Source organism: Dipodomys merriami, unplaced genomic scaffold, assembly GCF_024711535.1.
Source record: "Dipodomys merriami isolate MVZ:Mamm:240054 unplaced genomic scaffold, mDipMer1.0.p SCAF_56, whole genome shotgun sequence".
In the NCBI taxonomy this organism is placed as follows: Eukaryota; Metazoa; Chordata; class Mammalia; order Rodentia; family Heteromyidae; genus Dipodomys; species Dipodomys merriami.
The window spans coordinates 4,040,544-4,184,722 of record NW_027206135.1 but is presented as its reverse complement, the minus strand read 5'-3'; the positions used below and the strand labels follow the sequence as shown (position 1 = coordinate 4,184,722).

At 39.9% G+C, this 144,179-nt stretch overlaps 3 protein-coding genes and 1 long non-coding RNA gene across 11 annotated transcripts in view; 2 read left to right on the top strand and 2 right to left on the bottom strand.

Annotated features, from left to right (window-relative positions):
- The window catches only part of Spryd7 (SPRY domain containing 7), a 21,947-nt gene extending 13,299 nt beyond the window's left edge, over positions 1 to 8,648 (bottom strand). Inside the window, exons 1-2 of one of the 2 annotated variants that reach the window (XM_070000161.1) lie at positions 8,464 to 8,648; positions 1,732 to 1,848 (exon numbers count right to left, since the gene is read on the bottom strand). In XM_070000161.1, the coding sequence (XP_069856262.1) occupies positions 1,732 to 1,848; positions 8,464 to 8,569 (223 nt within the window). In that variant the 5' untranslated portion in view covers positions 8,570 to 8,648. The remainder of the gene's footprint in view (positions 1 to 1,731; positions 1,849 to 8,463) is intronic. The other variant, XM_070000160.1, reaches the window with a different exon arrangement.
- Positions 8,649 to 8,793: 145 nt separating this feature from the next.
- On the top strand, positions 8,794 to 48,341 carry Trim13 (tripartite motif containing 13). 6 transcript variants are annotated; one of them, XM_070000157.1, is made up of 5 exons: positions 11,183 to 11,221; positions 16,120 to 16,212; positions 29,002 to 29,059; positions 35,152 to 35,250; positions 45,228 to 48,341. In XM_070000157.1, the coding sequence occupies exon 5, from the start codon at positions 45,234 to 45,236 to the stop codon at positions 46,452 to 46,454; it is 1,221 nt and encodes a 406-aa protein (XP_069856258.1). In that variant the 5' UTR covers positions 11,183 to 11,221; positions 16,120 to 16,212; positions 29,002 to 29,059; positions 35,152 to 35,250; positions 45,228 to 45,233; the 3' UTR covers positions 46,455 to 48,341. The 6 variants fall into 6 exon arrangements, with proteins under 6 accessions (XP_069856256.1, XP_069856258.1, XP_069856257.1 ...); XM_070000155.1 differs by lacking the exons at positions 11,183 to 11,221; positions 29,002 to 29,059 and adding an exon at positions 8,794 to 8,891; XM_070000156.1 differs by lacking the exon at positions 29,002 to 29,059.
- Positions 48,342 to 48,502: 161 nt separating this feature from the next.
- Kcnrg (potassium channel regulator) lies at positions 48,503 to 49,342 on the top strand. Its single transcript, XM_070000163.1, is given in 6 exon segments — positions 48,503 to 48,949; positions 48,951 to 48,977; positions 48,979 to 49,033; positions 49,036 to 49,103; positions 49,105 to 49,152; positions 49,154 to 49,342. Coding segments are annotated over 6 exon segments (570 nt in total). The 5' UTR covers positions 48,503 to 48,734; the 3' UTR covers positions 49,311 to 49,342.
- Positions 49,343 to 69,315: 19,973 nt separating this feature from the next.
- LOC138812181 (uncharacterized) lies at positions 69,316 to 134,010 on the bottom strand. 2 transcript variants are annotated; one of them, XR_011367565.1, is made up of 5 exons: positions 133,912 to 134,010; positions 94,284 to 94,375; positions 85,394 to 85,440; positions 76,180 to 76,274; positions 69,316 to 72,289 (listed from the first exon to the last, which is right to left on the bottom strand). It is a non-coding gene; the product is annotated as an uncharacterized lncRNA (long non-coding RNA). The 2 variants fall into 2 exon arrangements; XR_011367564.1 differs by lacking the exon at positions 133,912 to 134,010 and adding an exon at positions 99,860 to 100,088.
- Positions 134,011 to 144,179: the final 10,169 nt, after the last annotated feature.

Genomic DNA, 144,179 nt, shown 5'->3' with positions numbered 1-144,179 from the left:
TGCAAAGTACAAGATGTTTTCAACAGATGAAATACAGCTTAGGAGCACAGTGGGCCCTGAAGTTCTATTACCAAGGTTTACATAATAACTTAGCTAAGCTATCCTGGGCTGAATAGTTAACCACTCTAAAGGGGTACATAAAACACACATAAACTGTTAGCTATTTTTTCTTTATTTTCTTTTTAGAAGATTTTAAGATTTTTAGCCATATGAAGAGGTTTATGCCTTTTCTCTCTTATTTAATTTAGGAGAAAAAAATTGAAAAATTAAAAAAAAAAACTGTCCCTCATATTTTGAAAGGTATGGGAAAGAGAAGATCACAGTATAATTAAAAAAATTTAAATTCCCACATCTTTCTTTAATCTATCCTATCTTTTTAAATGCAATGCCATGGACTTGTCTTATTACTAAAAATGTATCTTGGTTATTCAGATTCCTGTTGCCTTTTTACCAGAGCCAGGATGCCAAAGGTCTATGTTCAAGGGTACCCTGTTATATCTGTGGTAGAACACTAGCCTAACACACACAAGGCCTGGGTTTGGCTCTCACTCCTATTGCCCTACCCCTAACATGACCACCACTGCAGAAACACTACTAAATTTAAGTGGTCTGCAGTTCTTTCAAGGTTTATCTCTGAGAAGTCAGAGATTATTGACATTAGTTTTAAAATTCATAACAAGTGAGAAATAGTACATGCTATGAACAGTATCATGGAGAAAAGAAAATTAACCATATGAAATCATTTTCTTACCTGATCCTTTAAGCTGGTGGGTTTAAAGCCTTTTGGTCTACACTGACATTTGGAATAAGAAGTTGGTCATATTCTTCCTCTCTCTCTCTCCTTCCTTCCCCGTATCCTTTCAGTGCTGGCCACTGACCAGGGCCTTGCACATGCTAGGCCAGCACTGACACATAGCCTCAGAGCAGCTGTCTCTATGCTATTTGATTTGGTTTCAAATTGTTTCTTTCTCAGTTTTTATTAAAATAGGGAGAAATTCTAAATATGCAAGAAGGGATAATTTTACTAATACATTGATTTTTCTGGATTGACTGAGACCATCAGAAAGTTGTACGTAGAGACGTCTCTATTTGGCCTCCAAAATAATTTGACCTTATACTTTATTCTCCCACAGGACATAACTGTGAGTCATTAGGAAGTGACAATAGTAATTTCACAGGACAGTAACATCTTAAGACAGAACTCTGCAAGTATTTTTAAAACACTTTCAAGTAGGAGAAATATGAGGGAGGAGGTAACAAGTTCGACAAAAAATGTACTTATTACCTTACTTATGCAATTGTAACCCTCTGTACAACACCTAGACAATTAACAAAAAAACACAAAAACACTTTCATAGATATGGCTCCTAGGAGGCAGAAAGAGTAGCTCTTGTAATCTGAATTTTGTAGAAGAAATAAGTGAATCCACTCACATGAGTGGAAGACCAAGGACTTACGAGGAAATTTCTGACTTTTAGTCTTTCAGTCTTTTCATATATATTAAATTATTCTGCCCCTCTCTCTCTCATCCCCTCCTGTTTTTTCCCTTCTTTCCTCCCTCCCTCCTTACTCTCTTTCTCTCTGTCTGTCTGTCTCTCTGGTACAGGAGATTGAACTCAGGGCCTCACACCTACTAGGCAGTTACTCTACCATTTGAGCTATGCCTCAAATTACTCTTAATATTTGGAACAACTAGGAAGATTAATAGCAAAGCACCACTATGATACTAACCTGTGGACTGTATTTTGAATTCGAAGTAGCTTTTGTTTTGATGTAAAGGTGCGCTAGCTAAACAACCTCCTGTTCCACATATTCTTCTTCCATTTTTTACAATGACAACATCTGTTCCTAAAAAAAAAAAAAGTAGACACAAAGTTTTATATTTTCATTTTTAACATTTAGGGTTAGTTTCTTTATTTCTAACTATTTTAGTCTATTAAATAAGGAAGTTATATATGTATATATACACATACTTCAAAGTACAGATATTGATAAATATTTTATATCTTCAATTTACTGATTTTAGAGAACATTTTATATAATATTTGTAGCTATGAGTCTTGTTTAATCAAGCTATTTCAAATAAACTGTATTAACTGAAATATACCAAATATTTTAAATATTTGTAAAGTAAAAACAGAGTAACTCCTTTAATTTTTAACCAATAAACAAATTTGATGATTGAATATATCTTTTAATTTAAGCCAAGCCATAAATAGGTACAATTCTTTTTTATAGGTCCAAGACCAGAACTTGATACCTGCTGCTTTTGCTCAATGGCTAGCTCTCTACCAGCTGAATAATGCTTCTAACCCCAACAATTCTCACCTCTATCCAGATGCATGCAAACAATGTCCTAAAAAATCAGCTGACTGTGTACAAGCATAAGGCACTGTGCTAGTTTATTAGCCAAGAGCTGAAGAGTACACACATCTTTGGAAGGAGCTGACACTGAAAATGCTCATTTTTTGGGTCTTTGTTTAACAAGAATTAAAAATATTTAATAGAAGCCAGGCACCTGCGGCTCATACTTTTTTTTTTTTTTTCATACTTTTAATCCTGGCTACTCAGGAGGCTGATATTTGAGAATTGTGGTTTATAGTCTCAAGGGGGAAATTAACTACCCCTAAAAAGACATAAGTAGAGCTGTGGCTCAAGTTGTGAGAGTGTTATCCTTAAGGAAAAAAACAAAAACAAGTTCAGGCATAACACCCAGACCCTGAGTTCAAGCCCCAGGACCCCCCTGTACCTCCCTACCATACATAAAAGTTTAACAGAGTTACTGTCAACCACATGGACAATATGCAAATAATGGTTATTTTCTTTATTTGTTTGCTTGTTTGGACACAGGGTTACTTGATATAGCCTAGATTGGGCTCAAATTATAGTCTTCATGCCTCAGTTTCCCATGAAATTGAAATTACAGATGTGTGCCACCAAACCCAGCTGTACACAAGGTTTTAAACATCACTAAATGCACTTTATGCATAAGAAAATTTTTTATCAATGTTTTAGTTTTAACTCATATGGCATTTGTAAACAGCAAGAAAAATAATGTCTCTTCATATGTGATCCTACTATTAATGTACTTCTGAATCTTAGGAAATAATATACATCAGAGAAGATGAACAGATTTAACAAATTCTAATTTGTAAAAATATCCTCTTTTAGGATGGAGGCAGTACTGGGACTCGAACCATACTTCTACTTCATGCTTTTTGCTGGTTAACTTCAGAAAAAAGAGCCATTGGCACTAGACAAAAAATAACCTTTTATACCCGGCATATGACTCCCAGGGCCTGTGGACAATATACCTTTCCTGGTTAAAAAAAAAAAAAAAAAAAAGAGGTCTACAAGCTGCGTAGATATGCATATTAGAACTACATGGGACTCCTCTAGAGGAGGATAAATAAAACTAGAATAGTAGAAAAAAGAAAGGTTCAATTGATATTTAAACCAAAAATTATTTGTGATAAATACATAAGAGAAATGTAAAATATATCAGATTCGAAAACATCTTAAAAGATACTCTAAGGTAAATTTTAGAACTTATTTTATGATATTAAAAAATCCATTAGCACCCATTTTTTTCTAATTAAACATATTTAAACCCAAATTCTAGGAAAGAATTTGGCTACTCTGCATACCTGTAGTTCCAATTTCTCTAATGGCCAAAACCCTGTAGAGGTTGACATCTTGCAGATTCTCAGCAAATGACCAAGAATAAAATGAATAAGTGACTAAGTTGTGCTAAGCACTTCGTGGTTTCTGGACTTACTTTCCCTCTGGAGATCAAATAGCTCCAAGGAAGCTTGGGCTTTAAAGGTATAACCTTTGATCTGGGTCAAATTTGTCAGTAAATTCACATTTCCTGGCTACAGTTTGGGTGAACAGTTATATGACCTAACAAACAAGGAGAGTCTCAGGACTTTTTCAGACAGCCATGGGATAAAGGCACTCTCATTATTATTGGACCTGAATGAGGATGCTTGCAACTCAGGAAACTTCCTGCAAGTGATCCCAGAAACTAGCCTTCAGGAATCAGCAGAAGACAGAGGAAATAAATGAACAGAAACTGTGTTCTTGGCAGCATTGAGTCTTTCCTGAAGCCAGTGTTGCTTTTGTACTTTTCAGGTAAATGGACTAATAAATTTCTTTCATTGGTTAAACAGTTCTGAGTTTTTTCTACTAAACATGGAAAGTACCTTTAGTAAAACACATTTCCAAGGATTATGCAAATTAATGTCATTTGCTTTGTTTTTAATGAGTCTATGATCCACCACACAAATGAAACCACCATCTATAACAGATAAGTTATTATCTTGGATTTCATCCTAAGGTACTAAAATAATAGAAATATCAGAAGATTCTCAATACAATATAGTCTGCTCTGTGAGTTGTAATTATAGAAACAACTATGAGCATGTTATTATCCTCTTATTTCAATAGTATCTCCAAAGAATTCTGTTAGGGAGCAAAATGTTTTATATAGAAAGGCGAATAGGGGCTGGGAAGGTGGCTCAGTGGTAGAGCGCTTGCCTTGCATGCATGAGGCCCTGGGTTCGATTCCTCAGCACCACATAAGCAAAAAGAAAAAAGCCAGAAGTGGTGCTGTGGCTCAAGTGGTAGAGTGCCAGCCTTGAGCTGAAGAGCTGAGGGACAGTGCCCAGGCCCAGAGTTCAGGCCCCACGACCGGACCAAAAAAAAAAAAAAAAAAAAAACCGCCCCCCCCCCAAAAAAAGAAAGGTGAATATATTTAATATTCTGGGTGTTTGCAAATTATAAGTCTATTTTTCTTTATCAATTACACAGATACTCAAAGTGCACCTGTGTGATTTGTAGTGTGTGTATGTATTTGTAGAACTGGAGTTTGAACTTTTGAACTTTGTTAGGCAAGGCCTAGCTTGCTCCTGCTGCTGACTATGCCTCCACCCTCATCTTTTTTTTCCCCAGGTCTGAGACAAGGACTCAAACTTGGTACCTGGTGCTTTCACTCATTGGCTAACACTCTGCCAATTGAGCCATGCTTCCAACCCCATAGCTCCATTCCCCCTCCTCCACCTGGTTATTTTGAGAAAGGGTCTTGCTTCCTGTAGGTCATCTACCTGGGCACCATTCACTGTCAGGTTTCTCAGCCTAACTAGAATGACTCTAGCTAAGTCTCTTGAACTTTTTTGCCTCAAACTTTGATTTTCCCAATCTCAGCCTCCCAAGTACTCAGGATTCCAGGTATGAGCCACTGCACCTGGTACCACAGAACTTTCCAGATGAGTAGCATCCTTTTCTTTTCTTTTTTCTTTTGGGTCTGGTCATGGGGCCTGAACTCTGGGCCTGGGCGCTGTCCCTCAGCTCTTCAGCTCAAGGCTAGCGCTCTACCACTTGAGCCACAGCGCCACTTCCGGCTTTTTTCTTTTTGCTTATGTGGTGCTGAGGAATGGAACCCAGGGCCTCTGGCATGCAAAGCAAGCGCTCTACCACTGAGCCACCTTCCCGGCCCAATAGCACCCTTTTTGAAGGAGCTACTTTGTGTGTGTGTGTGTGTGTGTGTGTGTGTGTGTGTCCTGATCCTTGAACTCAGGGCCTGGTTGCTGTCCCTGAGCTTCTTCTTTTTGTGGGTTGTGGGCTTGAATTCAGGGCCTGGGTGTTGTCCCTGAGCTTTTTCCACTCAAGGCTAGTTGTTCTACCACTTTGAGCCACAGATCCACTTCTGGTTTTCTAGTGGGTTAACTGGAGATAAGAATCTTACAGACTTTCCTGCTAGGGCTCGCTTTGCACTTCGATCCTCAGATCTCGGCCTCCTGAGTAGTGAGGAGTATAGATGTGAGCCACCAGCATCTGGCTCCCAGAGCTACTTTTGTTCCAGGCTAGCATTCTACTACTTTCTGGTTGTTAATTGGAGATAGGAGTCTTTCCTATCTCAAACAATGATCCTCAGATCTTAGCTTCCTGAGTAGCTAGAATTATAGGCACGAGCCACTGACCTGGCTCAAAGTAACTAGCTACCTTTGAAGGCTTTTGTTTCTAAAAAGTCAGTTCACAATTAAGATCAGACTACATATAACCATGCCACAGAAAAATCTAAAAGAGGAACTCAAATGATTTTATGCAATGTAACATCATCAATGTGAGTACCGTGAAAGAGGTAGCATTCAGCTGCAAATGTATAGACTTTTTTTTTTTTTTTTTTAAAGAAAGGAAGGGAACACAGTGGCATGCACTCCTGGAGGCTTGTTTACTCCAGAGGCTGAGGTGGGATGACAGTCTGAACCCACGAGTTATGCCTAGCCCGGGCAACACAGTGCGACTCCCTCTCAAAACAACAACTCCCTCTCAAAACAACAACGGCAGTTACATTCTTTAGGTTACCTATACAACCTTTCACTCATTCAAATATATGCATATTTATTCAGTGTGCCTCCCATATTTTCAACTTAAGGTCAACTCATGCTTGAAACATGCATTTCTAACTCAATACCCGTCTCCTCTCAGGTTTTCAAATCAATCTTGTGATTAAAGAGTTTTAATTTACTGGGAGACTGGTTAAGGGAAAAACCTCCACGGGTTGGAGATATGGCTCAGTTGGTACCGAGCCAGCCAATGAACAAAGTCCTGGTCTTGCAGCAACAATGAGAGAGGGGGGGGGAGAGAGGGGGGGGGAGAGAGAGAGAGAGAGAGAGAGAGAGAGAGAGAGAGAGAGAGAGAGAGAGAGAGGAGAGAGAGAGGGAGAGGGAGAGAGAGAGGGGGGAGGGAGAGGGAGAAAGAAAAGAAGTATTAAAAAAAGAAGAAAACTTCCATACAAGAAGAAGACTGGAACATGCAATTATTCTAATTCATCCAGTTCATACCTAAGGGTGCTGGGAAGCTTTGGAGAAAGGCAAATGTGAGTACAATGATTAGCTCTTCCTAGAGGGGAGGTCAAGGAAAAAGAACAGTCTATACAGCAGACGTCAGTGATGCCGGAGTCTGATAGCAGAGATAGGAAGAAGAGCTAAAGTTGCCCAAATGCTCCATGAGCTATACAGAACTGTCCTTTACTATATCCCCAGCACTTTGAACAATGCCTACTACTATATAGTCACTCAATAAATAAATATCAGCTCACTAAATAAGTGAAAAAAAAATTTGGGTGCTAGTACTGGAGCTTGAACTCAGGGCCTTACAATCTTTCTGGCTTTTTTGCTCAAGACAGATGCACTACCACTTGAGCTACACCTCCAGTTCCTGAAATAGAAATGTTTTCTGAGGGAAATTACAGAATCTGAGTATCCACTGTCTATAAGTGATGATGGATACAAAATAATTTAAAGACATACATTATTTATGTATATACTTACACGTGTATCCTATTAAATACTGCACTTGGGAAACCTTAAAACTGAAAGTATTGTAAACACCCAAATACAAGGTGATAATAATCACGTTTAGTTTAGTATGAGCTATAGAAATGTATAATGGGCAGAGTGTTTCTAGAATCACACACACACACACACACACAAATCTGGGCAGAAGAGAGTTTTGTTACAAATGTGAGGAACTCACTGTGAAAATGAAAAGTGCCAAGGGACACTTACAAAACAATCCACAAAAGCCAGTACTCTGACTGAAATAAGGATAACTGGGAAATCTCTCCGGCTAGGAGCATATTCCAGAAGCACCGAACTCTATAGCGGAAACGTCTCAAAAGAGAAATAATCGTCGTGGTTTAAAAAAAAAAAAAAAGACTTACAGAGGGGAGAGGAAGAACGTGGGATGAGAAATGGTCTGGCCATTTGTCCCCCGACAGGAAAAACCATGGGTGCAAGGGACCAGAGCCCTGTTTCATTTGGTAACCTGCTGGTCACGAGCCAGTCAGATGAAACTCCAGTGACGAAGGAGTCGGGCGCCGGGAGGCCGGGTGCACGTGGGCCGGGCTGCGCGCAGGTGCGGCCGGAGGCGTGGGCCATCTACCTTGTTTTGACTTTGGGAGGCGAGAGGCGCTTATTTCCAATAAAACGAGCCACCGCCTCTCTAGGATGGGGCCGCGGGGACACCACCCGAGAGAAGACCCTTCTGACATCGCGCGGGTCCGGACCTGGGCGGGGGGGGGGCACCCCGCTCAGCTCCCAGGAGACAGGGGACATCACGGACATCACACACACACACACACACACACACACACACACACACACCCCGCCCCGCTCAGCTCCCAGGAGACAGGGGACATCACACACACACACACACACACACACACACACACACACACACACACACACACACACACACACACACACACACACCCCGCCTCGCCCCGCTCCCGACACCAGCCTTGAACACAGAACCCAGACCAGGTCGAGTCCGCCGGCGGAAACCCCAGGGCGTCCGGACGCCGCCGCGAGCTCCTCCCGACGCCCCGGCGGGCCCCCGGCTCGCCGGGCCCAGCCTCCGCCGGCCGTTGGGGTCTGGGCGGGGAAGGGAGGCCCTTACCCATGTGCTGCGTGTCCAGCTGCACGGCCGGCATCTCCTTCAGGGGGATGTGGCCGGTCCCGCCGTCCCTGCAGCACCGCAGGCAGCAGAAGACCGACGCGGCCATAGCTCCAGGACCCCCGAGCTGCCGCCGGCCCTAGGTCGTAGCGACAACGCCCCCTCCCCACCGCTCCACCCCGCCTCCCGCCCCCTCCCGAGCGCCCGCGCCCACCGGAACAGCGACGCCCGGGGCTGGGAGGCGCTACGCAGGCCCAGGCACGTCGGGCCTGGGAGAAGCTGTGGATCGGAGGGCGCGGCCGCTCAGGGAGGTGGGCGGGACCAGCGGCGTGACGGCGCGGAGGAGGCGTGGTGGGCGGGCGGGAAACGGCGTGCGCCTGCGCACTCTGCACCCCTTGGGATGGCCTCGTGCCCGCCCCCCACGCGGACAGGTGAGTGAGGTGGTCGGTCGGTCCTTCCCGTTGGGGTTCTCAGGTGCTGGTTTTGTTGGTTTGTTTTTTCTTTTAGAGACTAAAAGTCTCACCTAATTGGCCGGGCTTGGTGCGCTCCTGGACGGAAGCCATCCTCCCGCCTCAGCCTCCACGCGGGCGGGTGCCACCACCCCCAGCTGGATGCTGTGTGTGAAAAACGGCTTTCCTGTTCCGCCATCACTTCTTTTTATTTGGGCAGATTGACAGAAACGGATCGATCTGGGGGGCGGGGAGCTAAGCACACCCCCCTCCCCGCCGGGGTCCCCCCCCCGGAGCCGAGCAGCCGTTCCCTCCCCGAGGCTCCCGGGCTGGGCTTCGGAATGGGCGGCCCCGCGCCGAGGCCTGCGGGACGGCGCCGCGCGCCACCCGGCGACGCGGGGGCAGAGGTGCCCGTTCCCGGGTCCTGGGTGCCGAGTCGCCCCGGGCGCGCTGGAAACCACTTTGGGAGAGGAGGGGGCGGGGCCGCTGCTGAGGAAGCCATCTGCTGTCCCGTCGGTGCCCGGAGTGTGGAAGGAACCCCCCGCGGCCGGGGCCAGGCTGTGGGGCCTCCAAGGAAGCTCCTTCCCGCTTCCACGTACAGACTGTACATGGCTGGGGCTGGGAAGGTGGCTCCGTGGTAGAGCGCTGGCCTTGCATGCCTGAGGCCCTGGGTTCGATTCCTCAGCACCACATAAGCAAAAAGAAAAAAGCCGGAAGTGGCGCTGTGGCTCAAGTGGTAGAGTGCTAGCCTTGAGCTGAAGAGCTGAGGGACAGCGCCCAGGCCCAGAGTTCAGGCCCCACGACTGGACCCCCCCCAAAAAAAATCACATGTTAATGGTCCCCCCACCCCCTTAGGCCATGCATCCGAGGTAACTTTTACCTCTTCAGATAACACTTGGTATCCAGAACTGGCTTCAGTCTCTCCTCCTAAGTCAGATTTCCATCCTAAAGGCTTCTTTCCTGGGGGTCAAGTCGAGAAACTGGACCTAAATCCACACTACCTCAAGCAGTTATTCCCCATACATACCTTTTATCTAGTCACATGAGTATAAAAATCCCTTTATGGACAATTTGGGAAAGATTGAGGAAAGATTTTCCGTGCCCACCCCTTTTTCTCTGTCTATACAGATGTTATTCAATAATAGGAAGATCTGCAAATTTTGTATTTTGTGATTTTAATTACCATAGAATTGATAGCCAAGGTAATTATTTAAACAGATTGAGGATAAGTTATTGCTGGTCCCCAACTGCCTATGAAGTATTCTCTTTTTTTTTTTTTTTTTTTTAAACTAGGGCTGAGAACCGAACCCAGGGCCTTGGGCACGCCAGGCGGGCGCCCTTCCGCTGGGCTAAACCCCCAGCCCCTGAAGTATTCTCTTGGTATTCATTTTAAACCTGAAATGTTATTTTACTTAATCATATTTCTTTTACTTAATCATATTATGGAAACTTAGTGTTCTGGTTCTTTTCCAGGGTCAAAGGAGTATTGCATAGAATGTTGGAGCATCTTTTTTTTTTTTTGTCTCCCTAGTAGAAGATGAGCCCTCTTTCCATATATATTATCTAACTGAATTATTGCAAGATTTCAGGGTTAATAATGTTCCCCACTTTAAGGTTGAGGAAATAGGTATTAAGTGGCTGGTAACTAAAGAAATGTACAAGAGAGGGCTACAAACCTAATAGTCAAAATGTAAGCCTGTTTTTACTCCACAGATCATGCTGCCTCTCAAATTCTGTAGTTCTAATTCTCTGAAACATCCTGTCAGTTTGTACTTCATTTTTGTTTGTTTCTTTTATCTCTTTGAATAAAGGTGCCATAACTCATGTACAGACAATAAAATAAAATTAGTTGTAAGGTAAAAAAATTTGTTCAGAACTATTATTAAAAGTAGAACATAGGCCAGTACCGGTGGCTCATGTTACTCCTATTTACTCAGGAAGCTAACATCTAAGATTCAAGTTTTTGAGCCACTCTGAACAGACAAATCCTGGAGACTCTTACTTCCTAATAAAGCTGCGATTGAGGGTGTGGCTAAAATGCTAGAGCACCAGCCATGAGTAAAAAGCCAGGGAAGAGCACAAGGCCCTGATTTCAAGCCTGAATATCCAAAAAAGCCACCTGTAAAAAGTTATCTATAAACTGGCTATGAATGTAGAGAGGTGGAAATGACATCTCTTCCCTGACTGGAAAAGCAATTTTCTGGGACACTGCCCCATACCCTTTGCTCCTACTGTGGAAACTCAAGACTACTCAGCAGAACGAATCAAGCAAAACCAGTTTGCTCCTGGAACAGACTTCTCTGTCTTGGCAGGTGAATGTCACCCCTGAGCTCACAGACTTCCTTTCTAATATCTAGGATCCTGTCAGCCTGCCATTATTATTTTCAAAGGAGTGATCCATTCTTTTTGAAAAGCATAATTTTAAAGATATTTTGACAGTGTTCCACAGCTATCACTTTGAATAACAATCACAAAGCCTAAAAACTGTTTCTCAATAGTTAGTCAGAAAGTCATTTATCTAAGTCAAAAGCAATAACCAAGAATGACTACTGGAGGGAGGAGTCTGTGTGTTTCAATGACCTATGCCAGGAATTCAAGAAGTAGTAAGACAGTAATGTAAAGCATGTGTTTCAGAGTTGCATTTAATATCATGCTCAGATTTTCTTTAATGGTTTGTATGGCAGTCAACATCTCCTGTTAGTAAATTTCACACGTTGTACTGGGTTGCACAAAATGGTTTCTTTCTTAAACAGTCATTAATCAGTTTTTAAGCCAAAAGAGTGATTGGAGTGATCCAAACCACATTTTAGATAATTTTAAAAATCAAAATAAACATTATTTTGAAATCCTCATGCTTCTAAAAGCTAACATGTTTCTGGAGCCTTGACTATTCATTTTTATAATTTGGAGTAATAGCAACTGACACGTTTACTGTTGTCATCAGGAATTGATCTCAGTGTTTTCTCTTTTTTTTCAATGTTATTTTGAATTCAAGATGCTTCTACCTTTTGAGTCACACTTCCAACCCTTTTTGCTTTCATTATTTTTTAGGTTTTTTTTTTTTTTTTTTTTTTTGGTTAGAGTGGGCTTGGACTGTGATCTTCCTATTTATATTTCCCAAGTAGCTGCAGCTGATTCTATGCGGGGGTTTTTTTTTTTTTGGTTGGTTGTGGAGCTTGAACTATGGGCTTGGGCACTGTCCCTGAGCTCTTCAGCTCAAGGTGAGCCCTCTACCCTTGAGCCACAGAGCCACTTCCGGTTTTCCAGTGGTTTATTGGAGATCAGAGTCTCATGGACTTTCCTGCCTGAGCTGGCTTTGAACCATGATCCTCTGCTCTCAGCCTCCTGAGTAGCTAGGATTACAGGCGTGAGCCACCAGCGCCCGACCCTATGTGGTTTTTTTATAAATTAATTTAATCCTTGTAAGCAGCCTTGTGTGGAAAAAACTGTCTTTCACTTTATAGATGAGGAAACTGAAGAGAAGAAAGACAAAAAAGATACCCAGTGTCATATTCAAGGAGAGATGTAGCTCCATTCAAACCCCGGCATTCTAGCCTTTGAATCTATGCATTTAACCACTATGTAAACTGCATTTCTTAGGCTGCTACAAATGTGAATATATTCCTAATTTTTGTTTTCTTCTGTTACTTGGCTTCATTAACATTTAAATTTACCTGCAGTTAATTGTACTCATTTAATCTGAGTCTACTGAATTATGTTATTTTTTTACATTCAACAAGCCAACATAAGAAAACTCACGAGTACTTGGTAATGTAACAAACTGCCATCAATAGGCTTGGACTCTATTATCAGCACCTTTAAACATTTTTCATCAGTCCTTTGCAGGGAGTCTAACTAAAGGCAAGGTTATCTGATACTTTTCAGTGCTAAGCCAGATAAGCCAAGTTGGAGACTTGCAAAGTACTAGACATTTGACATTAAGAAGAAAAGAGAAGAATGAATGAAGTAAAGATATTTAAAAGGTACTGAAGAATAAGAACAAAAGAGGAAGCTGGGTGCTGGGTGGCTCACGCCTGTAATCCTAGCTACTCTGGAGGCTGAGATCTGAGGATCGCAGTTTAAAGCCAGCCAGGGTAGGAAAGTCCGAGAGACTTATCTCCAATAAAAACTACTAGAAAACCGCAGTGGTGCTGTGGCTCAAGTGGTAGAGCGCTTGCCTTGAGCTAAAGAGCATGGGGACAGCGCCCAAGTCCAGAGTTCAACAGAGTTCATGCCTCACACCGACCCCCCCCCTCCAAAAAAAAAAAAAAGAACAAAAGAGGAAAAAGCAAGACTTTTTTCTTTGGTACGGGGGATTGAACTCAGGGCCTTGTGGTTACTAGGCAGGCAGTCTACCATTTGAGCCACATTCCTGGCCTTTTTGTTTTTGTTTTTGTTTTGTTTTTTTAATTTGGATAAAATCTTGCATTTTTGCCCAGGGTTGGTTTTAGACTGAAATCCTCCAACTATTGCCTCCTGAGTAGTTTGAATTACAGACATGAGTGTGATCATGTCCAGTTTATTGATTGAGATGAGGGTCTGGATAACCTTTTTCTTGATTAGACTTTGATCTTCCTAATCTCTGCCTCCTGAGTAGCTAGGATTACAGATGTATGCCACCACACATGCTCCTAAAACATTTTTTAATAGTGAAGAAAAAAGAAGCTGGGTGCAAATGGTTCAGACCTATAATCCTAGGTACTTAGGAGGCTGAGATCTGATGATCACAGTTCAGAGCCAGCCAAGGCAAAAAAGTCTGTGAGACTCCTATATCCAATTAACCACCAGAAAACTAGAAGTGGTGCTGTGGCTCAAAATGGTAGAGTATTAACCTTGAGCAAAGGCGCTCAGGGACAGCACCCAGGCCCTGAGTTCAAGCCCGAGGATCAGGAAAAAAAAAATAAAAAAGGAAAAGAAACCAATGGCAAATACCCTGTAAATAAAGTCCCAGGGAATGAAAAGGATAGGTAACCTGGGCACCAGTGGCTCATGCCTGCAATCCTAGCTACCCAGGAGGCTGAGATCTGAGAATCTCGGTTCAAAGCTAGCCCAGGCAGGAAAGTCCACAAGAGTCTTATATCCAATTAACCACCAGAAATCTGAAAGTGGTGCTGTGGCTCCAGTGGTAGAGGGCCCGCCTTGAGCTGAGGGAGAGCACCCAGGCCCAGAGTTCAAGCCCCATGACCAAAAAAAAAAAAAAAAAGTAAATTACCCCAGACTTTCAACTTTTCTTCTTTTCAGTGGAAGATGCCATAAACTGAGGGGAGTTCTGTGATACCTGGCCAATATTAAATTTTCCTCCTCAAAAACTCAATTATCTATTGTATTAAAATACAATGTAGATTCTCACCAATTTAGCTTCTAAGTTTTATTGTGACAATAATTAAGAAAAGGGGGTATTGAGGGTACGAAATGAAAGCAAAGCAAAGGTTGATGCAAAAGTAAAGTTTGGATTCTCAGAAGAAATAAAGGAAAATGAGGATAGGTAAACTTGGATCTCTATTCTTTGTCTATTAGTAAAGAGAGTACTTGGAACTGTGACTTGCCTATACTTCTCATGAGAAGTGTTTTGCAAAAAGTTTTCTTAGCAAAAGATAAGATTATATAGCCTGGTATTTTGGGAGGAAGGTTGGCAAAACACTTAGCTGTGCCAAATAGTTCAAATAAAAAATTCCCAAGGCATCTCAAACATTCAAGTGATTATGTATGTTTGGACTGCAGTAGGATCAGTGAGCAAGAAATCACCAAGTCTGGATTATAAAATCAGAATGCATTTGCACATGCTATATGCTACATGCTATATGCTATTTCAGCACTTGGGAGGCTGATTCAGGAAGATCAAATTCATAGAGAGACACTGCCTCAAAAGAAAATCTTTTTAGGTGAGGCATGCTGGTATAGCCTATAAAATCCCAGCTATTCAGGAGGTAGAGATGGGTATCACAGTTAAGGCTGGCCTGGGGCTGGGGGTGAATCATTTGAGAGCTTGTCTTGGATGTGGTGGCATGCCTGTAATCCAGCTAATTTGGGAGTCTGAGGCCAGCCCCAGACAAAAGCACAAGACCCCATTAGGGTCTTTAAAGCAAATAAGCTCAGTGATGGACAGCTTTTGAGGCCTGAAGTTCAAGACCTAATACTCCAAATGAACAGAAGTAATTTTTTGACATTTGTAGAATAGACTAGACAGAGGTCAAGGGGTGTATATATAATATATGTATTAATACATACTGAAATTGTAGAAAAAATTTTAAATGTTTTTGGCAAATAGGAAGGGCACATGGATTATTAGGTAAATTGCATCCAACATTACTAATTTAAGATAGATACTATGTACAATGTTACTGAATATCTATAGTTTTATTTGGGGAATTGTAAAAAATATAGTTTTTCAAAAGTTTTTTTTCCTCTAAGCACTATTGTTTCACGTGTTTTCTCAATAATGTTTATGCAGATGGGTATTCTAAGTTTCGGGTTGGTCAGAAACTTGATTTTTGTGTTCAGTCTGTTATGGGGAACTGCATTTGACCACTACACTTTGCAGACCCTACAGCTTGAATTACAGGGGATGTGTGAAACCTAATATTGTTGGTGAGATTTTCTAACAAACTGTACTGGGGCTGGGGTGGGATATAGCTCATTGTTGCCATGAACAAGACCCTGGGCTTGATCCCCAGCACTCTAAAAACAAACAACTCTATAGAACTTGAAAACTGCTTAAAAACAACAACAACATGAAATAATTTTGAAATCCAACAGTGAGAATAAGCCAGGGATATATTATGGCTAAGAGAGCTTCAGTGCAGGCAAGTAGACCTGCAAAGAATTGAGCATGATTGCACTGATGTGTACTGGCTTGTAGTAGGTATTTAGTCACATGAAGTGAAAACTGAAATTCACACAAAACATGTTGATGAAAGTATATTCTATATAATTGCCCCCCAAATAAGCAATCCAGTATTTGTTAATGGATAAAACCAACTATAATATTCCACATAAACACTAATCGGCGATAAAATATAAAAAATTAATTTATCTAACATGGTTGAATCTTAAGTGCATTTTTACTAAGATCATTGCTGGGACTGGGTGGAAGGCACATGAGGATTTATTGTTATTCTATTTTGTGTGTGTGTGTGATGCTTAGAATTTTCCATAATAAAAATATTGAAAAGGCATTTTAATGATATCACAATGTCTACATTCTGTACAGATGTGCCTAAAGTTCTATGTTCCAAGCCAGAAATACTGCACCTGAAATATTGTACATCAAACTGCTAGTTAAATGAAGACCAAGTCTAGTAATGTAAGTAATTTGATTTTATTATCTTCAGATAGAAAGCATTTTGAATGTTTCTAAGGTAAAACTTTAAGAGGGAAAGGCTTCTTGATTTTAAGACTGTAATTTCCCAGGTCCCTAGACACATTGCAGAAAGTTACCAGATTCTAGTAGTCAGACCTTGTAGTTGGAGCAGTAGGACAGAACATGATATAAATGAATACTTATCTATCTGTGTTGGTCAATAGAAGGGTGTCTGTGAAAGAAGACGGTTGTGAAAACTCTGTGTTCATACTTTGAGAGTATTTAACATTTGAGACTGGCAAATAATCAAATTCTCTTGAATCTAATTACTCGGGGTTAATTCTTAAGATTATGCACATGCAGTTCTATTTGTCCCCACTAAAATACTACCCATGAGATTTCCCCAGCTGTAATACATGCACATTGATATTTTAATACTTATCCTCCTCTCTCATAAAAAGACATACAGACAATTAAGAAGCTGGCCATCGGTTGCTCACACCTATAATCCTAACTACTGAGGAAGCTGAGATCTGAGGATCATGATTCAGAGTCATCTGGGGCCGAAAAATCTGTGAGACTCTTATCTCCAATAAACTACTAAAAAAGCCAGAAGTGCAGCTGTGGCTCAAGTGGAAAGCACTAGCCTTGAACAAAAGAAGTCTAGGGACCATGTCCAGGCCTTGTCAATCCCCCCCGCCCCAATAACAAAAATTATGAGGAATCAGTTGAGGGGTCTGGCTCACAGCAGAGCATATGTCAGGTACTGGGTTATAGAAAGTTTCTGCTCTGTTCTATGTATCTTGAGAGGGATTTGTGATAAATAGCTGTAGGCTTTATTTCAACTTGGAAATTTACACTTCAGATTTTTATATTCTAGTGTATATAAATTTTACTTATGGAAGCGTTTCAACAAATATTTGGCTCTCATTAATGACATACATGCTGAATTATCTAGAGAGATGTCTACTGTCCATAATTTTCTGTTTTCATGATACTTAAGTTTGAACTCAAGACCTTGTGCTTGGGGTTGGGAAGGTGGCTCAGTGGTAGAGTGCTTGCCTTGCATGCATGAGGCCCTGGGTTCGATTCTTCAGCACCACATAAGCAAAAAGAGAAAAGCCGGAAGTGGCACTGTGGCTCAAGTGTTAGAGCGCTAGCCTTGAGCTGAAGAGCTGAGGGACAGCGCCTAGGCCCAGAGTTCAGGCCCCACAACTGGACCCCCCCCCAAAAAAAAAAAGCCTTGTGCTTGTTAGACAGGCTCTCTACCACGTAAGCCACACCCTCAGCCTTTTGCTTTTATTACTCTTCTAATAGGGTCTTGTATTTATGTGTTTGGTGGTGGTGGTATGGGAGGACTAGACCTTGATCTTTCTATTTGTGCTTCCCATTTTGCTAGGATGACAGGTGTATACTACTGAGCCCAGCTATTTTTTTTTTTGGATCTTGTAAAAAAAAAATTTTTTTGTCTTTTCTTTTTTGGTACTGGGGATTGAACCTAGGACCCACTGAACTACGTCTAAGTCCAACTTTTTTTTTTTTTTTTTGGTTTAGCTGGCCTCAAACCTCAGTCCCTGTTTTCTTAGTAGTTATGGCTACAAGCCCACCATACTGGGCTATAGTTTATTTTATGTTTTAGAAATACTGGGGCTTAAAGTAGGGCCTTGTACCACTTGAACCATAGCTCTAGCCTTTTTCCTTTAAATAAGCAGTTGTGCAAAGGGGTTTCAACAAAATTTTCTAAATTTAATTATTTTTGCTTTTATTATTTTTCTGATAGGTTCTATCTTTTTTTCCTGAGCTGGCCTAGACCACAATTCTTCTATTAATGTTTACCATATAGCTGGGATGACAAATGAGAACCACTGTTTTCAGTTTTCTATTGGTTGAGATGGAGGGATGTATCTCATGAACTTTTTTCCCAAACTAGCCTTGAACTGTCCTGATCTTTACCTTCTGAGTAACTTGGATTATGGCTGGTGATAGAATTTGTTTGCTTGTTTATTCCAAATCTTTGGTTGATAATAGAATAGATGGAACCATTTTAGATACTGAATACTATGTACCCCATGCCAAAGGTCTAGGAATTTTTTTAGGGTTCTATGAATTTTTGTGTGTGTGTGTGTCAGTTGTGGGGCTTGAACTCTGGGCCTGGGCACTGTCCCTAAGCTCTTCAGCTCAAGGCAAGCACTCTACCACTTGAGCCACAGTACCACTTCCAGTTTTCTGGTGGTTAATTGGAGATAAAAGTCTAACGGATTTTCCTGCCCAGGCTGGCTTTGATCCGCCAACCTCCGATTTAAGCCTCCTGAATAGCTAGGATTACAGTTGTGAGCCACCAGTGCCTGGTGAGAAATATTTTATGCTTGGGAAAAAATTCTGTAGTTCACAAAAGAAAATTACAAAATCTCGTTATTCCCTAGGCTACTAAAGAACTCTGATTTTCTCTTTTTCACAGCTCTGAATCCTTTTTGCCATCATTCCTAGTCCTAGTGGCAAATGCAGCTCTAGTGTACATGTAAATGTAGCTCCTAGGGGAGAAGATTCTCTAGTGGAGCTAGGCCTGGATGCTCATATTCTCACAGCCTAATGCCATTGCAGCTTTATCTTATAATGTCTCTGGTGCCAACTCCTTGTTCACTAGGCCATTTTCTGAATCCCATGTAGGTCTGAAGAAAGGAGGCTGTATATCTTGTCTTTGCAAATGGCAAACCAATAAGGTAGCCCATGTCTAATAGTTGACTGTATTAACTATAAAGGATTAGCACCCTAAGAAGAGAGTGTTCTGTCCCTTTCCTTGTTGAAATGATTGAAATGAAGTGAAATGACAGTTCTTTAAAACGAATGAGTTGAGATGATTCGGTCTTCTCTAATTCTTCTCACTCTGTTGTATTAATTTGAATGACTATAAAAAGATTGAAATCTGTTTCTCTGAAAAAGACCCCAAAAGTTTCACTATATAGGATCTACACCTTGTCTTTGTATGTTCTGTTTTTTTTCCTTCTGCTGTTCTTCTAGAAAACTGTAAGGTACAAATAGACAGACAAATAGATACATTGATAAACAGATGGATATAGATAGGTATTTGTAGATACATATACATACATCTTCATTCAAAAGGATAGCACTATATATATTTTTTTTAATTTAATTTTTTTTCTCATTGAGACAGGGTCTCAATATGTAGCCCAGGATGATCTTGAATCTTTATTCTCCTGCCTCAGCTTCTTGTGTGCTGGGATAGCCACACCTGGCTATATTTATATGTATATATGTGCTCATATATACACAAACAACTTATAGAAAAATACATATATTTTGTGGCCTGAAATCCTACTTCATTAGTAACTTCAGAAATTCTATTCTGAAAAACAATGACTATCATTAATTCATAATCTGATTGACCATGAAAAAAATTTCACTAACATAAGTATATATTTATATGTATAAGTGCTATTTAGCATGTCTGTAATTCATATGATACGAAAGACCCCAGCTAACTCTAGAACAAAGTTGGGAAAGCAACAGCCAGATAACAAACTAGATAAAGATACAATATGGGTGATTCACTGTTGAACTAGTCTTTACATTGCTAGAATCTAGTTGATACACTGATGAAAGGCTAAGCAGACACTTGAGAATTGTTACATAAAGGAATAATAATAACATAATGGAGCTTTAAAAATAATTGTATAGGGCTGGGAAGGTGGGTCAGTGGTAGAGTGCTTGTCTTGTATGCATGAGGCCCTGGGTTGGATTCCTCAGCACCACAGAACCAGAAAAAGCTGGAAGTGGTGCTGTGGCTCAAGTGGTAGAGTGCCAGCCTTGAGCTGAAGAGCTGAGGGATGCCTAGGCTCAAAGTTCAAGCCCCACAATTGACCCCCCCCCCAAAAAAAATAATAGAAAGGATGGCATTCTGTTTTTAGTTAGAAATATTAATTTTATTTTATTTTAGGGTTTGAACTCAGTTCTTGTACTTGCTAGACAGACACTCTACCAGTTCAACTATTTTTGCCTTTGTTAGTTTCTGAATAGGGTCTTGCTTTTTTCCTGGGACAGCCTGGGTTGTGACTCTCTTATCTATGCTTCTGGAATATCTGGGATGACAGGTGTGTTCCACGGCACCCACCTCATTATTGGTTAAGATGAGCTCTTGTGAAATTTTTGCTTGGGTTGGCCTGGAACTATAACCACCTAATCTCAGCCTCTCCAATAGACAGGATTATATTCATGAGAAACTGTGTCCAGCTAAAATAATAATTATATTAGTCATTATACAAATACTGATATTTTTGTGGGTTACACAGATACATTTATTCATTCAAGTTACATATGTTATATATTAGATTATACATTAATACTGTTCTTATTTATAGAATAGATAAGGTATTATATGCTCACTATACTTCAGGAGTGCTGAGTCTTATGTTAATGCTATTCAGAAAATATTGCTTAAACTTCTCCAAGATGTGTGAAATGCTAACATAGCTGTGGAAATCCAACATGGTTTATCACCAGGTAGAAGACATATCTAAAAACCCTTCTTTCTCTCAGTCCTTCCTCATTACCACCACTTATCTCCATCAATTAGGACAAAAGAAAGGTAAATAAAATATAACTCCTCATCTTGATGAATTAATAGAAACAAAACAAAGTATAAATACTGTATAACTGGGGGCTGGGATCCTAGCTTAGTGGTAGACTACTTGCCTAGCATGGGTGAGGCCTTGGGTTAGTCTCAGCACTGTAAAAAAAAATAAAGACATCTACATTATCTATCTATATCTATCTACCTATATCAATCCATCTGTCTGTCTGTCTGTCTACCTGCCTATCTGTCTGTCTCTAGGTATGTATGATATATTTATAGTATCTCCATCTCTCTATATATGAACAGGTGAATGAATCTGTGTTAGCTTTTCATTGCAGGTGACTTTTTTTTCCCCATGGTTCTAGTATTGGGGCCTCACAATTTTGCTTGGCTTTTTCAAAACTCAAGATTGGTACTCTACCACTTGAACCATACTTCTACATCTCTTCTTTTGCTGGTTAATTGGAGGTAAGAGTCTCCTGAATTTTTCTGCCTAGGCTGACTTTGAACAGTAGTCCTAGGATCTCAGCCTCCTAAGTAGCTAGGATTAAAGGTACAAGCTACCAGCTCCTGGTTGATTATAGATGTTTTGATTCACTTTTTTTTTTTTTTTTTTTTTTGCCAAGTAAGTAAAATGCAGAGGGCATCTGTTGTTTCTGGCAGAGAATTTTGTTTTTGTTTGTCATCGCGCTCATATTTGCTGAGGAAGAGGTAAGGATATTCTGTGGCAGGAAAGCTGGCTGGGATATGGTGTCAACCCCATGTCCAGGCTTCTTTGGCAGGTCAGTGTGCAGGTTGCATGTGTTAGGTGCTCTTAGCCTCCCTGTTCCACCTCCCCTCACTATGTCCTGCTTCGTTTAGTAGGTGTATATTGTGTGTGTTTTATGTGTATGTTTCTTCATTACCTGTCTTTTTCAAAGATGACTATTTCTTCAATTTGAATTGTAAATTTAAGATACTTAAGATGGTGGAAGCCCCTGCCTTCTGACTGTCTGATTTTATTTCTCACTACTATTTTCTTAACCTCCTTTCTTCCTTCTGGTCTTTTGTTTTCTTATTTCTTATACTCTCCTGAGAGAGGGTCACTTTTTTTTTTTTTTTTTTTTTTTTGCTTGTTTTGTTTTGTCGTGGGTCTTGAATACAGGGCCTGGGCATTGTCCCTGAGCTCTTTTGTTCAAGCTTAGCGCTCTACCACTTTGAGCCACAGCTCCACTTCCAGTTTTCTGGTGGTTAATTGGAGAAACAAGCTTCATGGACATCCTGCCCCTGCTGGTTTTGAACTGCGGTCCTCAGATCTCAGCCTCCTGAGTTAGGATTACAGGTGTGAGCCACCAGCGCCCAGCAAGGTTCAAGTTTTTTTCTTCCATCTTTTCTTCTCCTTTTTTCCTCCTTACTTTCCTGTCTCCCTTCCTTTTCTCCTTTTCTTCTGCATAAATTTTCTAAACTATATCTTTTATGGAGCCATTTTTGAAGTGTTTGGAATATGCCTTCATTATGTTTTGAAGGTGAGAGGGATGTTTCTTTAGGTCCTGCGACTATGTGATTTGTCCAGAATGATAGTCGCATTCAGTGATATAGTCTTCTATGTCATTTATTTGTATCTACAAGTTCTGAAAAGAAATTTTATAAAATGCTCTTCTTTTTTTCACTCTGGTTAGTATAGTAGGTATGTTATCAACAGAATTTTCTCTAAAATGAAAATAAATCATTGCTAGAGGACATAGTTAAGTAAAAGCCACACAAAGTTTCTATGTGTCTAGAACCTGAGAAAATTTGAGAAGAGGTGCAGAAAGAATTTTTGTTTTAGGAATCGAGGGAGCTGCTTGGTCTAGTTTGAAAAACATGGCCATATAAAATTACATAAGGAAATAAAAAAACAATAACATCTAATGGGAAAACAAGCTAGAATCCTGTTACAAAAAGTGGCAGAGGTCTTGGTTGTGTTTTAAGTGAATGTATTAATTAAACATCAAAGTGAAAGGTGCTCTCCTGGCCTCAGTTCTTAACTTTCTCCTTTCCCTGTGAAGACCTTCCTGTGCTCAACCTTAGGCACAACAGAGCCTGCCTGATAAAGACCTGTGGCCGGTTGTCAACACTGCTCCCAGGTGGCTGTGTCTACAAGGTTTCACCCATTGGCCCTGTTACTCCTAGTCAGATCCTAGTGAGTCACCAGTTCTAACAAAAGAGCATTGTGTAAGGATGTGTGATTTGGGCTCTTGCGCAAACTTTGGTGGCAAACTAATGGATACATGAGGGGGCAGCACCAGTAATACACCTCTCCAGTTGTGAGATCCTTTAAGGCTCAGACTTTTATTTATCTTTGCCCAGCCCCAGCAGTGTGCTTAGCTGATGAAAGCGCTGAAAGGCTTTGCATGGCTGAAGCTGTGGGAGGCAGGAAAACTAGCAGAAATGTCCGATGTGCGCCGACATGGCCAGCAGAGGGCGGGCTTGTACCAGCTGCTACTGTGCTTTTTCCTTCTGTGCCGCAACTTCAGAAATTTAAATTTAAACCTGCATAACCGTATCAGGATATTGTCAGTTGCACACAACAAACCCGCATTATGGTTAGTCCAAATAACAGTCCAGAATTTAAAGAACACTGAACCACAGCATCGCATAAAGTCAAAAGAAAAAGTTTCTGAGTCTGTCTTTGGGGAAATATGAGTTTTTAAATTTGAACGGCCCTTACATTCACTTGGCAAGTGAAGACACAGGTTTGTGAAACTAGTCCTTTAGATGTGTTGGCAGAAAAATTAAGGCTTCTTTTAAATTGGGCTATAGGTGTTCCTGAAACTAGAGATGTGGCCCTTACGAAAATGGTTACTAAAGCACTGCTCTCTGCTTGTCTCCCTGTGGATTATGTGTATAATTAAATCAGAATATTTATGGGCTGGCAGTAGAGCCAGGAAGCCCTGGATTCTAACCCCATCACTGAAAAAAATTGAATACATTAATAAGATGTATACATGTGTACTTATTTTTTCACTTCATTTAGAGAAGTGCACTAACTGAAGTAGTTCAGTATTTGGATGTGACACATTCAAATTATCTGGATTTGAATTCTGGTTCATCGTTTATTAGCTGGGTGATCTTGAGGCAGTTACTTAAACTGCCTGTTTTCATTTTCTCATCTATAAATAAGGTTACTGTTTCCTTGGAGTATTTTAAAGATTGAGTTGTCTTAGAGAAACAACATTTGGTACATAAAAAAGTGCTGGGTCTGTTGGCAGAAGTAAAATACAAACTCTGGGCTCAGTGGCTCAAGCCTGTAATCCTAGCTACTTGAGAGGCAAAGATCAAGGGATTGAATGAAGTTCATGGTCAGCCTCAGCATAAAAAGTTTGCATGACTCCATCCAACCATGGCTGGCTGCAGTGTGTGAGTTTGTCATCCCCAGCAAATTGGAAATCGTAAGTAGGAAGATGGCAGCCCAGGCCAGCCTGGGTAGAAGTCAAGATCCTATCTGGAGATTAACCAGGTGCCATTGGGCTCACTACTTACATAACTACTGAGGAGACTGAGATCTGGAGGATCACAGTTTGAGTCCAGTCCAGGCAAAGAAGTTTACTAGACACACCATCTCCAAAATAACTAATAGAAAGCTGGGCTGGAGTTGTGGCTCTAGTGGTATATCATCAGCCTCGAAAGCAAGCTCGGGGGCCTGACTTCAAACTTTAATACTACAAAAATAAAAGAACCAACACAGAATGGACTGGGAGTGTGAGTCAGGTAGTAGAGTACCTGCCTAGCAAGTATGAAGCCTTGAATTCAATTCCCAGTACTACTAAAAAATGAAATACATAAAACTTAAGGGAGACATTTTTTTTTAAATAATGAATGATGGCTAGCATTCTGAGGGTATTTTTTTTTCAGTGCTGGAGTTCGAACTGAGAGTTGTGTGATTGTTAGGCAGGTATTCTACACCTTGAGCCATGTTTTTCAGATAGGGTTTCTGGTGAGGCTTGTCTGTGCTTCCGAAATAGCTGGGGTTATTGGCATGAACCATTACACTCAGGCCCTCTGAGGCTGCCTCTTTTTTTTTTTTTTTTTTTTGCTTATGTGGTGCTGAGGAATTGAACCCAGGGCCTTATGCATGCGAGGCAAGCACTCTACCTCTGAGCCACCTTCCCAGCCCCCAAGGCTGCTTTTTTTAAAGGATAGAAGTGGGCTTTTAATGTCTTTCTTGAGGAGAATCAGTTGTGTAATAAATGGTAACAGTAAGAAAAAAGTGGATAGTTAGTCTGACCACCAGATTGAGAAACAACAGGCCTTTATGATTCTAGACAAGGCTGTCATTTCCACAGTCCAGAAAAATTAGCTGACATCTCACTTTGTGAAGCTTAAAATACAGTAGTAAAACACAGTAGTCCTAAACTCAAGTACCTAAACTCTCAAGGAACTTAGAGCTAAGGGTTTTTCTAATGTGTTCTGTATGCCAGTGCATACCTCCTCACTACAGAACAACTGTGATGTTGTTTAAGGTTTTTGTTTTGTTTTCATGGAATTCGGGATTGAACTCATGACTTGTACTCTCTATCATCAGAGCCACATCCCTAGTGCTTTTTTACTTTTACTTTGTTTATTGATAGGGCCTATGCTTTTGCCCAGTGGCTTACTCCACAATTTGACCTCAGCCTCCCAGATAGATGGAATTACAGGTGTGCATGCTGGCAAGGCAGTTTCTTACTGAGCAACTCCTGGTGTCCCCCATGTGAAGGCAACTATGGTGAGATTGTATCTGGTTGTGTGCTGGGTTAGTAGGGAGCAGTTGGCAGGAAGGAAGGAAAAGAATTGTCAGTTCATGCATGCAAAGAAAGGAACCTGAGTTCAGGGTAAGCTATGGTAAAGAGGGGACCCTGACCCACAGGAGGTCTATGCAAGGCCCCTTCCAAGGATGGGTAGGGGTGGGGGGGGGTGGAGAGTCAGGGGCTCTTGCTGGACAGGTTGAAGCAGCTCTGAGAAGGGCCACAGAAGCTGGTATTAGAGGCCCCACTTAGAATTCTTCACCAGACTGTTTTTCCAGGGAGCTCTTTGGGAGATGCTGACACTCCCCTTCCAGCAGGGTATCAACTAGATTTAGAAGAGAGAGCAGGAAATGACTAGAGACCCAACTATAGGCCAAATTCTTCAGTAGTCCTTTCACCTCAACTTCACATTCAAGGTTGCTTTTGTAGGTTAACAGAAGAATTCGAGGAGACACTCACCCATGGGGCAAGGATGGAAAAGGCAAACCAGATTCAGGGAACCCTCTGTAAGAAAAATGACTGTTTTTTTTTGTTAAGTGGGAAATTCACATCACCAATAATCTGGGAGATCAGGAGATAGATGAAAAGCTAGCAATAAAGCCCCCAAAGGACTCAAGAATCAGCTATTAAAAGTCTCTAGAGAGTTTAAGCTGCAGACCGACCAAAAAAAAAGTCTCTACAGGGGCTGGGAAGGTGGCTCAGTGGTAGAGCGCTTGCCTTGCATGCATGAGGCCCGGGTTGGATTCTTCAGTACCACATAAGCAGAAAAAGCCAGAAGTGGCACTGTGGCTCAAGTGGTAGAGTGCTAGCCCTGAGCTGAAGAGCTGAGGGACAGCGCCCAGGCCCAGAGTTCAGGCCCTACACCTGGCCAAAAAAAAAGTCTCTACAGGCAGCTTTTTCACATGTTACCTGCATGCAGCCATTGGGAAACTGAGCAAGCAGATACAGGGTTACCCTGATCAAGTATTTACAAAACAGAGGTCTTACTGAGAGAAGCTGCTACTTGTAATAGACAAGCATGATAGCTACACTAAGCTTAAGGCAGTTTTTCAGGGGGAAATGAGGACAGACTAAGGAAGCCAAAAAGGGTTGGGTGTTGGCTTTGCAAAAAGCTGAGTTACACTTACAAATAGAGTTGCCAGGTGTCCTTTATTGAACTGGACAGCGTGGTATTTTAGCTTCTGGTGTATTCAAATGCAGTCATTGCCTATTTTGAGAAAATCATTATTTCATTTGCACATTATCTTATGTTTTGATTGTTTTTTAATCTGCAGAAGTTTGTAATTTCAGCTTTTACTTACTCCTGCTAAGAACTGAATGGATAAACATGACCTTAAAGAACCTTTTTTTTATTTTTTGAAATGTGAGGAATCCTTTTATTTATCTATGTGCAAGTACAATGTTCCAAAACTACTGTTAAGTATTCTGTTAAAGAAAAAAATCTGTCCTTCAGATGGAGAAGGCATACTCTACAAGAAGTCATCTCTCTTAGGCTCTGAGGAGTGAATGTTTTTGTTATCCTGTAGGGAACACACATTTCTCTTTGAGGTAATAAGAAGAACTAACATTCACTGAGGGTTACACACGCCTGGTGCTAGGTGAGCACTTGACACTCTCTGCCTTCTTTCTTACAGAAGAGAAAACAATTCAGAAAAATTCACTATTGAGCCCCAGTCCTGGAAGTTATCCTCAAGCCCTCTTTTCCTCTTTGTAAGCTATAGCTCTGAAACATGTTTCCTCCTTCTCTTTCTAGCTTGAAAGTTACATTGTCCTCCAAACCACCCTCCCTCTTTACACAAGGCCCAGAGTGATTTTTGGTTTTTGAACTGTAGAGTATGTACTCTCCAAGGGCTTCCATACATGTAAACAAACCCCAAAGTCCTTCTTGATTGCTTAGTGCAAATTCTCCATCCATCTATCCGAGCCTACTATATGCCAGGCCCTTGTCTGGATGCCGGCATGTTGTTCCTGTATAGAACTTCCTAAATACAGAAACGTCTAGAAGATCAAAAGCAGCAGAACAAAACCCCCAAATCTATAGGGTGAAGCTGGAGTCTTTATCAGTGCTTTTGTGTGATTCTCAAAGAAAATGCTGTAAGGACAATGCTTTTGGAATTAAAAAGAGAAAAAGTTGCAAAGACTATGACTTTTGAGCTCCCTTTTCTGGGAGAGCAGCTGGTTTAGAAGGTGAAGGCTATGCAAATATAAAGTGAAGATTTTGTTTGTTATTTTGAGCCACCCATTCTCTGGCTTATACTTTAGTTTTTAGCTTCCTCTGGAATGATTTAGATCTCTATCCTTGTGATGCAAAACTTTCTCCTCAGTGTTATTTTCCATTTGCTAATCAGTTGGATTTATTTGAGTTAAACTGTGGACTTGGTTGATTCTTTTGGAAGTGTTTTTTCCTTCAAACTAGGTTATAGAAATAATTAGACACACAGCTGCAGCAAGCAGACTTCTACTTTCAACTTTAAGATGAAAAATATGAATATTCAGAAATTTGCTTCCATGTTGAAACTGACCAACTTTTTTGGTACAGTTCTAATTTATGTGTGTGTATGTGTGTGTGTGCGTGTGCGCACGCGCCTGTATACCTGTGTGCCTGTGTGCCTGTCCTGGGCTTGAATTTAGGGCCTTGGTGCTGTTCTTGAGTGTTTTGGTTCAAAGTATATTCTACCACTTGAGCTACAGCATCATTTCTGGCTCTTTTGGTAGTTAATTGGAGATAAGAGTTTCGTGGACTTTTCTGGGCTGTCTTTGAACTTGATCCTCAGAAGCTCAGCCTCTTGAATAGCATGGATTACAGGCATGAGGCATAAAGTTCTATTTTTAACACATATATAAATAGGAGGATTGCATGTCCTTGTTTCTTGAGAAGGCGGGGAGACCCCATGAAGAGCAGGAATTGGCATTGGCATAAGGGGACATAGGTATCCATTTGTGTTCAACATAGTTGGATGACCCTGTGACTTCCTTAACTGAAAAATTCATTTCCTCCAAACTAACTGATATGTTTGCTGAGTGGATTAATTGAAGTAGTGTGTGTGAGGATACACGGTGATTTATTGCATGATTGGAATCCTTACGTAAATTGCTGGCAGACCACTTCTCGCTTTTGTATAGTTATGGTTTTCACTTCAGCTTTGTTGTTTTACAAGCAGTAACTATTCATTATTATCTAAACCAGGAATGAGTGGGTAAGAATGAAAGACACCAAACCAGAGGGGTGGCTGGCTGGGCTCAGGAGCTGTCAGGACTCTGCCAGGTAAACCTAGACCCATAGTCTCCAGTGCCACGGACAGCTGGAGAAACAAGGAAACCCAGGGGATGACAAAGTCAGATCTTATCTGTGTTGTAGTGTCTAACTAGTAAGTATGTTAACAACTAATAAGCTCATCTTTGAACACACTCAATGGTAGAATTGCTAAGTATAGTGGTGCATTTTTGTAATCCTAGAACTCCGGAGGTGTAGGCGGAGGCAGGAGTCCAGAACTTGGAGGATCAGGAGTTCAAGGTCAGACTGGGTTTCATAGTGAAACTCTTTAAAAAACTAACAAAACCAAAACAATCACCTCTACCCCACAAAAGAAAAGCTTTTCTTTCTTCATCTCTACCTTATAATTGGGTAAAGGGCTTCCCTCCATTAAGTCCTGATTTTTTCCAAGAGATAAGCATACTTAACATGTGCCAAGATAGTATGAAACCTGCAGAGTTCAGTTGGCCCCAGCATGAAGTTATAAGACCTTTTTTTGAGTCCAGCTTCAGGAATTTATGCTATTCATTTCTCTTTGTTACTTTCCAGCACAGTGAGACTCAAACACACAGGAAATAATGATGGGTATTACTTTAAAATATCTATTCCCAGACCACCCTCCCTCCCACACACACATACACATTGCAGGTCTGAATTCAAGTGCTCTTGGATTCTGTATATTCTAGGCAGTTTCTATGATTTTGAAAGGTTGCAGAACATTTTCCTCACCTTGTTTTTTTTTGTTAAGTACTATGTATCTGTACCTACCTGTCATCCATCCATCTATCTATATTCATCCTATCTATCTCTGGTCTTATTGCAATGCCCAGGCTGAAGTTACATGCGCATTATATACCACTGTGCCCAGCTTTCTTTGCCTTTAGAAAAGTCATTTCTAGTCTTTAGTTACTGTGCTATTTGTACTGACATGCTTGAGCCGCAGGATGAGGAACCAAGATGACCGGTGAGAGATTCTCAAGAAAAAGAATTGAGAACTGAGTGGCCTTTATTCTGTGCTTGGGGACTCTTTTTTGAAGTATTGGGATTTGAGCTCAGTCTTCCATTTTTGAGGTAGGCTCTCTACCACTCGAGCCACTCAGGGGTGGTTTTTTTGTGTGTGTGCTATTTTTATTTTGTGCTATTTTTCAGATAGGTCTCACTTATGCCTAGGCTGGCCTGGACTGCAATCTTCCAAGTTATGCTTCTCCTACCTAGGAAGTAGGTATACACCACAGTGCCAAGCCATTGTGCTTTCCCTGTAGCTGAAATGACACCTGTGTGCCACTATCCCCAGACACTGAGATGGAATCTTGCCTCAATCTTCCAGATCTCTGCCACCTAGAAAGGTGGGCTGCTGTGCCTGGGAATTCTTTCAGTGCAACCTTGGATGAGCTGAACCTTGTTTTTTTAACTATAAAAATAGTAATTTCTGTCTCTGTACTTTTATTATTGATTGTACTTTCCCTTTTTTCTTTTCCTGCCAAAAGAACTGTTGTACTCATTGTCTTGTGTCTTTGCTTCCTCAGTCCTTACTCACTCCTGACAGCCATCTTTAAACTAGAGAACTCTTATTTCCTTAAGACATTAGTGAAATAACTGAGTTAGGTGCTGGGAATGCAAATGAAAACACACACAGACACATACACACACATATACATACATACACAGTATCCCAGAACCCTTGTAGCATGTAGTCAAATGAAGAGACAGCAGTACTCACATAATTACATAAATAACTGCAGTGTGTACAATGGAAGAGACGAGGATAACATGAAGGATCTAGTCATGGTTTAAAACATCTTGGAGAGCTAATTGTGCTATGGTTGGGGCATGGGAATGGGAGGGGGCTTTTGGGAAAGTGGGAACTACAGGAGGCAGGATCCTTGATGCTGGAAGTAGTATAACATTAGGCTGCATAAGCACGAAGAAATGCTTGCAGAAAGGAAGATTGTGGGAGCAGGAAGAGAATGTCTTTAAAGTATTTAACTTCAGATTTTATGTTTTAAAAATGGTGTAACTGTAGGTAATTCCTGCTTCATAGGGAGATATGAGAGCCATTACTTGATCATTGGTGTTCTAGGAGTCCTAAGACTAGGTGTTTGGAGTGGTTTGATTCCCACTACTGCAAACAACAGAAAAACAATGGGAGTGAAGGCCTACTGAATGTAGATGCTGGGTGGAGGAAGATAACCCAGTAAGTGTTCCTAAGTGAGAAGAAAAGCCAGGAGGTACTGAAAAGTTGGAAAGCTTTTCTGAAGGAGGCAGTGGTAGAGTACCACTAAGAGATCAATGAAACTAAGAATTGACTAATCCACTAATAATGTGGAGGCCTATGCTTGCTTAGGTTCAGCTCTTGCTAGGTTGAGGCAGAAGGAATCAGAATTCAAGGCTAGCCTTGGTGACACAGAGAAACCCTATTTATCCTAAACCCTTACCACCACCACCACTACCCCCAGAAAAGGAGAAGAAAAACAGAATTGAAAAACTTTCTGGTAGATTTTACAGTATGGGATTCTATTATATAATCAGGCCCATGCATCTTCATAATCATCTGTTTTTTGCCTGATGGGGAAGGAAGGGTGTGGGTTGCTTTAGATCCATCCCAAGCTTCTAGAGATCTGGCTGCATGAGCAACTATCTGCATGGTGTTATAAACAAGACCATTATAAGATAAACACTTTTGACAAGGCATTTATTACCAAATGCTTTGATATCAGAGAGACCCAGCTAGTTTCTTATTTTTTTTTTCAAGCCTGTATTTCTTGTGCAGTGCTTGTCAGGTTTCTAAAAAAGTCTAGATCTTCAGAAACAGAGGTCTACAAGATGCCTATTGATGTTAAAAGTATGTTTAATGCTACTGAAAATGATAGAACCATGCTGTACCCTTGTTTGCAAAATAAACAGTCTAAAAATATCTACAAGAGTAATTTTTGAAGCTAAAATAAGATTGACATCATCAAATCATTTTCAGGATAAAAATCTAGCACATGGGGCTGAGGTGTGTTTCAAGTGTTAGAATGCCTGACTATCAAGCCAAAGATCTGAGTTCAATCCCCAGCACTGCCAAAAAGAAAGCTTAGTAAATCTTGGAATTGGGATGTAGTTCAGGGGTAGAATGCTTGCCTATTATTTAAGAGGGTCTGGAGTTGAATTCAAATACCAATTTTTTCCCCTCCCCCCCCACCAAGTGAGCACATGATTTGTGACCTAAACAGGCAGCACACAAACCAAGTTTCCAGACAGATTTAAGAATTTATTAGTTTTCATCTGAATTTAACATATTAAAGGCACTAAAAGTTCTCTTAGGAAAATATTACAAATTAACATTTTTAAATGTATCATGATTTAATGTAATCATTGTTAAAATACCAGAACACAAATACCTTTCAGTTATATAGGAAATGATTTTTAAAGTACTAAAGAGGCATACTATAAGACTAACATTAGTCATTTACACAGTATACTTGATATCTTTATCTTTTAAAGACAGAAATATGGAAATATATATGTACATGCCATTTTCCTTTGGAGGATTTTAAAATATTTGTCTTGATTCATTGTACATTTTACTTATATATTGTATAATTAATAGATATATGGTATGAAATGGTTCAGAAGAAGAAATACCAAGTAAGCTTGGAGTCAGTGGTTAATGCCTGTAATCCTAGCTACTCAGGAGGCTGAGGTCTAGGATTATAGTTCAAAGCCAGCCTACGCAGAAAAGTCTGTGAGACTCTTATCTCCAATAAATGGAGAAAAAGCTGGAAGTGGCACTGTGGCTTAAGTGGTAGAGTGCTAGCCTTGAGTACAAAGACCTTCAGGGATAGTGCCCAGATCCTGAGTTCACAAACCCCAGGACTGGCCAAAATTTAAAAAAAAAAGATTCCAAGTAACTTGAACAAGTAGTGAGTGCCAACCTACATTCCTATCCCTTGCAATGTTGGTGCTTTTAAATTTATTTAAAAAAAATTATTGTCAAGGTGTTGTATAGAGGGGTTACAGTTACATAAGGAAGGTAATGATTGCATTTCTTATCTAACTTGTTACCCCTGTCAGTGCCTTTTACTGACAGAAATAATCTCTGGAAAATGTTGGGCTGGAATCTGAACTATATAGCAGTTTATAGGGAAGGAAAGAAAATATGTGTTCAAATGTATCCAGGGAGGCTCTCCAGTACCTCTTTTTTGTGCACACCTTCTCCAGTCTTAGTGATTAGATGTTCTTCACTGACACATTCAGTGAACACTAAATTCCACTGTCTAGCATTTACCTATGTCTTGTTAGGTGGGAAGAAGAGCTAATAATCATGGTGTACTTACATAACTCACTTTAAATTCTTGTGTTTGTCTTTATTGCTTTGCTGGTAAATTAATTTTAAGCTTTAGCTGTTAGTTCAACTTTAAAGAACAATTCAAAAGAAGGAAATTCTAGTGTGACAAGAACTTTGACAATTCCAGGGTTATCTCTACCAGAGTCTACTTAAACTGTGTTGTTCCAGGAAAGATGCAGTTTGTTGTTGTTTGCTGATTGTGGGGTCTGAACCTGAACTCTGGGCTTGGGCACTGCACCTCAGCTCTTCAACTCAAAGCTATGGCTTAACCACTTGAGCCACTTCCAGCTTTTTCTGCTTATGTGGTACTGAAGAATCAAACCCAGGGTCTCATGCATGGGAGGCAAGCGCTCTACCGCTGAGCCACCTTCCCAGCCCCGGAAAGGTGTGTTTTTTTAAAGGGCAGTTGCTCTACACTTGTGTGGCAGTCCCCTTGCTGTTGGGCAGAGGACCCTGGGAGAAGAGTGGAGAGTTGTTCTTGCTTTCCCACTTTTTGTACACTCCAGTGAGCTTCATATGCTGTGTTTACTTAGTATTTAATGAGTGTTTTACATTCAGTTCATTAGTATCCACCACCACACCAAGATATATAGAAGTACATATTATAGGATTATATTGAAGATAATCGTGGTTCACGAGTTAGTAACTTAATGTTCACCAGTTGAATTTTCTTGTATTATCTATTAGGCTGTGTGAAGTGTTTTTAAACCACTTTGAGTAACATTAATTTAGCAGCGGTCTGGGGTGCAGTGTTAAGACAGTTGCGGCACCACGCTGAGAACTTGTCGGTAGGGCCTGATTGTAGCCTCCCCCTGCCTCGGTCACAAAGGGCCACGGTGTCCACCGCGCCGTGCCGTCAGAGGACGGAACAGGCAGTGCGGAGCCGCTGTCCAGTGCTGGCTGCGGCCCGGGCGATGCGCCCTGCGCTGGACGTGGCCAGGGCCTTCTCATGGATTCAGGAAGCCCCTTCTACCAGGTAACCGACCCACGGCTTCCTTCCCTGCCAGGCTGACTCCCCGGTGCGAGGGGGCCCGCCCGCCCGCACGCTTTTCCGTGTCCGTCCTTCAGACCCCTCCCTGCTAAGTGCTGAGCTGTCCACCACCGGACAGTCCTCACACCGGTGCTGGGCCTCCAAGTCAGGTTAGCCACGGCAGCCTGGAGCCCATTTTCAAGCTCCTCCCTCCACAGGTCAAGAAAACCCAGGTGGGGGGCGGCAGGCGGGGCTGCGCGCGGGGCTCGGGCCGCGGGAGCGCGGGCTTCGGGTCTGGGTGCAGTGGAGTGGGGTGAAGGGTTGGGCTTTTTTTTTTGTTCCTGAAAATGCAACGAACAAAAAAAAAAGTACAACAATCCAAACCCAACCGTCTCCTGGCGCGTCGCCTCCTCGGCACTTCCTGCGCGGGGGATCCGGCCGAGACGCGGGTCGCGCGGCCGCGGGCGCCGCCCCGGGGTGGGGAAGGGCGGCGGCGGGGGGGGGGGGGGGGGGCACTGGAAGCGCTCCCGCCGCGCCCCGCCCCTCCTCTCCCCTCCCTCCGCCTTTGTCCGTCCGGAGGCCGGGCCGGGGGGCGGGGCCGAGCAGGGTGGGGCCGCGAATCCATCTTGCGACCCGCGGGCGCGAGCAGCGCGGGGCTGCCGCTGGAGGGCCTGCCGCACCCGCGCGGGGTCCGGGGTCCCAGAGGCGGCATCTGGGCGGCCGCCGCCCTGTTCCTCTGGGCAGGGGTAAGGGAGAGCGCCAGGCGGCGGGGGCCCGCGCGGGTGGGAGCTCCGGTCTCGGCGGCGCGCCGGCCGCCCGCGCCCGCGCCCGGTGGGCCGGGGGCGTCTGCCGGGAGAGGCACCTGGAAAAGGCGAGGAGGAACCCGAGCCCTGCGGGGCGCGCGGGATGGCGCCCGAGCGACACGTTGTGGGCACAAAGGCCTCCAGCCTATCCCCCTTTATGTCGGTGCTGTCCGGTTTGTATGGGGGGGCGAAAGAAATTAAGGGTTAAGAAAACAGATCCGGTGCCTGACACCTCTTTCTCTCCTCGCAGCGGCCTCTAGCTTGTCAGCCCCAACGAGAAAGAAACCCTGATTGCCCTGCCCTGGGAAATAGCAATCCTGCCGAAAACACCTGCTTGCTGGGGACGGAGGTAAACTATACTACCTTTCTTTGTCTCTCATGTTAAGAGAAAGCAGCCGATTTATTACGCCCAGCATCTTTCCAAATTGAATGTTGTGTAGAGTATATTTGTTCCATCCACTTCTTTCATTGGTGATCTTTTGTCTTTTCATATTCTGTCAAAACACACAAAAATACAACCCGTACTTGTCAGTCTTTATATGGCAATGGTATTAGACGTTTCATATTTAGAAAAAAAATTGTAAAGAAGCTCCAGCAACATTAAAAAAAATTTTTTTCCCTCTCCTGGTGAACTGTCAGGTTCACCAGGACTATATGACTATAGATAAGGCGTTTTAGGAGCAAAAATTTATTTACAAAGCCATTCTAGAATTTGATGGCCTGTTGATTAATACTTCTTTCTTGCACAACTGGAAGATAACATGTTTGAAAGTTAATTTTTGTGGGGTTGGAGATGGAGTGTTTAGTATAGGGAAAGCTAGGCAAACACTACCATGGAGTTTAAATATATTTTGTGGTGGTGTTGTTCATGGGCCTTGAACCAGGGTCCAAGTGCTAACTCTGGGCTCTTTGCTTAAAGCTAGTGCTCTATTACTTTGAGCTCCAATTCAGTTTTCTGGTGGCTAATTGGAAATAAGAGTCTCACAGACTTTCATGCCCAGGCTGGCTTTGATCTGCAATCCTCAGATCTCAGCCTCCCTCCTGAGTAGCTAGGGTTACAGGTGTAAGCCACCTGTGCCAGGCCTTAATATACATCTCATTTGTTTGTTTATTTATTTATTTATTTGTCTGTTGTGTGGCTTGAACTCTGGGCCTGGGCGCTGTCCCTAGGCTCTTCAGCTCAAGGCTAACACTACCACTGGAGCTATAGCACCAGTTCTAGCTTTCTGAGTGGTTTATTGGAGATCCCGAGAGTCTCAGACTTTCCTGCCCTGGCTGGCTTTGAACCTCTATCCTCTGATCTCACCCTCCTGAGTAGCTAGGATTACAGGCATGAGCCACCAGCGCCTGGCTTTTAATATACATTTCTTCAGGCTCTCTTTCCCTAAAAATTCAGTGCTGTTGTGTAGCAGCTGACTTAGTAACCTGCCTCCTGGTCTTCCTGCCTTCTCTATTCTACACATTTATGATAAGTCACCTGACTGCCTCTTTTAAAAAAAATTATCTCATTATTAAGGCATTCTGCAGACAGATTACCATTTCATACGTCAGAATGAGTACATCTCTTTTTTCTGACTCCTCTTTTGATTTGGTGTTATTAACATTTGAACCCAGTGCCTCTTGCTAACTATCGTGTGTTGTTACACCATGTGAGCCATATGACCAGTCTTTAGGTTTTTTTTTTTTTTTTGGTGTGTGTGTGCACGCACACTTCTCCTGGGGGGCTTTAACTTGGCCTGGGCACCATCCCCTGAGCTTTTTTTCTTTTTTTTGGGTCCGGTCATGGGGCCTGAACTCTGGGCCTAGGTGCTGTCCCTCAGCTCTTCAGCTCAAGGCTAGTGCTCTACCACTTGAGCCACAGCGCCACTTCCAGCCTTTTTCTTTTTGCTTATGTGGTGCTGAGGAATGGAACCCAGGGCCTCAGGCATGCAAGGCAAGCGCTCTACCACTGAGCTACCTTCCCAGCCCCTGAGCTTTTTTTTGTTCAAGGCTAGTATTCACTTGAGTTACAGCTCCACTTCAGCTGTGTTTTGTTTTGTTTTCTTCTTTATACTTAATTGGAGGCTAGAGCCTCATAGACTTTCCTTTCCTGGGCTAGCATTGAACCACAATCAGATTTCAGCCTTCTGAATAGTTAGGATTTCAACTGTAAGCTACCAGTGTTTGGATGCTTTAGTTATTTTTACCCTGATCACTCTGGACTTTGATCCTCCTATATATGCTTCCAGCAACGCTGGAATGATAACAGCTTTATTGGTTGAGATGAGACCATGCTTTTTGTCCAGGCAGTCCACAAACTGTGATCCTCCTAGTCTCTGCTTCCCTAGTATCTGGGATTATGAGAGTGATAGCTCCTGGCCTGTTGTTAGTTTTTTACTAAACTTCATAAAAGTATGGTTTTGTTGAGGAATTACATGGAGAGCTGGGACATTCACATTAGAGTTTATGGTGTTTTATTTCCGCAGAAAACTTTGGAAAACTTTTCAAGAGCTTTCCTTGACCCAGTAGTACAATTAAGGGAATTATCTAAGGAAATAATCAGAACTATGTAAAGTTTTAATCTAAACATTAAAATACAGGAACATAAGCAATGAGAAACTATGAGTCAGGCTATACCATGTTTTTGAAAATATGATAGGGAAAATGTGTTGAGAATGAAATAATTGTATCATGCTACCAGTTCTGTTAAAATTGTGTGTGTGTGTGTGTATGTGTATGTATATGTGTGTAACCCAAGGACCTATGGCTCACATACAGACAGAGATTGGGAGAAACAGACCAAACTAATACTGGTGGTTATTTCTTGCTAATGTGTTTTGTTTGGCAATTTTTTTTCCTTTTGTATTTTCTATAGGCATAGGCTACTTGATAATTTAAACACGAGCTAGTTGCATAGCTAACCCTTTCAGTTTTAGTGTATTAATTTTTTTTCCCCATCTTTTTAAGGGAAGATCTGGTCCTCTCTCTGGTGGTATGGATGAGCCTTGAGCTTGAACTCATCCTGCTTCCTCCTCTGAATGCTGGTATTGTAGGCTTGAACTACTCAGCTTGGCCCTGGTATCATCTTTTTGTGATTTCCCCCATCCCCGTCCCCTGGATTGAAGGCCTGGCCTGCATTCAACCACTTGACTTACACCACAACCCTTTTACCTATTGTCTAGCTATATAAACTGCCTCATGAAAAGAGAATATATCTTCCAGGCACCCTGACTCCAGGCACCCTGACTCCTACCTGAAATCCTAAAGTGCTCAGGGGCAGTGCCTACGCCAAGTTCAAGCACCAGAACTAGCACCACACATACACAGAAAGAGTTACATCTCACTACTCTAGTAAAAGATAAAAGTTAAATTTGATTGGCTTGTGTGTCATTTTTGCCATTGCAACAATAAAGCTTGGTAAACCAAATTGGTAAATCAGGCATGTCTGTGTTCTCTAGTTGAGACACACAGTGTTGTACAGCAGATTTATAGAACTTATTTTTGTGTCCTTTTTTTTTTTCTAAGTACAAGGTACTTACATCTTTAAGAGTAACAATTCTTTTTGTAAATTCTACATTTCTGAGTTTAAGGTAGGAATTGCCTTTAGTATCTATATATTTAGATTGTCATTCTTTCATGAAAGACCGCCATATTGTCATTGCCTTGCCATTGCCTTGCCATTGTCATATTGTCATTACCTTGGCCTGGGACTCACGATTCTAGAATGGTACTAAAATAAGAATATATTTAATGTAGATAAAATAATATATGCTGTTACACATACCTCTTACCATAGTTATTCAGAAATTCCTATAATGTGAACCTGAATATTTTAACTTAAATTTTGCTATAGGAAAAGTTGAATTGGAAATTTTTGCTGATAGTTTAAAATAACTGTCTCCTGATTTCTTTTTATTTTTTATTTTTTTGTTGGTAGTGGGGCCTGAACTCTGGGCCTGGGCACTGTCCCTCAGCTCTTCAGCTGTAGACTAGCGCTCTACCACTTGAGCCTCAGCCCCACTTGCGGCTTTCTCTGCTTATGTGGAGCTGAGGAATCAAACCCAGGGCCTCATGCATGCAGGACACGCACTCTACCATTGAGCCACCTTCCCAGCCCTCCTGATTTCTTAAGTACCATAGTTATATCCTCTTGGGCACTAGCCTCACTTCCAATGAAATGCTTTTTCTTTCTTCCTCAGAATATTTGCAATCTTTAAATGTAAGTTAAGCAGTGCTAACATAGACTATATAATAATTTATCTAACCTAGAAACTGTGTAAGTCTAAGCATAATTAGTATTCTACTTGATATATTCTATAGAGCAGGTTGGTTTATGAAGAAGTTCATGCCCCTCACCCACCCCCAAAAAGCACTTTTCAGAGCAGTATCATTTTGGGTACTCATTTAAAAATAAAGGAATTCTACCAGGGAGAAATGTAGTACATACATAATACTTTGTTTTGTGACTAATTTCCTTTGTAACTATTGACATTCCTATTTTTAATATTTTGATAGTTTGTGTTAAAGTTATTTGTTTTTTTGCCAGTCCTAGGGTTTGAACTCAGGGCATAGGCCACTGTCCCTGAGCTTTTTTTGCTCAAATAGCACTCTACCACTTGAGCCACAGCGCCACTTCTGGCTTTTTCTGTTTATGTGGTACTAAGAAATGGAACCAAGGGCTTCATGTATGCTTGGCAAGCATTCTATCACTAAGCTACATTCCCAGCCCCTGTGTTAAAGTTATTTGTAAGAGGCTGTTGTATACATAAAAAGGATTGATGAAACACTTTTTGTTGTAGTCCTTGAATGCAGATAGTTGTTTTTTTGGGGGGTCCGGTCATGGGGCCTGAACTCTGGGCCTGAGCACTGTCCCTCAGCTCTTCAGCTCAAGGCTAGCGCTCTACCACTTGAGCCACAGCACCACTTCTGGCTTTTTTCTTTTTGCTTATGTGATGCTGAGGAATCGAACCTAGAGCCTCAAGCATGCAAGGCAAGCGCTCTACCACTGAGCCACCTTCCCAGCCCGTATGCAGGTAGTTTGTTTAAAAATAAATGGCTTAGGACTGGGAAGGTGGCTCAGTGGTAGAGCGCTTGCTTTGCATGCCTGAGGCCCTGGGTGCGATTCCTCAGCACCACATAAGCAGGAAAAAATTTTAAAAAGCCGGAAGTGGCGCTGTGGCTCACGTGGTAGAGTGTTAGCCTTGAGCTGAAGAGCTGAGGGACAGTGCTCAGGCCCAGAATTCAGGCCCCACGACCAGACCCAAAAAAAATAAATGGTTTAGCTGGGTACCAGTGGCTCATGCCTGTGATCCTAGCTACTCAGGAGGCTGAGATCTGAGGATTATGGTTCATGCCAACCTGGCTGACTGCCCGTGAGACTCTTAACTCCAATTAACCACCAGAAAACCGGAAGTGGTGCTGTGGCTCCAAGTGGTATAGTGCTAGCTTTGAGTGAAAAAGCTCAGGGACAGTGCCCAGGCCCTGAGTTAAAGCCCCATGATGAACCCCCACCCCCCACAAAAAAGAAAAAGGCCGGTGGGGTTGTACAACAATGCATTTGTCTAAAATAGAATGGTACACCTAAAACTAAATTCATGGGGATTTTCTCTATGATGCTGGGGATTAAATCCAGAAGCCTGTATAAATTAAGCAGGTATTTCCATTTTCTAGCCTAGTATTGTACAGAAATAAAAGTCTAATAAAAATAAGGTATGAAGCTAAGTGTGATGGCTTACATGTGTAACTCTAGCTACATGGTGGCACAGATAGGTGGATCAAGATTTGAGGACAGCATAGGGAAAAAATCAGTGAGACTCTTCCTCAAAGGAAAACCAGACGTGTTGGTAGATCCCTGTAATCCTAGCTATGGAGGAGTTCTGAGTATAACTAAGATAATTTTTTTTGGGAGTATAACTAGAGTAGTTTTTTTTTTTTTTTGTCGGTCGTGGGGCTTGAACTCTGGGCCTGGATGCTGTCCCTCAGCTCTTCAGCTCAAGGCGAGCGCTCTACCACTTGAGCTACAGCGCCACTTCCGGTTTTCTGGTGGTTTATTGGAGATAGGAGTCTCACGGTCTTTCCTGCCCGGGCTGGCTTTGAACCGCGATCCTCAGGTCTCAGCCTCCTGAGTAGCTAGGATTACAGGCGTGAGCCACCAGCGCCCGGCTAACTAGAGTAGTTTTGAATATGACTAAGGAAGAAAAAGCATAAAAACCAAAGAAAAAAACAATTAGCATTTAAAGTAAATGAAAATAAGCTTTTAAATTATAAATCAGAAGCCTAATCATTAAAAATGAAACAAAGGAATGTAAGATTGACATGATGTTCTTAAGGTGCTGGGGCTCAAATTCAAGATTTGTACATGCTAAAATGGTACTCTAACCACTGAGCTACATCCCTAGCCTCCCCATTTTTTTCCCTCTGTTAAAAGAGACTTTCCAAGTAACATTTTTCCTTCTAGTTTATTTTTAGAGCAGTAGGTTGACCAACTTTGAGATGACTATTGGTTATTTCTAAATTTTCCTATGTGTGACATTTTTCTTTTCACTGTTGATCACCTTGATTGCCTTAGAATTCTTCTTGGCCCATATTACAGTGTCGTCCTCCATTTTGTCTAGTGTCTGTTTACCTTCTGTATCTTTTTCTCTCCTCCTTACTACTTGGTAAATCTTTTGCTTTCCTGTTAATATGTTTGGATAGCATTTTCTGAAACCCTAAAATGTAAAAAAATGACTGGGAAAGGCAGTGTGCACTTGCCACTCCAAGCTATGGGGGAAGCAAAACAGCTGGGCATAGTGATGTGGCCTGTTCTCTCAGGGACAAGTTATGCATAAATAGGAACAGTGCAGTCCAGCCTGGCGTACATAAAGTGAGACCCATCTCAAAAATAACATAAAAAGTAATAGAGTACCCACTTAGTGAGCATGAGGTTCTAAGTTCAAACCCCTGTACAAAAACAAAAAAATGGCTTTTTACTGCCTACTCAGAGTTGACATTTTGCATAGATGATATGCGTTCTTACATTCACAAGAGGTTTTAGAAAATTGTACAAGTGTATGGGTATGGCTTGAGTTTTTAAGAAACCTGAGTTTTGGCTGTTTACATTTGAGATAGAATTTTTGCTTTCTTTATAACAAAATGGCCTATAGATTATGAGGTATTGTTATTTTAGTGGTAGAATGTTGTGTGTCCCTGAGAAAACTGAAATATTGAATACTTTTGGTTTAGTCTTATGGATGAATATACATTTTAAAAATAATAAACTTGATGGGCTGGGAAGGTGGCTCAGTGGTAGAGCACTTGCCTTGCATGCATGAGGCCCTGGGTTCGATTCCTCAGCACCACATAAGCAAAAAGAAAAAAGCCGGAAGTGGCGCTGTGGCTCAAGTGGTAGAGCGCTAGCCTTGAGCTGAAAGAGCTGAGGGACAGCGCCCAGGCCCAGAGTTCAGGCCCCACGACCGGACCCAAAAAAATAAATAAATAAATAAATAAAAATAAAAATAATAAACTTGAATTAGGAAACAGTATCAAGGATCCCCATATCTTTTGCTCTTAGGACCAACACTTCTTCAAAGAATGATGACCAAACAAGGAACTAGTGGCTCATGCCTCTATCTCAGGAAACTGAGATCTGAGGATCATAGTTCGAAACCAGCTTGGGCAGGAAAGTCTGTGATATTCTTATCTCCAGTTAACCACCAAAAAGCTGGAAGTGGAGCTATGGCTCAAGTGGTAGAGCACCAGCCTTGAGTGAAAGCCATATAAGAGCCCAAGGTCCAGAGTTCAGGCACCATTACTGAACACACACAGAGAAATAATGAAGAGCTTTTGTTTATATGTGTATTGTGTAAGTTTGTTAGAAAGTAAAACTTAAAGATTAAAAAAATACTGTTTCATTTAAAATAGCAAAGATAAGCTATCTATCACATGTTAAGTACATTAGAAAAAAGTTCCCCAAACAAAATTATGAGAAAAGTAGTATTCCATTATATACTTGTAAAGTATGTGGAAAGCAGCCAGGCCATGCTGGGGATTAAACCTAGGGCCTTGTGCAAAATAAGAAGCATGTACTTTTATCAAGTCACTGAACTACATCCCAGCCTTGGTTAATTAGTATAAGACATCTGAAGTCTTTTATCTGATTCTACATTTCATATATTGCAATAATTTATTTTGATTGAAATATACAAAGAAAACTCTGGCTTTACAGATATGTCTAGTTGGTAAAGGGAGGAATGCTTTCATAAAAGCCTTTTCAGATAATTGTCAGGCTTTGATGTTCCAATTTCAACTAATTATTACAGTGTAGAGTAAGAAATCATAGTCCTTGGGTACTAGTGGCTCATGCCTATAATCCTAGCTATTCAGGAGGCTGAGATCTGAGGATTGCAGTTCAAAGCCAGCCAGGGCAGGAAAGTCGGTGAGACTTATCTCAAATAAACCACTAGAAAACCAGAAGTGGTGCTGTGATTCAAGTGGTAGAGAGCTTGCCTTCAGCTGAAGAGCTCACGGACAGTGCCTAGGCCCAGAGTTCAAGCCCCACGACGGACAAAAAAAAAAATTGTATTTATGAGTTTATATTGTTCTTGCACATTTTAAAATATAACATTGTGTACTAGTGACTTGAAAAAATACCAGCTCCAAAATGGTATCTCCTCCAAAACATACAACTTAAAAAAAAAAAAACCCATTCTATCTCATCAGAGAAATCTTTAATGTGAAACTGTCAAACTCACAAGTTCCAAATACATTTTTCAAAATTTTAATTTTTATCTAAAAACTCTTACTTTTCCATTGCCACAAAACACTTATTTTTCTTGTAACAAGATCATTTTATTAAGGAAATGCCTGCCAGATACCTGAATCTGTATAGTTTGTCATTTGTTCTTTCAAGTAAAAGTGGCACCGGTGGCTCATGCCTGTAATTCTAGCTACTCAGGAGGCTGAGATCTGAGGATTGTGCGGTTCAAAGCCAGCACAGGCGGAAAAGTCTGTAAAAGACTCATCTCCAATAAACCACTTAGAAAACTGGAAGTGGCCCTGTAGCTCATGTGGTAGAGCACTAGCCTTGAGATGCAGATCTGAGGGACAGTGCTCAGGCCCAGAGTTCAAGCCCTACGAAGACTACCACCACCACTAAAAATCCCAGCTAGCTCATGTTGCAAATCATTCACATAAATGCTTCTCTTTCAGACAACTGCTAGAATATAGAATTGTTTTTATGTGTACTTCTTGTCACAATGTTATAAAGGTTTGTATATGACAGTTGATAGTTACCAAAATAATTTTTGTTGCTGGGTACTATTGGTTCATCCCTGTAATCCTAGCTACTGAGGAGGCTGAGACCTGGCTTTGAACCAGAATCCTTAGATCTTAGTATCTGAGGATTTATAGGCATGAGTCACCAGAGCCCCACATCAAGAAAAATTCTCAGTGAAACTGGCCTATACCCTATCCCACTTGGTATTTGTGGTGTTTTGAGAATGTAATAACTAATGATAGAATTTGATGCTGCTTAATTGCTTTGCTTGAGTCCTATTAAATCTGCAGTGTCTACCTACCATTACTTTTATACTGTCAGTGCTCGGTATCGTGGTGCAAAATATAAAAATAGTTTTGACCTCATGAATTCTCTGAGAGAGGGGTTCATAACATTTTGAGAACTGATAGTGTCAATGATTAATAGGATGGCTTTGATTGCTACTGGTATTTGAAAATAAAAAAATCATTATTTCATTCTCTAGGTAAAACTGAATTGCAACTCTTGAGCCTTTAACATGATTTTAGTAATTGTGGTCTTGCCTTTGAAATTTAAAAAAATGTTAACTGTAAGTTTGTATGGTAATGCATTCTTTTTTAAAAATACATTTTTGAACTTACATTTTTGTGCTTTTAAATAGCATACCATTTAATATTTGGGCTCAAAGTGAAGGAGCTCATTCTGTTAGACACTGGGTAGCTTTGTTTCTGATAGCTAGTGGTCAACTGTGTTTTTAAATCAATTGTTGGGCCTTGCTGGCTCAACTTCCAAGTTGTCCTAGTCCTAACCCCGTTTTAGCCAAAGACTGTTGTTGGAAAGAACACACAAAGGCCTTGTGTCCTGGGTGCCCTACTAACAAGGAGCATGTTCTCATTCTAGTGGATTAAATCTGCTGTGGTGTGCATTCCCTTTCCAAATTTCGTTCTTCCTTTGGCTGGTTATTTCAGTAACAGATCATTTTAATGTGATATAGCTTTTTCTAATTACATAGTCCTAGAGAGAATTACCAGAATAAGCTTTTTCCAATTATTACATAGTCCTAGTAGAAGGGATTACCAGAGTAAAATAAAATGTTTCTTTCTCTGTGGTAGGATGTGATGGAGCTGCTTGAAGAAGATCTCACCTGCCCAATTTGTTGCAGTCTGTTTGATGATCCTAGAGTTTTGCCTTGCTCACACAACTTCTGCAAAAAATGCTTGGAAGGTCTCTTAGAGGGAAATGTGCGCAATTCTCTGTGGAGACCATCTCCATTCAAGTGCCCTACATGCCGTAAGGAAACTTCAGCTACTGGAGTCAATAGTTTACAGGTCAATTACTCCCTGAAGGGTATTGTGGAAAAGTATAACAAAATCAAGATCTCTCCCAAAATGCCAGTGTGCAAAGGACACTTGGGCCAGCCTCTCAATATTTTCTGCTTAACTGATATGCAGCTGATTTGTGGGATCTGTGCTACTCGGGGTGACCACACCAAACATGTCTTCTGTTCTATTGAAGATGCCTATACTCAGGAAAGGGATGCCTTTGAGTCCCTCTTTCAGAGTTTTGAGACCTGGCGTCGGGGAGATGCTCTTTCTCGCTTAGATACCTTAGAAACTAGCAAGAGGAAATCCCTACAGTTACTGACGAAAGATTCAGATAAAGTGAAGGAATTTTTTGAGAAGTTACAACATACTTTGGATCAAAAGAAGAATGAAATCCTGTCTGACTTTGAGACCATGAAGCTTGCAGTCATGCAAGCCTACGATCCGGAGATCAACAAACTCAATACCATTTTGCAGGAGCAAAGAATGGCATTTAACATTGCCGAGGCTTTCAAGGACGTGTCAGAACCGATTATATTTCTGCAGCAGATGCAGGAGTTCAGGGAGAAAATCAAAGTAATCAAGGAAACTCCTTTGCCTCCCTCTAATTTGCCCTCAAGCCCTTTAATGAAGAATTTTGATACTAGTCAGTGGGAGGACATAAAACTAATAGATGTGGATAAACTTTCTTTACCTCAAGACACTAGTACATTCATTAGCAAGATTCCCTGGAGCTTCTACCAGCTATTTATGGTAGTCTTTCTGCTTGGCCTTATTTTTTTCTGTCCTACCTTATTCCTAGAATGGTCTTTATTTGATGAATTGGCAAGGTGGAAGGACCATTTTTCAAACTTCAGTTATTATCTAACTAAATCAGCTGGTTTTATAGAACAATCAGTTTTTTACTGGGAACAAGTGGCAGACATGTTTTTCATTTTCAGTGAAAGAGTTAAGAATTTTACTTTGGTGGTACTGAACAATGTGGCAGAATTTGTGTGCAAATATAAACTATTATAAAATCTCTTTAGCTCTGCAGTTTTTTTTCGTAAAAAAAACAGATAGAAATTGATATAAGGGTAGTAGTAACTCAGATTTAGTCAAGATTCCAGTCATTTTCTTCCAAAAGTTTTTCTGTTTAAAGTAATGTGTATACATGTTCAAATTTGGTAAAAAAAAAATAAAGATAAAAGTGAAGTTTTCATGTGGTGGAGTACTTGTTTAACAATCACAAGCCCAAGTTGAACCCCTACTGTTAACCACCTGAAGGGTTGGAAGGAGAGAGTATGAATAGGTTGGGTTTCCAAGTTTTTCTAGAGGGCTGATTTCTTTCTCACCAAAATGTAAATTTTATGTGAAGAAAAACTGGTTAATGACACAAAGCATTTTTAGGAGGATGGATATTCTGTCAGTTTTTCACCAAAGATGACATGCTATTAGGTGACTGTGCAAAAATGTTGTTTTTGTTGGTTAGTTTTTATGGTTGTACTGAGGTTTTAACTTAGAACCCTGTGCTTGCTAAAAAGTGCTTTGCCACTTGAGCTATACCCTAACCCCAAAACATAAGTTTAACAAAAAGATTACAGTCATCTTTTTTTTCCACTGGCAGCTGAGTGTTGTAGTTTTAAGTATGAAGCAAGTGTCCAATCTACTTACTCTACTTGCTTATAGAATTTGAGCCCATAGTCCTAGCTACTTGGGAGGCTGAGATAGGGAAGCTTGCAGTTTGAGGCCAGCCTGGGCAGAAAAGGTGGTGAGATTCTTTCTCAACTCATAGCTGGGCTCCGTGATATGTACTTGTAATCCCAGAAAATTAAGACCCTGATTATATTATTTAACAAACAGCCAGGTGCTGGTGGCTCACACCTGTAATCTTAAGATCTAAGGATCGAGGTTCAAAGCCAGCATGGGCAGGAAAGTCCATGAGACTCTCTAATAAACCACTCAGAAAACTGGAAGTGGCACTATGGCTCAAGTGGTAGACTAGTGCTTGCCTTGAGCTGAAGAGCTGAGGGACAGTGCCCAGGCCCAGAGTAAAAGCCCCACAACTGACTAAAAAAAGTAAATAAAAATAAAAATAATGAACAAATAGACCTGGAGCCATGGCTTGAGTGGTAGAGCCATCTCTAGCAATTTCAAGGTCCTGAGTTCTAACTTCATACTGTTCTCCCCCAAAAGACTTAACCATAGATGAAACTATTTGCTGTTATAAACTATAAAGTAAACAGCTGAACACTGATGATGATTAAAGATTCCCATAGAACAAAAATAATTTTTGTGCCTGGAATTTAGAAAATAAAGATGTAATCTTACCTTGGAACTGCTTTTTAGTCTGCTTTATTTCTGTCATGGGAAAAAAAAATTCTTGTGAAAGTCCGTTAAATGGGATAGAATTCAGAGAAGAGTGTCTACCCTATTTCTTTAGTTTGGTTGAGAGGTAAGAAGGAACAAAAAAATGCCAACCAAATTTTTTTGAGTGTGATAGTACTGAGGCTTGACTTCGTTCGGGTCCTGGTACTCTTGTTTAGCTGTTTTGTTCAAGGCTGGTGTTTAGCTGCTGGCTAGCATTTTACTACTTAAGCCATACCTTCTGGCTTTTTCTGGAGATAAAAGTCTCAATTTGTTGCTACAAATGGGGATTATTGGATTACCGGTTGTGAGCCACCACCTTGGAAGTAACTACTTTTTATATTACTGAAGAAACTCAGTTATGAGAAAAGTCAAAATTCTGGGTGAGGTAATTACCATCTCACTCCCAACAGAATTGTAATTTAACCACTATATTGCCTAAGGGCATCATCATAAGAAATTCAGACAATTGTTTCCTTATACATTTTACCTTTGTCTTGGGGGGGGGCGGTTCATGAGAAATAAGAAGGTCTGAGGAAGAGTAATGCTTGGTAAATTTTTGTTTGACATATAGATTATACCATGGTTCCATACATTTCCATCCTAAGAGTGTAGTTTTGTTTTTTTCTTTAATGGAATAAAGGCAAGGGATATTTCTGACATCAGTCCTGAAATACTGTCATTTTTCCCCTGGAACTATTGTTTCATCTGTTGGATTTTCCATTTTGTATACTGCAAAAGTTCCTAAGCAACTCAAATTTGCAAACACAACTATGGATACACTATCTTAGGAAAGTTACCTAGGACTCTGGGTCTCTGGGTTTTGTTATTCTCCCCTCCTCTCTTTCTTTTTACATATAACTAACAACATTGCTGGTAATAGGTTGATTTATGAGTTATCCATAGTTTGTGGATGATGGTGTGTAGCCTCTAGTTTGAAGCAAGGGAAGAATGAGTAGTCAGGAACTGGTCACTTTGAGCATGGGAGGGAAGATATTCACAACAAGACTTTCTGCCATAAAGCAATTTCCTACCTCTTGATTGGCCTGAATGTTAGATGGCAGAGACCAAGAATTCAGCATGGTTGGTGACCAAACTTTTGTTGGCAGAGATGGTGTTCTATTTAGTTTCATCTTAGAGTTTTTGAGAAGTCGCCAGCTTTTATTACTCTGACTTTTCAGACTATAGTAGACTAGAGAGAAGCTCTTTTCTATGAACTTGATTCTCTGGTTGATCTCTTAAATAAACCAGCATTTTGCTACAAGAAAGACCTGTTCTCCTGAAGGTACATTTTTTAAACCAAAATACTCAAGCTTTTTTCAGTGTTTGGCTCCTGCAGCAAAGCAATTGAGATGCTAACTAAAAGGATTAGTGTTCATAGAACAACCTACAGCACCTACTTGGAGTAGTACCTCTTTTTCTGCTCAGATGACCTTCCTTTCACTATCTCCACAAAGACCTTATCATGACCTGGTTTTCCAATGTGGCTCTGACAACACTGATAAGCAAACCGGAATCAGGTATTAGTTCCTTATGCCTAAAACTCTCCTTGGAAGAAACGCTTGATCAAACTAGTCTTTTGGAGTAACCAGTAGAGTTGGATAGAAAATTTTTTTTTCTAAATCTGGACAACACTGCTGAGAGTACCGTTGGGATGTGGAACAGTAGGATTAAACCAAGACTGCCCGAGGTAAACTGGGACTATAGTCTTGTAAATTAAAAAAGGAAATAGTTTAATATTTAGATTATATTCCATTGCTAGTGAATTTGGCTTGGAAGTGAATCCCCTTATATTCTCAGTAGATTATTTTATGCTTCCATATTGGAAAGGTTCAATAGTTTCACCTGATTTCCTTACACAGCGTTTGTTCTTTCAGTACTTTGATTTTGATTTTGATTCAGTGGAGAAGGTGAAATACCATTAAATACCTTTGTCTCATGGCGAATTTGGTGTCCTGTTAATACTGTGGCTTTTATACTGGATGGGCTCTCAGAATATTAAGGACTGCTCCTGAGTTGTTTCTTCTGTTCTTGGCTGTATCCCAAGGCTGATTTCTACCATGTAGTTGGAGACATGCTCCCTTAAAAATGTCTTATTTTTATTAAATGTGAAAGCAAGTATTACTTTTTAAGAGGAAAAAAAAGCACATATGTGTTTTTAAACAGCATTTAAAACATTTAAAAAAAATAAAGGTAGGGTACTTTCTTAACTTCAGCAGTAGCCATCAGAAAGGGATACCACTGTTTATTTCTCCCTCAACATAGTCACTGATCTTGGCTTACCAACTGGCGAACACTGGGCAGTATAATTGAGTATGACAATATTTTTTATTTTATTTTCCAGTACTGAGGCTTGAACTACAGACTGTGCTCTTCCTGAGCTTATTCCCTTCTTGGCTGGTACATCACCTCCAGTTTTGTGCTGTTTAGTTGGAGATAAGAGTCTCATGGATTTTTCTGCTTAGGCCAGCTGTGAACCAATATCCTCACATCTCAACCTCCTGAGTAATGTACTGGTGCTTGGCAACCTTACTTAAAGATTTTATACCTTATAGTTTCCTGCCCTTCCTAACCATTTTAAGGCTGGGGGCTTAGTTCAAGTGGTAGAGTGCTTACCTAGTAAACACAAGGCTATAAGTTCAAACCCCAGTATGGACAAAACAAAACTGAAGAAAACCAAATAGGTTATGAAGGAAATCTAAGAACTCAGTTGTTTTTTTTTTTGTTTGTTTGTTTTGCCTGTCATGGGCTTGAACTCAGGGCCTGGGCATTGTCTCTGAGCTTCTTTGGCTCAAGACTAGTGCTCTACCACTTGAGCCACAGTGCCACTTCAGGCTTTTTTTCTATTTATGTAGTACTGAGGAATCCAACCCTGAGCTCCATGCATGCTAGGCAAGCATTCTACCACTAAGTCACATTCCCAGGCCTAAGAACTTACTTTTATTAAACTGTTTAATTGTGCACAGCTTTTTATTGGTGGAATACTTACATGAGAAAAATGTTAGAGACATAAGGAAAATGGTGTTAAGAAAGTTCCCAAAGAAACAGGCTAGGTTAAAAAGGAAGTTTGAAATGCTTTTTAAAAACTGTTCACTTGCAGAAAGTAATTATAATCTTAAAACAATTAGAACTGAAACTAGACTATTCTTATTGATACATATTGCCAAATAGTTCCTACCTTTTAAAACTATATTTTAGAAATAGCACAGATTTTTTTTTTTCTTTTAAAACATCTTAGTATTTCAACCGGGCCCTGGTAGCTCACACCTGTAATCCTAGCTTCTTAGGAGGCTGAGATCTAAGGATTGCGGTTCAAAGCCAGCCCAGGCAAGTCCATGAGACTCTTTTTTTTTTTTTTTGGTCCGGTCGTGGGGCCTGAACTCTGGGCCTGGGCGCTGTCCCTCAGCTCTTCAGCTCAAGGCTAGCACTCTACCACTTGAGCCACAGCGCCACTTCCGGGTATTTTCTTTTTGCTTATGTGGTGCTGAGGAATCAAACCCAGGGCCTCATGCATGCAAGGCAAGCGCTCTACCACTGAGCCACCTTCCCAGCCCCATGAGAATCTTATCCAATAAACCACTAGAAAACTGGAAGTGGCGCTGTGGCTCAAGCGGTAGACACTAGCCTTGAGCTGAAGTGTGCAAGGACAGTGCCCAAACCCAGAGTTCAAGCCCCACAACCGACAAAAATAAATAAATAGCATATTATTTAAGCTTAAACAATAGTTTAAGTATACTTAAATATTCATGTCAACATTTTGGGGGTATTTTCAGTTGTTTAAATGACAGACTTTGCCTGGTGCTGGTCGCTCACACCTGTAAGCCTTGCTGGTCGGGAAACTGAGATCTGAGGGATGAGGTTTGAAGCCACCCCAGGCAATTAAGTCCATGAGAATTTTCTTTCCAATTAACCCACCAGAAAATGGGAAGTAGAGCTGTGACTCAAAGTATTAGAGCAGTAGCCATGAGCAAAAAGGTCAGGGACAATGTCCAGACTGAGTTCAAGCCCCATGACTGACCAAAAACAAAACAAGACGAAAAAAAAGGTTCATAATTTTTTTCTCTCCTGTGTGTTTCTTTTTTTGAAATGTCAGTTTCAAAGTAGAGATAAAGTCATATGGAAATCTATGGTGACTGGGTGAAAACTCTGACCCTAAAAGGCCCACGTTTGTGTATATAACTGCATAAAGAACAATTATTTTTACTTTTTGCTCACTTCTTGGTTTGAATTTATCCAGATATTTTTGAAAGGTAGAAAAATGTAAGAATAAGCCTTCTACTGTTAGAGTGGTGTGTCATCTAACTTTTTTTTTTTTTGTCAGTTGTAGGGCTTGAACTCTGGACCTGAGCGCTGTTCCTCAGCTCTTCAGCTCAAGGCTAGTGCTCTACCAGTTGAGCCACAGCGCCACTTCCGGTTTTCTGGTGGTTTATTGGAGATAAGAGTCTCACAGCCTTTCCTGCCTGGGCTGGCTTTGAACCCCGATCCTCAGATCTCAGCCTCCTGAGTAGCTAGGATTACAAACATGAGCCATTGATGCCTGGCTGGCATATAATTCTTGAACTTCAATAATTTATAAAGTGATTTTGGAAAGTCTACAAAGATTTTCTGAATAGAAAGAGCTAAGTTTTATTCTTGAATTTAATGTATGATTATAAAGAGTTCTTAGTTTATGGAAAAGTTGGAACTTTTTCTCTTGAAATCAGGAACCTGAAGTAGTATATCATAGTATAGGGAATTAGAATTTATTTTTTTTTGTATACCATTTACATCTGACAAATTTCAGCATTGTTCTAAAAGCTTTTGTGCAAATTTTCTATTACAATAAGAAATAGTTCTAGTATTAGAAATGTATCACTAGAGTCTGTGCTACAATAATAAGATTTACCAGAAGTATTTTTGTGCTGAAAAAAAGTTGATTGTAACATCAAGTTCAGTAAAGTACATGCTGCTAAGAGGGAAGGTTCACAAAGAAATTTAGGAAATTTAGGGGCTGGGAAGTTGGCTCAGTGGTAGAGCGCTTGCCTTGCATGCCTGAGGCCCTGGGTTCCATTCCTCAGCACCACATAAGCAAAAAGAAAAAAGCCTGAAGTGGCTCTATGGCTCAAGTGGTAGAGTGCTAGCCTTGAGCTGAAGAGCTGAGGGACAGTGCCCAGGCCCAGAGTTCAGGCCCCATAACCGGACCAAAAAAAAAAAAAAAATTAGGAAATTTATTTCCTTTCTACAGTGTGTGTGTGTGTGTGTGTGTGTGTGTGTGTGTGTGTGTGTGTGTGTGTGTGTGTGTGTGTGTGTGTGTGTGTGTGTGTGTGTGTGTGTGTGTGTGTGTGTGTGTGTGTGTGTGTGTGTGTGTGTGTGTGTGTGAGACAGAGAATATGAGAATTGAACTTATTTTTTAAAGTTCAAAAGACAGAAGAGATAAAAAATACATAGCTGAAATGAGAGTTCTGAAATATAAGTGATGTAGTTAAAAACACACACACACATACACACAATTTACCCATCACCTTTGCTCAGAACTTCACTTCAAAATGAAAACTTCACTTCTAATGAAAAGTTACAAATAGAACTTAAAACTCATTTAAAATGCCTTAGTATATTTCTCTAAACTTTGAAAAATGCCTTAATATATTTCTTTTTTTTCTTAATATATTTCTCTAAACTTTGATTTTGATCCAATTCACAAAAATCATTCAGTGGGTTAACAAGCTAAAAGGTTTCATGGGTAAAAATGGGAAATAAGTGTTAGGTACAGCACAGAATAAAACAAGAAGTAAAACATGTGGGTGGCAAAATAAATAGGACTTGATTTCCAAAACTAAAATATGCCTATGATTTATCTAACCATTCATGAGTTTTGGGTAGGCAGACTTCTACACTTTCAAATTTTACACAAATATCTCAGATTCCAAAATCATTAAGACTTTTACTCAGCTGAGTTAAAATATACCATGTCTATAATTTCTTGTTCCTCAAAATTTCACACCACTTCAGGAAAGAACTTCAATTTCTTTGAGTACTCAAGTAGGGACTTAAATGGAGAGGCTTGTCTTACCCTATTTGGAATAAAAGACTCCAAAAAAGTTGGTCACAATGTCTAAGGTTTCTTGGCTCTTTTAAGAGGGGAACTAGAATTGTGATTCATTAGTGGTCTTTCTATTCTCCCACATTGCTCAGCTATGAATAGGCTTAAACAGGAACATTTGGAAGTTACACTCTCAGTTAACAAACAGAAAAACAAGACTTAAAGCAGATTCAAAGATGTTTGAAGTTCAAGTAACAGACTATAGGTATTTTCCATTAGAAGCTTACTTAATCTCACATCTAAAATATGAATATACATATAGAACACAAACTCATTAACAACGATACCAAATTATACAAATAAACACAGTATACTAGCCCAGCCCAAACTATAATAGACAATTTGCTAACAAAAATAAAAGGGACAAAAGTGCTTCGCAATTTTAGAATGAATGTCACATGACTATAATTGATATTAAATTACTACTTACCTCTGTGATTAGGAGCTATGAAAAGATAGAAGTCAGCAGATCAGGCATGTAAGTCAGAGGAAACTAGGACATAAAAAAAAAAAGAAACAAGATTTCCAGTTCTGGAAAAATCGAAGAATCAACTTGAGGTTGTATGTCCACTGGACTTGAATTATTCAAGGATTAAGATATAATGGACCAAAGATCCTCAAATACCTTGGAGACATTACCAAAGTGTTTGAAGGCTATTTTTAAGGTGTAGATTTACATTTTTCATTTCCTTAGATATCCCTAAAATTAATTAAAAATATAGAATGACAGACAAGAGACGCTGTATGTATGTGCTGGTTCTGGGGCTTGAACTCAGCTTGAGCACTGTCTCTGGACTTTTTTTTTTTTTTTGGGTCTGGTCGTGGGGCCTGAACTCTGGGCCTGGGCACTGTCCCTCAGCTCTTCAGCTCAAGGCTAGCGCTCTACCACTTGAGCCATAGCACCACTTCTGGCTTTTTTCTTTTTGCTTATGTGGTGCTGAGGAATTGAACCCAGGGCCTCATGCATGCAAGGCAAGCACTCTACCACTGAGCCACCTTCCCAGCCCCTGTCTCTGGACTTTTTTGCTCAAAGCTAGCATTCTACCACTTCAGTCATAGCTCCACTTACAGCTTTTTTTTTAAAGTAGTTAATTGGAGATACATTTCATGGACTTTCCTGTTTGGGCTGGCTTTGCACGTTGCTCCTCCCATCTGAGCCTCCTGAATAGCTAGGATTACAGCTGGGCACCACTGGTGCCTTGCAAGAGGCTACTTTTTAAAAGCAAGTAATTAATTTGGTAGAGATACTTTGCCTATAGATAGGAGTCCTACAAAATTATGTTTTACTCCTATAAAATCTAAATATTTGCTTTAAATTGTTTATTTTTTTCATTTTGTGTGTTGGAGCTTGAACTCAGGGTGTGAGTGCTATCCCTGAGCTTTTCGGCTTAAGGCTTATCACTTGAACCACAGCTCTCTTTCCAGCTTTTTTGGTGGTTAATTAGAGATAAGAATCTCCAGAACTTTACTGCTTGGGCTAGCTTTGAATTGTGATCCTCAGATCTCAGCTTCCTAAGTAGCTAGGATTACAGGTGTGAGCCACCAGTGCCTGATTGATTTTTTTCACTTTTTAAACTCATACAATTATTTAGTACTGATTTTTATTGTTAAACTTGTTTATGGTGATTAAAATGTTTCAGACCTTAGATGCAACCATTTTCTTGTGTTCTTTCTCCATCAAAAACAAGTATTCAAGTAAAGAATCTTAATTATCTAAATCTACTTTTGCCCATCTTCCAGAAATTCTTGTTAAATCTATTCTGAAATGCCAGTCTTGGAAAACCTGTCTTCCTGGTTTTCAATGTTATGTTTATTATTACAGCTCTTCAGCCAGAATGCCAGATCTTTGTGTTATTACTATTTCTTGAAACTGAAGAGCAGTACACTTCCCCAATTCAATTACTTGTCTTTCCATTTCAGATTAAAACAGACTGAATTACAGGACTTTAAGTGCTCAATTTCACTTTTGTAGTATAATTCTGGGGAAAAAAATCATTGTTTTATTAAAAGAAGATTCAAGAAAAAACACATTCCAGTCATTTACCTTCATAACTCACATAAATGTAGAAATGTTTCAGACACAAGCTTGAGATGTAATACTATAAGGAAAAAAGGAGGAGCTTTAATTCAATTTTGGAAACATTTATTTACAATTTTATACTTAATAAACATTTATTTATTTACATAAATGTGTGTGTATGTGTGTGTGTATGTTTGGGGAAAGGATCTGCTGTCCTTAATATAGAGCATTAGATCACTTATTTACCATTATTAGTTTCTGTGAATAATTTCTGCCAAATATGTCCTCTCCAGTCTAACTTATAATAGAATTCCAGTTTGGAATATCCAGCAACCTTTAATCAAGATATTTCAAGCTAAATATCTAAATATCAGGTTAAATGTAACATTACACAAATGGGATCCCAAATCTTCCTCTCAAATTGGCTTAAGTGTCCTATTTTTGTCCTTTCTGTGTTGTATTGTCTGTGTTGACTATTTCTTTCCAGTATAGAATATTTATATTTATGTCTCCTTTTTATCTGAAACCATCATGATATCTTTTTCCTCAGCCTCCCAAGTACTGGTTACAGCTGTGTCCTTATGCCTGGCAATCACCTCCATTCTTACTGCCAAGTACTCTTAAGATTTTCTTTATTCCTTGATTACTATAATAGCCACATACTCAGGTTCCTTGCTATTAGACTTTCTTAGAAAATAGTATTACTACAATTAAGTTCCAAAAAGTGTCAAGATGCTATGATGTTTCTCCATTCCTTGTTATATCAAGACCCTAAGTTCTCTAACTTGTTTTCCTGGCAAAGGCCTAATAATTTAGTTCTAACCTGGTTATTCAGCTTTATTTTGCCTCAGTTCTTATGACCTTTGAAGAAATGTTGCAGTCTATTTTAGATTAAATTCTTACCAACAAACTAGGAAAAATTTACTGCTTGACAAATCATCTTAGTTTCCAAGCATGCAGGCCACAAATTTCAAAAGGAAGACATTTTTACTGACAATGGAAACAACTATGCAATTTCTCTGTAAGTTTCCCGAAGTTACTTACACTTTTGTATGGAGGGGATAATTGCTCGTACTTACAGGGCTCCACTAAAGTGAGCTGTTGTAAGACATTCTGCCCTGCATTGACAATGTCTGTTTTCTGCTTCCAGTTTAGTCCCTTCTCCCAAAGTCTAAGTAACTGTGGATTAGTCAGTTTTCACCTTTTTGGGGCATGGGGAATGGCCATGGTGTCAAATTCATACCTGGAAAACAGGTCAGAAAGCAAATCACGACAGAAGATAAACTGCTTCACCATAGGAACCACTGACCATTATGTAATTATTGGTTGAATTTCTAACTTTTGGCAAAATGATAAATATCTCAACCTCCCTCAAAACCATCCTCAAAACTAACTGTATCGATAAGCTTTTTTTAATTAATAAGTTTTTTATTGTCAAAATATGGTACAGAGGGGTTACAATTACATGAGCAAGGTGTAATAAGTACATTTCTTATCAAGCATTGACCTCCTCCTTTGTTTCTCCCTTATCATCCCTGCTCTCCCATCTCCACGACTCCCCCCCCCCCATAAGCTTTAAAAAATATAATTAAACTTGTGTAACTGATAGAAGCCAAGAAAAATCTAATGAAAAGACGAGAGCTTAAATTAATGGCAGAGCACTTGCCTAGCAGGCCTATGGTCCTGGGTTTGATTTCTAGATTGAACCCTCCCTCCCCCACACCGTCTTCTGGTTTTAGTGTTTTTTTGTTTTAAAAGACATTTTATGAACTAAGAGCCAGTGCTTCACATCTGTAATCTAAGCTATTCAGGAGGCTGAGATCTGAAAATCATTTTCTGAAGCCAGTTTAGAGAAGGAAAGTCCATGACTTATCTCCAAAAAAAGCCAGAAGTGGGGCTGTGGCTCAAATTGTAGAGTACTAGCCTTAAGCAAAAAACTCAGGGACAGCACATAGACCCTGAGTACAAGCGCCAGGACCAGCACACACACACACAAAGACATTTTATGCCATTTAAGATTTTAAGGAGCTGGGCACCGGTGGCTCATGCCTATAATTCTAGCTACTCAGGAGGCTGAGATCTGAGGATCGTGGTTCAAAGCCAGCCTGGGCAGTAAAGTCCATGAGACTCATATCCAATAAACCACCAGAAAACCAGAAGTGGTGCTGTGGCTCAAGTGGTAGAGTGCTCACCTTGAGCTGAAGAGCTCAGGGACAGCACCCAGGCCCAGGATTCAAGCACCATGACCGACAAAAAAAATAAAGTAAGGCACAAAACTGTTAGTTAACAGGTAACATGGACTTGGAAAAATCCTAGTAAGAGATGTAATAAAAGGTAGAGAAAGCCTACATTACCAAAAATGTATTATGTAAAAGTTCTAATGCAACATAAAAATGAATTCTTATCTCATAAATAAAACAGATGTCCTAGCAGCAAATGTTATGTGACCCACAGTCTTTGTCTCAAAGTTTTTTGGCATTAGTTAGTAGATCTCTTACACAATTAGCCTAGCAAGTTTCTAAGAAAACATTTTATGCAGTAAGTTAGCTTCAGTGAGCCTTCCATTCATTTTAGAGTCACTTTAAAGAGCTATAGCAGGAACTCAATATTTGTGTAATTATGGTAATTTTGTTTCTGAACCACAAGTATTTGATCTTAATGTACTTTACAGTGTACACACACAAATAAAGGCTAGCAGAGGTTCTATTAATAGAATTCACACTTAGTTGGACAGTTTAGAAATGATCAGTTAGATCTCCAGGACTTCATATCTCAATCCTGATTATTCATATCCTCACCCATGTTACTGGTTAGGGTTAAAAATGATGACACTTTACTACTACTGCTAAAAGAGAGAAGAGAGGAGAGAGAAAGAGAGAGAGAGAGAGAGAGAGAGAGAGAGAGAGAGAGAGAGAGAGAGAGGGAGGAAAATTTTAATGTATCTAGGACTTGACCTAATAATGTTAATTGGTAAGACAAAATGAAAGGAAATGATATAATAAAAGAATTACATGGGCTGGGAAGGTGGCTCAGTGGTAGAGCGCTTGCCTTGCAAGCCTGAGGCCCTGGGTTCGATTCCTCAGCACCATATAAGCAAAAAGAAAAAAGCCGGAAGTGGCGCTGTGGCTCAAGTGGTAGAGCGCTAGCCTTGAGCTGAAGAGTTGAGGGACAGCACCCAGGCCCAGAGTTCAGGCCCCACGACTGGACCCAAAAAAAAAAAGAAAAAAGAAAAAAAGAATTACATTTACTAACTAGTATTTAGCCTTTCCAGAATATACTAGTTGATCATTAAGACATCACTGTTTATTTGCAGCAATCAATGGTCATTTACCAACTGCTTAAGACACTATGTAAGGTTTGCACAGGTTATAGCCATGAATAAGATAGCCCCTTCCCTTAAGGAAGTATTAATTTTTCTAAGTTATAGAGATACAAAAAGAAAAAGTAACATTGTGGTTGATGAGGAAAAGTCACATGGAGAGATTTAATGGAGAGAGACTTGGATAACTGAAGATGAAGGAAAAGGGTATTTGTGGAGTAATAACCTGAGCCATGGCTTTGATGAAAACCAGAGGTTTAGAAAAGGATTTGACCTAACAACTATTGTAGTATTACATCTCAGAGATTCCCAGTAATAATCAAAGTATATTGTAGACAGTAAATTTTTGGCTATGCCATCCTTTCTTAAGACTTTTTGCCTGATATGTGGAATAAGAACCAGACTCCCTAATCATTTGGGACAAAGTTGTCTGACTTATAGCTATATTTTCTTCCAATTATTATTTTGTTGGTACTAGTGCTTAAACTCAGGGACTCAGACTTGCCAGGCGGGTGCTCTATCACTTGAGTTGTCTCAGCTCTTTAGTTTTCAATAGGGTCTCAAATTTTCCTTGGGGCTGGCCTCAGATCACAATCCTACCCAGGCTTCTCACGTAGTTGAGATTGCAGGTAAATACTACATCCAGCTTATTTGTTGAGATGAGGTCTCATTTTTGCCTGGGCTGACCTCGATCTTCCTGATCTTCATATTCCAAATATAAGATGGGATTATAGGCATGTTTTACTACTCCGGGTCCAATTATTTCTTATAAGCAGGATTTGTTTCCCTTCAAAGCATAACCTCTAGCTCTTGAAGGGCCTTTGGTAATCTGAATACTCATTTTCTTTGTTTTGTTTTGTTTTTTGGATCTGGTCGTGGGACCTGAACTCTGGGCCTGGGCACTGTCCCTCAGCTCTTCAACTCAAGGCTAGACCTCTAACACATGAGCCACAGCACCACTTCCGGCTTTTTTTTTTTGGTTATGTGGTGCTGAGGAATCGAACCCAGGGCCTCAGGCATGCAAGGCAAGCGCTCTACCACTGAGCCACCTTCCCAGCCCCTGAATACTCATTTTCTGATAGGAAACTAGGGTAGCTTATACAAAGGAAGAAAAACAATCTCAAACATAGTTATATTCATTCTCTACCTATTCCTTAATACTCCCTCAAACAGTTGTATCTTTTACACCTTCCTAATTGATCATGCATTGGTTTGTACTTGAAAGTCTTATCTTTTCATTTCACCTAATCAATCTTATCTTTTTTTTTTTTTTTTGGTCCAGTCATGGGTCCTGAACTCTGGGCCTGGGCACTGTCCCTCAACTCTTCAGCTCAAGGCTAGCGCTCTACCACTTGAGCCACAGCACCACTTCTGGCTTTTTTCTTTTTTGCTTATGTGGTGCTAAGGAATCGAACCCAGGGCCTCATGCATGCAAGGCAAGTGCTCTACCACTGAGCCACCTTCCCAGCCTCTTATCTATCTTTTAAAGCCAGATCCTCTTCTACCTCTAAGTAGTCTTCTCTAAGGAGTTTAAGTCCACATCCCTTGGAGCTTTATCATAGTTCTCAGGAACAAAACAGAGTATTCATTCCATTATTTTCTAGCTGCTTCTTACATGATAATGTTCTTGTCTAGGCTAAAAGTCCTTTGACAAAGATCTTTTATAGACAGTAGTGAAGAATTAGACATGGAATATGCTCTTAATAAGGATCACCTCACATAAAAATGTAAGTAAAAACCTGGTAAGGCATTTTGAAGTAGTACTTCAATAACATTATTTTTTCAGTACTGGGGTATAAACTTAAGCCTTACACATGCTAGGCAAGGCATTCTACCATCTGGCTAACCTTCCCTGAGATTGCCTCCAAATCATGGTCCTTCTCCCTCCCAAGCAGCATGATTATAAGCATGATGAGGCAGAAACTCAGAAGTTAGAAACTGCAATCATAGTTGAAGTTGTGTCTTTGTAAGAACTCATAACCTTCATATGATTTAGCTGGATGCTATCTTATGTGTGTATGTGCCAGTCCTGGGGCTTGAACTCAAGACCTCGATGCTGTCCCTGAGCTTTTTTATTCAAGGCTAGTACTCTACCACTTCTGGCTTTTTGGTGGTTAATTGGAGACAAGTCTCACAGACTTTCCTGCTTGGGCTGGTGTTGAACTGTGATCCTCAGATCTCAGAAGGCTGAGATCTGAGTAGCTAGGATTACAGGCATGAGCTACTGGCATCTGGCTCTAGAAGCTATCTTAATGGTAGAGAAATCATAGCATCAATGAAATGGTAAAATGAAAAACAACAAATATTCTTACTACCTTAAAAAGTACTTAATGCTTTCAATGGCTCTATAAGTAAGTTATGCCCCCAATCCTAAATACTTTTTAAAAGTCGTACATGGTAGCTAACTGGAATTCCTGATTTCCAAAGTAGTAATATCTTAAAAAATACCTGGGAATCTTTTTTTCTTGGGTGTGAATGGTACTGGACTTGAACTCAGGGCTTGAGCACTGTCCTTTAGCTTTTCTGTTCAAGGCTAGCTCTCTACCACTTGAGTCATAATTCCACTTCCAGCTTGTTTCAGTAATTAATTGGAGATGAGTCTCATGGACTTTCCTGCCAGGGTTAGCTTTAAACTGTGATCCCCAGATATCATCCTCCTGAGTAGCTATGATTACAGATGTGAGCCACTGGCACCTGGCCCTGGGAATCCATTTTAGTCTGCTGAAGATAATTCTCTCAATATTTACAATATACTGTCACAGTTTCTCTTGTCTTTGGCATCTGGGAGTAAATAAACTGAAATTTGTTTAACCAGCATCATCTCAACAAGAAATAATGAAAGCCCTTATAAAAACTTCTTTCATACAGAAAATAGCATTGTGGTTTCATGTTTCCATCCTCTAACAATTCAAAGAAATTACAATTTGGAGGCAAATAGTCAACATAAGGCCTCAAGAATTCCACCAAAAAGAAATTTCCGGCTATCTGATCAGTGAGTTGCTTTTAATTCAGTAGCAATACTAATAATTGTTATCAATGTATTCTATTAAATAATGGAATTTACACATTATTGAGTGTGTGAAGTTGACAGCTCAATTTACATTAGTTATTAAATGAACTAAGATGGTCTGGATTCAAGCCTATTAGGTTTACAGGCTAGTAGGAGAAATATACCAGCATATAATCACACTATGTATAAATAACAATAAAATTATTTTAAGGGTAATATAGAAAAGGAAATTACTAATTTTCTATTTGAATGTATGGAGGAAGGCTGCCCTGAAAATAATATCTTAAGGAAATTTCACAAAGCTGAGTAAGGATTTGCTATTCTACTTGGAAATATCCTTGAGGGTCAAGGTGAAACTAGATTAAGCCCTTTACAAAGTCCAATTCTTTTTTTGTTGTTGTTACCATTTTTTTATTGTGAAAATACTGTACAGAGGGGTTACAATTACATGGGCAAGATAATGAGTACATTTCTTATCAAGCATTGTAGCCTCCTCCAAAAAGTCCAATTCTTTAACATGAGTTACTAAGAATCTGGTAAAGTTTACAAATGCATAGTCTGCAGTGTGTGAGTTGTAAAGGTACAATAGTTCCTCCTCTCCTAGATTTTGATTAACTTCCAAAGAAGACAGTAGGATAAAATTGTTATTTTGTGCTTTAATAGTCAAGCATAACCTATATCTTTACTCTGGAGAGTTGGAAAAGGTAGTTTTCTTTTTATATTTTTTATTTTTATTGTCAAGGTGATGTACAAAGGGGTTACAGTTACATAAGGTAATAAGTACATTTCTTGTCAAACTTACTACTCCCTTATTTTTAGAAAAGGTAGTTTTCTTAGAGACTGCTATTATATTGTGTGATTTGGTTATGTGTCTTTCATGGATCACAAATTGTAATGGAAACACATGAATACATGCATCCATCTCTAATGATACTGAAATATTCTTAGTGAATGCATCCTCGGCAGTGGGACAGTAGTACCTCATGGTATATTTAGGGAACTTGTGCTCGGCTGAATAATTCCACATGCAAACCTACCTTAAAGATATTCTCTAATATGTTATAAAATGTCCCACCTGTTATTAGTCTCTAGTGTTTTTTTTTTTTTTGCTTATGTGGTGCTGAGGAATCGAACCCAGGGCCTCATGCATGCAAGGCAAGCGCTCTACCACTGAGCCACCTTCCCAGCCCTCTAGTGTTTTTTTTTTTTCATAGAACAAATTTTGGAAAGCCAATCATGTTGATTCCTACTGCAACAGAAGCAGATAATAGAGCATGTGAAGACCTAGCTACTATGGTAATGATGATCAAACAAGATGATAACACATTTTTTGAAACTGTAACTGCTACAGTAAAAGGCATATATCCCTGTTCAGTTTAGTATTATGTTAGCTTTGTTCCCCTCATTTCTTACTGGTCACAAAACAGAACCACAGATATAATTCCTAAGAATATAGATTGTAATCAAGCAACTTGAGATCAATCCTAATCCCACTTATAGATACATGATACTGTTTTGGTATTTCCATGACTCAATTTCTTTACATACGACAGAGATAACATGCCTCCTTTCTCACTGGGTAGTTGTAAAGATTATATAAGTTAATAATAAATGTTAAAATCTATGCCAGGCACCTGTGGTTCATGCCTGTAACACTACTCAGGAGGGTGTGATCTGAAGATTTTGGTTCAAAGCCAGGTGGGGCAGAAAAATCTGAGAGATTCTTATCACCAATTAGCTGTCAAAAAAAGCAGTAAATAGAGTTGTGGTTCAAATAATAGCGCATCAGCCTTGAGCAGAAAAGCTAAGTGATAGCACCAGTTCAAGTCCCAGAACTGGCACACATACATACAGTCTGATGAAGGAATAGTCAGTTATTGATGCCACAATTAAGTAGCAGTACCCAAAGCTTGAGTGGTTTTCATAGGAATGGTCTGACTTGATTTTACCTTTTACTAAAAAATCCAAAATAAAAGCTTACTGGTTTATTTCCTAAAGAGGCAAATAAATATTAGAAAATATTCAGAGTACATAATTTGGAAGAGTAGGGTACTCCTAAAAAGGACTTGAACTGGAAAAATTAGGGAGACTGAATTGTTATAAAAATGATCCCATCCAAGGTATTGCTGAATTGAGTCTCAACAAATTAAGGTAGAGCACAGAATATGTCTTGGATATCTGACGTGAGAAATAATCCCATCATAAATCTCATATTGAGATCACAAACTGAGCATGATCTTTACAACTGCATACTTACTATGTACCTAATTGGATGAGAAAAGCTCTAAAATGATGATTTCCCCAATGAAGAAATTCTAAGAATGATAATCCAAAACTCAAAAGGTAGCTTGTCTTAATGTCCAAACAGCCTAGACTACAAACATTGCAGAATGCTGCATTAATATTAATTGTACAACAGCCTGGTGCTGGTGGCTCATGCCTGTAATCTTAGCTATTCAGGGAACTGTGATCTGAGGATCAAAGTTCAAACCCAGCCCAGCTAGAAAAAGTCCATGCCAGTACTGGGGCTTGAACTCAGGACCTGGGCACTGACCCTAAGCTTTTGCTCAAGGCTAGCACTTTACCACTTGAGCCACAGCACACCGCTTCTAGCTTTTTCTGTTTGTATGGTACTGAGGAATCAAACCCAGGGCTTCATGCATGCTGGGCAATCACTTTACCACTAAGCCACTCCCAGCCCAGGAAAAATTTAACAAGAAAAAAGCTGGAAGTGGAGCTGAGGCTCAAGTGATTGAGTGCTAGTCTTAAGCAAAAACAAAACAAAACAAAACAAAATGTCAGGGAGAGAACTCAGGCCCTGAGTTCAAGCCCCAGGACAGGCCTGAAAACAAACAAAAAAACAAAAAGCAGAATGACTAAACATCATTGATTCCTTCTGGTTAAATCAATCTGAACTCTTTGTCTTTCCTTTGAGTCTTGGGATAGTATTGTCTTTCTTGTAGCGTCTTCGCCTTTGAGTTTTGAAATTGCTGACCCAGTTCTACAAGGAATTTCCAGCAGCTATTATGAAGTCCTTAAAAATACTTGCTTTAAAAAAATTCTCTTATTAAAAAATTATGTTCCAGCCGGGCACCGGTGGCTCATGCCTATAATCCTAGCTACTCAAGGCTAGGATCTCCGAGGTTGAGATCTGAGGATTGAGGATCTCGGTTCAAAGCCAGCGTGGGCAGGAAAGCCTATGAGACTCTTACCTCCAATAAACCACCAGAAAAAATGGAAGTGGTGCTATGGTTCAAGTGGCAGAACACTCGCCTTGAGCTGAAGAACTCAGGGACAGCGCCCATGTCCAGAATTCAAGCCCCACGTCAGACAAAAAAAAAAAAAAAATCCACACTCTATTATAGTTTCATTATTTTATACATCTCAGGCAAATGATGTTTCTGGAAACCTCAAACCTTTTTGTTTTTGTGTGCTGATAAAACTATACTAATTTTCCAGTTAAATTGTTCAAGAAAAGCTTCAATTCGTTGGTTATGGGGCTTGAACTCAGGGCCTGGGCGCTATCCTTGAGCGTTTTTGCTCAAGACTAGCACTATACCACTTTGAGCCACAGCTCCACTTCCAGCTGGACATGAGTCTCACGGACTTTCCTGCCCAGGCTGTCTTGGAACCACAGAACCACCATCCTCAGATCTCAGCCTCCTGAGTAGCTAGGACAATAGGCACAGGGCAAGCTTCAATTTCTAGTAGTTAAAAGCTCTTCTTTGGTGCTGGGCGCTGGTGGCTCATGCCTTTAATCCTGGCTACTCAGGAGGCTGAGATCTGAGGATCACAGTTCAAAGCCAGCCAGGGAAGGAAAGTCCATGAGACTCTTATCTCCAATAAACCACCAGAAAACCGGAAGTGGCACTGTGGCTCAGGTGGTAGAGCCCTAGCCTTGAGCTGAAGAGCTAAGAGACAGTGCCCAGGCCCAGTTCAAGCCCCACCACCTCCATCCCCACAAAAAAAACAGACAAAAAGACCCTCTTCTTTGGGGGCGAGAGGGTAGTAGTAGTAGAGTACTTGTTCAGCCTATGTGGGAAAGCCCTGGGATCGCCAGTAAACTAGTTGAAGCAAAACAAATCTGTATTAAATGCAAGGTTTTGTTCCAGCTCATATATTGATCATACCAAATGATCTCTATTGTTTTGTGTGCTGGTCCTAGGGCTTGAACTCAGGGTCTAGAAATTTTTCCTAAGCTTCTTTCACTCAAGGCTCTACCACTTGGAATCACAGCTCCATTCCAGCCCCCTCCCCAACCAAGTTTATTCCTTGAGTCTCACAGGCTTTAAATCATGATTCTCAGATCTCAGCCTCTGAGTAGCTAGGATGACAGCTGTGAGCCACCAGTGCCTGTCATCTCATTTATTTATTTATAAGTACTGGAGTGCAAATGCATGGCTTCACAATTGCGAGGCTAGTGGTGCTGCTACTAATACGTGAGCCATACTTTCAGCCAAAAGATGTCTTTTAAAGAGGTTATTTTTTACTGTCCTTCAAATTTCATCAATTTAAGTCCTTGTAATGCAATCATTTCTATAATGCAGATGGTAGAAAGCCTATAGTTTATACTTGCTTTCCTAAAGCATAAATGCCCTAGTTTTGTCCTCTTTAGTACAAGAATAAACAAATCTCAATGTTTGTTCTTCCTTCTCAGACTTCTGAATTAATTCAGCTACTCCCTATGGAGTTCGAGCACCTTGTATTTTTCCTACTCTCAGTATTTATTGTTGGTTAATATCTGTATTATTCATGTGCCTGAAAAAGAGCCATACACAAAAAGGTCCAAACATCAATGGTTTGGATAAATGTTTATTAGTTAAACACCAATAGTTTGAATACATGAAAATGTTTTCATGCTAGTTTTGAAATGTATCAAATCCTTACTTATAGACTTCAAGTTATATTCAATTTGACTATACAGAAGCCAAGATCATTGTGTTTTTTGGCTGAAAAGTTTTTTGTTTTTTTTTTTTTTGTCGGTCGTGGGGCTTGAACTCTGGGCCTGGGCGCTGTCCCTCAGCTCTTCAGCTCAAGGAGAGCGCTCTACCACTTGAGCTACAGCGCCACTTCCGGTTTTCTGGTGGTTTATTGGAGATAGGAGTCTCACGGTCTCTCCTGCCCGGGCTGGCTTTGAACCGCGATCCTCAGATCTCAGCCTCCTGAGTAGCTAGGATTACAGGCGTGAGCCACCAGCGCGCGGCTTTGGCTGAAAAGTTTTTAATAGAAGAAATACTGAAGATTACAAAAATTTCCTAAGGGTTACACCTATGTAGACATTTCCAGAAAGAAGTTGTCTTGTGACTTTAACTGAGCATCACTATCCCACAATACTGTGAAATTTGGGAAATTATGTAGCCACTTAATCACAATAAAAAAATTAAAAACAAAAAACAACAGGACAGTTCTTCAGTATTCTAATTGTAACAAAATGTAAAAATTTTAATCTATGGTGAAGTAATTAATACTTTGTATTAGATAATTTAAAAACTACTTTAAAAATGAGTAAAAAAAAAAAAGAAGTTGTCAACCTTTTTAAAGACTATGTAGCACACTCTAGTCTCAAAAATCCCCCAGCTACAACTTCCCTGTTGAGTCTACAAACACGCATCCTGATGCCTTGCCAAGTATTAATTCCTTGAATTTTGGAGGCATCTAATCACATTAGAATCACCAATTCATAAAATGATGTGATACTATTATGGATCTCAAGGCTTTACTTTAGGGATTTAAAGGGTGCAGTATGTACTGAAATGTTTATACAAAAAGTTTCCTAACAAAAGGCCTTACATGAACTCACTACTATAGGCTTGTTTTTCAGTGGCAAACGTACTTTCTCATGGTCAGTCTTAGAACTCTGAATATCTTGTTAATAGTTATTTTCAAGTTATCTGGTTTTAAATTATAAAATAGTAATGTGAGGGCTGGGAAGGTGGCTCAGTGGTAGAGCGCTTGCCTTGTATGCATGAGGCCCTGGGTTCGATTCCTCAGCACCACATAAGCAAAAAGGAAAAAGCCGGAAGTGGCGCTGTGGCTCAAGTGGTAGAGTGTTCGCCTTGAGCTGAAGAGCTGAGGGACAGCACCCAGGCCCAGAGTTCAGGCCCCACAACCGGACCCAAAAAAAAAAAAAAAAAATTCTGAACAAAATAGTAATGTGAGAAAATGGGTTGAAACATTGTTTTTGCTTACATTCTAAATAGGTCATCTTTACTGTGATAAATATTTACTGGCGTCATACTTTTAAAACCACAAATATGTTTAAAGATTCATAATTTTTTTTTTTTGTAGGTCATGGGACTTGAACTCTGGGCCTGGGCACTGTCCCTGAGCTCATCAGCTCAAGGCAAGTGCTCTACTGCTTGAGCCACACCACTTCTGGTTTTCAGGTGGTTAATTGGAGATAAGTCTCATGGACTTTTCTGAACTGAGATCCTTAGATCTCAGCCTCCTGAGTAGCTAAGGATTACAGGCCTGAGCCACCGGAGTCCAGTGATTCATAATTATTAACAGTAAGAATTTTTTTTTTAAATGTTGGGGCTCAGTGATTTGGGATGCTAGGCAAATGTTCTACCACTGAGTGAAAGCCTCAGCTGAGGAATTATTTTTGAACACCAAATGTGATTTCCAGTTTTAGAACAGGTATTTTGATAAATTCAATATGACTACTGAAATATAAAAGAAAACTTTCTATATTTGCTCAAAGAGAAGTCTAAAACCAGAATATAGATACATCTATTTCTGCAGGGTTTTTTTTTGTTGTTTTGATTTTTTTGTGGGTTTTAGGGCTTGAACTCAGGACCTGGGCACTGTCTCTGAGCTCTTTTGCTCAAAGCTAGTGCTCTTCCTCTTTAAGTCACAGTTCCACTTCCAGTATCCCAGTAGTTAATTGGAAATAAGAGTCTTATGGCCTTTCCTGCCCAGGCTGGCTGTGAACTGTGGTCCTTAGATCTCAGAAATTATTTTTCTTACTCCTGACTAAAATTTTTCAATGATCACTTCTACTCAAAATGCTTTTCATACCATGTAAAGATATACTACACCAAGCAGGATATGTAGATATGACAGAGAAAGAAGTCTGAAGGTAAACAAGATGTATCTTTTCAATATCATATTTATTGAAATATCATGATTACCTTTATGCATTTTTACATTATATTATGTAATGGATGATAAATGAGTACTATTTTATAGATTAAATTCAAATTAATAGAAAAACACCTTTCTGTGTGGTAAGTCCTTCCTTCTTCCTGGCACAGCAATTAATTAGACTGAAAAATAGAGTGGGAAAGTCAGGTACGGGTGGCTCAAGCTTATAATCCTAGCTACTCAGGAGGCTAAATTTGGAAAATTGAAGTTTGAAGTCAGCCCTGCAGAAAATTCCACAAGAATACCTACAAAATAACCAGCCAAAAGTAGTTGAGTACCAGCTGAAACCCTAGTACTTGGTGGGGGGAAGGGGAGGGAGGGAGGGACTTGAGAATGTAGCTCAGTGTAAATAAATGAGGCACAATTAAGGATAGAAGTATTACTCCTCATGTGCATTAAGGTAGAGAAATAGGTTAAGAACTATAAATATGAAGTTGTCTACTGAAGGCCGAGGCAGGATGATTTTGAGTTTAAGACCTGCCTAGGCAATAAAGAAACCCCACATCATCAACAACAAAACCCAAGAAAATCCCACACCTGCAGATAAAACAGGTTCAGATCTTAGAAAGCATGGTTAATGCTGGTGTTAAAATAGTACTTTGTATACACAGAAATGTGAATTAGCTGCAGGAGACTAAAGAGACTAAAGGAGACTAAAGGCAAGTACAGCCGGGCGCTGGTGGCTCACGCCTGTAATCCTAGCTACCCAGGAGGCTGAGATCTGAGGATTGCGGTTCAAAGCCAGCCTGGGCAGGAGAGACCGTGAGACTCCTATCTCCAATAAACCACCAGAAAACCTGAAGTGGCGCTGTAGCTCAAGTGGTAGAGCGCTCGCCTTGAGCTGAAGAGCTGAGAGACAGTGCCCAGGCCCAGAGTTCAAGCCCCACGGCCGACAAAAAAAAAAAAAAAAAAAAAAAAAGGCAAGTACAAAATTTTTAAGAAAATATTAGAACTAGGTCTTTGAGATAAAATTGAAAAAATTAGGAAGGTTGATGGTGAATGATGAAGTACCAAGCCACAGAGATTGAATTTTATCCTGTAGGAAAATGCAGTGTTTTAAAAAATTAAATCAATGGTACATCTACAGAAGATTAAACTTTTAAATGAAAATAATTAGAAGCAAAGGGCTACTCTGTTAACATGCTGTTGAAATTTTAAAAAATAAAGTATTTAATGCAACAGCGATTCCAAGGCTGGAGGAATAAAAGATTATGGTCTGTTTGGGGGCAGCTAATAAATGTGAACAAATTCTGTGTTTCTTGAAGCCTTTGTTTTTGACTCCAGCTGAATTGATCAAATGGAAAACAATTCCAGAGCCAAGCCATCAAAGCACAATAAAACCTGATCATTACATAATACCTATCAATCTTATCCATTAAACACTGTTTTGTACTCAAAATGGTGTTAGAAAGTTCAAATCTTGAAGTCAGATTCTTAAAATTGTTTTATCTGCATAAGTCAAATGGATTGAAGCAAAAGTTGTCTTCATAAGTACAGAAAATTAAATTTATTCATTTAACAGCCTAAACAGCTGTGACATTTGGCTTCTATAAACTTTCGTTTTTATTACTTTTTCCTTTTATAGCAAGTCATACATACCTCTCCTCACTATTTCTTGTATAGACCAAAATGTACCAGCTTCAGGATCTTTATATTTGTTATTTAACCGGTTTGAAAGGTTCTTCTGGATACCCACAGGGCTTCTTCCCACTTTCTTTTTGTTCATGTCAGCTCTAGGAGGCATTTCTTAAACATACTATCTGAAAATACACTCTGCTTTCCCAATATCTTCACTTTTATTTTGTAATATTTTAGCATGCTTATATTTAAAGCTTTCATGTGATTGTCTTAAAAATGCCACTATATTTATTTGGAATATTCATATCAGAAATAGATTTGACTCCCCCCCCCTCCCGCCCGCCATCCTTCTAGCTTTTCTCCGTAGACTTTATCACTATTTCGAAAAGTACACATACATCTTAACAGTTTGTCACTTCTATTATCTATCTACCCACTTTCAACAATGATTGTAGGCCCCATAAGGGCTAAATTTATGGTTTGTGATCAGCCCTACTAAAGTAGAAAAATTTTGTACCTTCCTATATATAAGTGTTTCAAATAAATATGGCATTTTAAACTAATCACGTGAAAACTTAATATATAAGCCTGCTCAAATAGGACAAAATAACTGTGTAAATAAGAAAACTATGGGAAAGTTTAAAGTTTCTAGCACTTTTAAAGACATTTTAATTTTTTGGCAGTGCCAGATGGGATCAAATCTAAGGCTTTATCATATGCTAAGCAAGTGCTTTACCACTGTTACATCCTAAACCTTTTTGCTGATTTGATTTTCAGATATTCTCATGCTTTTGCCTGGATCAGCTCTGGATTGATTTATGAGTACTGATATTCTCAAAAAGAATCCTCTGGGCTATATAGAAAAAAAAAACTTACTAGAAAAACATATAGACACACTGAATAAATGTTAAATAAGTTACATTTACTAAAAAAAAAAATAGCTTCTAATTTTTCTTTTGGAGTCTAGGTGTAGCTTTGCAGTAGAGTATTTGCCACATGTGTGAGGCGGTAGGTTTAAATCCCAGAACTGCAAAAAGAGAAAACAAAAAAACCCTCAAATACTTGAGATGTATTTCTAGTGGAAGAGTTAGTTATTAAAAGGGTTGCTTAAGCTACTAGTAATAAAAAGGAGTTTTTAAGAATTTCCTTGATAACAGTAAGAAAACAGATGGGAAGGTATTGATGATCATCTCCTACTTCTCCCAGGTATGTTAAGTAATAGCTAAACTTATTAGCATCAGACCTATCTCAAATGGTTAGGTCATTAATTTTTTCACCATTCTGATAATGCTCAAAGAGAAATAACACTTAAGAAATAACACTTTTTCCATGAGGTACAGATAGTAATATCCACCTGCAAAGGGAAAAAAAATACAATTTAATTTAGAATGTCAACTTCCAAGTAAATACACATATTACAATAGAGAACACAGTTTATGGACCTATTAATTTTGCTAATCCAACAATGGCTAGCTTGTGCATGTAATATCTGTAGGCTTAAAAACACCTAAATACTATAACCAAATGATACATGATTGAAGAAAATCTTTAACATTAAAACTTAATTTCTTAGGTTTTCAAATCTACTCATACATTAGTCTGTGTCCTCTTAATGAATTTGTACTTGAATATAGGATGCAAACTGAAATAGTTCTGAAATAGTTTTCTTACTAAGTCATAGATACTGCTAGAAGCCCAGCTTTAAACTCAATCCATAGTTCAACAAGGTGAAGACACTCAAAATTGGAATTATTTAGCACTAACTTTTAAAGAAACTTGGATTAAAAAAAAACACATTAGAGCCGGGCACTGGTAGCTCACGCCTGTAATCCTAGCTACTCAGGAGGCTGAGATCTGAGGATCGTGGTTCAAAGCCAGCCGGGGCAGGAAAGTCTATGAAACTCTTATCTTCAATAAACCACCAGAGAACCGGAAGTGGTGCTGTAGCTCAAGTGGTAGAGCACTAGCCTTGAGTTGAAGATCTGAGGGACAGTGCTCAGACCCAGAGTTCAAGCCTCATGACCGACAAAACAAACAAACAAACAAAAACAACAAAAAGATCCAAAACCCCCACAAAAGTAAAAAAGAAAAGTAATAAAACCTAATAAACAACTATATAGCTATTTCTTCTTGCAAAATAAATTGCTAGATTACAATTGACTAATAAAGGGTATAAATTATTTTACCACTAGCTTTTTGGATGTTCAAAATTAGTTACAAAGAGTTTGCTAACTTTACAAATAAAACTTCCAGTCCTACTGGGTGCTGGCAGCTCACACCTATAATTCTAGCTACATAAGAGGCTGACATCTAAAGATGGCACTTCAAAGCCAGCCAGATTCTTATTTTCAATTAACTACCAAAAAGCTGGAAAAAGAGCTGTGGTTCAAGTGGTAGAGCATTACGCTTGAACAATAAAGTTCCGAGACAGTATCCAGGTCCTAATTTCAAGCTGCAGAACCAGCACACAGAAAAATCCAACACAACAACAAAAAACTTCTAGTCCTGTTGAGTTACCTAAACATGTATTTTATTACAAAATGACCGGGAAAAAACTATGTACAATGCTGTACCTGTAAGCTACATTCCAAGTCTGATTACTTAAGTTTAATGCTATTAAATTTTTTTCCTTCCAAATATTTCAATTAAAAAAATCATTGTTAGGAATAGGAATAAAAATGAGAATTAAAAAATTTAACTACAGCCGGGCACCATTGGCTCACCCCTGTAATCTTAGCTACTCAGGAGTCTGAGAACTGCGAACCGCGGTTCAAAGCCAACCAGGGCAAGAAAGTCCGTGAAACTCTTATCTCCAATAAACCACCAGAAAACTGGAAGTGGTGCTGTAACTCAAGTGGTAGAGTTCTAGCCTTCAGCTGAAGAGCTGAGGGACAGTGTGCAGGCCCAGAGTTCAAGCCCATGACCGACCAAAAACAACAACAAAAAAATTAACTACATGGTCATTATACTTCTCTGGAGCACCTAGATATAAATATCAATTGGGAAATGTAAAATATAAGGTTTTATTTTCTTGCCATTTAGAAATATTAAATAAAATTTTCTAAAAACTGTTTTTATATACACTTTAGAAACATACCTACCCACCCATACATTCATACAACCCACCCCCAAATTCTAGGTTGTTCTGAGAAATACTGGACAATATGTTAAATTTGTAACTCATTTCATACATATTTCATTTCATACATATTTCTTTATTTTTTGCCAGTCCTGGGCTTGAACTCAAGGCCTGGGAAATGTCCCTGAGCTTCTTTTGCTCAAGGATATCACTCTACCACTTGAGCCACAGTGCTATTTCCAACCTTTTGTGTATGTGGTACTAAGGTTTTGTGCGTGCTAAGGCAAGCACTTTACCACTGAGCCACATTCTCAGCCCCATAAATACTTCTTTTTTTATTGTTGTTGTTAGGTCATGGGGCTTGGACTATGCCTGAGTGCTGTCCCTTTAGCTCTTTTGCTCAATGCTTGTACTCCTCCATTTTAGCCACAGCTCCATTTCTAGCTTTTTTAGTCATTAATTGGACATAAGAGTCCCATGGACTTCCTCCTTAATATGACTTTGAACCATGATCCGACTCAGGCCTCCTATGTTTGGCCTAAGTATCAATTTTAATGAAACTAAAAATTAGTTGTTAAGAGTTTTAAGTAATGGTGCAATAAAACAAATAAAAGGTTAGGAGTTTAATGAACAATTTTTTTAAAAGAATCAAAGCAACATTATTTCCACATAAAAGTGGCATTTAATTCAAGTGACCAGTATATGGTATATTGTTTCTTCATTTGGGCAAAAAAAAGTGATTGTTCATAAAGAGGAAAGTCTATCTCTAAGAGTACCATTAAATTAGGCCCTAAGCTGTAGGTCCTTTACACTTTGAATACAATTTCCTAAATAAAACTTAAAATACTTTCACAACTTCCAAAACAGTTATTATTGGAGAGAATTCATTAAGCACTGCTTTTATTTTGCACATTTTCTGTTTGGTTACAATGAAGAATGAGCTACTTCTTATAGAAAATAACATCAGTATGGTACACTATACAGAGATTCACAACTTATCCTTAATATAATTTTTTAATGACTTTACCACAAATAAAGAATAGAAAGGAAGCATTTCTTTTAAATTTTAAAATATTTGGACCTATTTAAATTCTAAAATTTAATAACTAAGTCACAACTTGGTCTTAATCTGAAGTTAAATATTAGACATAAAAACAGAACATCCTCGGAAGTGGCGCTATAGCTCAAGTGGTAGAGCGCTCGCCTTGAGCTGAAGGGCTGAGGGACAGCGCCCAGGCCCAGAGTTCAAGCCCCACGGCCAACCAAAAAAAAAAAAAAAAAAAAAAAGAACATCCTCATATTTTTGACTTGATAACTATTTGTGTAATATTATGTATAAGTAATGTAGAAATGATTTTAAGTAATATAAGGATTTTATACACAAATACTACATTTTATGTAAAGATTTCCTGTATCTGAAGATTTGGTATCTGTAAGGATCTTAAAACCAGTTCCTTATACTGAATGCTATTTTAATAGACACAGTACACTTAGACAGATACTAACATTTTAACAAAATCATATTAAAAGTAAGACCACTAATACTGAAAACACCGCGAGCAGATCTGAACCATTAATATATACTGAAATACAACTGTAGAGTATGGCCAACCTTACTTCAGCAGCACAGTTAATACTGGAGATAACTTTAGAATCTTAACGCCAATATTTACGTGCTGCTAAGGCACTGCTGACATGATTATCATAAGAGCTATGCATGAAAAGAAATATACTTCTTCAGAAGATCAGGTCCTTGTATTTTTGAGGCAGCACAATATGGCCTGCACCTTTTCAAAATCCACAAACCATTATGTGCTGCTACTTTACTCCAAGGTTTTTTTTAAATTCATATTAATACCTAAAGAATAATTTTTTAGTAAAATGGAATATTTTAAAATGCCCATGTTTAAAGAGTATAATGTTGTTACTGTAGCATATTAAAAAGATTTTGAGTAAACTGAACTTTTTACATCAAAAGGTAAAAGCCTACTAGGTATGCTAAACTGTTATAAATTAGGAATCACAAAGGTGAATAATATGAGGAAAATAATTTCAGTTCTTTATTTAGTAAGAAAATGTAATTTATTGATTGGATATGCAATCATACTTTTTAATGTCTTTTCCTCTTATAAGCAAAAAAGTGAATTCATAAAATTGCGTTTTACCTTGGTAAGAGCAGAATTTACAAATAGCTTTTTGTTCCTTGTAGTACATCTTTCAAAAAGCATCTTCATCAAGGCAGGTAAGACTTCATGTCAAGCTAAGACATGGAATGATATATAAGAACTCAGTTCCAATAAACTTAAGCTAGCAAAATGCATGTGCTTTAGAAGATAAACACTAGGAGCCATGTGAAACATTTAAATACTAAACAGTATTAGACTATTTGAGGGGAGAATGATAAAAAGGGTGATATTGATTAAGATGTATTGTACTACCAGGCACAAGTAACTCATGCCTATAATCCTAGCTACTCTGGAAGCTGAAATTTGAGGATCATGGTTCAAAGCCAGCTTAAGCACGAAAGTCCATGAGACTCTTACCTTCAATTAAGCATCAAAAAAGCTGAAGTAGAGTTGTGCTCAAGTCATAGAACAGTAACTCTGAGCAAAAAAACTCAAGAACAGCACCTAGGCCTTGAGTTTAAGCCCCAGGACCCGCAGCAAAAAATTTTTAAAAAAAGAAAAAAGAAAAAAAAGTTTTTGAATGGTAACCCCTTTGGTGCAACTACTTAAAGACTGTTGATACTTTAATTATTTTAATCAAAATTATTTTTTTTCAAAAAAAAAAAAAAAAAAAGAGCCCAAATGAACCAAATGTCCCTTATATGTTACAGAAAACCTAAATATTAATGCCAACATTTTTATTTATGTAAGAATTATTTTGTGTTGGATATCATTTGATATAATAAATATCTAGAAATAGAAGCCTTCGGGGCTGGGAAGGTGGCTCAGTGGTAGAGCGCTTGCCTTGCATGCCTGAGGCCCTGGGTTCGATTCCTCAGCACCACATAAGCAAAAAGAAAAAAGCTGGAAGTGGCGCTGTGGCTCAAGTGGTAGAGCGCTAGCCTTGAGCTGAAGAGCTGAGGGACAGCGCCCAGGCCCAGAGTTCAGGCCCCATGACCGGACCCAAAAAAAAAAAAAAAAAAAGAAATAGAAGCCTTAGGATGATGTGGTAATGTGATATCCTGAAAGGATATAAGACAAAAACCATATAGCTCTTTATCTTCCTATTCTTTCCTATATCCATACCATTCACCGACAAGAATGTAGGAATTCCTTCACTCTCTAAGATACCAGAAAATACCACCAATTCCAGTTTCAATTAATTTTGCTTCAATTTTCTCATTAAAATGGCTATTGTTTTGAAGCAATACTATTTCTACATAGAACAGTAAGACTTACAAAACCAAAATACTCAAATTTGCTTCATAATTGTTTACACAAAGCACACTGTCACACATTTACCATTATATTTTGTATTTTTCTCATTAAAAATAAACATAGGCAATTCTATTTATAAGCAACTGGTACTTCACATGTACAAATTTTAACATGTGAGCAAGATAAATTGATTTGTGATGACTTAAAAATATTTACCACATGCCACAATGTTTATCACTTGAGGAATATTAGGTTCTCTTCCATACCCATGTTTTTTTCTTTTGTTTTGGTGCTGTCCATAAGCTTTGTTACTCAAAACTCACACTACCACTTTGAGCCACAGCTCAACTTTTTGCTTTTTGGGTGCTGAACTGGAGCTAAGAGAATGACAGACTTTCTTGCCTAGGGTGGCTTTGAACCATGATCCCTAGATCTCAGCCACATTAGTAGTTAGGATTACGGGCTTGAGTGGCTTGGCTACCCCCCCACTTTTCAGTTAAAATATTTAAACTTCTTCTTTGTTGTTAATGATCATGAGGCTTGAACTGAGGGCCTGGTCTCTGTCCCTGTTCTTCTTTTTTCCTCAAGGCTAGTGTGCTAACCACTTTAAGTCACAGCTCCACTTCAGGCTTTTTGATGGTTTATTGGAGATAATAGTCTCAGTAATTATGTAACTGTAACCCCTCTGTACATCACTTTTTTTTTTTTTTGGTCTTTTCTTTTTTGGTACTGGGGATTGAATCCAGGACCTTGCAGTTGCTAGGCAAGCGCTTTGCCACTGAGCTACATCCCGACCCCTGTACATCACTTTTATAACAATTTTTTTTTAATCTAAAAAAAAAAAAAAAGTCAGGCTGGAAGGTGGCTCAATGGTAGAGTGCTTGCCTTGCATGCATGAGGCCCTAGGTTCCATTCCGCAGTACCACATAAGCAGAAAAAGCTGGAAGTGGCGCTGTGGCTCAAGTGGTAGAGGGCTAGCCTTGAGCTGAAGAGCTGATGGACAGTGCCCAGGCCCAGAGTTCAGGCCCCACAACTGACCAAAAAAAAAAAAAAAAAAAAAAAAAAATCTCCCTGACTTTCCTGCCTCAACTGGCTTTGAACTGTGATTCTCAAATCTCAGTCTCCTGAGATCAGATTATAGGCACCAGCCATTGGCACCTGACTTTTTAAAACTTAGTTTGAAATATGAAAGGCTACCTATACTGTATGTCAGCAGTGCTCCATTTGTTACATTACAGTTACAGCTCTGTTTAGAAAGAATTTAAAGTCACTGAAATTCTAAGACTAAAGTAAAAACTACATCTTGTTCTCTGCCCCTGTAATGTATATGTATACATGAACTGAGAATTTCAAAATCATGAATATTCTGCAACTTAAAAAAATCAAGTGAACCATTTAAATTCCATTTCTTCTTGTGTGCATAGTCTATATATTTTCTAAGCCAAGAGTGCTAAACTTGAAAATGCTATATTCTCATTTATGTCAATGCTTTACAAATCCTGAAAAAAATTCAAAACAAAAAATGTACTAACTTTTGAAAAGTGCAATTAAACATACACAAAATTTATCAATTTAGTTATTTTAATGTCTAATTCTGTGGCATCAAGAACACTGATAGTTGTTGTTGTTTGTTTGTTTTTTGGGTCCGGTCGTGGGGCCTGAACTCAGGACCTGGGCGCTGTCCCTCAGCTCTTCAGCTCAAGGCTAGCACTCTACCACTTGAGCCACAGCGCCACTTCCGGCTTTTTTTTTCTGCTTATGTGGTGCTGAGGAATCGAACCCAGGGCCTTAAGCATACAAGGTGAGCGGTCTACCACTGAGCCACCTTCCCAAGAACACTGATAGTTGTAATCATTATTACCCTCCATCTCCAGAAATTTTTCAACTTCCCTAACATTAAATCTATTAAGCACTCATTACCTATTTTCCCTGCTTCTTAGCCCCAGCAAATCATTTCACCTTGTCTCTTGAATTTGCTATCCTAGGTACTTCATAAGTGTACAATGCAGTATTTTGTTTCTCACTGCTGAAGTCCAAAATAATCATGCTTTTTTCCATTCATCCCTATTTAAATGTTTTCCTTCAGTGGTGTCTTCAATCTCTCTAGCAGAAACTGCATTTCCATTACTAAGAACTTAATTTTTTTTTTTTGCCAGTCCTGTACTCAGGGCCTTGTGATGTTGGTCAACTGTCTTGCTCATGGTTCTACTACTTGAGCCATACCTCTAGCCTGGCTCATTGCAGGTTATTTGGGAAACATAAGTCTCATGGATTATATTCTAGCTTTGAGACCTTAATTATTATTATTGGCCTTTGATTTAGCTCTACTTTCAATTTTTATGCTTTCCCAAGAAAAAAAAAAGCCATTTGAAAGATGAGATCAAAATAAGTAAATACTGTGTTTAAGAACTTAAATATAAAGGAGTAGATGGTAATCTTTAAGTATCTTATTTTCTTTTTATAATAGAAAAAATTAATTAAAACTTGAATAGCCATATCAAGGATATGAAAACTGCAACATAATTTTAATAAATGAAATTTTAGATACTTTTTATATTAGCTATACTAATTTCAGTACCAAAATGGGGCTAGATATTTTAAACAAATTTCAATAACTAAGAAAAACATAAATGTCTTTACTGAATTTAGTGGGAAAAGTGAAACTGATAGTGTAACCAAAAGTCAGGTATAATCACTGACAACTGGACTCACATAACTCTATTTTTTGGGCAATACAGTAAACTCAAGAGCCTCCCACTTGCTAGATAGGCATCCTACCACTTGAGCCATGTATGTCTCCAGCCCTTGTTTAACTTTATTTTCCTACAGGGTTTCATCTTTACTTGGGGTTGGACTCAGACCATAATCCTTCTCCTGATACTTCTTAACAGAGCTTGATCACAGGAACCTATGACACTATACCTGGCTTATTGGTTCAAATGGGCCTCTTGCTAACTTTTTGCCCTGGCTGGCCCCAAACTGCAATCTTTCTGATCTTTCCTCCTGAGTAGCTGGGATTATGGGTGTTCTCCACAACACCTGGCCTTGTACATGTATTTCAACCCCACTCAACTTATTTCTGTTTTTACCAGGAGAAAGTTTAAAACTCAAGTTCTGAGGTAGATATGATGAAGGTTCTGTCTATCTATCTTACAATAAGCTTCAGTATACATTTCAAAAGCTCAAACTGTTACATTAAAGAGTCTGGGGAAGTTTCCCAGTATATTCGCTTAAGAGCTTGAAAATTTTATTACACTAAAGGCTATTATATTTCCATATTTTAGTTTGTATATATATTAAGTCTTTGGTACAGAATTCTTTAATTTTCAAAAGAAACATCAAGGGCTGGGAAGGTGGCTCAGTGGTAGAGCGCTTGCCTTGCATGCCTGAGGCCCTGGGTTCGATTCCTCAGCACCACATAAGCAAAAAGAAAAAAGCCGGAAGTGGCGCTGTGGCTCAAGTGGTAGAGCGCTAGCCTTGAGCTGAAGAGCTGAGGGACAGCGCCCAGGCCCAGAGTTCAGGCCCCATGACCGGACCCAAAAAAAAAAAAAAAAAAAGAAACATCAAAAGGTAATATCAAGAATTAGCTGTCAGATTTATTCCCCTGTCTCCAGGGTTTTTATTGTTTCCTATTTCTCTTTCCTCTTCATGCTAAATGTTCAGTATTAAAATGTAGAAGAGAAAGATGATGATTGTTGTTGTAGGTTTTAATAAAACCTCTTTAAAGATAAAATGGTGAAAATCTTTGGTAATATTTCATGTTTTGAGAAAATTGTAATCGTTGATACTGTTTTGTTATTCACTTACAAACATCCATTAAAATTCTGTAAAAATAATCAAAAGGAGCTTTTAAAATATAAAATTGTTATAATTATTTGAAACTATCTTAGGAGCTAATAAGTTGTTCAGGATGGGAAAATGAATCCATAATTTTGGTACTAAAATTTAAAATTTGTGGCTACAATGTTGTTGAAAAGAAAACATAGTTATGACTTAAAGCTCAGATTTAACTCAATCATTCTGGTAGACATATATAAATGAAATATAAAATATATAATGCTCTGAGGACAATACTTTCTCCAATTTTCAAACAGTTATATGAAAACTGGCCAAAGCATATTATGAACTTCTTCTATGTTCTATGTTCATAATTTATACAAGATATAACTTTTCAGGGCCTAGATTTGATATAGTTAATAATACTAATTTATCTGATCAGGAAATACATAAAAAAATCCTTCTTTACTACCAATGCTGATATTAGCTGATAACATAGTAAGTTTTTCTGCTTTGGATTTAACAATCCTCACCAGAAATCCAACTGTCAAATAATTTTTTCACTTTAGACATACATCTTTAGCCCAGAATTTTATTTTTTTTAATTTTTTGTCCGTCATGGGGCTTGAACTCTGGGCCTGAGCGCTGTTCCTCAGCTCTTCAGCTCAAGGCAAGTGCTCTACCGCTTGAGCCACAGCACCACTCTGGTTTTCTGGTGGTTTATTGGAGATAAGAGTTTCACGGATTTTCCTGCTTGGGCTGGCTTTGAACCATGATCCTCAGATCTCAGCTTCCTGAGTAGCTAGGATTACAGGTGTGAGCCACTGGCACCTGGCTAGCCCAGAAAAATTTTTATTAAAAAAAAAAAAAATTAAGATAACTAAAATTCCTTACTAGTGTTGTAGCAGACAGCATTTTTACATAATGGTAAATTTCTATCACAAACTAACAGAATTTTTAACTCCTGTTTAATACATGATACAATTATAAAATTATATCTTTATTAAAGGTGAGAAGAATTTATTTGCTACTTATTACTTACTGCATCACAAATTAAAATATTCTGATTTCCTTCTGCTGTACTCCTGGGTCAGTCCTTTATACTAATTATAACTCAACAACTCACAATATTTTCTAGGTTGGTATGGTTATATGCCACTATATTCATACTACTATTTATACTTCAAATTCAGTAATTTCTAGAATGTTATTTGCTGCTATTATATTGTCAACTTGGTAATATTTCTAAAACATATTGGAAACATAGTCCTACATGGAAAATAGTATTTGTCATTTCTTTTTACTAGCAGAGCTAATGAGAGTAGGCATACTTAATCAAGTCTTCTTATGAATTAGAAAGTAACTTGTCCCTTATTAGTAATTTACAGGACTAGCAACACTAATAGAATCCACTGATATATCTTCTGCTTCATCTCTTATTCCCCTATTAATTCAATATTCTAGCTTGGTTTAAGTTTAAAAAATAAAAGTAATGCTCCTAGTGCTGGCAATGTACCTAAAGATGTTTTAAAAGTATCAAAAATGTTGGGCTGGGATGTAGCTCAGTGGCAAAGCGCTTGTACAACGTCCTGGGTTGGATCCCCAGTACCAAAAAAGAAAAGACAAAAAAAAAAGTATCAAAAATGTTACATTTAGGGGGCTGGGAAGGTAGCTCAGCGGTAGAGTGCATGCCTTGCAAGCATGAGGCCCTGGGTTTGATTCCTCAGCACCACATAAACAGAAAAAAGAAAAGCCGGAAGTGGCGCTGTGGCTCTAGTGGTAGAGCACTAGCCTTGAGCTGAAGAGCTGAGGGACAGCGCCCAGGCCCAGAGTTCAGGCCCCATGACTGGCAAAAAAAAAAAAAAAAAGTTATTTAGGTACTTAAAAAAAAAAACTCATAACAAAAATACATGTATATATTTTAAAAAATGTAATGTGAAAAAAATGTTTTAAAATGTGGAAAGAAAAAGAATCATTCCTGAATCTCTTTGTACAACAAATTTTAGTTTTGTTTTTCAGGTTTTTTTTGATTGGTCGTGGGGCTTGAACTCTAGGCCTAGGCGCTGTCCCTCAGCTCTTCAGCTCAAGGTGAGCACTCTTGAGCTACAATACCACTCTGGTTTTCTGGTGGTTAGTTGGAGATGAGAGTCTCATGGATTTTCCTGCCCAGGCTGGCTTTGAACTGTGATCCTCAGATCTCAGCCTCCTGAATAGGAAGGATTACAGGTGTAAGCCACCGGCATCCGGATAAGTTTTAGATCTTTTAAGTTGAAAAGTAAACAATTTTTTACCCCATCTTTTTACTTAGTTGGGAAAAATGTACTAAACATTCCCATTATTCAATTTTGACAACTTTGACTAACATTACACTTATAGAATATTTGCATTCCTTAATTGTATAGGATAAACTATCATACAAACTAAGAAAGAAGAATCACAGACACACAAAAATCATACAGCAACACTCACTAATGTCAGTATTTTTTCTGTATATTGGTTAAGTAGAATTATTTTAATTTCTGATATTTAAGGGAACTCAGGCATACTCTTAGAACATACAACAGGAAGCATTCGAACTAAGAAATATGAAAAGTTACCTATGTTATCCATGGCTTATCTATAATCATGAGGTTATATATATAAACTGAGTTACTAATACAATGTGGGAAGATGACTCATTTTAGTTAATCAAATACTCTTTTTTGTTATTGTTGTTGGTCATGGGGCTTGACCTCTGGGCTTGGGCACTGTCCCAGCGCTCTTCAGCTCAAGACAAGTGCTCTACCACCTGAGCCACAGCACCACTTCTGGTTTTCTAGTGGTTTATTGGAGATAAGAGTCTCATGGACTTTTCTGCCTGGACTGGCTTTGAACTGTGATCCTCAGATCTCAGCCTCCTGAGTAGCTAGGATTATAGGCAAGACCAGTACCGGGAACCGGTCTCTAAAATACTCTTAAGGAAAGTATCATGTGCGTTTAATACGGCTTCAATGTATCAATTTTTTAGGGATACAAGTACTATATCAACTAACCTATATAATTAATCTGTTAGACGTTTCAAAACTTTTCAAAACTTAAATGAATCAAGAGAAAATGTTTCTTTTATTATATATGTATAAAATGTTTTTTATTATATATGTAAAAAGGAAAAGGGAGTATCTTACTCTTATTCCTTTCCTAAAGTTTATTTACTTTTTTAAAAAAGGAGGTATTGGGAGTTTGGCTTTCATAATTTTATTTTTATTTTTTGGTGGTATGGGGCGGGGGGAAGAGAAGGGGGCCTTGAACTCAGGGCTTCATGCATGCTAGGCAGCACACCTCTAGCCTTACCTACCTTTTGAAAGTTTAATCCCTAAGTGTAAAGTTTCTCACAAAGAAGTCTCACATGTAACCTAATAAGATGTAAAAACAAATAAAAAATATTTCTTTTTCTTTTCTTTTTTTTTTTTTTTGGGTCCGGTCGTGGGACCTGAACTCTGGGCCTGGACGCTGTCCCTCAGCTCTTCAGCTCAAGGCTAGCGCTCTACCACCCGAGCCACAGCGCCACTTCTGGCTTTTTTCTTTTTGCTTATGTGGTGCTAAGGAATCGAACCCAGAGCCTCTGGCATGCAAAGCATGCTCTACCACTGAGCCACCTTCCCAGCCCCTAAAAAATATTTCTTAAGTGGAGAAGATAGTCTCAATATTAAACTTTAGGATCAATATAACAAGCTGGATGTTTTAGCATACACGTGTAACCCTATGGGAGACAATCACAGGATCCTGGATTAAAACTAGTCCCTAATCCAGTGAAAAATAAAGGGCTAGTGAAAAAAAATAAATCAAGGGCTAGGGACATGATGATACAAGAAGGTAGCATGCTTACTAACAAAGCTCAAGGAAAGCCCTCAGTTCCACCTCCTAGTATCACCAAAAACAGAAACAATATAAAACCAATGATAACATCAAGACCATTATTGATTTGTAAACTCCTTTGAAGGAAAAGGATTCACAATTGTGATTCTGAGATGATGTGATTCTATAAAATACTTCCTTAAATAGAAAATTTACCCAAAGTAATTAGTTTTGCTGTAGACTGGAGTAAATTAACATTAAACCTCAACATTTAAAGAGCTAAAAGAAGATCAGAAAGATATTATTCTAGGACAAGAAGGAAAATCAGAAATAAACTGAAACATGATAGCAGTTTTTGTACTAATGGTGTTGAGTTAATACTTACAGAGAACTGCTGGGCTAAGTAGGGGCTGTTTCCATAACTGTTGAAACCTAGGAAAAAGAAAAAGTATAAAGACTTAAAATTCTGATCACATATAAATTAGAACATTTTCAACTGAAGTCAATTATCATTGTTTTCTGATCCTTACATATCACAGAACACAGATTACGAACACCAGCACCAACATTTGCATATGTTAGTCCAGTGCTGGTTTTTGTTTTGTAGCACTAGAGATTGAACCTGTTTGCTAGTTTTTAAATTTTGCTTTTCTATTACTGTTACCTTCAAAAATTTAGAAGTTAAATATGTAAGTACACCTTAAATTCATAACTTAATGTTTAACTTGAAGCATGGCGAGCTTCTGGGGGACATCATAATTGCAGGTAAAGTTAATTCTTTGTCATATCGCAAGATTTCTCTCTTGACTGCAATAACCTAAAATCCACATATTGCTTGATTCCAAGAATTCTACTGTTAAGAATAGAGTAAAGGGGCTGGGAAGGTGGCTCAGTGGTAGAGCACTTGCCTTGCATGCCTGAGGCTCTGGGTTCGATTCCTCAGCACCATGTAAGCAAAAAAGAAAAAAGCCAAAAGTGGCACTGTGGCTCATGTGGTAGAGCGCTAGCCTTGAGCTGAAGAGCTGAGGGACAGCGTCTAGGCCCAGAGTTCAAGCCCCATGACCGGATCCCCCCCCCCAAAATAGAGTAAAAATACAAAGAAAAGTTTAAGATTAAAATGCACAAAACAGGGGAAACAAAGGAGGAGGCAACAATGCTTGATAAGAAATGCACTCATTACCTTGCCCATGTAATTGTAACCCCTCTGTACGTTATTTTCATAATAAAAAATTTAAAAAATGAACAAAACAATCTCTGAAAGTAATATACTATATAGTCATGAAATTGCTTGAATCAAAGAGTAAATGAAAAGTAGAAAAAAGAACTTGTTTCTGTGGTTGATTTTTACTTGCCACAAGCGGGAAGAATTAACAGCTAGTATAAAATGTTAGAAAATATGTTACAGCGTATCATTTTTTTTGAAATTAAAAAAAATATATATATATATATTCTAGTAACTTGACTTAGCTAGATTGATTTTTGTGGACCACGATTACAAGATGTATTTTTTTTTCCTTCTGGCCAGTACTGGGGGTCTTGAACTCAGGACTTGGGCACTATTTCTTAGCTTTTTGCATAAGGTTGGTGCTCTACTATTTGAACCACAATCCTACTTCTGGCTTTTTTCCCCCTTTCCTTTTTTTGACTGGTTAATTGGGGATGAGAGTCTCACAGACTTTCCTTCCTCAGATGGCTTTAAACCACAATCCTCAGATCTCAGCTCAGATCCTCAGATCTGAGTAGCTAGGATTAGAGATATAAACCACTGGTACTCAACTCAAGATGTACTTACATTAACATACTTCAAGATACAGAATATAAAGTACAACAAGCTCATCTAAGCTCTTACTGGGAGTATTTTAAGTATATATTTCATAGCAGAGTACCTTCACAAAAAAAAAGGACAGTACTTGTTTTATTTCAAAATAATGATTCAAGCCGGGTGCCGGTGGCTCACGCCTGTAATCCTAGCTACTCAGGAAGCTGAGATCTGAGGATCGAGGTTCAAAGCCAGCCTGGGCAGGAAAATCCGTGAGATTCTTATCTTCAATAAACCACTGGAAACCAGAAGTGGTGCTGTGGCTCAAGCAATAGAGCACTAGCCTTGAGCTGAAGATCAGCTCAAGGACAGCGCCCAAGCCCAGAGTTCAAGCCCCACGATGGACAAAAAAAAAAAAAAACAGATTCAAAATTCACACACATACACAAAACAGGAAAATACTATGGTGAATCTGCATATTCTAGTCCTGTACCCCAAATCCAACTCTACTGAATTCTAATATTCTTGTCTTGCTTGCTTCACTTTCTAAAAAAAAAAAAAAAAGAATTCAACATAAAGATCCAAAAAAAAAAAAAATCCACTCAAATCCCCATTCTATACTTTCTTAAAATGCAATCATAACCTTGAATTTGTTATTTATTTCCTACACATGTACTTATGCTGTTACTAAAAATGCAAATATTTAAGTGCATGGTATTGCCTCTAAACTTTATGGAAGTAGTTATACCAGCTACACCTTACTTTTATATTTTATATGTACATGTTGTACTGTTTATAAACTTTCTGAAAAGGTTTTTGTTTGCTGAACATAGTTACTCATGATGATACATATCTCTCACTTTAATAGTGATGGAGTTCATTATGAAGGGATAAGATTGATCAAGATGCATTGTACTCATGTTGAATTGAAATCCCTTTGTTCAGCTACTTAAAGATAATTTTCAAAAAAGTTCATCATAAGCTGTTACAATTTACCAATCTTGTATTACTTAACGTTTCTACTGCTTTCGACACAATACTAAAATAAACATAATGTTTTAACAACCATGTCAGTTGACCTATACACTTGTGCACAAAATTCCTAGGTTCCAGTCTACTTACTAGGAGCCCAAAAAACTTTACTAGGATATTGCAAAATGTTCCCATGGGCTGTGTATGAAAACAATTCCTCTTTTTATATTTTTCAAAATTTGAATACATTTAAGAAAAATAGCTACTATCTAGATGAAATGTTAAAAAATTGCTTAGGTGGTCTGTTTTCTTCTGTTTTCATCAAGTGAATGTTTAACATAAGTATACTAACATTTGGTCCAAGGAATATCCACCAACACAAAATTCTGATAAATTTTTTTCTTATGTGATTGAAGAAATATAATGATTAGAATTGTTATAGAAATGACAAGATTCATTATTAGGCACTAAACTTAGATTCAATAGGAAAAATGCAAGAGAGGTGAATGGTTTAATCTGAACAGCATTTTGGACAGCACATTTTAGAAAAAGAAAATAAAAAGGAAAAAGTAAATATTTCTTGTTGTTGTTTGTCAGTCCTGGAGCTGGGACTTGAACTCTGCCTGGGCACTGTCCCTGAGCTTCTTTTGCTCAAGGCTAGTACTCTACCACCTGAGCCACAGTGCTACTTCAGGCTTTTTCTGTGTATGTGGTACTGAGAAATCGAAACCAGGGCTTCATGCATGCTAGGCAAGCACTCTACCACTGAGTCACATTCCTAGACCAGAAAATCTTTCTTGTAGCTTGTAAAAATTTGCAAATACCTCATCTCTAGACTCAGTTTCTGGTTTAGCAGTTCTGGAAAATACTTTATTTTATTCTGGTTCAATTATCCATCAGACAGTCCTTAGTAATTAGTGGGAGTTAGAGGTATTTTCAAAAGAAAGGATTATGTTACTCACTTTTGGTTGAGTATATAATAGAAATTAATGTTACCTGTTAAGCTACACCAATATATTAAAAATACTTTAGCAGTAAGCTGAAAAAAACAACCAGCAACTCAATTTATGGTTGATATGCTTGAATTCACAATGCCAGAACAGGTTGTAGGTTCATTTATTATTTCAGATAAATAAGCACATACCATGAAAAGTTTTTTATATAATAGAGAAAAACTATTCTGAAGTCACATGGTTAGTAAAAAAAAAAGTAGGGTGTGATTAGGAGTGTTACATTAAATTTAAAAAAATGATATTGCAACTGTTGGACTTAAAATTAGGACATTCGGCTTAACAGTAAAAAAAAAAAAAGTTACTTGCAGATTCTTACCAATAGTTTTACAAGTAAAAACTAATAGAAATCCAAAATTTATTCTCTTGTAACTGTAACCTACTGAAATTATACAGAAATAAGAGGAAAAGATAATATTTAGGTTATTTAAGTTTGTTCAAATTCAATGATTCAACCCTTCTACATTATTTGAAGTGAGTCTTATTTCCAAAAGATTTAGAATAATCTGACAGTTATCATTTTACAGGAGAACTGGCAATAGAATGAGAATTGTTTAATAGAAAGAAAAAGTAAGACTTTAAAGTTGGCCTAATTTACAACATACAAATCTTTTTGTTTTGACTATACAGTAAGACAAAGATAACATGGGCCCAGAATGTGATCCAAAAGTGAAAGAAATATTCTTGTATGGCCATAACCATTTTTCCTCAAATTTGTGGTATCAGCAACTAATTATCAATTTTTTGCAGTCTCTTAGGTTAAAAGTTAAATATATGAAACACAGCATATACACTTGGAAACAGTTTTCCTTCTAATATGTGAAAATAAATGAATAAAAATTAAATCACTCAGACTAAAGTATCAGTTAAACTGTAAGTGTCTACTGTTATAGGAAAGAAGAAAATCTTTCTGTCAAAGAAGGTACTCTCCAAATTGAGTATGGGTATGCTGATAGTTGCCACCTGGTCTGCAAAATCTAATGAGTGCAGACTTCTTTGGCCACTATTCCTGCATATTGATGGTATTCTATAGAACAACTGACAAGCTGCAGTGATCTACCCCTGGTTCCCTGTTGTAAAGGACAAAAGTAAGGGCTGTGGTGGTGGTACTTACATCTTCACTGTTGCAGTAGTTACTTCTTAAACAGCAACCTCAGTATAACATATACAGCAGAGGAAAAAAATGGTTCAGTCCTATTTATCTATCAAATCTACCTCTATTTTACAATAAAGTTATTTAATTTTTTTTAATATAGTAGAGCTGGGTGCCTATGGCTCACGCCTGTAATCCTAGCTACTCAGGAGGCTGAGACCTGAGGATCACCATTTGAAGCCAGCTCAGGCAGGAAAAGTCCTCGAGACTCTTATCTCTAATGAAAATACTAAAAAGCCAGATGTGGAGCTGTGGTTTAAGTGGTAGAGTGCTAGCCTTGAGCACAAAAGCTCAGGGATAGTGCCAGGCCCTGAGTTAAAGGCCAGGACTGGCACCCCAAAAAAGAAAAAAAAAAAAGAAAGTAGAAAAGAAAAAAGACAAATTTGGTGTTTTAGTTAGAAAGTTTCTCCCTTGAGAGAAAAAAAAAACCAGATTATTATCTTTAATAATCTGGTTCAGTTCATAACATTCCAGGTAGTGTATTTTTTTCTTTTTAAATTTTTAGTTGTCATGAAGATGATATACAAAGGGGTTACAGTTACAAAAGTCAGGTAAAGAGTACATTTCTTTTTAGACAATATCACTCCTTCCTTCCCCTGTTCTCTCCCAGTTCATCCCTCGACAATGTATTTTTTTAAGGAAAAAAATGACATGTAATAATCTTTATCGTCTAAGTTTAGATTTAACTTCTCAATGATCAAAATTCTCTAAAGAATTTTAACCAGTGGCCAGGTTAAATGCATGAAGAGTATTTTCAGGAAATATAGTGTTCAAACTCCAATCAAGAAATGAAATTACATTTTGCTTACAAAATGGCCTTGGCTCTCTACCAGGTACCACGTATCTAATCACCACCACATGCTGACTTCAGATACTATTTGCAAAGAAATAGGAGTTTAACCCATAATTTTTTGGTGGAGCTGAACAATCAAACCCAGGACCTTCTGTATGCCAAATACTTTATTACTGAGCCACACTTCCATATCTAGCTCAGTAAGACTTAACAAAACTCTCAACTACTTAAAAAAATCCATTTGGAATTTACCTACTTTAAAAGTATATCATAGAGCTGAAAGCTTAGTAAGTTCATAGAATCAAATGATGAGTAACAGAAATACATTTTAAAGTTACCTTTAGAAAGAACACAATGCTACTTATATATCTAAAACCTTAAACTTAAATCAAGTCATCTTTTAGCACCTTACACAATTTTTTTTTTAAGGTGCTAGTTATTGAACCCAGAGCCTGTAAATACTAGGCAAGAACTAGCAAGAGCTACACCTTCAGCTTTTCTTACACATTTTTTGATTCTGAAAAATACAAAACATCAAAACAATGGGGACATTACAAAACAAAAACCAATCCAGCCACACACTAGGACTATATAGAAATTTAAATACTTAATCATAAAAAATTATTGACATTTTATAAAATGAAAAAGTACAAAATAGAATATTGTAAGTTGAGATATTATGTTACAAAGACACTCCAATATTTTGCCGAAATTTAAAAAGTAATTTTTCTGCTTAACAATTCAGTGAGTGTTAATAGTAAAAATATGTATTTCCAAGAATCACAGGGTAATTTTTAATATGTTTAAAGAAGAAAAAAACCTCAAAACTGAATAATTGAAAAAATTTAAGCAATTACAATTAGTAATATAACAGTAATATTTAATGTCAATGGATTAGTGTGTTTCAGAAATCACACTGGATATATAGTGCACATTTTTCCTCTAAGTGATTCTAGTTATTAAAATATGCAAAACCAACTCAAGTAAAATATGTTATGAAATATCTAAAGTGTGGTTTGTAGTGCTGAGAACAAAAATAATACTTAATAAAAACTTAAAACTTTCAGTATTGCTCCTGACAAATGCTGACCTGAAATTGTCATTTGATGCTGGATTTCAGTTGAAGAAAAACAAGAGAAATAGATTACTACTTGCTAAAGAAAAACAATATACATACGTACAAAATCACTTCAATAAAGGTTTTAAGTGAATTATTTAGCAAATCTTCATTAAATTCTAAAACTTATATCAAAGAAAACTTGTTACTGCTGATAAACTGCCCAAAAATATAAGTTGTACTTATAAACTAGTATTATACATCACAAAGTCATTTTAAGTTCCTTTATCCATAGATACATTATATTGTCTCTATTTTAGTTTATTTGGATATTCCTTTTACCCCAAGGACAACTATCTTATTAAACATTAACAGTGTAGTTCATTTTGAAGGCAATTAAGAATCCTCCTTCCCCCCAAAAAGTATTAACCTTGGTAAAGTATTTAATCAAAGATATAAATCACTGAAAACAATTTAAATAAATCCTCAAATTCTGACATAGGCTTAAATACATAATCAGATGAGCAAATTTATAAAGTCAAATTCTTCTCAAAATATCTATTAATGGAGGAGACCCAATCACATATAACAGTAGAAATCTTTATTAACATACTTCCTAAGATAACACTACTAAATCATGTTAAAGCATCTCTGTGAAAAGTGATCAAATACAAGAAAACTTGCTGAAGATCTATATTGGTGTTTTAACATACTAAAATAGTAAGGGAAATTTATAAAAGTTTGTAAGTCAGTACACATGACAGAAATGAGAATGATACAATGCTGAATATTGTGTCCGAATGTTAAGTTTTGACACTTTCAAATATCACAGACCATAAAACTCTCTAAGAAACAATTCTATTGATTAATAACTGTATCTACAATATAAACATATATGCTATTTATCTTCTCACTTAACTAATTAAGGCCTTGTCAAAGATACTTAGATTGAAAGTGATACATACAGTGAACTTGAATATTTCTCAGCTACTCATATTTTTCTATTTTCAACTTTTCAATACTCTTTAATCTGAAAAATACTGGTTTAACAAGGGGGGGGACTATAATTGTTTTCATCCAATACAAAAAATATTTTGAAGTTGAAGCTATGAAGACATTCTGTATTTTGCCTCAAATAACCACCTTACAGGATGATGATACCAATATAAGAAGTACCAAAAAACACCTTTCTGATTTCTATTAATATTAATACTGTTAATATATTCACATTTCTGGATTATATAATACAAAATTCTAATTTTTACTATTTTGATAATGTATACCAACATTCATGGAATCATCTTAATCATCTCAGAATTTTTTTAAAAAATTTACAATGTTTATCTAGTTGAAAGTAATCCTATGAACTTAATTACACTTCACTCAAGACTGAATTACACTTTTCTTGTGAAAACAAATGTTTAGGGTTTCCTATTTCTTAATTTCTTAAAAGAAAGTTTTTACGTGATAATTTTCAAGAAGAAAATCATACAATATTATATTTTAACTCTCATTTCACTTAGCAAGTAAAGTGATTTTTAAAAAAGTAGAATACTTTAACATGAAATAACCAAATAAAACTTAGTGACTGTGTTCAATAAGTCCTCTTTACACACTATGCCATATTATCATTTAGAAAAAACTGCATTAACCAAAACTATGTGAAATGTTCAACCAAAACCATAAAAATCAAAACATGCTAGAAAAATGACAAAGTATTTAAGAGATTAAGACAATGAAAGTCCCTGGAAATTTAAGCATCCTACAAGTTTTTAAATTTGAAACTTGATATGAGCAGTATTTTAATCAGAGTATCTCTCAAATTAGTTATGTTTAAAATAGCAAGTTTTGCAGTTTCACCCAAATTGCCACTTTTGTTTAGAACATTACTTGGAATATTTTAAATTCTCTTATCTTTTAATCTTATCTAATTTTGTAGGCTCTACCTACTTTTCTACTTGTCAAATACCTTATCACCAAATTCCATTTGATATCCATTTCATAAGATGAAAGGTCCAGTAACATAATATGACATATTGAAATAATATAGCGTAAAATTACCATATGTACTTATTAGGGAATAAAACTGGAGTTGTATTTAATACATCACCATGAAATCATCAACTAATATAAAAGCAATCTAGAAATTTATTTATTTATTTATTTATTTTTTGGGTCCAGTTGTGGGGCCCGACTCGGCTTGAGTGCTGTCCCTCAGCTCTTCAGCTCAAGGCTAGCGCTCTACCACTTGAGCCACAGCACCACTTCTGGCTTTTTTCTTTTTGCTTATGTGGTGCTGAGGAATCGAACCCAGGGCCTCAGGCATGCAAGGCAAGCACTCTACCACTGAGCCACCTTCCCAGCCCAATCTAGAATTTTAATAAGCACGACACCCAGCTTTGGCCACTTCACAGCATGGGTTAATATTTATATACTAATTTAAATTCACCTAAAAGTTTCAGCATTACCAATTGTCAAGTTCAATTTCACTGCAATGATATACAATATGTTTTTAAAATTCATTAGTATACCTTAATCTCCTATCATGTTCCAATGCATTATAATGTTGAGTATTCAAAGTTAGGTTGTTTTCCAGAACTGGTTCTCTCTTAAAGGTCAAAACCTGCAATAAAAATGTCATGTATTATAGCATGAAGAAACTCAACAGATTTTTCTCTTGAAGTTCTATTTGACCACTAAACACAGAAGTCTTCAAAATGACCCCAATCTCAACAATGTTCAAAGAAGCCTAATATGAAAATAATGTTTTTAAAATAGAAGTAACTTGATTAGGAACACCTGTGATATGCTTATCATCTGAAGCCTCTTCAAACAAATTGGATTAATATGTTTTGCTTTCATTTTTCTTTAGGGCATTTATTTTCAAAGCAGCATAGGTGACTGTGTATATGGAGATATGTAAGAGAGGACTGGTAGAGGGGGATTTTGTAAGGAAAATATCAGAAATTCAACTTGTGCTTCTAAAGCTCCTAAAATCCACATAGCTTAAAAAATTACTTGTGGGGTAGAGACAAAATTTACTGTTTCCTCAAATTATTAACTGTATTACTGATGACAGAAATTAGTATTGTTTTCCATTTTATAACCTTTTGCCAAGCCTGAGGCGATAATACTGACATTTTCATTATTTTAATATTCAATATTTTCAGATATTTTAATTTTACAGTTCTAAAGGTATTTCTTGAACTAAAATGTAAGTAGTAAATGGATCATTACTAGACTAAGTAGACTTTTAACGTTTTCAAGTAGCAGAGAAATGTAAGTAAATATATAAAAGTAATTTTTCATTTGTTTTGCCTTCTAAATATGATTTACCAGTATTTAGTAATTTAATACTAAAATTACTAAATGTATCAATGTATTAAATGTGACCCATAATGCTCTCAGTGAATTTCTACTTTAATGTAAGAATGGCTTAGGAAAATAAATGAAGATAAATTTCAAGAAGTCCCTTTATTCCTCTCTTGCCAAAAACTCGACTGGTGTGATAAAAATCACACCATCATATATCTCACCAACACCAATCCAAATGCCATGATATTTAAAAAAATTAGTTCCACACAGTATTCCTCAAAAGATCATCCATATGTGAGCACCCTGAAATTAAGGTACCTTAAATTTAAAAATTATGAAAACAGAAAAGTAAATGCTAAGTTTCTAATATAAACTTAAAAACATTAAGGAAACAAAAAATAATAAGAGCAACAAGAGGTATGAGTATAAATAAGACAAACGTTAGACCAATTGTGTATGGTCTAAAAAAGTAGTATTAAAAACTTTCCAGTAATAAAACTCAAATATATTACAACTTATTATTTATACTTAAAGGCCACTGTCTTTCTAGTATAAACATTATTTATTGAAACATGATAGAATTAAAAGTATATTGAACTCATAACTTAATAAGTATTAATAAATTCAAATATGTACAGTGAATAGCAATTTGAAACTTGTCTAAAAGGGAAATCCTTTGAACCATCTCTAATACAGACAAGAAAAAAAATAGGTTTTTATTTTGCATCAGAAAACAGTATTTTCAGGATTTAGTCATTTGTATGTACAATCAGATAATATATTAACACACATTAGTAATCTGATCTTCTAAACTCCATGTTACCACTTTATGACAATCACCACTTTTATTAATTTCTAATTCTGTCACTTCTGAAAATTAAATGTTTAACTCATTCTCAACACTTATTTGAAATAGTTTTTTTAAATTACTGATATCCTTTGGCTTTCTGAGATTTGGAGTTACAAAATTTCAGCAAATCATAACTGGAAGTTGTCATTATGTACCAAAATTAGTTGCCAGTTGATTCTAAATTTGCTCAACTAAAAAAAAAGGACAAAACAAATGTATATTCTGACAATTCTTTTTAAGAATCATGTGCTCTAGTTATAATTGTACTTATGTTTCTTTTAAAAGGGGTTAAAAAGGAATCAATATAGAGACTGTCACTAAACAAAAGAAAAAAAATGAACCAAGTTTAGGTGAGTAAAAATTTTTAGAGGTAAACTTTGATGAAATTTTTCAAAACTAAATTTACAGCCTAATATTTGAAAGCTTATGTAACATAATATAATCTGAGAATTTTCTTTATTAGCCAACTGACCAATATTTCTAGATTGGAAGTACTCTGTGACATTCTGAAGTTAGTATAAAAAAACGAAATAAAAATGTATACAAGCTTTCCAAAAACAAAACCCTGTAATACAATACACAAGAAGCGAAGGATCCTGAATATGAAAAGTACTTTGAAATTTTTATCCTGAAGTTTTTGATAAACATAAAATTGATATTAAACTGATTAGAAAATGTTCAGTGATATAGACATCTGAAGCTACATTTGGTATAACAGAAAGCAAATTGGTAACATTTTTTTTTTTAAAGTCTCAAATTAGACTTTTCCTTGGGTTCTTAAAAATAGTATAAAGGGCAAATAAACAAAAATTAATGCTACCAGAAGGACCATTTTCTCTTGTTCCCTCTCCCCCAACATATGTAAACCTAGGTTTATTTATATAGGTAAACTATAGTAATAACACAATTCTCCATCATTGTTTTCCTGAGATAATACTTTCCTGTAGTCCTTACAATAGAATGGAAATCGTCATTAATTTCTATAAACATGAATAACTGAATATAAACAGCCGATACCACTCATCTGCTGGAACTTATACCTACATGCTCATGAATCTAAAATTAAAATCTTCCTGTTACATAGCATCACAGAAAAAGTATTTTGAATGCTGTAGTTTTTATTTAGGTACTACTGTGTTCTAAGCTTTAAGTGATGTATTAATAAAGGACCCAATCACTTTTTAAAAAGTTGATTATTAAAACAATTCTTCATCCTTAAAACAAATAAAATTCCATAAACCTAAGTACAAAAAAAAATGTTTATATGTCACCAGCCTGGTGAAATTTAAAGCCTTCTTCCACTCCTACACTATCCCACCAGTCACACAATTTAGATAGAAATTAAAATCAAAATCATCAGGAAGCAAAACGTATTAGTACTGGTACTTTACGAATAATTACATTCAAAATAGAAATGAAACATCCTACAGTTTCAGAAAATGAAAATTTATAATCAACTTTTATGACAATTTCATGAAGTGATACAAAATAAACAACTTTGAAAAAAGATAAGCAACATGGGCCCAGTAATCTCAATTATTGTTAGAGAGGAAATACAAAATATGATTTATAAACTCAGCTATATCACTTATTAATATGAATTATACTTAGGGTCCTACAGAGATTTTTAAGTCATATTTTCATTTGAATATTTTCTAACGATTGATACTTCATAATCTGAAAATACAGTGTTTCAAATTCCTACTATTCATAAAAGGATATGTTATCAAATAAAAATCTTTTCCAAAGCATCTACAGCTGTTCAATAGTGGGAAACCACACCTGCTTATTATAATGAAATGACAAATTTATTATTAGAAATATACTGCCGGCTGTCTCTCAAGCATCATTAAACCAAAATCAATTGAAAACCAAGCACATAAAAGACACCCATACTACTGAGTACTTTTTTTTATAACGGATTTGTCAAAGAAATGCTATATATAACATATACGCACCTGCACACTTACCTGTTGTATTATTTAAATTAACAAACATAAATGACTTGTAAAAATTTAAGTTCACTGCAATAACTGTATTTGCAAAACAAACATTTTAAAATTAGGTGTGTTGTGCAAAGTATTAAAATAGATATGGATTTTATGGAAAGTATCATTTAACATTAAAAAAATTAATTTTTTTCATCAAAATAAACAAATGTTCCAAAATCTGCATTCAACAAATACTTGAAGATTTAGATGAAAAATTTTCATGGAAGGGGGGAAAAAAATCAACAACCGTGAATCCTTCACTGAGTTTTTAGCCAAAAAGAACAGAAATGAAATTTTGTGAAAATAGCTTCTTCAGTTTTACTTTTACTATACATCGCGAACCACCCAAAAGTCCTTTTTGGGAGGGGTGGGAAACCTTACTGGACACCAAATTAAAAAAAAAACAACAAAAAAAAAACCCTCTCGGTCTTAATGTGTTGTTGCTATTTCCGTAGTTCTCTTTTAACAGCATAATTTCTCGGTAGGTCGAAAATTGTCCAGGGTTTAACATTCACCTCCCCCCCCCCCCCAGTCCCGCTTCCTCGCAGCCAATCAGGGGGTAAGAAATCCGCTGTTTGGGGAGCTCCGTTACACAAAATACGAAAGACATCACTTTGCGCTCTCCTATTTTTCCCCAAGAAATATTTTGAAATGAGGGCGGGCTAGAAAACACATGAAATCAAATGTTCTATCAACTCCGGGGGAAGCCCCGCGGGCGGGCAAGGCCGTCCTGTAGGGAACCGGCCTGTCCCGGAGGAAGTTACTCCTCTTTCCAAATCATAGCTGCGGCAGAAAGTGATCTTCAGAGGGTCCGCCACCCGAGCCGCGCGCCGCGCGCCCCGCGTCCCCCGGCCAAGGGCGCACCGCAGCGCCTTCGGGTGCAAGTGTCACAAAGGCTATTATCTGCAGAGTATTGCCCGAAGCACAGGCCGAGGCGGGCTCACTTTATTTAAGAGTGGTCTACAAAGACTTGGTGAGAACCCACAGCTAAGGGGGTGGGGCGGGCGAAAAACCCCACAACGAATTAACCAACTGCGCCTTGGTGTCAAAAGCGTTCCAAGAAGAAAAGGGGGGGGGGGAGTTTGCACGACTCTACCACCGTGGTAAGGAAAACATGGACACACTTTCACCGAGTGGTTTTCCTTGAGACGTTTCAAGGACTGGAGAAGGGAGAGAGAGCTGGGAGTGCGGCTCGCCCGGGGAGGGAAGCGGCCGGAGGAGGGAAGCGCCAGCGCCGCCGCTCCGGGCTTCCTCTCATCCCCCCACCCCCTTTCTCCTCGAAGCAGGACGGCGCGGGGCGAGCCAGTGCCAGGCATCCCGGAGCCAGCCCGGAGCCGGCGCCCAGCGTCTCCCTGGCAGCCCGGCAAGCTCCGACGCCGGCCTCCGGGGCGCGGCCCCGACTACGCGCAGCGCGCGGGGCTCGGGGGCCGGGCGGCCCGACGCTTCCCCGGGACACCCCGCGCGGCGGCGTCCCGAGACCATCAGGTGGATGGTGGGATGGACGGGACGGGGGCGGGCAGGGCCGTCGACCCGGTGGCACCCGTCATTCCGGGTCTGGAATCCTCCCTTGGACAGAACTTTCTGACCCCGAGCGGAGCCAGGAACACGGTGGGCACGGCGGCTCGGGCGGCCGTGTGTGCGTGGTGGTGAGGGTCGGGGGGGGGGTGGCGGGTGGAGACCCGGGCGCGCCCCGGGCGGCGTCGCCCCCGCTGACAGATCCGCCGGGCGGCGGCTGCGCGGCCGCGTCCCGCTCAAACTGCAGCTCCCCTCCCCCGCCGCCGCCCCCGCCGCCGCCGCCGCCCGCGCGCGCGGAGGCCCCCGCCGCCCCAGCCCCGCCGCCTGCCGGCTCTGGCCGTGAAGCGCGGGCGAGCCCAGCGCCCGCGCCCCCGGCAGCCCTCCGAGCCCGCCGGTCCCGCCGCCGCAGCCTCCCGAGTCTCCGCTCTGCTCTTACCGACGGCACCGACTCGGAAGTTCCGCGGACTGCATTTGCTCTGAGTTAGTTTTGGTGATTTTTTTAAAGTGATTTCCGCCCCCCCCCCCCGCGGAGTCCCGGCGGCGCAGCACTCGCGGACAGGTTATCCCGTCTCTCCCGCTAGATTGATGAGATCGGGCATCACTCGAAAATGGCGCCGAAAGCGCTGGGGCTCCTCATTCAAATTCGTTAGAGCCAACCCCGCCGCCCCGGGGCATGCCGGGAACGCGGGCTTCGTTTCCCTCCCCCGCCCCCCCCCGCAGCTGTCAATAGCACTTCTGAACCCGCCTCCCTCCTGCTGCCCTGACATTTTTACGCACGCGCACACCTCTCTCCGCGTCCACGCCTTGCACATGCGCAGAACTGTGGTGGTGCGCCTCGCTCCGGGTGTGTTCCGCGCGGACCTCCTCCGGCGTGCGTGCGCGCGGCGCCTTTGTGGAGGGGGGGAAGAGACCTTGCGCGCTGTGGGTCGGGGGCCCACCGATAGCAGTGGGGCGGAGGACGTTTGCTTCACTGTCCGATACAAGTTAGAGTGCAGTTTAGGCGAAAAGAAAAGTGTTCTATTAAACGCCCGACGACGGAATGTGCCTCCGCCAGCGTGTGTGTGGAGACGCACGAATTTAAAACGGCCCGCGAGCGTAGCGCTCGGGCAGGCAGTTGGCCGCTTTACTGGAGCGAGGACACTGTAGCCTCGGAACAGCTCTGCGAGGTAGGAACTGTTATTCTCGGTTTGAAGACCAGAGAGCCAGGCCCAGAGAGGTTAAGTAATTTGCCTGTGGCAGCACAGGTATCCAACCCGCGGACGCGGCGAGGCCCAGCGGGCTCTTCCCTCCCGAGGTGAGGCTCCCCGAGCCCGGACCTCGGCTGGGGCCCAGCTCGACACCGGGGCTCACGCCTGTGATCCTGGCTACTCAGGAGGCTGACCTGAGGATTGAGGTTCGAAGCCAGCCAGGGCAGGAAAGTCTGTGAGTCAATAAACTTCCCTCTCCTCCCCCCCGGAAGTGGAGCTGTGCCTTAAGTGGTAGCGCGCTAGCCTTGAGCAGTAAACTTGAGGGACAGCGCCCGCGCTCCCGAGTTCGAGCCCAGGAGCAGCACGCACGCACGCACGCACGCCCGGGGCCCTTCCCTACCAGAGCGCCCAGATGGGTGTTTTCAGCAAATCTGGTTTCTTTTAAGCCGTGGGGCTCTGTCTTGGAGCTAGAAACCAACAGTGTGGGTGTCACTGGAGTGCCTTAAAATTACAGTGTCCAGTAAAGATGGGTTTCGGTTGTGCGAAGCTCGGAAAAAGTAAAGGCAGCGGCTACCGTACCTGCGCTGTAGGAGACACGCTCCCCGGGTTAGGCTTGCTGATTGCTCACAGCCCCTCCATGAAGCGCCACCTCATTTCACAGCTGGCGACACCTGAGGCCCAGATTGAGGTTTTTGGCCCCAAATGTTGACAGCTGGTAGGTAAACACCAGACACACCCAAACGTGTCTGCCTTAGAAAGTTGGACGTGATGGTATGACAATAAATGATGAGAAAGTCGTCAATATTTTAGCATTTTTCTTAAAAAATCTTTTAACAATTCATTTGCATAGGAGACATCCTTCTACCAGTAGGCTAGTTAATGTAAAATTAAAACAAAAAATCCCCCAAACTCTCAGCAGTGCATTGGAAGACTTATACCTGTAATCCTAGCTACTTATGAGATCTAAGGATTGCAGTTCCAAACCAGCCCAGGCAGAAAAAGTCTGTTCCAACTAGCCTTGAGCAAAAAAAGCTCAGGGACAACACCCAGTCCCTGAGTTCAAGCCCCAGGATGGTACCATAAAACAAAACAAAAAACCCCACCAAAACAAAATTATGCTCCTACATGAATACATTTTAAGATTATGCATGTGTTCTAAAGATTCATTTTAAAATATTGGTATTTCTTATTCTTGTCTAAAAGAAACAAAAAAAATCATTGTTGACTTAAAACACTTTTTAACAACTGTCCTGATTTTTTTTTAATCCAGTCTTTTTCTTTTTCCTCTTTTTTCTTTTCCATTAAAGAGGTCTGACCTTCCCTATTTCTGAGAAGTATTGACTTCATGGTACACATTCTAAAGCATTTCTGATTTGAATTTTTTGTGCATTTTTATCAATTATTAAACCTTCCAGTGAAAAAATTGGTATTTGTTTGAATCAGTTCCTATTATAAAACATTGTGATGAATTATAACTTTTTTTAATTGAAGGCATTCTAATGCTATTAAACTCACAAATGTGCTAACTTAATAAATATCCAATCCTTTGTATGTAAAATACACTGAAAACAGAATATTTTCTTTGGATGCCAGTGCCCATTCATATCATATAGATGAAACTGAAGAAATGGATTTTGGATGAAAAAATAACATGGCAGAGTAATGTGTTGGACATCTCCTGAATTGTGTACACCACTGGGTTTGAATCCTAGTTCTGCTACTTTCTGTGTCACTACTTATGACAGGTGATTTACTTTTTGTTTTTGGCCCTTTGTAAAAGCAATTTTAGTACCACATGGTGTAGTTATTGGGTAATTAAAGAATATAAATAAGCAAACATTAAAGGCCTTTCAACAGTGTTTGGCTTATTGATAAATGTTTGCAAGTTTTTTTAATAGCTTCTTTTAATGAGTTTTCAATTGCTATTGAAGGTTAGCATTCTTGTTCAAGAGACCTTTAAAATGATAAATCAGCCTGACGAATGATTTTTGAAAAATACTAGCAATGATTCTTGTCTGGTGAATAAGGATTTACTGTTTCATAAGAGTAATATATGGAAACAGGGCAGTTTTATTGCTTTTTCTGACTATTAAACACTCCAGGACAGACTAAAATATAGAAAGTAAGAAACATCCACATTTTTAACATCCAGAAATAATTTTTTTCCTACTTTTAAAATACATCTCTGGGAAGAATCTATTGGGAATCCTTGGATAATAATTGGGGAAATTTCTTGCAAGATAATGCCATCACAAATAGGTAAATAACACAACTTGGTGTTCTCACTGTAGAATTTTTCAGATTTTTTTTTTTGACAGTCCTGTGGCTTGAACTCTGGGCCTGGGCCCTGTTTCTGAGCTTCTTTTGCTCAAGGCGAGACTCTACCACTTGAGCTACAGCACCACGTCTGGCCTTTTCTGGTTCTGTGGTACTGAAGAATTGAAACCACGGCTTCATGCATGCTAGGCAATCACTCTACCTCTAAGCCACATTCCCAGCCTGAAAAAACTTTTGAAGTGGTGTGATAACATTTCTTGTGCCACTATGTGCCACTAGGTACTAAGTATGTACATGCATTTTCCCACTGAAGATTTACATTGCAATTATTTTTACCCTGTTTAAAACTTACATGGCGCTTTCTTAGAGGATTTAAAGTCTGATTTTATATAAAATCTTAATAAGCCAAAATTCCATGAAAACTTCTCTCAATTCACTAAAATGAAAACTTATCAATTCACTAAAATTGGGAAAAACAGAATCCAGAAATATAATTCTGTGCTTAACAAAAAACTGGCTTTTGAAAACTAAGAATTTTATGTTTGTCCACAAGGGGGTGCAAATTCCTGAATTATTTTTAAGAGGAAAAGAAAGAAAAAGCACTTTTCTACTCAGACGATCAAACTCACGGGTTAAAAAAATTAGAATACCCACGTAAAACTTTAATACTGTAAAAAAAGTGATATACTCAATTAGGGCATACATTTTCAGCTCTTCAGTAGTTAATGAATCCTACCCTAATCCTTTCTACCCACCTACTACATGCTCTTCTTGTTGTAAGTGTAAAATTGAAGTCATAATTTAAAACCTGGTGGAAAGTGGAATGCAATACCAGTAAATGAATAGTAAATATGGGTAGTGTTGAGAACAGAGGTCTTGTAATTTCAATTTTTTCTCCTCCTGTTGTTTCTAACGAGTAAGCTACAATTGTTGGCTGTTGGAATGTTGTCTTCAACATATTAACTTCTTTAGCTAAAACTTTAAAAAGGTGTAGGTCTGTTCATCTTTCAAGAAGGAATGCAAGCTTTTTTTTTTTTTTTTTTTTGGTTGGACATGGGGCTTGAACTCTGGGCCTGAGCGCTGTTCCTAAGATCTTCAGCTCAAGGCTAGCACTCTATCACTTGGGTCACAATGCCGCTTCCGGTTTTCTGGTGGTTTATTGGAGATAAAGAATTTCACCGCTTTTCCTGCCTGGGCTGGCTTTGAACCATGATCCTCAGATCTCAGCCCCCTAAGTAGCTAGGATTAAAGGCGTGAGCCACTGGCATCCAGCAAATGCAGGCCCTAATGAAAACATTTTTTAATGGTAACTTGAATTCAGTTGAAATCATTTAGCAAAGGTTTCAAGCTCTCTTTTGCTGTTGATAGTTCTCTGAGGTATTCTTACTTAAAAAAAAGACTTTTAAGTTGGAAATAACTTCAAATTTACAAAAGTTGTTAAAACCTAGGTTTGAAGAACTATCATTCATTTGCATAGTTGAATTCTCTTTTTATATGTATATGATTGTATTCATGTTTTTTTCCTGAACAATTCTGTTAAGCTACATAGACCCAGGCCCTTCACTCCTAACCTGAGTGTATATTTCTTGTAAACTTCATTAGTTTACATTGAAACAATACATCCATATTTCAATTTTATAGGTTGATTCTTCATAGCATTCCCTCCCCCTTCTAGGAGATATTCTTTTTTTTTTTTTTCCCACTGCTTTTGTTTTATTATACTGCTCCAAAACCATTTTGTAGATTAATTTACTTAGTCTACATCCCATCCATACACAACTCTAAAGTAACAGTTAATGAATGACAGAACAGGATTTATATCTACATATCCCAGCTTATACTCTGTGCTCCTGTCCACTGATGCTACTGTTTTCATATCAAATTCCAACCTCAGCTAAAAAGTAAAAAGTATGTTAAATGCTATAAATCAGTAATTAGTATTTCCTTGTTTTACTAGGAGATATTCTTATGCTAGTTGCTGTAAATAAATGTCAAATCTCTTTAACTTCCTTTTGCTTTGGAAATTATCAAGTCTTCATCTTTTATGACCTTGCCACATCTGAAATTGTATTCTTCAGATATGGCAATAGAAGGAGATGTTTAGGTTCTATGCCCTGCTTGTTGTTAAAATTGCCCTTATCCATTCTGATAATGGTTGCAAAATGACTAAGCAATTCCAGTCTACAGCATTCTCTTATAAGTGGTATCCTTCTATTTTTCCTATTTACCTATCAATCTACATGAACTTATGAATTCCTGTCTTTCTATTTGTTTTATCAATATTTGTGCCTTCCCCTTACCAACATTTATATATTTTTTTTCTGTAACACTTGAGGATAAGTTATATAGGTAACTTTAGCCTGTAAATATTCAACTGTGTAATTATTTTGATGTTCAAATTGTCTTAGATTTAACTAGCAAGCCCTTTTTCATATAGTGTTATGATATGCTCATTTTTTAAGGTAAGATGCTCCATTTTATCTCATACTTATCCTGCTTCAGCCCTGGAATAAGAATTTTTTTCTAAGGAGCTATTTCCTTTTAGTGGAAATGAAATTAGAGACAGAGTTTTATGTGTTCACTGATATTGAAGTGTTTTTGTTTCTTGGATTTTTAGGAGACAGAACTCAGAAGTATTTGTATATGTGTATATATCCATACATATTATGCATACACACCTATGTACATATATGTGTGTATATATATATGTATATGTATATGTATATATATGTATATATATATATATATATATATATACACACACATAAGTATACATAAGCCACCAGCACTCAGTTTGGCTTTTTATGTTTTTATTATTTTTTATTTTTGCTAGTCTTGGGACTTGAACTCAGGGCTTGGGCACTGTCTCTGAGTTTCTTTTGCTCAAGGCTGGCACTCTACCACTTGAACCACAATACCACTTCTGGCTTTATATATATATATATATATATATATATATATATATATATATATATATATATATATATGGAACTAAAGAAGTTTAAGCATTTGGATAGAGAAGAGTTTCTGGTGTGGGCAGTTCAGTGGATGTTTTATATCCTGAGAAAGGGGAAATGGGGGAATAAGTCTGGTTCATGTTGATATATATCTCTATCTCTATCTATCTATCTATATATATATATGTTTACATATATATATATGTTTAGTTTTTTCACCTTTTTACAAGACAGAGACTTACTATGTACCCTAAGCTGGCCTGAAACTTGTGATTATTTTGCCTTTAGTCATGTTCCATCACACCAGGCTAATTTATTAGATTTAGAAAGTTTAAATGCTCAGAGGTTTTGTTTGTTGATCAAATTAAATGCAGTTTAAAAACTTAAAAGAGGCTGGGAATGTAGCTTAGTGATAGAGTGCTTGCCTAGCATGCATGAAGCCATGGGCTCTATTCCCCAGTACCACATAAATAGAAAAAGCCGGAAGTGGCATTGTAGCTCAAGTGGTAGAGTGCAGGCCTTGAGCAAAAGAATCCTCAGATCTCAGCCTCCTGAGTAGCTAAGATTATAGGCATGAGCCACGGACATCCAGCTAAAAATTTTTAAAAATTACATCTGATGACATGACTTGGGATGAAGCTAATTTTGGAAATTGAAGAGGATAAGAATCAGGAGTTTATTAACATTCATTTCTTATTTATTTGTTTATTTATTTTTCTGTTGGTCATGGGGCTTGAACTCTGGGCCTGGGTACTGGCCCATAGCCCTTCAGGTCAAAGTTAGTGCTCTACCACTTGAGCCACAGTGACACTTCTGGTTTTCTGGTGGTTTATTGTTGATAAGAGTCTCACAGAGTTTCCTGCCTGGGCTGTCTTTGAACGGTGATCCTCAGATCTCAGCCTCTTGAGTAGCTAGGATTACAGGCATGAGCCACCCACACCTGGCCATTTCTTATTTATTTTTAATGAGCAGAAGTTGAGACTTTTGGTCTCTAGAAAATATGACTAAAAATATCTGGCTGGTTTTCTAAGATGAGTTTTATTCTACATTTCTTCCTTTCTTTCTTTTTCCCTTCCTTCCTTCCTTTTCTTTTTCTTTCTTTCTTTTTTTTTTTTGTCAGTTGTAGGGCTTGAATTCAGGGCTTGAATTCAGTGCTGTCCCAAGTCTCTCAGGACTTTCCTGTCTGGGCTGGCTTCGAACTATGATCCTCAGATATCAGCCTTTTTTTTTTTTTTTTGTCGGTCGTGGGGCTTGAACTCTGGGCCTGGGCGCTGTCCCTCAGCTCTTCAGCTCAAGGCGAGCGCTCTACCACTTGAGCTACAGCACCAGCACCACTTCCGGTTTTCTGGTGGTTTATTGGAGATAGGAGTCTCACGGTCTCTCCTGCCTGGGCTGGCTTTGAACCACGATCCTCAGATCTCAGCCTCCTGAGTAGCTAGGATTACAGGTGTGAGCCACCAGTGCCCGGCTTCAGCCTTTAGGATTACAGGCATGAGCCATTGGCACCCGGCTACAACATTTCTATTTTTTTTTTTAACATTTCCATTCTTAATCTATAAAGTTTATTATAAGACAAATCTGTAGGGAAATAAGGAGAATAAAGACATAATATTCTGTTGATTAAGAAATGCTTATATGTTTAAAACAAAAAGGCAGTTCTGAAGAAGTAATTTATTTTAAATAGGTAAGCAGCTTACAGCTCTTCTGGGAATACTTTTTTCTTATTTTTTCCATCATAAGATTAGGCCTTATGTTTTTAATTTAGCCTTTAATTTTTGCTATAACAATATGTTATAGCATATAGCCACAGTGAACTAGAACTAACGTGTATATATATGTTTCATATATACATTTACATATATTCATTTCAACTTCCATACAGAAAAATATCATGCATGGTTAATTGAAGGACTCCATCCACACCTTAATGGAAGATTTTATTTATTTATTTTTTATATTGGGCTTGAACTCCTGAGCATTGTCCCTGAGCTTTTCTATTCAAGGCTCGTGCTCTATCATTTTGAGCCACAGTGCCACTTCCAACTTTTTCTGAGTAGTTTATTGGAGATTAGAGTCTCATGAACTTTGCTACACAGGCTGGCTTTGAATCCAGATCCTCAGATGTCAGCCTCCCGAGTAGCTAGGATTATAGGTGTGAGCCACTGAGCATATTTTTAATTAAATGTTTGTGCCATTGGAACAACAGTTGAAAGCCAATGTGACTTAACAATAATACTTTTTATCAAACTGCAAATGTAGTTATGAAACCTTTTCTCTACTTTTAAATATGATCAAACTTCCTTTCCTTTTATGAAATTTCTAAAGTTTAATGATTTAAAAGCAATAAAGTTAGTATATACAATTATTAAAGTTCCAGGTTGGCCTTGATCTCTGATAATATCATTAATAATCTTCAATGTTATCATTAATTTATGATATTGTCATTATTGAACTTCATTTCTAATAATTGAATGCTAACATTTGTTTCTTTTGGAAAAATTGAAGTTTGATATCTTGTAGAATAGAAGGATATCTTTTATGCATCAGAAGGCAAAGTAGGAAAGAAGCAAAAGTCCTCTAGTTACCAAGAGTAAACTATTCTTACTCTAAGGTTACCATACGGATGCATTTACTCCAATCACTTTGGAACATTTTTATTGATTCCAATCTCTTCTGTCAAAAAGAAATAATCCAGGGCTGGGGGCATGACTCAGGTGACATAACATGTGCCTAGCAACCATGAGGCTCTAATTGCTAAATGTTAGCCTTATTTCCTTAAGATGTCTTAGCCAGAAACTTTCTAGTCTTCATAGAAAATCTTTTCATTTTTTATTTTAGGATTATTTCCAACTGCATTTTAATGTGCATTTTTATTCTATCACAGATTGGAACCAGAAACTCAGACAGTATATTCAGAACTGGTAGATACACAGGGTCAGCCACAGAATTGAAGACTATAAATAAGATCATTTATGAGGACTTTTGATAGTACCAGTGCAAAAGTGATATTCATAAGACACTATGTTGGAAATGAACATTTTAACTTGAGGTGGGGGGAAAGTAAGAGAAAATGAGGGAGCGGGTAACACTGTCTGAAAAGAAATGTTTTCATTACCTTCCTTATGTAACTGTCATCCCTCTGTACATCACCTTTACAAAAAAAAAAAAACCTTTGAAATCAAGTTCACTTTTCATTAACATATAATAAGAGATACAATGTACAAACTGAATAACATGATAAAGTGGTCAAATTAGACGGGCATATTGAAATGACAACTTTTCAGAATAATATACATTGTTAACACTCAATTTTCATAGAGGTTTTCTTCTCTCAACCCTTCCCCTTTATTTTGATGGCGCTAGGAAGGTTCTCTACTACATGAGCCATATCTTTGTTAGTTTTTGCTTTCTTCATGTTTTTGAATAAGGTCTCACTTTTTTTGCCTGGGCTGGCCTGGACATGTGCACACTACCTCACCCAGTTATGTATTGGTTGAGATAGGGTCTTGTGAACATTTTTTTCTTTGCATGGTCTGAACAGTTAATCACTAAAAAACATCTACATTATCTTACATCCCTTAAACAAAACCAACAATGCTGGGACATTTAAATTACAAGGAAAACAAAAAACACACTGTGCACCAACCTAGTCCAGCCAGGCTGGACACAAGGGTGGAGGAAAGGGAGGAAAGGGAGTAGGGAGTACTCCTGAGCAGGCGGCTGAGAAACAGAAATGGCTAGGGAAAAGACTGCTTTCAGATAGGAGGCTATTGACTGTCCTAATGGGAGGTGGTCAAGGGCCACTGTCAGAAGAGGGAGCTGGGGAGGTATGATAGGTTAGTGCATTCTCTACCAGAATATGGTGTTAGGGCTTGGAGCCACACCTGGAAAGCCAGTGACCCATAATCTTTGGCACAGCCTCATTTGGACCATAGATATCAGCCTACCCTTTCCACTGTGACCCTATTTCCTGAGGTCCACTTGGCTAGCCTGCCTTGTCAAGGACTTGTGGCTCTGCCACTCCTCAGCTCCCTGCACCACAGGACTGGGCAACCAGAGGAAGAGTAAGGTGGACAGTGGTGTGCGGAGGTGGGTAGTCCATCTGCTACCTCAGTTAAAAATACAAAGAAAAAAAAAAGCCAGACACTGGCTCACACTTACACTCCTAGGTACTCATGAGGCTACAATCTGAGCATCACAGTGCATCATCTCCAGTTAACCAGCAAAAAAAACAGAAGTGGAGCTGTGGCTCAAGTAAGTGGTAGGATGCCAACCTTAAGTGACAAAGCCAAATGAAGGCATGAAGCCCCAAGTGTAAGCCCCAGTACTTAGACATACACCACCACCACTGCCACCATCACCACCATCAACAACAGCAACAACAAAAACAAAATCAGCATCTAAAGTGAAATAATCAAAAAGGGAAAATATATTCTCAAACAGCTTGTGAGATCCCCACAGGGGAAAGCAGCATTAGGTGGGAGGCAGGAGAAACCAGTTCACCATCCATTCCAGGGCTCCCAGACTGTGAGTGCCAATAGCCCAGGCAACTGCATGCTTAGAAAACAGGGACTTGGGCTCTGGCAGAGGAAGATTACTAGAAGGTGGTTAGGACACCAGCATGGGGCTCAACCTTGTCCATCCTGCTTGCATAGCTTGGAAGCTAGCGGTGATGGACACCTAGAGATTCAGAGGCAGACCCAGTGTACACCTATGCATCCCTGGAAGTGTCTGCTTCGTCTTTGTACCTTTCCATGACCCAGACTTTGGCCATTGGAGGCTCACTAGAGGTGTGGGATAGGGTCAAGAGTGCAAAAGCCCTGAAGAAGGCAGTCTCCTCCTGTACTTAGGCCACCTCTCCCTGCTGTCTGCAGGGAGGAGCAAGAGCTGTAGACTCGTTAGGAGCCTCAAAAAAGGTCTCATGACCATTTTGCTCATAAGGGCTTCAAACCCAGATCCTCCTGATTTTAGCCTCCTGAGTAGGTGGGTTACAGGTATGAGCCATTGTCCCTGGCTTTGCCCCTAAAGTTTTAAATTGTGGTTAAAATATTCATGACAAATTTTCCATCTCAACTATTTTTAACTGTACAGCTCAGTTGTGCTAAACAGTCACAGTGTATGTGACCATTACCAACATCCATCCCTATCTAGAGATTTTAATACATTAATTTGAATAGTCATCAAGGTCACAGCCCTCAAACTTTTTCACGAAAGTATAGTTACTAAGAAGTATAGTTATTAAGAAGAGCCAGTGAACAAATTGCCTGAAAAGTCTGGGCCCAGCCAGGTACTGGTGGCTCACTCCTGTAGTTCTAGCTACTCAAGGGGCTAAGATCTGCAGATTGTGGTTCAAAGCCAGCCTGGGCAAGACAGGCCATGAGAGACTCGTATCTCCAAAAACTACATAAAAATGGAAAGTGGAGCTGTGGCTCAAAGTAGTGGAGCACTAGCCTTGAGCAAAAAAGCCCGGGGCCAGCTCAGGCCCTGAGTTCAAGTCCCATGACTGACAAAAAAAAGTCTAGGCTGAACCTAGAGCTTTTCTTTGGATTCATATTGTCTTGATTTAACATCAGTGCTAAAGTTAGTAAAGTTAGTATCTATGAAGGAGCCTTGTTTATTCAGTAGCTTTTAGTTCCCTAGGCACACTAAAGTCTGCCTTGTCCCAAGCTGGACATTCAGAGGCAAGTTCTAGGATATTTCATGGTTGTATAACATGTTTTTTCAGTTTACAGTTTAGTCAAGGCTATTTATAGTAGTGTGTGGCAGGGCGCAGACTAATTGATGCTTATCATTATGAGCAGAGTGTCACAAAAACTGTGAAAATTCACAGAATGAATATTCAAGAATATTCCTTTATAACATCCCATACTTCAACATTAGCAACGCCCTGAGACAGTCTTTTTGTATAAATAGAGCAATTGAATGTTCAGGGTCACAGACACTGTACTAATTTTTCTGCTGTCAGTGCAAGCCCTAGTACTGAGACTTGAATTCTGGGCATTGTACTTTTATTTAGTTTTATCAATTCCCTAGCTGGGACACTACCACATGAGCCACACCTGAAGTTCTGACTTTTTGCTGGTTAGTTGAAGATAAGTTTCTGGGCTTTGTTTGCCCATGATGTCTTTGAACCTCAAATCTCAGCCTCCAGAATGACTAGGTATTTCACACTTGTGCCTGGCAATGCCATATTGTTTCTGGGTCTTAGAAACTGTCTAGGGTATAATTCTCTTCTTGACAGACTATAGTTTTAGGAGACAAGCGACTGCAATGATGAATACTGGGGGAAGTCAACTAAAATACGCGTTTAACTCCCAATTGAGGGTCTTTCCAATTAAACCTGAAAGAAAAAGAGTTATGTATAGCTAAGAAATAGCACTTACTCCTTTCTGGTACTATACAATCACTTTATACCATCCTAAGAAAAAGCAATAGTTTTTTTTTCACTGTTTCTTTCCTTTTTGCTTTTTTTTCTTTTTTGAGGGGTAACTTATAAGCACTCTAGTTCTCAAGAAAATACACTAGGAATATTTTAGTATGCTTAAAAATATGTTAAGAGTGATAGATCTCATGCTAATCATCTCACCAAAATAAAAACAAAAAAGAAAAATATTTCAGTTCTCTTCAAGAAACAAAGTAAAGCATTAGAATTTTCTTGGCTAAGCTCAACCCACCCAGAAAGCACAAAGCTCAGATCAGTATAATTTTAAAGAGGAGATAGGAGGCATGAAAGACGCTGCTGAAAATAAGAAGGCTAAAATAAACTTAAGTACTCTTTAAGTAAAGCATTCACAAAATCAACAGAGGCTTCTGATGTCTAATTCTTAAGGATTCTTATCTGGTAACGTAAAATACCAGATTACGAGTGTGTGTGTGTGTGTGTGTGTGTGCGCGCGCGCGCGCGCGCGCGCGCGCGTGCGCGCACGTGCGCACGCAAGTTCTTAAAGGATTCTTATCTGGTAACACTATAAAATATCAGATTACGAGTGTGTGTGTGTGTGTGTGTGCACACGCGCGCCAGTTCTTAAGGATTCTTATCTGGTAACACTGTAAAATACCAGATTACGAGGGTGTGTGTGTGTGTGTGTGTGTGTGTGTGTGTGTAAAGAGCTTGAACTCAAGGCCTTGTGCTTGTTAGGCAAAGTCAGTTATTTTTTAGATAGAGGCTTGGAAACTGTTTAGGTATAATAATTCTGTTCATGAGAGATGCCTATCCACATTTTCTGGCTTGGCAAGCTGGGGCCTATAATCCTCCTTATTGGTACTTCTTCCCCCACCCCCTCCCACCCCAACACACACACAGCTGAGATGACTGGTGTGTGCTAACACACACCCAGCTTTTTTCATTGGGATGAATCTTGCTAACATTGCCTAGGCTGGCCTGGATCCTAGATCCTTCCAGATTCTAGCTTTTATAGCTGGGATTACAAGCCTGAGACATTATACCTGGCCAGTTACACTCTTTTTTTTTTTTAAAGGACAGAACTATAAAAGCTAATAACTTCACAAAAAAAATATTTGACATGATCTTATTTAGTGAGATTTTTTTCAAGAGTAATAGTTGTCAATTATGGCTTCAAGCATTAATTCATGTTGGATTGCTTCTATTCAACATTATAATGCCTATACATAAAGGAATTACATGGGATTTACTTTTAATGGAATCTCATTATCTTTATAATATATTTAGCATTCAATTTACAAATTATGGAGCACTAGAGTTAAATACTAATATGTTTATACAGGCAGAGTAATACCATATTATAAGGAACTAAGCAAAGATCAAAAGTAAACATGTAAGTTTCACTAGGGGAATGTGGAATGTTTAACTGACTCATTTTCAAACCATTTGAAATTATGTGGAAAACAGGAAAGGGAAGAATATCCAATTTAGGTGTGCAATTTGCTTGGTTACTGGGGATGTTAAATTCCTTTTACTCTGTACATTTTGATTTAGCAACATGAATGCTTTTCTCTTTTATAAATTATTTTGTAAAATAACAAAATTTTACAGGTGAGAACACTGAAGCTCATAAAACTTGAGTTGTAATATGTAGAGGAGTCTGATATGTATCCGAATTTGTCCTCCATATCCATGTTCTTAACAACTATCTTCATAATTAAATGCATCAATATATTATAGAGAAATTCTTAACCAAAAATAAAAAAGAAATTTTGGAATATCAATGTCCTCAATTTCTCTCCCACTTCCTTTCAGAGTGCTGTGTAGTTTTTAATGGAAAAAACATTCTGAAATTATCTTCAGCTTTTTCTTCAGAAAGGGGATTATTATGTTGTCTAAGTAATTTAGCAAGTCTTTCATAGACCTAGATTCCAACCTTAAACAATTACCTTGCAAAATATTAGTCAGTCAGTTGTATTATTTATTTATTTATTTATTTTTGTCAGTCATGAGGCTTGAACTCTGGGCTTGAGTGCTGTCTCTGCACTCTTCAGCTGAAGGCAAGCGCTCTACTGCTCGAGCCACAGAGCCACTTCCGGTTTTCTAGTGGTTTATTGGAGATAGGAGTCTCACAGACTTTACTGTCTGGGCTGGCTTTGAACCATGATCCTCAGATCTCAGCCTCCTGAGTAGCTAGGATTACAGGTGTGAGCCACCAGCACCTGGCAGTTGCATTATTTTTCCTGTGGAAAGAACACTTTTAACAAATTATAAAGTAAGTCTTTGACCCTTTAACTGCTTCTCAGAACAAAACTCAAGAATAGAGGAATATCCAGCAATCCACAAGATAAAACCTACAATACCATATGTGCATTTTAAGATTAGGCACAAAAAAGAACTTGTGGAAAAATGACCTATAACAAAGAGAATATGCAGTCAAGCAAAAGTGACACTAACCTGACACATTATAATTAGCCAACAAGCATATTATAACAATGTGTTTGAGCTGGGCGCTGGTGGCTCACACCTGTAATCCTAACTATTCAGGAGGCTGAGATCTGAGAGTTGCAGTTCAAAGCCAGCCCAGGCAGGAAAGTTCGTGAGACTCTTATCTCTAATTAACCACCGGAAAACTGGAAGGGAAACTGTGGCTCAAGTGGTTGAGTGCTGGCCTTGAGCTAAAACTCCCAGGCCCAGAGTTCAAGCCCTACAATTGACCAAAAACAAATGACCAACCAAACAAAAAACCTAATTATATTTGAAAAGAAGACACATAGAAGCCTTTTCTTAAAACCCAAGTTGCAAGGTTTAAAACATAAATATATGAGGCGAAAACTTCAAAGAAATGGGATTCTTAGCTGATTAGACATGGCAGAAACAAAGGCTTAGTAAACATATACATGGCAAGAAAAATCATTCAAAATGATAGAAAAGTAATATTTTTAAAAGTGACAAGAAAATTAATTAGTGAATGTTGGGACTTAGTTCCAAAGACCTCATATCCATGAAATTGAAATCACTAACAGAGAGAAGAAATAGTGATAGAAGAGATATTTGAAAAACAAAAACAATGCATTATCCTGCCCATGTAATTGTAGCCCCTCTGTACAGTATGTTCTCAAATAAAATTAAATTAAATTAAAAAAAAAGAAAAAAACAACAATGGCCCTAAAACTCAAATTGGTTGAAAATTATTTATCTACAGATCTTGCTCAATAATAATAAGAAAACTGCATCAACACATATGTAAATTGTTGATCAAAACCAGTGATAATTTTTTTTAAATCTTGAAAGCAACTAAAAGAAAGTACATGTTATAAGAGAACAAAAAATAGGAATTACAAGCCAGGCGCTGGTGGCTCACGCCTGTAATCCTAGCTACTCAGGAGGCTGAGATCTGAGGATCGCGGTTCAAAGCCAGCCCGGGCAGGAGAGACCGTGAGACTCCTATCTCCAATAAACCACCAGAAAACCGGAAGTGGCGCTGTAGCTCAAGTGGTAGAGCGCTTGCCTTGAGCTGAAGAGCTGAGGGACAGCGCCCAGGCCCAGAGTTCAAGCCCCACGACCGACCAAAAAAAAAAAAATAGGAATTACAGCAAATTTCACATCAGAAACATTCCAAATAAAAAGACAGTGGAAGGCTATACATGTGTAGATTACTATGACCCTTAAAGCAACCAGAAGAACAAGTTATAGATAAGTCACTAAAGGAAACAATGAACAGGTAGAGCAAATAGCAAGAAGATAGACTTAAGTCTAATCATTTAAATAACTACATTAGCCGGGCGCTGGTGGCTCACGCCTAGTAATCCTAGCTACTCAGGAGGCTGAGATCTGAGGATCGCCGTTCAAAGCCAGCCTGGGCAGGAGAGACCGTGAGACTCCTATCTCCAATAAACCACTAGAAAACCAGAAGTGGCGCAGTAGCTCAAGTGGTAGAGCGCTCGCCTTGAGCTGAAGAGCTGAGGGACAGCGCCCAGTCCCAGAGTTCAAGTCCCACGACCGACAAAAAAATAAAATAAATAAATAAATAACTACATTAAATGTGAATGACTTAAACATCTAATTAAAAGGTAAAGATTGTCAGATTGAATATAAACAAGACCCAGTTAGGCACTGTCAATAAGAAACACTATACATACAAAGACAAAGACACATTAAGAGCGAAAAAGTGTATTCCATATTTTCTAAGGATAACAAAAATATAATTAAAAAAACATAATTGACCCTTTGACATAAGCAACAGTGTAGAAATAGAAATGAGAAGAAAATACATTTGTGTAAATGAAATTATGCAGAGAAATAAATGTAACTTTAGTGTTATAGAACATGAAGAAACTGTTAAATTAAAATGTTAAACTTAGAAGAAATTATTTAGCTCAAGCTATTTCTGTTTAAATGCCTTTTTCTGTTGTTGGTCACTGTGCTTGAATTCAGGGTCTGGGTGCTGTCCTTGAGCATCTATGCTCAAGACTAGTTCTCTGCCACTTGACCTACAGCTCCACTCCTGGCTTTTTGGTGGAACTGAATTGTCTCATGGACTTTCCTGCCCCAGCTGGCTTTGAACTGTGATCCTCAGATCTCAGCCTTCTGAGAAGCTAGGATTACAGGTGTGATCCACAATTGCCTGGCTTTAAATGATTTCTTCTCATATTAAAACAATACTGTTCTTAAAAAGGACAAAAAGTGGGGGAGAATGATGTATTACACTGGCCTGACATTTAGCCAAAAGAAAGATGGTGTGTCTATATTAATATGAAATAAAGTAGATTTCAGAGCAAAGATTAATATTACATTTATACCTATACAGGTCATTTCATAAGAATAAAATGGCAAGCAGTCAGATGGATGTAATTATTATAAATGTTTCTTCGTCAGCTAATAGAGCTTTGAAATATGGAAGCAGAACTATAAAGGACCATATGATTGTCAGAGATGTTGATATTCCTCTTTCAATGATTGTAGAACAAGTATATACTTAGAAAGTTAAACTCAACACTATCAACCAATATTACTTTTCTGGAACAACTACTAACAATAATAGATTACGCATAGTGTTAGAAGTTTGTAAGTGAAACATAAACCCAGACAGACTATATTCTAGTCCACAAATCAGCAAACTACAGCCCCAAGACCAGTCTAGCCTGTTTTTGTTTAGCCCTTGAGCTCAATCTACAGTACTGCCAATAAAACAAACAAAAAACAAAAAGAATTTTAAAGGGAAAAATATTGTGAATCGAGTCAGATCTTTTACTTAATTTTTTGAACAGTTATGGTTACTACTTTTTTTTTATAAGGTTATAGAGTGTCATATTTCCTCTGTCCTCAAAAAGGTAGGGGCAGAGGGAGTGACACTTCTAAAGTGTTTAATTTTTAAAAATTATTATTATAAAGGTGATATACGCAGGGGTTAAAGTTATATAAGTCAGGTAAGTAGTATATGTATTCCTTCCTTCCTTTATTATTTATTTTATTTTGCTGGGCCTACAGCTTGAACTCTGGGCCTGAGCTTCTTTTGCTCAAGGCTAGCACTCTACCACTTGAGCCACATCCCCACTTCCAGCTTTTTCTTGAGTAGAAACTTAGAGGAAATAAGAGTCTTACGGACTTTACTGCCCAAGCTGGTTTCAAACTGTGATCCTAAGATCTGAGCCTACTGAGTAGCTAGGGTTACAGGCATGAGACACTGGTGCCAGGCAAGAACACATTTCTTTTTGGATAATGTCAACCCTTCCCCCCCCCCCCCGAGTTTTTTCCTCTCATCTCTACCCACAAGTTGTATAGTTCATTTTCAACATAGTTATCTAGTGAGTACGACTGTTGTATTTGTTAATCTTTGTCCCTCCATTTCTATGCCCTCCCTTACACTTCCAAAGGAACAAACAAGACAAAAAAAAACAGAAAACAAGAATAGAAATGAAGATAAAAGTAAAGCATACTTAGGCATTTCTTGTCTGTAAGATAAAAGTTGGACTACATAACTTGGAATTTCTCTTTTTCGACTAAAATTATAACATGTATGACTGCAATGTCTAGAGTGATTGGTAGAAATCATTCTTATAGTTAATGTTACTTTAGATTTCAAATTGATATTAAATACCTGCTTAATAGTAATTTGAAATATTAGAAATCAGTGAATTTTCACCAAGTTGCATTGGTAAACATGCACAAAAGATCCTACTCATAGCTGGGCACTGGCTCACGCCTATAATCCTAGCTACTCAGGAGGCTGAGATCTGAGGATCACAGTTCAAAGCCAGCCTGGGCAGGAAAGTCTGTGAGATTCTTATCTCCAATAAGCCACTCGAAAACTGGAAATGGGGCTGTGGCTCAAGCGGCAGAGCCCTCGCCTTGAGCTGAAGAGCTGAGGGACAGCGCCCAGGCCCACAGTTCAAGCCCCACAACCGACCAAAAAAAAAAAAAAAAAGATCCTACTCATTTCCCAACCAAAAGTCAGGTTTTTTTTAGACAGGTTTTTAAGTCACTTTGGAGTTTTAGAGTAATTTCAAGAGCAGTATGTCACCTCTGACTTGTGTACTTTACTCAGTGGGTAGGGAAGGAGCGAAGCTAATTCAGAATATAATAGCTCTTGACATAATTAATATTCTTTTTTTTTTGTCAGTCATGGGGCTTGAACTCTGGGCCCAGGCGCTGTCCCTCAGCTCTTCAGCTAGCACTCTACCACTTGAGCCGCAGCGCCACTTCTGGTTTTCTAAGTTTATTGGAGATAAGAGTCTCCCAGACTTTCCTTCCCAGGCTGGCTTTTGAACCTCAGCTCTCAGTCTCCTTAGTAGCTAGGAACCACCAGTGCCCGGCTATAATTAATATTCTTAAAAGTCAAAACCTCAGGGGCTGGGAAGGTGGCTCAGTGGTAGAGTGCTTGCCTTGCATGCATGAGATTTTTTTTCTCAGCACCACATAAGCAGAAAAAGCTGGAAGTGGTGCTGTGGCTTAAGTGGTAGAGCGCTAGCCTTGTGCCGAAGAGGTAAGGGACAGCACCGAAGCCCAGAGTTCAAGCCCTACAACCGGTCAAAAAAAAAAAAAAAAAAAGTCAAAACCCCAGAAACTAGAGGACAGATTATATAGGTTTTCCTGAATGTATCAGTTAAAAAAAAATCTTAAAATTTACTCTTCCTAATTATATACTTTGTACTATTTCAATGTAATAACTCAAATAATAGAAAGTTCAGGATCATGGTAAAATTACCAAAATCATAGTTAATACCAAAATCACATTTTTTTGTTTAGTTTGCCATAGTGAATTTTCACCTGTATGTCTGCTGTAGTTTTAATCTCAATGGGTTTCACCTTTCTTTTAAAGCTAAAACTTTACATTATCCACACTTGATGCAGGCACAGAATTGGTTTTAACTCACATTCTTTTGCTGCAAAATAGCTGCAGAAATGTGGACCTCACTTGGTGATGATGTTTTAGAAAGTAGAAAAGGCTCTGTGATAGTGTACCATGTGTAGGTAGGCGTAGATGATAAGAATAATCTGTTACCTTTTTCTACTACAAAATTAGTCTGATAGAAGAAAGAGACCCTATATATTGCCTAATAACTTCATGTGCCTGTTCTAAGTGATGCAGGGCTATATAATATATAATAATAACTAATAATATATAATAAATGCGGGAAGAATAGAAGAGTTCTAAGATTGGCTTTTCTCTGATAGGAGGTACAATACTTTTCTGGGGTATCCAATGTTATTTAACATTTTTTGATTGCCATTTTAAAACATTGCTTTGAAAGAAAATCATGGCTGTATATAAAATATGTTAATATGAAATCTGTATACAAGCACATTATTTCAGATTAAAGCCAGATACAGATGAGCTAGGCTGGTGGCTCATGTCTGATTCTTACAATCCTCAGTACTTGGGAGGTTGAAATTGGGAGTCCAGTGGTTCACACCTGTAATCCTGCCTACTTGGGAGGATGAGATCTGCAAGACCTAGGCAGAAAAGTTCTTAAAACCCCATCTCCAAAAATAAACAGCAAAGAAACAATGCTGGGAGCATTGCTCAAGTGGTAAAGTGCCAAGTGAGCAAGCAAACTGAACAAGCAAACTGAGCAAAGGCAAGATCTGAGTTCAAACCCCAGTACTAAGGAAATAAGGGACAAGGGTTCTGCAGTTAAAATTAAGTTTAAGAAAGATGGCCAGTAGTACAGTTTATGAGCACAGACTTGAATCAGGCAAGTGCAAGTTCAAATTCTTCTACTGAAGGTCGAGAAGAAATGGCAGAGGAAGATGATCAAGGCTAGAAAGAATAAGATTGATTCAGGAGTATGTCCAATTGATGGGAATTAGGGATTATAAAGGAGCAGAATAGAATTTTTTTTTTTACCTTTTCTATTTTTTGAGACATGATCTCAGTAGGTTGCTCATGCTGGCCCTGAACTTTCATCCTTCTGTCTCAACCTCTGAAGGAAAAAAAACGTTTAAAAATAGCTGCATAGATGGTGAATTTTAAAGCTTGAAGGAATTTTAGAGATCATTTAATCATTTTGCAAAGGAGACTGGCATCAGTTAAATATCTCACCTAAGGTCTCAATATTTATATTGCCATCCATTTGTATTACTTTGGCTTCCTTACTGACAAAATGTGGCCCATTTTATTTTCTGCTACAGTATTTCTTGCTATTTTCTGATATATCTAAGTTGCAGAAGATTAGACTGAAGAATTTGAGCTTTGTCCTTTCTTTCCTCCCCCTTTTTAAGAAATATGTAACTGTTATTGGTTTATTTGCTTTGGCCAGTCTTTTCATGAATTAAGTGGTGTACATGTGAGATGAAACTGAAGCAAAACTACTGGGCAAGCATTTTTTTTGAAAATAGGGAAAGATAGATGTGATACTTTGAAAAATACAAATATTAAGTGGAAATAAGAATACAATTACACTTCTATCCTCAAGCTAAGGGTATCTCTTTCTCTGTTATTTGTTTTTAAGTGTCTCTCTATGTATCCTAGAGTGGCCTCAAAACCTTCCACCTTTCTTGCTTCCTTTTCCTAAGTACTAAGATTATAGGCATGCACCACCACTCCAGGCTTATGGATAACTTTTGAACATGATAAAAAAAAAGCAAATAGTATTTTGAAGAGTAAATTATTCTTTGTAGGTTTAAATACTAACCTATAATGGGGATGTAGCTCATTGTAATGTTCTTGCCTAATATGTAAGAAAACCTGGGTTTTATCATTAGCACTGAGAAAAAAACTTCCCCAGCCCTAGCAAAAACCCTAGATACAAATTTATTAATCTCAATTTTTAAAGGTAGTCCACATAAGATTTTTCCTTAGATTTGTTTTCCAATATAGAATTATGGTAAAAGAGAATATGGTGGCTCAAGCCAGTAATCCTAGCTATTTGGGAAGTGGATATCAGGGAATCAAGGTTTTTAGACAGCCCAAATATATAAGTTGTAGAAATTCCATTTTAACCAATGGCTGGCTATATACAGTGGTGAACACCTGTTATCCAGAGGTGAAGAAAAGCACAATGGCTATGCACAGTGACCCATACTTGTCATCACCAGGCCCAGCATGAGTGACTTTACCTTAATAATAACCTAAGCAAAAAAGGGACTGGAGATGTGGCTCAAATGGTAGAGCACCTGTCTAACAAGCTGGAGGTTTTGAATTTAATCCCAAATATTAAAAAAAAAAAGTTGATCCAGATGCTAATAGCTCATGCCTATAATCCTAGCTCACAAGGCTGACATTTGAAAATACATGGTTTGAAGCCAGGCCACGCAATTAAGTCTGTGAGACTCTTACCTCTGATTAACCAGCAGAAAACCAGAAGTGGTACTATGGATCAAAGTGGTAGAGCAGGAGCCTTGAACAAAAGAGCTCAGATATAGTGCTCAGGCCCTAAGTTCAAGCCCCATGACTGACAACAAAAAAAGTTTTTCTTACAGTAGAAATTAAACATAAATGTTGATCTAGTTTTAGGAATGTACTCTAAGAAGATAATTTAAAATGCTAAAAGATTTACACATAAAAATTCATAGCAATATTGTATTTATACAGAAAATAACTGATTATGGAAATATTACTCCATACAGGGAATATTATTCAGCTCTTGAAAATCATTTTGAATTGTGTTACATAAAAAAGGCAGTATACATAATTTCAATTTCATCAGCTTAAATAACTCCATGGAAGTATGCCACTACCAATAGTTCCCTTCAAATAGTAGAATTGTTTTTTTTTTCTTGCTGTTCTTTTAAAAATATTTTTCCTAAGCTGAGCATTGGTGGCTCATGCCTGTAATCCTAGCTACTCAGGTAGCTGAGATCTGAGGATTTCGGTTCAAAGCCAGCCAGGCAGGAAAGTCTGTGAGATTCTTATTTCCAATAAACCACTCAGAAAACTGGAAGTGGCGCTGTGGCTCAAGTGGTAGAGCGCTTGCCTTGAGCTAAAGTGCTGAGGGACAGTGCCCACCCAGGCTAGAGTTCAAGCGCCACGACTGACATAAATTTTTTTTTTTCCTGGGGCTGGGAAGGTGGCTCAGTGGTAGAGTGCTTGCCTTGCATGCATGAGGCCCTGGGTTCGATTCCTCAATACCACATAGGCAGAAAAAGCCAGAAGTGGCGCTGTGGCTCAAGTGGTAGAGTGCTAGCCTTGAGCTGAAGAGCTGAGGGACAGTGCCTAGGCCCAGAGTTCAGGCCCCATGACCAGCAAAAAAAGAAAAATTCCTAAAACATTTTCTCCTCTTACTATGTACTAGTTTTATAATCATTAAAACACTATTACTTGTCATATATGTGCTGATATGTCAGTATCGTATGACTATAAATATGTGTATACATATTATCTTATGCATATATAGGTATACATTATTAAATGAGAGATACATTTAATATTTTAATAAAATAATGGAATTTCAAGAGGAAAAGCTCCACTGATATATATCCTAAAGCTTGTGGAATTAGAATGGACTAATATCATTTACTGAGTTTTTTTTTTTTTTGGTCCGGTCATGGGGCCTGAACTCTGGGCCTGGGCGCTGTCCCTCAGCTCTTCAGCTCAAGGCTAGTGCTCTACCACTTGAGCCACAGCGCCACTTCCGGATTTTTTTCTTTTGCTTACGTGGTGCTGAGGAATCGAACCCAGGGCCTCAAGCATGCAAGGCAAGTGCTCTACCACTGAGCCACCTTCCCAGCCCTACTGAGTATTTTTTATAGCAGTTTTTCAGTGTGTTGTATGGGAGAGCTGGTTAGAGAATGGATACCTCACTTAATTCACCAATAGTTTAATGGTAAAATATATTTTTTAAAAAGCTGTATCCTAGTTTTTGTGGTATACTTCTGCAGATTATTTTGTACTTCAAAAAATACAATCCCTAAGATGCTAATTTTTTATATAAACACATGAAAAAAAATAGTTCCTACCTTGTTTATTTTGGCCAGCTGTGAGCTTCAGGTAAATCCCTGTGATCTGACATCACCAGCAAAATGAGTTCCTTGTGGAAATAACTGTTAATAATACTAACCTTGTAGAGTTGTATTAAGTTTTAGACAGTTATGTAAAGTACCTAATTCCCTGCTCATAAGTGTAAATAATTTTAAAATGCATAACATTACTATGACTTACGTTTTATTTAATTATTTCCAGTAGCCTGGAAATATAGTATAGTACATTTAAGGCATGATCCTAGACTTCCAGATAAAGACAGAAAGGTATCTTTCACTTAGATACTTTACAGAATAGGAAACATAAACAGAAAAAAACATATTAGAAGTAACCAGAAACAAAATGTCTACAATGTACACACCAGAGGCCAAAATACTATTCAAAATAAATACATTTGAAACATCAAGAAACAAAATGAGAAATCAAATTTTCACTAAATGAAAGACTGTTAAACCCAGAACATTCTCTTTGTTAGATCATTCTTCTATTCACTAAGATATGTCCCATCCCTTCTCTCCCATGTATCTGCCCATTCCTTACCTACCCCTTTCATCAATAAGAGAAGTCTTTACCAGAGAAACTCATCTTCCTACATCAAATCTACCAATCCCTCTTCACCTGTATTCATGCATACTTTATTTTCCTACCCTCTTCTATGACAAGCCCTTCTATTTGTGCCCTGGATCTCTTTCCATGCAGTTTCAAAGACTATGTTCCTAAGATAATCCTCTTCTTCTTGCTCACTAAGGTATTTTCCCTCTGTACCACACTAGATTAAATCCCCTTTCACTTGAGTGAATAGGAGCACCTTTATAAACCACAGCTCAGAAACTATCTGAATTTACACTTCCTTTACAGTCTCTTTTCAGTCCTTTCCTATTAATAAGTCTCCATACCACCATCTAAAGTTCATATTAAGATTACCAACCATCTCCTTGCAACATTGTTTTCCTTTTCCTTCATCCTCCCTATGTCAGCCTCCCGAGTAGCTAGGATAAGCCAGTGATGGTCAGCCAGAGACCTTTAAGTCAGTGCATTTCTAACAAATCTTTTAATTTTCTTCTCCACAATTTATTTTGTTGTAACTCTTCACATGGATTAATTTTAAGTGCAATAATTTTTATCCAGTTGCTTCTAAAAAGCCAGTACTCTAATTCTTCCACATGCCAATTACTAAAGTGGAATCTCACAGCAATAAACCTTTCTACACTGTTTTTGTGATGCTACAATGTTTTCTCAAAAACCTATTTTTTACCTTGTCCGCTGAATTCTTGCTATGAATCAGTAAAGAGTAATTAAGGAGGCAGAAGTCAAGAAAAGGGAGAAGAATTTGCTCCCTGTTGGCCTTCTCTATCTGTGAGCATTGCCTCAGTTATGGATTTTACCCTGACTTTGGTAGTTACCTCCCATTTCAATTCTTTTTCACTCTTCTAGACAACCCCAATACCCTCCCCAGGGTACCCACAGGAAATGGGCAGCACTTTCTCCTCTGATGTCAGGGTTCCAGTTCTGCTGTGTCCCTCTCCTCCTAGATTAGATCATCTTTCTTTGTTTTTTTTTTTTTTTTTTTTTTTTTTTTTTTTATCTCAGTTGCTGTTATTTTGCTCCTTCAATTCTGATTTGATCAATCTTGTCTCAGTGATGACTCCTGAAATACTCAGCAATGTCCATAGTGACTTTACAGCGCAATTCTGTCTGCTCCTCACACTAATAATAAACTTAAATTCTACTAGGGCCTAAAACTTTAGTGATCCAGCCTTTCCATTTATCTAGGTTTGTCTCCTATCCTTTTCCCTGTATCTCATTGGGCTCAATTATTTTGGGGGGGGGGGTCGTGGGGCCTGAACTTTGAGCCTGGGCACTGTCCCTCAGCTCTTCAGCTCAAGGCTAGTGCTCTACCACTTGATGGGCTCAAATTACTATATCATCAACACACTGCTTTTTCACCTGTGGCCTTTATGTGTGCTTTTCTACCTTTGGTTTGCACACATTTTTGCCTCACTCAGTGCCTCACGTTCATCTGAGGTCAAATGTGACCTGAAAAAAATATTCTGACAAATTATAAAATCCACCTTTTTACCTTCCTTCATCTCCCTCTAATTCCTTACCTAGGTTTCTTCTTAGCATTGGGATTTGAACTCAGTCTTGAGTTGCTAGGAAGGTGGTATATACTATCTCACCTGTACCTCCAGTCCTTTATTATGCTTGTTATTTTTGAGATAGAATCTAGCTTTGTGCCCAGGCAGGGAGCTGGGACCAAAATACATCTATTTTAGGCATCCTCTGTCAGTTCTTATCACTACCTGGCATTACAAGTTTATTCTTCCCCATTTCTCCACTAAAATGTAAATTTTATAAAGACAGTGATTTTGATTATATTTTCCATTGGTACCTACCATATATAATAGGTACTCACTAAATTCCAATTAATATTTTTAATAATTTAGTAAATTTAATAATTCAATAAATTAATAGCAATGAATGCAGAAGAAATCAGGCCAAAATAATTGCAAAGATGATAATATGGAAGTGAGACAAAGATGATATAATATAACCTGACTCATCTGAATACTTAAAAGCAAATGAATCAGTAAAAGCACTTAAAGATGTAATAGTATTCACAAAATAATGTAAGAAAATGAATCTGCAGACTAAAATGCTCAAAGAAAATTGAGCATGTAGCTGGATGCTGGTAGCTCACGCCTATAATCCTAGCTACTCAGGTGGTTGAAATCTAAGGATCACAGTGCAAAGCCAGCCTAGGAAGGAAAGTCTGTGAGACTCTTACATCCAATTAACCACCTGAAAACCCGAAGTGGAGATGTGGCTCAAGTGGTAGAGCACTCGCCTTGAGCTGAAGAGCTGAGGGACAGCACCCAAGCCCAGAGTTCAAGCCCCATGACTGACAAAAAAAAAGAAAGAAAAAAAATTGAGCCTGTAATATGAGAGATATGTGACTCCTGATTAAAAAAAATATTTAAAGAGAACTTTTTCAGGCCTCCAGGCAGAAAATGAAATCACAAAGAGGAATCATGCTGACCTTATCTTTCTTCTAAACAGTATGTTTACTATAAAACAAAGAAAAAAATCTCCATGGTTTTAAGGTAAAGGTAAAGGTACTCTATTAACTGTCATTAGAGAAGTACAAAAAAGGCAAGTGTAGCATCTGAGTCCTTGTTTGCAAAAACAAAAAACAAAACCAAAAAACCCCTACCTACTGAAGAGTAAAGGCAGTGAGTAAAGAGTAAAGTTGCTAAGTAGGATATCGAAAATCTTGGCATGTTGTGGACACTCCTTTTTTTTTTTCTTTTTTTTTTTGCCAGTCCTGGGGCTTGAACTCTAGGCCTGAGCTTATTTTGCTCAAGGCTAGCACTCTACCACTTGACCCACTTCTGGCTTTTTCTGTTTATGTGGTACTGAGGAATGGAACCCAGGGATTCATGCATGCTAGGCAAGCACCTACCAGTAAGCAACATTCCCAGCCCAAGTCTTAATTTTTTAAACATTCAGTATTTTAGTAACTATAGTGACTTGTAATAAAAAAAAAAAAGCTTTTTTTAAAACATTTAAGACTTCCTTCAGTTTTTCTCTCACCAATCCACCCCTGAATTTTTGTCACTATATTAATAATTTTAGTACTTTAATGACATATCATTTTTTGTCTTTTTTTTGATGCTTAACATAAAGCCTTGTCCAGATGTTGCAGAAATTTATTTTTATGGACTTTGGCAATATTTCTTTTAAAAATAAATTGCATTTTGAACTGGATGCCAGTGGCTTGTTCCTGTAATCCTAGATAAAGAGGCTGACCTCTGAGGATCATTGTTCAAAGCCAGCTTGGACAGGAAAAGTCTGTGAGACTTCTATCTTCCATTAACCACCAAAAAGCTGGAAGTGGAGCTGTGGCTCAAGTAATAGAGCAAAAAGAGCCCAGGGCCCTGAGTTCAACAGCCTCCACCACCACCACCACCACCACCCCCCCCCCCCCGCAAAAAAAAAAAATCACTAGGTAACTAGGAAATATTTTCCTCAACTGTGCTTCATGTGAGATGGCTAGAGACAGACCAGCTCACTTTAATTTTTCTTTCAAGTTATCCTTAGTGTGAAGGCAAGCTATAGCTAGGGTAATGAGCATTCTGGCAGATGGAAAAACAGCATATGTACAACTATATGGCACAGTTTGGCTGGGGTTGGTCCTCCTTCAGGACTGCATTACGTAATTTAAAAGTGTTTACTTAAGCTCCTTTGGGCTGCCTCCATGGTAGCTGTGAAGTCACAGAGAAGTGAACAATCTGGGGCCTGATAACAAAGTATGTTAGTTTAATGAGAAAGCTGAGTCCATTTTTACAAACAAATCATTGCTATGTAAGAAACTTTAAAAAGTTATATATATTTGGCTCATTTTTTTAAAAAAGGTTTTTAAAAAACCACCAGGCAAGACCTACAAAAAATAAAAGGTTCATAAATATATTCATATATTCATGCTGTCATCTTTATATGTACTTATTTAAATATCTGTGTCATATGAAGTTACAGTGCAATTTTTTTTTTTTGTCAGTCATGGGGCCTAAACTCTGGATCTGGGTGCTGTCCCTGAGCTCCTTAGCTCAAGGCCAGTGCTGTAACACTTGAACCACAGTGCCACTTCCAGTTTTCTGGTGATATCTCAGACTTTTCCTTCCCCAGATGGTTTTGAACCACCATCCGCAGATCTCAGCTCCTGAGTAGCTAGTATTACAGGCGTGAGCCACCAGAACCCAGCTACAGTGCAGTTTTGACTCACAAATTTAAATGTGCAAAGTCATCACCCAATAGCTGAGAGTTTTGGGAAGAGTATGAATTATCAAAATGATCTAAACAATATTTCTATCCCTAAGTCATAAAGGAGAACCTATAAGGTATATGAATTCATATAATTTAAAGGGACTTTGAAAAGACTATTTAACTTGGTTATTCAAAGAGGATTTCCATCTCTCAGAGAGAGACAGAGTCCTTTTGCCAACCAAATAACTATGCTGCCTATGTACTATAAAGGTGGGAGGTGTATTGTTTAATATTTCACTGTTAATAACCAGATATTCCATCACCTTCAAGGGAAACATGTAAATTTTGAAAATACTAATTTTTAACTATCCTTTTAAAATTATTGTTTGATGAAAAAATAAACCCAAACAATCAATATCGAGACATCTAAAAGCATAAAATTCTGTTTTAGAAGTGCCATTTTATGGTATTATATTTATTGGAACCATCTATAGCAATTTGAATTTTAAGAAATAAGGACTTGTGGCCATTGATGGTTTTGCAGATGATCCAATTAAGTCCAAAATTGGGATACAATTCAAAGTGGAAAAAGAAAAAAAAAGTTTTAGAGGGTTAGCCACTGTGGAGGTCCCACCTACCCTGGAGTAAGGGGCATGCATATGAGAGATTGGCCCTAGAGGGGACAAATGATGAACTGTAATGAGGGAGAGGAAAGTGGAGGAAAGAGTATGAAACAAAGTATCTATTCACATTGGCTATGGAACATTTAAGTGTTTCAGCCTTTTATATTTCATTCTAATATCAGAAAAATGGCATTTATTTTTCTTATAAACATTTTAGACAATAAAATGTTTGTAAATCTCTACCTGAAGTTCTTATGTGTGTTTTAAATATGTTGCAAAATATTTGACACTCTGCCCAATAAAAGGTAGAGTCTGATTTCCCTCTCTATATGGCATTAGTAAAATCTATGTCTCACAAATAGAATACAATACTATGATGTTATAGGATTTATACGATTAGGTTACAAAAAGCTCTACTGGTTCTACCTAGATCTCAGTCTTGGAACCCTTGGAACCTAGCCACCACGTTGTGAAAAAGCAGGACCACATACAGAGGCCATGTGTAGGTGTTCTGGCAGAGTGCCCAGTTAAGGTCCCAATCACCAGTCAGTATTAATCACTTGACAAGCAAGTTGGACAAGCCTTCAGATGCCAGCCCCCAGCCTTGAGCTGCCCTGGCTGACACAAACCAGATTAAAAACAAATTGTCTCCTGCTGAGCTGTGTTTTCATTGCATATTCATAAGCAAAGTAATATTATTTTAAGCTACTGAATTTTGGGGTGGTTTGTTGTGCCTTTTGTTGCCTGTTCCCAATAAATCTCCAGTTCAGTTGTAACAGGTAGGAAAGAGATGGAGGAAACAAAAGAAAATCTTTTCCTTGTTTTCTTGGCCAAACTGCCATCTTAGCAGCTCTACTACTAATTATTAGAGATTTAAGTGTAATTTTAAAGTGCCAAGGGTGGGGGGGGCACCAACATGGGGATCTAATCTTATTCAAACTCTTTTCTTTGGAAGTTTAGAGCTGGGCAAGGGGAAGGCTTGACTGTTTTCACTCATTACTCCTTTTTTTCCCCTTAGATATCTCTAGTTGCAATAAGAAGAAAAAAAGTAAGATTTGTTCTCTTGATCTTATAGATCTTCTAATTGTTGGGAAAGTAATTATGCTTTTTCACTGAAAGTACGTGGCCTTTTCAGTGTTCTTATAGAGACCAAAGTAGCAGCTTCTTTCATTATCAGTGAAGTGGGATTTAGTTATTTATGCTTAAGGATGCCACAGTTTGTTTTTAGTCACTCATCACTTTCCTTCAAAGGTTCCTTCTGCTCTCCCTTTTCTGAATATGAGTGTTCACCAATGTTATTTTCTTGGACCTCTTCTCATTTGATATCCTTTGAGTCATCTTAGTTCTCCCATGGCTTTAGCTACCACCTATATTTTAAATGGTTCCAGAGCCAGACTTTACTTCCAAACCAACTTGGGATAGTTCTCACACCTACAATCCCACCTGGACAATACATGTTTTCCCTCCTGTTCCTGAAGTCCACTTTTCCTCCTGGTTCAACTACTAATGTCAGAAACCTGGGTAGTCTTTGCCCTTTCCCCACATAGCCAATTCAGACTCTACTTTTCTTGAATTCTTTCTGTTCCCACTATTCTTAGCTACACAGCAGTAGTTCTAATTGATTCTCAGGTCACAGGCTGTTTTACATTCCAACTTCAAGACTTCAGGATAATAACCAATGTGGTGTTTTCAAAATGCACATCTGATCATGTAATTTCCATTAAAAATTCTCTCATGATTCTTCCTTTCCTATAGGTTTTGCACTGTCCCTGAGCTTTATTTGCCCTACCACTTAAGCCACAGTTCCACTTCTGGCTTTTTGGTGTTTAAGAGTCTCACTTACTTTCCTGCCTGGGCTGGCTTTAAACTGTGATCCTCAGATCTCAGCCTCCTGAATAGCTTGAACCACTGGTGTCTGGCATTTTTCCAATAGGTTTTAATGCTGAAGTGTGGAGGAACTGACTCTCCTTTTTAAAAACCCTCATTTTATATAAAATTTTAGTATGGACCTGTAAGAGAAAGCCTAGTGCTTTGCTTGCTTGCTTTCTTTTCTTTTTCTTCTTTCCTTCCTTCCTTCCTTCCTTCCTTCCTTCCTTCCTTCCTTCCTTTGTTTTCTTTCTTTCTTTTGCTTTTTCTTTCTTCCTCAAAAGGATGTCTCTCTCCCCCATTACCACTCAACCTCCCAGTAAAAATAAACAGGTTAAAAATTTATTGGTCTTAGGCTAATGAACAAATTCCTCAACATGGTATAGAAAGCCCAGTAGTGCCTGAACTTTCATCCTTCTTTCTAGAACCCCTTTCAAGTTCCTAATTGTCCATCCACACTTACCTAACTGTAGTTCTTGACTATGGGCTTCTGTATGGTCTGCTTTGCTTGCTTTCCTTTGGATGCCCTTTCCCTTCTTTAGCTGGCATCCAGGAAACCACCTTCTTTCAAAAAACACTTCACACTACCTACATAAATACAGGCCAAGCATGCTGGGTATAAACTCCCACCTTGTAATCTGTCTTTTAACATCTAGCTCCTGGATTTCCAAACTGGATGAGGGGAAAAGGGGGCCATAAAGGGCCATAAAGGCAAAACAAGCAAAAACTTCAAGGTGTGCAGCAATTATACATCATTGAAGATTACAGGCAGTAATATCCACATTTTTGGGGAAAGAGAAATGGGTTGGTAAATATGCAATTTATAATCCTACCACATTATTATTATTATTATTGTGCCTCTTCTAGAGCCTGATCTCAGGGTCTGGGTGCTGTCCTCAAGCTTTTGTGCTCAAGGCTAGCCTTCTACCACTTGAGCCACAGCTCCACTTTTGCCTTTTTTTTTTTGGTTGGTAATTGGAGATAAGAGTCTCCTGGACTCTTTTGCCTTGGCTGGCTTTGAACTGTAATCGTCAGATCTCAGTCTCCTAAGGGGCTTATAGGCATGAGCCACCGGCCCGGGGCTCTCACCAGACTTTCCAGACTTTCGATGCTAGATAAATGCCACCCACAACTTTCTTATTACAGAATATTGTGCAGGCGCTTTCATCATCATTTAGTTTGCCTCTCTTTTATGCCCTGCCATCACATCCGTGTTGTTTTTAATAAGTCCTGTAATTAATAAACACTGGTCTTAATATTCTGCAATCTAGTAGAAGGACTGTTCAGTCTTTTACCCGAATTAATGCTCCAGGGTCAGAAGACAAAAGTCTTTTTGGTCACAACGTGTCCCCACATTCCCCATCGACTCTGGAAAATACTGCATCTTTTAAAAGATAAACTGTTATAACATCTATTCGTAAGACCAGCTAAAAAACACAGACTCGAACAGCCATTTTTTTTTCTTCCTTTCAGAAGTTAAGTCTTTCAACGATTGAAGCTCTTTGCTGTCTGTCCTCCAGCAGACGCATCCTGGAGAAGTGTATTTCCCTGCTCTAAACGCAACTACCTATAAATAGCGCTCACCGCGCTGAGTCACCAAAACCCAGAGTTTCTCCAAATAGCTCCTAACGACTGTTAGAATCGCGTCCCCGTGAGTGGTGACAGACTGACCGCACACCCACCGCACGGGCCCGTGGATCCGCGCCACCCAGCCCCCACGGGGGTACGGACCAGGCCCTCGCATCACCACGGAGAAGGGAGCGCGTCGAGCCTCTTGGCTCCTCAGACAGCAGGGTTGGGACACAGGGCCCCGCCAGAGGGCGGAGGGCGGGCAGCAGACTTGGCCCGGGTGGCGAAGGCCCACCTCTGGCCCCAGCCCCCTCCCGAGTGGGCGAGCCGCGGGGGACCGCACTAGCCTCCGCCCTTCGCCCAGCGCTCACACAATGGGACGCGTCGGGAGGGGACCGCGGTGGCCCAGGCCCAGGCAGTTGGAGAAGCAGCCGGGGAGTGGGGCCATAAAGGAGACGCTTCTCTACCCTCGGCCCACTCCCCACTCGAAACAACGGTTGCAAGTACTAGGGGCTGGAAGGGGACAGGCTTGGGGAGAGAACGGAAGTGCCACCCCCTGCAGTCAGGGACAATGACGTCACCCCACCGCCAGCCTGTAGCGGGGGTGGCTGCCCATCACGTGACCCACCCCACGCCCCACCAAATCCCGCGCGCGCGCTCCAATCACCCCCCACACACGCCAGTGTCGACTCCCACCTCTCTGGCCTCCTCTCCCAGCTTTCGCCCTCCCCGCTCCAGCACCGCTGTCAACAGCGCCAGCTCCGCCTCCTCCCCGCACCCCCCCCCCCCCGCACCCCAAGTACCAGACGCGGCGGCGGAGTGGGCGCTCGCGCGCAAGTCCTGGGCTCCTGGAACCCCGAGTGACCTCGGTCCCACCCTGTCCCCCAACTCCTGGAGCATGGGGTGCGTGGGCACCAGAGCCAGGGGGCGCGACGATGTGAAGCGACAGCGCCTTTCTGCTCATTCCTTCCCACGGCAGCCAGAGGACGAGGCAGACACGCCAAGTCTGACCTCCCAGAGGAAGCCGGCGTTCACGGCGGCCTCAGGACCCCGACCCGTCACCACGGGGGCTCAGCCCCAAGGCGGGAAAGGCAGCGGGAGCGCTCCCTCCACCCTCACCCAGCGGCCTCGAGCCCGCTCCCCCGGCCGCCTGCGCGGGCGCACGCCAGTCCCGCGGGGCTGGGTCTCCAGCACGCACGGGCACGAGCCACGAAGGCAAGGGGCCGGGCGCAGACCGAGTCCTTGAGCCCCTTATGCTACCCCCACACTGTGGACAGGTGGGGCTGCCGATCTGGCGCGTGTCGCTGCGGCGTGTCGTCGTTCTATCCCACTCCCCCACCCACCGCAGTTCTCTTCTAAAAGTAGAAGCTTGGGGGAGGGAAAAGAAAACCCAACGTTGAAAGGGGCGGTACGCACTGACCTGTCAGCGGCAGAGGGAGACCCCCGGTCCGGCGAGCCCCGAGGCCCGCGCGGGGACCCGCGCTCGGGGTTCGCGCGAGCGGCCGCGGCGGCAGCTGTGCGCAGCCAGGTGTCCCCCACCCTCGGCGGCGCCCGCCCCCTCCCCGGTCGCCACGCTCCCCGCCCCATCGCTGGGGACCAGGGAACCCCCCAGCTCGATATTTTTGTGCAGTTTCAGCAGAGCTCCGAGGAAGTTGGTCCTTTTGTTCCACTATTTATAGATTGCGTCAACATTGCGAAAAGGAGAAGGCGGAGCGGTGGCCCCTCCCCCGCCCCTCCGTCGGCTCCGGGGAGAGAAAAGCCCCAGCACACGACCTAAGTACACGGCGCGCCCGCCGCCCGCCCCCGGCCTCCCGCTCACAGCTCACCCCTCCTCCCAGCCCGGGCCGGAGCGCTGCCAACCCCGTCACGTGCCCGCCCAGGAAAACCAGCTCCCCGGGGCTCCTTGCCTCCCGCCTGGCTCTGTGGCTGCCACCGCGCCCAGCTGCGCTCCCAGTCGCGGCCCCAGTGTCGCGCACAGCGTGGGCATCCACAGCCTCGCTACCTAGCGGGGACCCCCGGCTCCGCGGGTGATGGGAGTGCTCCCGAGCGTCCGGCGCGCGCTTCCGCCTTCTCCTCCTCCCGCTCCTGGGCGCCGACGCCCTGCCCGGAGAGTGCGCGGGCGTTCGGGCCTCGCCTTGGAGCCAAGGGCCTGGACACCTCCCCGTGTCCCGCGCGCGGTGGCTCCCTTCGGCGTTAGGAGGATAGGCCTTGCTCCCCGCGGTGGTGGTGAAGAGGCGGGAGGGATGCGGGGGTGGCTGGCAGCCGCGGAGGTGCGGGGCGCGGGAAGCGCGGCGAGGACGTGCGGGGACGCCCTGGCCCCGCAGGTGCAGCGAGGCGCTGCTGGAGCTCACTCTCCTTTCCATCAGGTGAAGGACTGGGGAGTTTGCAGATCAGACCCCTGGCAGGGTGACGTAGTGTTTGCGGAGTCATTGTTGTCACAGGAGTTACTGTGTCAAAAACATTCAAACTTTCCTTTAAAATCTGGTGAGGAAATGATAGGCCCCGGCCACACACCCGAAGTGAAACTGAGCTCTCCACCGGCCTAACGCTGAGCTGGGTGTAAACAAGAAGGGCGGCAAACACCAGAGGAAGGCCTTAAACCAAGTACAAGTGGATAATTTGAGTGGAATTCACCTTAACAGCTTCAGATCTTTCTCTCAGTTCTTCATTGAACTTTCCAGGGTCATAATAAAATAGCCCTGCAGACCACTGGTGAAGGAAAGCGAGGCAGGAGGAAAGCAGGAAATGCGTCGGACCTTTCCGGGAGGCTGAACTGTTAGAAACAGTCTGCCACTGTGATGTTCTTTTTTTTTTTTTTTTTTTAAGGGGTTTAGGGAAACTGTTCCTGCACAGGCATCCTCCCTTGGGCCACGTGTCAGTCAGGGGGTTGCGTTAAAAGGACTTGCGCACCTCGACCTAGGCTTCCTAGCTGGACGCTTGGCTCATTCAAATCTGAGAGCGTTTTCGCACAAGTCAACTGGGTCTGCAGGAAGTTCTCTATTAGGAAACCTTTCCAGGCTTAGGCCCTTTTTAAAGAGGAGGGAGAGGGTGTTTAGAGGATGGATCTAGCGTGTGTGCTTCTTACAGAGTGAGAAAGTGAGACTAAGCAAGTCTTGTGCAATGGTTGCTGGATTTCCAAAGCGAGACGCTGAGGGCGCGTGGGTCCCCTACACCTGACCAACCTCCAGCCTACAAGTTCTCTCCACATTTCCTTCCTATTTAACGAAGGCCTCGGCCACTCATCTTTCCATCTTTCCACTCTGCTCAGCCGTCTGCATTCGAAAGACACCGCTTTTCTAAGAAGTCAAATTCGTTCCCGCGCCAATTTTATTGCATCAGTATCTGCAAACCACGTTTCTTTGCATGAAGTGGGGCGGGGAAACCCCTCCAGGGCCTCTTGGCCCTTTCCTCCCCTGCAAGGGGCAGAGATTGCCCGGGCCTTGGCCTCCCCTCTGGTTCCCCGGCCCTAGCTTGGGGACAAGTCGTGAAGTCCTGGCCACTTTGTCAGGACAAGCGCTTTTCGCTCCCACTTTGTTCTTCCGCGGTGTTTCGCGCTGCGGAGAGGAGCGAAAGCAAAACGAAAGCACTTGGAGCGCATCAGTTGCTGCGGCTTCTCTGAACGCGGCCGGCCGTGGGAAGCCAAGATCTGGGGTCGCTAAGCGCCTGATCTGCGTGAAAGATGGGTGGGGAATTCTCTCCGGAGTAGAATTGTCAGGACCTGCACAGAGCCTTCTTACTCTTCCTTTTCCCCCATGTCCCCCGAAAATCGAACCAGAACAATAATATGCCAGTCCAGCAGGGAAATGTGGCCTGGGTCGTGCGTTGAAGTTCAAAGCTGTTTGGGACCTCAAGGAAAGCACACATTGGTAAAGGAAAGCGGTCGCAGGGGACAACGTTAGCCCCCTGCAGCGGATCCGCAGGAGTGGCCCGGGGCGAGCAGGAGTGCGGCCAGGGCGCGCACAGGCCTCTTGGGGCTGGTGGTCAGCGAAATTGTTGTTTCCCTGAAGTTTAATAAGCACCAACATGGGGTGGGGAGGAGGAGCCAGAGATCTCCGCGGCATAAAGACTTCAGGAAACACTTGTGTCATTCTCTGCGCCCGCCCTCTTCCCTCGTGGGAATCACTGTGGGGACAAAGGCCGCCTGCACAGATTTGAGAAGCACCGCCGGCATGAGAGGCCTTACCCACTGAACACTTTTTCCGTTAAGGGGAGCATCATTACGAGGCGAAGTTAGCTGTCCGCAACTACCCCTCAGGGATGACAACCACTCTGATCACCCAAAATAGGTTCTTGCAAACTCCCTCACTCCACTGTTAAACAGCTTTGACAGCTTTGACCTTTTAGCTGTTTATTGTTACTCTACTAGTCCCCCCAAAGCCCCTACATGTCCTTTCTCACTTTACTAAACACTCATTCTGTTTAGTAATACTTTCCTCGCAGCAGTATTTGCGGGCTTGCTCCAGTGTTAAAAAGACCTGCAGTTCAAGGAGTTGCATGTGGAAATGGTTTTCTCGGCGAGTAATGAGGTCTGTTCGTTCCCCACACCTGATACTGGAAAGCTACAACACATGGCTTAGCCCCACTCCCATTTACTCTTCAAGGGCTGGGGGACGGGGGGGGGGTAGGTGGGAGTTGTATACTTGTTTTCATTGTTTAGACTCTGCTCTGCAAGGTCAATTACTCATTTAATGATGATTCTCAAAAAAAAAGGGGGGGGGAGGCTACAGTTTTCAAAGACAGAATGGCGTTCTCTTGGGCGAACCTCTGGCAGGCTGTCTTGGTTTCCTGCGAATGTTTTGCCCTTTACATGCACTAGTCATTCTTAGACTAGCTTTGTTGGTTTTTATTCCTCCCCTCTTTACCACAATGACAAATACCAAGAAGTCTTAACTATAAAAAGATGGCCCACATGCCTACATTTCTTTTCTTTCTTTCTTTTGTGTTGATCCTGGGGCTTGAACTCAGGGCCTGGGTGCTGCCCCTGAGCTTTTGTGCTCAAAGCTTGTGCTCTACCACTTTTGAGCACAAACTCCATTTCCGGGTTTTTAGTAGTTTATTGAGGGTAAGAATCCTATGGACTTTTCTTCCCGGGTTGGCTTTGAACCATGCAACCCTCAGATACCAGCCTCCCGAATTGCTAGGACTACAGGCATAAGCTACCATTGCCTGCCTGGCATTAGCCAAATTTCTTTATATTTTGATGAGAGGCGAATTAAGATGAAACAGACCCCGAGGCTTTTCCTTTTAAAAACACCCTCCCCCCTCTTCCTCCCTCCCTCCTTTCCTCCATCCTTCCTTCCCTCTGTCTTCTTAGCAAAGCTGTTCATGACACAACGGAGTAAAAATATCCGAGTTCAGCAAACTCCCTCTTTACTTTCATATGTGACCACTTTTCTCACTTTCTTGCAAATCCCTTGTGGCATGTTTTGTGAAGCAGGTTCTATTGGATTATTTTTCTAAACTGGGCATCTATTATTATGAAGTTAGTCTCTTCTCATCTATCCCCTTAAAAAGTGTGCACACGCCTTTGAAAGCTTATGGTTGTTTTAAATTTACCCTCATTAATAAAAAAAAAACCCTACGCGTGTAAAATAATACTTTGTCAGATCTAGTTTCATACTTCAGAGCCTAAAATGCTACCCATCCGGGCAGTCCCCGGAGTTATCGAAAGTCCCAGCCTTGCGCACGCTACTGGAACCCGCACCAGAAACCTCGATTTGGAGTCCAGTTTGGAAACAAATTGGTGTCTTTCGCGGTGAAATGGGAACATGCCCAAGCGATGCATCTGGCTTTAGATTTTATGAGGAATATGATCTGGAAAAGGGAACGCCTGTTTCAGCCGCGGCTACGTGCCCCACTCGGGTCCCCTGGGGCTCCCTCCAGCAAACAGCGCGCCTGGCCTCGACCCCGCAGGGCCTCAGTCGACCTCAGGGCGCTACGTTTTGGGTTAACCCCACACTAGCATTCTCCCTTCCGGGCCTCGCCTGGGGTCGCTAAGTGTGGCTGGTGAAGCTGTTCGACCCGAGGAGAAAGTTTGAGGCTGCAGATCAGATGTCCTTAAAGGGGCTGGGAAAGGGAGAAGCTCTTGGCAGTTAGTGCCAAGAAACTCGGACACCCCGCGCTCTCCGCGAAGGGCAGGGAACTGTCCTGGGGGAGCACAAGTGTTCCCGAGACCTTGCCAAAGTTTCCAGAGTCCGGAGGTAGCGTGTCCCCCCCCCCTACATCCCCGCCCACCACAGGGTTATTTCACAATCCGCTCTCCAGGCTTCCTTGGGCGAGGACCCAGGCACAGACTAAGGGTGGGGAGAGGTAGGGAAGATGGACCTTCTCCGTTTCCCGCCACACCAGCAGCGGAAATCTGGAAGGGGTTTAAAGTGCCCACCCCAGCGGTGGGCGTGAGTGGACTGGTGCCCGGGTACTGGGGGTATAGGGTCGCTGGAAAGGGCCAGAAAAGCGGGAAGTTAGGGGAGGTGCGAGACTGGAGTGTTTGCAATTGGGGATTGGTTCCAAAGAAAAGGCCCGCGCGAATGGGGAGCCCAGTAATAGTTACTGCGAGCCTTGCTTCACGTATCCCCCACCCCCACCCCACCCAGCCAGGGTTATGTCAGGAGAGAGCCTTGGCACCGAGCTCTCGCGGGCGGAGGTACTCCCCCTTCGGCTTCTCTGCGAGCGGGGCTGGGCGGGCGCGGAGGGCGGGCAGTGCGCAGGGCCGCCGCGCGCCGCGCCCAGGGCGCGCTGTGGTCGGCAAGTTGCCTTCAGTACCCAGGGCAGCACACCTCCAGTTAATGAGGGAGGGGAAAAAATCATCAGAACTACATCCTTTGCTAGCACCTCCATATCACTGGTGCAACAGAAAGAAAAGGACTTGGGAAACTTCAGTTTGGGGTTTGCAGGTTTCTCGAGCGAATGGGAATCGTGAGAGAGTTGCCCCCATTTCCCCTTCCAGAACAGATTTCTTAGGAGTGTTCCTCCGAAAGAAGGCTAAAGTCCGGCGGCCCCACCTGGAAGTCGAGCTGTGCTCGTAGGTCAACTTTGAGGCCGCTTCTTTGGGGGCGGTGGACAGCATCCTACCGCAGCAACCCGGCGCCCGCAGCGGAGGGTTCCGGTGGCGCTCCGCGCTGGGCCCCAGCACCGCGCGCCCCGTGCAGCAGCGTCCGCTTTTCAGTCTCCCAGTCAAAACATTTGGCTGAAATTTTGAAATAACTTGTTTGATATTCCGGAACACACACACACACACACACACACACACACACACACACACACACACACACACCTCTAGACAAATGGAATCAACATTAGGCTTACGTCAGGGAACCGTTTTTCTCTGGTCTATAGTGAGAGTGCTTTTTCATTAGTTGGAGAAACAGCATTTCTGATGGTTTATTTGCCTCCTGCACCCATCTTCCCTCCTTTTCTCCTTCCTTCCCATGCCCGCTCTTTTCCTTCAGGTTCTTGATTGTATCTACACACACACCACACACACACACACACACACACACACACACACACACACACACACACACAGCTAGTCTTAACCTAGTGGTCAACAGAAGCCACAGAGTTTGCCTAGCCCTCACAAAAAAAACAGGTCATGTTTTTGGCTATTTTGATGCACAGCGACGGAAAAGTTTTGCTTTGCATGTTTTCTTTTTGTACTCGTGGAGTTTAACAATCCCCGCTCTCCCGATTACAAATTCTCTCCCCTCTGTAGGGATGTATTTTTTACAAGAACCTAAAGGGTTGGGAAATTCCGCACGTGCTAGGTCACACCTTCACTTTCTTTCCTGCCCCTAGACAGATTAACATTAAATGATACAATAAGTTAAACAAAACAGACGGTAATATCATTAGTCATGGATCTCCTTATTAACTTTAGTTGTCTTATTTCCAAGAAGGAAGTAACAAAACGAAATGCTTGCAAATGAAAGAATGGAGGCTATACATCTTAGATAGGTATTGATGCAGAAAATGAGGTTTCGGTCTATTAGAATGAGCTCTTATTGATGGGTATGTGACATGAAATAAAGTGTATAAGGCTAGTTCAATTAGAGTGCTTGCACATAGTAGGTACTCAGCAAACTAGTTTTCCTTTCTCTCTTTTTTCCCCCTTCTCCTTTCCTTAGAAATTTTGGCAAAAGACAGATTTCCCATTGCCTAAGGAAATTATACCCAAAGTTTGCTTCTGGTTCATGTAATCTCCACTTACTTAAAAACTCACAAAATTTATCCAGGAAACTTTAATGGTGTATTAAAACTTAATGGAAATGGCTAGACAAAGTAAAAAGTATGGCGATTACATACGTATAAATCCAAAATACATTAAATTAATTTGAATTTTTCGGTGGCTGTAATAGGCAACCATTACCATTTGATTCCGTTGACTGATTTGTACAGTTAAAACGAAATTTGTGGGCTCTTGCTCACTTCTGGTGTTTCTGCTAGAGCAGCCTTCAGCCACAGGCTGATCTATCTCGACCTCATATCTTTCATAGCGCAAATTTTATTTTGAAGCTGCTTAGCAATTACTTTTGAGAGATTTGGCTGCATGTTTTTTCCTTTTATAAATAAAAATAAGAAAAAAAATGGAGAAAGTTTATAGAATCCTCCGAGGGAGAAAGCCCAGGTGCCCCCTCCTTCTGCCCTGGGGTCTCTGGAAAGGAGAAATGCCTGGAAGGATTTAGCAAGGTCCTCGCGAGTCACCTGGTCCCCCGCTTATTATTTTCTTTGGGGCCCATTCGCGGGGAGTCAATGAGTTTTCTGGCACACTTTGCGCAGTTCTTTAAGTAGCAAAAGAATGCTCACCGTTTGTCTTCACTTACAGGCTTCCCTGCCTCAAACTGTAAAATCAATATAATGTTCCGCCCTTTTCTTTTCAAATGACCAGGCCGGGCAGGATGAGGGTGACCTCGGCATGCGCGGCTGGTCTCAATCTTCTGGAGCCAGGTTGCGCCCTGGACCAGCAGAAGAATCACGCCTAATGAGCGCGTGACTCCTTCGGAGACGCGTGCGTGGACCCAGTGCATTAGCCTTGCACGCTGCACACTTCAGCGCATCTGGCGTGGTAAAAACTTCGGGGCTCAGGATGTTCTCTCATCTGTGCGTAAGCCCACGGGCGCGCCCTAGGACCTTTCCCTTCCTCCTTTGTGATCGGTTAGTTTGTTCTAGAAAAATACACCCCCACACCAACACCTCCCAATATCTCGCGATTTCGACTCCAGTGATCTGCAAATCCCGGGCAAGAGTGCGAATCCTGCAGAGTGCGGGGAGACTTCAGCCCCACTCCTGCAAGAGCGGGGGAGCCGAGGGCGCGGCTGCGCCGACGGCGGAGGTCACACCCGGGTCAGAATAGGAAAAACAAAAAAGTTCCAAGGGAGTCCCGGAGCTGCTGTCTGGAGCTCAGGCCAGCGCCCCTCAAAGAAAACTTTCTGAGCACACGAAAGTTGTACATCACCGTGCTTTTTGCTCGCCCTGGACGCCACGGCTTGAGGGCCTGCCGTGGGATCCTGGCATCAGCACAAGCCAGACCCTGGTACACACACACACACACACACACACACACACACACACACACACACACACACACACACACACATCTATATCTATTTGCAAACTCAGATTTGAAGGAAGTCCCCAGTCTTCATCCCACCCCCGGGGGCTGCACCCTAGAGTTAACCTCACAGGCTCTTCCCAGCTGGCTGTGTAGGGTTCGGAGTGGGTCAGGGCTCCCAGGACTTCCTGCATCCTACCTGGCCTGTCCTTGCATCCAGGGCGTTCGACCACCAGTTAGAAAGGGCTTCGTGATTGAGCCACGGGTGGGGGGGTGGTGTGGGGAGGAAGCAGCGGCCCTGGGAAACCCACGCGGGCTCCCGCGAAGCTGCAAAGCTGGAGGCGTTTGGGCGGCTTGGCCGGGAGCGTGGGGCGCGCAGGGGGACGGGGAACCGGCTTCTCAAGCGCAGGCAAGTCAGGCGGGGAAGGGATCAGGGGAGGGAAGGAACTTTGCTCTTGTCCTCTTGTCCTGGGTCGTGCCAGTGTTGGCAGTCTGCAAAAAGCACTAGGAATGAGGGTCCCACAAGCCGTGTAGTTCACTGGGCAAAAGCAAAGCCCTGTGTGACCCAGCGCTTCCAGCCAAGGCGAGATGCAGTGGCCTTGGCCTTTTGGTGTGGGACTCAGCAGTCTGGCTCAAGGTCGTCCAATCAGGACCTACTCCTTAGAGTCTCTGCGGGCATGGCAGGGAGCCTCAGGCACTGGCCTAGATACAGAATTCACCAGGGTATTTCCAGGCCCAAGTGACCTCTGGATAGAGGTTAACTCAGGTTTGTTCTTTGACTAAAAAGGAATTACCAAAGTTTTCCCAAATCTGTAGTCAGTGAACTACAGCCTCAGTGTCTACTTAGGATCCTTAGTTGTAGAAGTAAATTTGAACTTTTTTCTTTTCCTTTCAAGTGAGCAGGTCACCCAGTAGGCCTATAACCCTTGATGAACACATTTCGGTATGTGTGTTTTGTTTTTTTTTTGTCGGTCGTGGGGCTTGAACTCTGGGCCTGGGCGCTGTCCCTCAGCTCTTCAGCTCAAGGCGAGCGCTCTACCACTTGAGCTACAGCGCCACTTCCTTCCGTATGTGTTTTTACTTTGCAGTCCTGGACTGGCCATGTTCTGAGCTGTGCTGAGTTTCCTCTAAGCAGAGTGTGACAGGGGAGTGAGAGGCCTCCATAGCGTATTTGGGAGGGAATATCCCCATGAAGCCTGCAGAGATGCAGAAAAAATGTCCAGGAAATAAGACTAGGGCCTATGAGTGTGTGAAGGGATAGGATACATTAGGATAGTTCTCTCTCTCAGTGAAAACAAGACCATGGTGGTCAGTTAGCTACCCCGTTAAAGATGGAACAAGACAAAATCAGAACTCCTTGAGACCAAGCTCCAATTGGAAGTCTGTATTTTCCTGCCTGAACATCTTGTATTTTAAACTTCTTTCCCATTTGTCTTCCCTTTACTCTTCAGTCAAGTGGGGTTTTTTTTCCTTCAAATTCTTGCCAAAAGGAAGTAATTCAGTTAACCCTTCCAGAATTTACTGAGAGATTATGAAAGCACGACAAATAAATGAGGTAATAAACAAGACAGTTCTTGTCCTCACAGAGCTTACAATTCTTCCTCCTCTACCTCCAGAAAAAGAAAGCAATTAAAAGATGCCTGTATAAAGGGCATGAAGCAAGCATGGCTATTTACAGAGTTCAGGAACACAGAGGCAGAGGACCTATGGGGGAACAGATTAGAGAGACAGCTGAGGAGAGTAGCCCTAGAGTTTGGAAGGTGAACCTGAGGCCTTCATGGTGCTACTTAAGATCCAGTGCTCCTGGGGTTTCCTCTAGTATGAAGACTGAAAGGTTCACTTTATTGTATTAAAGAAGCTATTGTTTCTGTTTCCTTGCCAGGACTCACCTTGATCCCTCTTCCTCCTACATGGTTACTACTTCAGACTTAATTTGTACCCACAACACATCCAAACACTCAAAACCAATTTTGAGATAACCTATTAGCAGAAAACACTGCAGTTAGAACATTGAAATTTGAGATTACATCTCAGAAAGTGAACAAGAATATGTCCTGTTTACTATATCATGGAAGACAGAGAAATAAACAGTTTTAACATTCCTGGAAAATAGAAGGCAGGATAAGCTTTAAATGATCAGA

What these genes read in the sequence shown, in the direction of transcription:
- Trim13 (XM_070000154.1), top strand. Translation starts at nt 34,078, where the DNA reads ATGGATTCAGGAAGCCCCTTCTACCAG. An exon ending in CAGGAAGCCCCTTCTACCAG is followed by an intron (nt 34,105 to 35,151) that starts GTAACCGACCCA and finishes CTCTCCTCGCAG; the next exon opens with CGGCCTCTAGCTTGTCAGCC. An exon ending in CCTGCTTGCTGGGGACGGAG is followed by an intron (nt 35,251 to 45,227) that starts GTAAACTATACT and finishes TCTCTGTGGTAG; the next exon opens with GATGTGATGGAGCTGCTTGA.